The 144179-nt window shown below is 41.4% G+C and overlaps 4 protein-coding genes and 1 pseudogene across 7 annotated transcripts; 2 read left to right on the forward strand and 3 right to left on the reverse strand.

The window, feature by feature from the left end:
* Window positions 1-2239: 2239 nt before the first annotated feature.
* Window positions 2240-7526, reverse strand: LOC119019417 (beta-1,3-galactosyl-O-glycosyl-glycoprotein beta-1,6-N-acetylglucosaminyltransferase 4-like). Its single transcript, XM_037097983.1, has 3 exons — window positions 6769-7526; window positions 6440-6560; window positions 2240-5831 (listed from the first exon to the last, which is right to left on the reverse strand). The coding sequence occupies exon 3, from the start codon at window positions 5828-5830 to the stop codon at window positions 4541-4543; it is 1290 nt and encodes a 429-aa protein (XP_036953878.1). The 5' UTR covers window position 5831; window positions 6440-6560; window positions 6769-7526; the 3' UTR covers window positions 2240-4540.
* A 205-nt stretch (window positions 7527-7731) lies between these two features.
* On the reverse strand, window positions 7732-35166 carry LOC119019409 (ankyrin repeat domain-containing protein 31-like). Of its 3 annotated transcripts, none has more exons than XM_037097963.1 (11): window positions 35038-35166; window positions 19529-19690; window positions 19275-19417; window positions 18352-18526; window positions 17376-17515; window positions 17050-17146; window positions 14866-14962; window positions 11516-11996; window positions 11101-11241; window positions 8983-9049; window positions 7732-8693 (listed from the first exon to the last, which is right to left on the reverse strand). In XM_037097963.1, exons 2-11 carry the CDS (start codon window positions 19653-19655, stop codon window positions 8557-8559), a joined length of 1605 nt encoding a protein of 534 aa, XP_036953858.1. In that variant the 5' UTR covers window positions 19656-19690; window positions 35038-35166; the 3' UTR covers window positions 7732-8556. The 3 variants fall into 3 exon arrangements, with proteins under 3 accessions (XP_036953858.1, XP_036953857.1, XP_036953856.1); XM_037097962.1 differs by lacking the exon at window positions 35038-35166 and adding an exon at window positions 26634-26648; XM_037097961.1 differs by lacking the exon at window positions 35038-35166 and adding an exon at window positions 20451-20502.
* Window positions 35167-35249: 83 nt separating this feature from the next.
* LOC119019401 (3-hydroxy-3-methylglutaryl-coenzyme A reductase-like) lies at window positions 35250-57700 on the forward strand. Of its 2 annotated transcripts, none has more exons than XM_037097944.1 (20): window positions 35250-35385; window positions 41441-41617; window positions 43703-43814; window positions 43946-44033; window positions 44124-44208; window positions 44302-44407; window positions 44999-45105; window positions 45190-45309; window positions 45393-45553; window positions 47176-47429; window positions 47511-47677; window positions 49348-49542; window positions 49643-49801; window positions 50588-50745; window positions 50858-50963; window positions 52563-52733; window positions 54535-54675; window positions 54770-54928; window positions 55030-55184; window positions 56488-57700. In XM_037097944.1, exons 2-20 carry the CDS (start codon window positions 41453-41455, stop codon window positions 56540-56542), a joined length of 2664 nt encoding a protein of 887 aa, XP_036953839.1. In that variant the 5' UTR covers window positions 35250-35385; window positions 41441-41452; the 3' UTR covers window positions 56543-57700. The 2 variants fall into 2 exon arrangements, with proteins under 2 accessions (XP_036953839.1, XP_036953838.1); XM_037097943.1 differs by lacking the exon at window positions 35250-35385 and adding an exon at window positions 39949-40095.
* Window positions 57701-59885: 2185 nt separating this feature from the next.
* On the forward strand, window positions 59886-72945 carry fxn (frataxin). Its single transcript, XM_037097990.1, has 6 exons — window positions 59886-60078; window positions 60201-60281; window positions 60573-60664; window positions 60756-60867; window positions 72129-72226; window positions 72593-72945. Exons 1-6 carry the CDS (start codon window positions 59971-59973, stop codon window positions 72729-72731), a joined length of 630 nt encoding a protein of 209 aa, XP_036953885.1. The 5' UTR covers window positions 59886-59970; the 3' UTR covers window positions 72732-72945.
* A 21371-nt stretch (window positions 72946-94316) lies between these two features.
* LOC119019263 lies at window positions 94317-95705 on the reverse strand (annotated as a pseudogene).
* Between the last annotated feature and the right edge of the window lie 48474 nt (window positions 95706-144179).

Raw genomic sequence — 144179 nt, forward strand, 5'->3', positions numbered from 1 at the left:
TGTTTTGTTCATTTTGGTGTGTGTTGTAACAACAATCTAAACAAAGAGGAAATAATGAGGACAGCTACACATTCTCTTCCTGTTTTTCAACTTCTGTTGCAGCTGTGGCAGCCTAACATGCATTCTGCAGGAGGTTGCCAGTTAATATAGTCGCTTCTTAAACCTAAATACCGGCGCAACGTCTTCATTGTCTCCTGCAGCAACTACAGTCTATAGTAACTCACATTCACTCTGAGGAAGACTTATAACAAGAAGGGACAGTCAGTCTGTGGCTGCTTAGCAAAGGATGTCGCTGCAGTACAACACATAGGCATCTTGGATATACCCCAGAACTGTTACTTCTTCGCAGTCAGTTAATAGGGTCAGTTATTTTTTTTTTTAACATTTTCAACTCCAGTTATGTCCAGATCGTCAGAAAATGCCACTTTGAGACAAAATGCAGTTAGACCCACAGGATGTGTATATGGTGAGTATTGCTACTTAATCTACATAGAGAAGGAGACACTTTTATCATAATCAACCAGCCAACTGCAGTTTGTAAATGTATTATTTTAGTGGGTTAGAAAGTTAAAGAAAAAAAAACTTGCATATTCATACTTATTTTGGTGTGAAAGTGTTACCAGCCTGGCCTTCCAACCCAAAGTGTCTGTATTTGATGAAACTAACTAGAACTTGATTTAAACTTAAGCAATGCAAACATAAGAGTACAGGGACGTAAAAATGCCACCAAAGGGCAACAAAAAAGACAAATAGAAACCATGACATAAAGACAAACACAAACACTTCAGGCAGGACAACTAACGAAGATATCATGAAAGCCATAATTTCCTTGAAAAGACAAAGAAAATCGACGTTGTGCAACTGACACTATCAATATAATTGATCAGATATTAGCTAAGAAGTTACCACTGATGCCAAGCTTTTGTTTCTAGGTATGTATCCAACTATCCCGCAATTACAAAGTAAAGAATCTAGATTTGTAGATATGTGTATATTACAAGCTAAACTTATCATTTCCCTTAATCGGGAAAATGTTGATGGACCAAGAATTGGAAGGTGGATTAAAGAGATGTCATTAAACATGACAATGGAAAAGATAACATACATTACTAGACGGAAGCAACATGTTTTTGATGACATCTGGATACCTTTTATATATATATTTTTAAGACCTGATGCTAATGTTGGTAATGTGCTACAGCAGGAGGAGGATCTGAGAGAGTAGAATGTCCATATGGTGTGATAGAATGTCCTGAGACATGCCCTTGAAATGCCATAACTGCTATAACTAAATGTTATAACTGTTTTCAATATTTGTTCATTTAATTAAAGTGTGTACATGTATGTGTATCTGTGTTATTTTTTTTATTTTTTCATTAAAATTTTTTAATTTATTCTATATTGTTTTTTTTGTTTTATTTGTATCATTTTAACACTTTTTTCTTATTCTTATTTGGCGAGGGAAAGAGGGGATGGGAGGGAGAACAGGGAAAAAAGTTTGCTTTGTTGCATGTAATAGTGACTTGCTGTTTGATTTGCTGTAATTTGCCAACATAAAACTAAAAATACATTTATAAAAAAACAAAACAAAACAAAAAAAATGATGTCCTGTCAGCTTTTGGTTAGCAGTACACAGCTTATATAGTTCCATATTTATGACATTTTAAATAAAAAGTCAAATGTGTTGTAATGATGTATTTGTATTCCACATTTCATCTGCAAGTAGAATATGACTTCAGACTTCAGACGGGAAATCTCCCAAGCATTGTTTTTCTGCATTACATTATCTGTAAATTAATGTTTTCATTCTGGCACATACAGGAAAACATTGACACCAATAACAATATGTATTATTTTCACTTAAGGCCTGTTACTGATTAATGTATGAGGCTTTTAAAATGATAAATTTCTATTGTTTCAGCGCATTAGCACATTACAGTCAAATGCTGTCATTATGCATCCCAGTTTAAGTTTAATGATTCACCATTAAAACATACCAGCAATTACAGGTACCTGCTTATTAGGACTCGACAACACCACTAGAAGTTAAATTCTCCACTCATACTTTTAATTAGGAATAAATAAATCATCAAAAGATGCAAGCTTTCATATTAATCTAAACCTTTTTAAATCAATACCTATCTTCTTGAAAAGAAGATGGCGAAGCATTTATGTATGGAACACATGAGCACAACATGAGTCTTTGACATTTTTTTAATAAAAGAGTAGTCTCTGAAATCAAAAGTCAAGAACAAAATGGACACTGTTTTTGGAAGTGATATAAATTTCCTGAAATAACTGATAATTCTTTTGGACATAGGCACTTTTTCATTTCCTTCTCTCACAGATGAAATGCCTTGTTTGGTCAGTGAAAGTTACAGACAGACAATGATTAAAAACAATGAAATAATCTAGCATGTAAAGAATTTAAGAGAATTTAAATCCCTTAGCAATACTACACTGTAAAACAAGTACAAGTCCATGTTGATGAAGGTTCTCAGTCATCCAGGTCACTTAAAGTGAAACTCTCGCCAGAAAGCAATTGAGACTTTATTTGCAATTGAATATGAGTCAAACCTTTGTGTAAACGCGTAATTACAACGAAAGAGGCACTTTTTAGATTTACTGTAGTTTCGCTTTTGGGCAAGCTAATTTTCATTGGGGTGCAGGGGTACTTTTATGCCAGCATCAAAATCGTTAGGAAGGCTCGACACAACATGAAACTTTGCTCATAGCATCACCAGGGTCTCTACATATGAACACCAGCACTGAGAACATTGTTTGTGTGCACAGAGTTTAATAAAAAGAACGTTTTTGGACAACTCACATCAGTAGTTGCATCTCCGGCGCGCCACCGTCATGGCAGACAAAAAGTGTCGATCCCCGAAAACGAAGCTCTGAGTTTTAGAGTTGTTAGGACCACTTGTGGGTCATTGACCCAACCGGCCTTCATGTGGGCTGCTAGGGCTAGCTGAGCCCTGGTGTGAATGGTTGTTAAGCTGCCTGGGGAGAGAACTCAGTACAGCATCATAGGTGGGTGATAATTAATGTCTTAGCCCACCTCCTTTGTTCAAAGACGGTCGTTCCAGTTTAGCATAGATGGTTCTTTTACTTCTCTTTCAAACATCTGTCTTCTCTAGACAAGACGTTTACATTGTTTACAAAGGAATGATTTTTCTCTTTCAGATGTTAGTGGACAGTAGAGCCTTGACCTGAGGAGTGGTCCTCCTGTGCCATTCATTTATGGAGGTTGTTTGTCTCCCCAATGAGTTCTCTCTCCAGACAGCTTAACAACCATTCTCATCTGGGCTCACCTAGCACTAGCAACCCTCATGAAGTCTGGTTGGGTCAACAACACACAAGTGGCTCTAATAACTCTGAAAGTTAAAGCTCACACATGTCCGTAACAACTCTGTAAGGACACTTTTACAGCACAATTCAGACACAAGGCAACTCAAAGTACTTTACAGGGGCACACAAAAAACTTCAAAATAAATTAAAATTTGCATTTAAAATACATTTAAAACAAGTAAGAAGACAAAAAACAAGTTAAGAAATACCAAAGTAGGCTAAAATATCAAAGATTTCAAAGAGACAAGAATAGAAAATAAAAGTCACAGTGCAGTTCAAAGCTATAAAATTGCTTCAATGCAAAGCAGCAGCAAACAGAAAGGTCTTCAGTCTTGATTTAAAAGAGGTGAGAGTTGGAGCAGACCTGCAGTTTTCAGAGAGTTTGTTCCAGATATGTGGGGCATAATAAATGAACACTGCTTCTCCATGTTTAGTTCTGATTCCTGGGACTGAAAGCAGACCTGTACTTGAAGATCTCAAATTAGAGGTGAAACGTCTTCGACTGAGTCCAGTAATCCATTATAAGTATCCGGTATTTTTTAAGACTGATCTTGCATAGTTTATATTTCAACTTGTGTCTAATTGTATTGATACCAACTTATATGTGTACTGTGTAACAGCAATACATTTTTTTTTCTTATTATAGTTTTTCCCTCCACCAGGGAGGGGGTGTTTTGGCCATGTCCATTTGTTTGATTTGTTGGTTGGTTGGTTTGTCAGCAGGGTAAAAAAAAACTACTGAACTGATTTCCAGGAAACTTGGATGGATTCTCACTTGATAAAAAAGGTGGGTGGTAGCTATTTGTGATAACAAAAGTGGGCTGTGGTGCCTTGGAGGAGGTATTCGCTCAACTGATTGCCATTCTAGTTGATTCAGAGTTTTGATATTGCATGTGGCTCAGATGATGCCTCTCCATATAGATTTTGGGAAGTCTAAACGATAGCCAGGCACATTTTATGACCATACTATTTTTGTTTAAGAAATCCTGTGCTAAACCAGCCCACAAAGTTGTACACTATCAACTTCATTATTTTCCGATGAAATAGGTAGGAGAGTTTAATATCATGAAAATACTCATAAATACAGTGATTTAGGAGATGCATCTTATAACACTTCCTTTCTGTAATTCTGCACATGCCCCTGAACCACTCTGTCCTGTCCTTGTCACATTCCCTTTTGCCATTTGCATCATGTTTGCAAGTATTGGCGTTTCTCCATGAGCTTCTCCTCCAGACACTTAATCAGGATTGGGTCCACTTTGGGGTCAAATTTGTTAGCAAACCAGTGGCCATAGTTGAGAAGCCAGCGGAGTTCGGCAGCTCCATAGATGCAAACACTCCGCATGTGTGTGCCGGTGCAGGCTGGGTAAAGAGTTCCCTCTAAATAGTTCCATTTGACAAGCCGTGTCTTACTTCTCAGGTCTGTAACATCCGCCTCTGACCTAGGAATGTGTCCTGGCACCCCAGGGATCCTAACAAGTGTGGCCCAAAAGTGTTCGTCTGGAGAGTATGTGTCAGCAGACCAGGTCAGAAAGTCCTTTGCCACCTGACTGCGGCTAATGTGATACACAAAATCCCATGATAAGACAAAATATGCACTGCCTATGAATATTTCTATCCCATGAGGAGGAACATCTTTGGCCACTTTGGTTCTGACAGGAATACGATGGTACTCATAAGGCACATTTTTCAGCTCATGCTGGAAACTGAAGCGCTGTTTCTTGAGTTCACTGGGTCGGCTGGTTTCCAGCATGTTACTACCGTTCAGATGTTTCAGCTCCATTACCAGCTCATAGTTTGACTTCAGAGGAAAGTCCTGGCCACACAGGTTGATAACATATTTCCACTTCACCTCTGACCTCAACAGGTCAGAGAGACAGTTGAGGTCCGCATTAAGCCTGCTGATGTGAGCATATTCCACAGACTCCAATTGTGAGGCAATGAACACATTTTTAGTGCACTGAGCCAGGTTTTTCATTGCCTTTTTAAACTTTGGAGAGGACTTATGATCATAGTGAATGCAATAGATGTTATGAGGTGCATAGACAGCATGAAGAATACGCTCCACCATGGGTGCATTCTTATGGACCACCAGAGAATAAGCCAATGGGAAGCTTTGCTCTGCTACTGACACCGGTACATCATTATAACCCCTGGTTTTGATGAATGTTTGACAGTCTGAGGTCAAACTCACAGTGCTATCATCATCCACGCCAGCAATGATTTTGTGTTTCATCTCCAGAGCTTTGCCTATCTCCACAGGGTCGAGCTCGTAGATGGCAGTGCAGTTAACGTCGTACCTGCGGCTGTGAATCCTTGATACGTCCACAGTAATTCCATAGGGTTCAATGTAGATGCTGTCCCTCACTGTCACTTTAATGTAGACCAGCTTGAGTAGACAGACTGCCAGCAGAGACAGAGATAACAGGAAGCACCTGTGTCTCAGTCTATGTATGTGGTAGCCACATCTTATTTTCATTCTAAGAACAAAGGGATAAAAAGACATGAGAATCAGCATTCAGGCCTTATCATGTAGTCAGCCACTGTAGGTCACAGTTAGAAGAGCAATGAAGTCAGGTAAATATTTAAATATGTATAATTAACAGAATATCACCATCAAAATCATTTATCAGTTTTTGTTATCTTTAGAATTTTGTTGAAGAGCATAGAATTCTTGAAAGACTTTAAGTAAAGTGAATAGATGGTACCAAACCTAAAAATCATTGATATGTTTACCATTGAATTGAGTAAACTTTATTGTAAAGTTACCTGCTTTTCTGTTTTTTTCTTACCATGGGTGTAATGGATTTTTTTCCTTTGTTGTTTATCCTATTTGCATTTTTTATTCTATATGTTTTTATTGTGCTTTTGCCAGTATAATCTGCAAAGCATTTCAGGTAGCCTTGTGCTATAGAAATACATTTCTTTGGCTAAATTTAAACATTCTTGCAGTTTTCTTTTCTCACATAATTAACTTTGAGAATACATTGACTTAACATTTCAAATGAACACCTTTGCCTGATAATTGTGTATAGAAAGCAATAAATGAAATTCACTCTGGGAGGAATCTGTTCCTGCCCTGCATTACCTTGCTCTCTAAAGTTGCCTTTGGGTGGCTCTTGTCATGCGAACTTCTCCCACAGCTCCAGGTAAGACCCTCGAAGTGATGAGACACAGTTACAAATGAGAGGAGAGAGCAAACACTGAACCTGTCAAAGAAGTTGAAAAAACAAACAAAACACACAAATATATAAATATATGTATGTGTGTGTATATATATATATATATATATATATATATATATATATATATATATATATATATATATATATATATATATTTATAGAGAGAGAGAGAGAGAGAGAGAGAGAGAGAGAGAGAGAGAGAGAGAGAGAGAGAGACGGGAATCAGTCCTACTTCAGCGTCTGAAAGCTGTCCTTTGCTCCAGGAGGAATGCGATGCCGAGGCGGTGCGCAACAAGCAGTGTAGTCTGTATAGTCTAGCAGTAAGTAACTGGAACGAGCAGAAAACTTCTGACATGCGTAAAGAGCCGAGCAGTCATGAGTCGCATGTGCTACGTCCGGGGCAGAGAGGAGAGTGGCAGAGGGGGGAGTCACAGCAGCAGCCCGCCCACTGCCTGCTCACATCCCGCACATCTACACCACCCACTCACTAATCACTATCCCTCTTCAGCACCACCCAGCACAACGCGACAATGAGGCAAAGTCAAGCCAATCTTAACTTGAGCACCACTACACATCAGTGTATGTGTGCGTGGAGCCGTATGTGTGTCCATCGTACAGTGTCTCAGTGCGGGGCTTCAGCCATCTGTCCTGCCGGACCGGACCGGTCCTGCTGCTGCTGCTGCTGCTGCTGCTGGTCTGGGTAAATTCTCCTCCCGTAGATCCAGTGAAACTGACCGGTTACCGTTCTATATGAAAGCACTATTCTGTATGTAAAATCAGCGGCATTGCCATCAGCTGTCTGCAGACACCTTCACCAATCACTCAAGTAGTGATGAAGGGAAATTAAATACTGTTTGTGAAAAACTTTTGATAGTAAAACACATAAACACATAAGCAAATCATTATCCCTTAAATAATATTTTGTATATACTGTAGCTAGTATCTTAATACATTTCTAGGAAACTTTAAACTGATTTCTGCCTACCTTCTGCCGATCATGCCATTTTAATTTCCAATTAATTTGTTTAATTTCAGTTACTAGTTTCACCTAAAACAGAAAATCAGTTAACAAATGTTTTCAGACCTGCAGAAGTTAAACAATAACTAGTGTGAAATAATGGTGAACAATTCAGAGAAAAGCTAAATGTTATCCTGTTTAAATACATTTTGAATTAATGATTATGATAATTCGGGGTCTTTTCAAAGAATTTTAATAAAATATGTGTTACATAACTTTTAACCACACATTTAAACATGCTTTAACTGTGTATTTATTATTTTGCTTAAATGCCACTAACAAGTCAAAGTGTATTTTAATAAAAATACTATACAAGTAACTGAACATACTGTGGGATATTGAACTGAGTGAACCCCATACAACAGAGTCTCTTTTTATCCCTTTTACCCAGTGGAACTCACATTGTGACCTTTATTTACTGCAATCACAATGAGTTTAGTAAAATGATCATACAAATTAGTTAAATAATTAAAGCTCACCAAGTTAAATTATCATGACAAGAGGTTATGAACAAACTATGGGGATAGATGCCAAATCTGAGGTGAACCATTTTACATCTTTCATAAAAGCATGAATCTTGGTAAACTTGGACAGGTTGGGGCCCTGAACAGAAGTTGTCTTTGTATGTGTTGTCGTATTTGGTTGAGGAGATATGATGCAAAATTAACAATTCAGTTATGGTGTGAAATAAAATGGCCAACAGGGCTGACACATGACAATATCGCAATGGCTCCATATGTGAAAATGTTCAGGGCCTCAAACTGTACTAACACTGTACTATCACAACTGTACCTAGTTTCATACTTCTGTGAAGAAGTAAAAGGTTTTCTGTCGTATCACAACGTATCTGAATTCACCATTAACTGTTAATCTGAACAATGACTGATGTAGTATATAGTATAATTTCTGAAAATGTTCAGGGTCCCAAACTGTGCAAGTGTACCAAGTTTCATGCTTTTATGAAAAACCTTGTTTCGCATATCTTCTGACCAGGAGAGATAATTATGAAAATGTATTCTCCCAGTCTTCACACTCGAGCTTCTCCCAGTAGTAGTCCAGCATAGCTATTGGCATTAGTTCCTCATCTTCAACCAAATGGATTATTTTGACGTTCATGATGCGGTCCAAGGTGGTTGGCTCTGCAGAAACAGAAAAGGCATTCAAATACATTCAAAACCATCTGAGCTCCCTTTTCAAATACACATGTACAATCCATTTAGAAGAGGCGGTTTACAACAGTGGTCAGAGAAACCCCAGGTGGGAGATGTGTGAGACAGGTGATTAATTACTGGCAGAGACAAAAGGACACATCCGTGTCTGCCTGCCTGCACACTTGATTTGCTTGAGTCGCTCAGAAGTAAATATCAAAGGCATGATGTGTGTCGAGCTGGGCTGGGGCTCGGCATGTCAGCTGACAGAACTACAGACCTGTGGGCAGTGCCTCCTGAAAAGAGCCAGCCTTGCAGTGTTCAACATAGTCCTCATGATGTGTCACCTGGGGAAAAAATGGGAGGACTTCATTAGAAATATCTGTTAACACCACTGACATGCCTGTCTAAAAGAAATTACTTATTAATGAGAGTAGCAAAGATATGGTGGCATCTGTGAAGCCTGAGGGCCTATCAAATGTCTTTCAGCATTATGCTGGTACAACAGAACACTAGCACTACACTTCTCTCAATCCGGTGGAAGATGAACACTCAATAATTTACAGCCTAATGCCTGTTAATTGCCCTGACTCCACAGACCCTTACTAGAAGGCAGGAAACAGAGAGAGGTGAACCTTGCTCCACATCAACAGAAAAGACAGTTGGAAACAGTCTGTGGGAGCTCACTGATGATAGGGTGGAAGACCAGCAGCACTATGCTGAAACAACTTTCTACATTTGTCCATGTATTTGTAACATGACTCCCAGCAGATGATGAGGATACACTATACGCTACAAGTATTCACTATTAACTATTCTTGTTCTTCAGCCTGTCAGACTGGAGACATTTTTGTGGTAAAGTGATCAAAAGTATTTAAGACTCTATAAGACTTTTTAAGGACCCTTGGCCAACCTCATAATGTATTAGTGACCCCAACAGCATTATGATTTTACTGCTTTGATAGGAGCTCAGACGCTACCTGATGGGAGCTCAATGGTTGAATTTACATGAGTTGATTATATATTAAAACAACGCATCTATCTACACACTACAAGTCTTTGGAGTTGCTCAAAGGTACAGCTTGAGTAACACACAATTTGAATTGTTATTTGATATTTTACCAAACCTACTGGCAGACCACTAGGGGGCAATCACAAATATATAGATCTAAGACAACTACATTTATGACTCAATATGGGGCAGGCCAAAGCCACATGCATGAAACAATATGACATTTCTGACTGTGGTCACTATTTACAAAATTCTACCCCTCAGTTTTTTGTTTTCTGTTGGCATAAATGGTACCAATTATTGTGCAAGCTAAACCTATTATTTATGATAATTGTACTCACAGTCAGTGGACAAGTTTTCTGGGTTTTTTTTTTCAAAGTTCATTATAGCGTCAGTATGAGGTCGATTAGGATGATATTTCTCGTACCATGTTTGCACATAATTTCAAGATATTGGGCCAAGTTTCATCTTTCTTGTTCCAGTTTGCAGCAAATTGAGCAGCAGAGGCAGAAAACAAATAATGATATTTAACTTGTCCAAACCCAATCTTGTTCTTTTCCTTTGGGGTTCAAAATTACTTAAAAAAGCTTCTTAATAAACTTTCATTCTTAAAAAAGATTCAGCTGGTTACTCCCCCCCCAAATTTTACTCAACAGGAGGAAATAGTATATTTACTGGGGACTATTTACAGCATCTGGTCCATGTATGTGGGATTGAGTCAAAACAATCTACACTGTGTGTGCTTATGGTAATGAAGGAACATGTCACAGTGCAACAGTGTGGCTCATTGTTGTGTTTTTAATAGTTTTTGAACAACAATGGAGCTAACTGGCACAGAGGGAATACACATATACTGTAGCTGTCAAGACACTGTATCTTGTTGAACCTGAAGTGTTGTATGGACAAATGTTGTAGAGATGGTTTCAGGATGTGGTGGTGAAATTACTGTCAGTCAGAATAATACAATGGTTTGTTTGAGGCCTATCAGATGCCAAGACATGGTGCACATATTTAGTTTCCTAAAACATTTTCACCAATAGTTAGCTACATAAAAGGTTTACAATGAAGCAGCAAATTCAGTAAATGTTGGGTTTTCACAAGCAGTTACTTAACAAAACATGTGAAACAGATGAAATGGTGAATCAGTAAACAAGGCAGATGTCTGAATGTACATACAGGGATGCAAAATACAAACTAAAGAAATTTGGTTAGAAGTTACAAGAGAGCTGAACACACACAGATGTTTGATATCATGTTGCTCTCTGGTATCTGGCACATTCATGAGTCTTGCAACTGAACACAGGCTTGTTTGACTATTTCATGTTTCTGAAGCCATTCTTATGTTTTGAGTGGTGTGAAAGTGATTAAGACAGACTGGTGTCTAACCTTGTCCCAGGCATATGCTGAGCTGACAGGGATATTGTTACCAGCAATACGCTTTGGCCAATGTTCTTGAGTCAGGTGGGACTTCCCTTTACTGTCCTTTATTGAGCCATCACCCAGCACATGAGTGAGGTGCCTCTGACCCTGCAGAACAAGACAAACAGGTTTGTAGTACTGGCAACTAATAATCTATACTGCCAGTGCTGCTGTACTACAGTAGCACTACACTATAACATTTCAAGGATGGCAAAAGTTTAATAATTCTCTGTGTTGCCAGGTCTTGACTGTATCCCTGGGAAGTGTTAATAATACCAGTATTATATCAGACATCAAATGTATTTTATTTTATTTGATGATAACTCTAAAAAGAACAAGCTGTTAGACAAGGATTAAATAGGTTTTGTGAGTTTTGCCTGACCTTCAACGGTATCTGCAAAGTTCTACCAGATGGCATAACTCCAGCCCTTTTGTCCTGAGAGAGATGTCTGCTGCTGTCTTCAGCTCGTGCATTTCTTCCTTTCATCTGAAAGCTGGTGCATTGTGAAGAATTCCCTGGTCGTAGGGCGCAGCTCAGAAAGCTGCCGGCTTCCTTATTCAGCACATCAGAGTTTTTTCTATTGCTTTCCTTTCTTTGACTGTCTTGATAAAAGCTATGCATTTGAGAAGCATTAGCAGAGGCTGTTGTGGAAGCTGGAGAGAAGAAGGGATCTTGCTGATGTGTCACTGCTGTACTGCTTGGATGGTTGGAAGGCTGTGTGGAAAGTTGGGCCTTCTTGGCAGTATACATCTCTACCAAATGCATTTGCTTCTGGAGGATTTCCACCAAGGTCCTCTGACGTGCTGCCAGGGAGACGAGCTGACTTTTCAACAAACGTTGCTGAAGGTAGTCAGTAACACCCCTGCACAGAGAATCAAACAATACTGCAGTTACTGCCTTTGCAAAGGAGGTGACTTTTTGATATGGATCCTATCAAAAAAAGGAATCTAGCAGATTTAAATATGTTTTAAATTCAAGGGGACTCTTTGCAGAGGTGTGGGAAATAGTAGGTATGTAGTTTAGTTTTTTTGTTACAAGTTGAATTTGATGTAATTTCTCGCCTATAGTGAAGAATATATATTCAAATAGATAGATATATGCACTATGAACATGGTGACAAAGCAAGTAAGGTATTAGCCCACCAGTTAAGACACGAATCCACAGACCCAAAACTATTAATGAACAATTTAAACAATTCTACTCCTCTCTGAGCAGTCTTATGATCCTGATGCCTCTGACTGTTTTTTTTGTTTTTTTTTGACTGTCCTGACATTCCTAAAGTTGATTCTGATGTGGCTGCAAGACTGGATGAGCCTATTACTTCAAAAGAGCATGGATCCAGATGGCTATCCAGTTGAATTTTATAGCATATTTCATTTTCCAAACTAATATCTGGTTTACACATCTGGATCTTTTTTTATTACGATTATTGGGTGCTGTGACAATGAAATGTTCCCATTTATGCGAATAAAGGAATTCTAATTCAGATTTTTTTCTTAAATTAACCCCAGCTCTTAAGGACATGTACAGTGAATAACTGTTCATTCGCTCACCCAGGTTTCCATTTCTTTAATACTAAAAAAGATTAATGACCCTCTGTTATGTGGGAGTATTAGCTTACTGTCAATATCGTCAATGTGTAAAATGTCTAGCTTGGTGTCAGCGTTCATCTGGAACAGAAAAACACCTAAGCTCAGTGGAACCTTCCCAGAGGAAACGAAAATTGGAAAAGAGATTTCAGTAGTGTTTTATTCATTTCTCCTGGACAACTATGAGATCTATGTGAGACCTATGTTTCTGAGAAACAGGTGCAGAAAATCTCAACTTGGGCTTCCTGTGAGTTTCAAAGGAGATCTCATCAAGCTCTCAGTGAAGTTTCAGAATGTCTCCCCAGTGCTGGAAAGGACCAAGGTTTAAGTGGTAAAGTCTCAAGTCTCACCTATTGCTCCTAAGGAATTTTAAGAGAAACAAATGAGAAATGTTTGAGACCAAAAAAGACTACAACGAGACTGAAATGAGAACTCTCATTGAGCTCCTTTAAGGCTCCATAGCCATAAAGGAGCAAGCTTTGAGCAGTAATATTTTCCTCTGGGTTACTATAAAGACCACAAACTTTGGGAAGCTTTGCACAAAAAAAGCTGATTTTATTATTGGAGTCCCACAGTACTACAACACTGGGCCAATTTTCAAGACTCCCCCTTATCTCCCGCATGGTTGGTTCTGGAAACCACTTCCTATAGTCATTCCTCTTTGTCAGCTCAAGCACATTTCAATTTCTTTCTCTCCCTACTCTAGAAACAAAATTGTTAAATTAACACTCAGCATTTGGAACAAGTTCAGGTTACATTTTGGCTTGCAGTCTTTTTCTCTACTGGACCCAGTTGCAGCTTACCATGTTTTCCCTACCTCCCTGATGCACAAAGGTTTTCTCTTCTAGTCTTCTTTGCATATCAGGTCAATGCACTGTCTGTCTGACAGACGCTTTTCTTTAACTTTGGAGACTCTGTCTGTTCTTCAGCATCTCTCCCTTGTGAAGCCCCTGGGGGATCTATTGCCAGACCAATTATTGTTTCCCTCTACCTTCTTCATCTAAGGCCCATCTTCGGAAAATATGGCATCTTGTTTCACTTATATGCAGATGACACTTAAATATACCTGACTTTGAAGGGGAAGCTATTGTTTGATTGTCTTAAAGACATCAAAGCTGGGATGGCCTTAAATTTTCTAAACTTTAATGAGAGTAAAACTGATTTCCTGATTTTATGACCTAGTGGTGCACGTGATGCCCTTAATATGCACCTGTGTTTTCTGGAACCATATATAAGACCTGCTGAGAAAAATCTGGGTGTGATAATGGACAGTGATTTTAAGTTGGAAAAACAGATAAACTCAAATGATAAAATCTGTCTTTTTCCAGCTGAGACTTGTATCTAAGGTCAAGCCATTTTTATTATTTCATGTCTTGGAAAGGGTTATACATGATTTTGTCTCTTCCTGGCTTGACTACTCTAATTCCCTTCATGTTGGTGCTAGCCAGGCTTCCCTCTCTCGATTACAGTTGGTGCAAAATGCTGCAGCTTGACTTTTAACTGCAATACGCAAGCAAAACCACATCTCACCCATATTGGCCTCCCTTCACTGGCTCCCTGTATGTTTTATGATTTATTTTAAGATTTAAATGTTTGCCTACAAATCACCAAATGGGCTCGCTCCAGCATTTTATGACCATACATCCCATCAAGGTCACTCAGGTCCGCCAACCAGCTGATCCTGGTTTTTAGTGTCTTAGAAATTTCAGTTTCATTGTACAGCGGTTGTTGTTTTCAAATGTTCTATAAATACATTTTGATTGATTGATTGATTGATTTAACTACCATAAATAAATAAGCCTTTGTCTGTCTGAGAATCAGACTGGCGCAGTCTGATTAACACCAAGCCATTTGCTCATTCAAGAAAATGTGATTAAATGATCAGAGTACAACAGTTGTTAAGACAGCTTTGTGTTAATGCGGGCATCATTATAACCACATATGCACTTGTTGCAAATACATTTTTGTAAATATGTCACACCCATTATTTACTGAATCCATATACTGTATAAGGAAGAAGCTAACTCTCAGCAGAGTTTTGCCCTGTTTTAATAATGACAGCATTTTGGTACACAAAAATGTTTTACTGTGGGCCCAAAAAGCTACACTTGAATCAAGAATGCCTGAAGTTACTGCACTGACCGGTATTTGTGGCGAAGATTATCGTTCTCCAAACGCTGCCTGGTGAGCACCTCAATCAGCACGTAGTGGATTTGTGATAGAGCAGCATGATATTGGCCTAAAGAAAAAACACAGCTACAGTGAATGACGCAAATGCAGTAACCGACTGGTTCTTATAAAAACAAACAAACAAACAAAAAAACAGTCGGCATATTAACTCAGTGTATATGCTAAGATCCTACTGACTAATTATTGTGTACAACTGTTTTGGGATTATTCCATACCAACTCAGCTGGGACCTCCTAGTTCTTGTCATAAATTAACTGGACCAAAACACCAAAGCTGTTCTACATACTACTCTAGTAAGGACTATTTGAGGTTTGTCCCTCACAGCTACTAGAATTTTTGCGATTCACTGTATGTAGTTTCTTAACCTCCCAAATTGCTTATTTTTCACTGGATTTGGTTGAAAAGGATACATTTGCTAGATGTTTTTGTGTAAATAGCTGTTGCAAAAGCTTTACAGTAAAAAAATAATTTTTGCCCAAACTGAATTTCTTTCATTTTCAAATATCTAATAAAAAATATGTACATTTTGCGAGACTCAGGTGCAAAGGCAGACCTTCTGGAGGAATAAACACATAGAGTCACAGCACATTCTGCTCTGCTCCTGAGTCATTTAATGACAGGGGTAAAAGGGAAAATGTAATTTACTTCATGGATGTAACGGAACAGGAGAGAAGAAGGCAAAAAGAACTGAGAGAACTGGAGTCTCCGAAATTCTGAATTTGTGTTTATGTAATGGTTTGAATTTATTTTGCAGCAATTTATGTCTTCCCCACCAGGGGGTGACGTCAGGATCAGGTCAGACTCCTAACTGCAGGTCAGGAGGCCTGAGGCCGGGGAGGTAGGGCTGAGGTGATAAGTAGGCTCAGAAACAGGTGTGTCACTTCTTTGTCACACAGACATCACAGCATGGAAACCTCAGAGATACCAGTGTTAGAAAACTTTAATTCAATCACATTAACAAATCAAGTAACTTTAAGTTAGTAAATGAGAGATTACAATGTTTGTGTTTATTTATTATTTAAATGCACATGGCTTAAATGATCGCGTTTAATATTAATATACTGGTACTGATGGTTTGAGGTCTGACACATCTCAGGATTTATCTTTTGTTCCCTTTCAGTGATGGAACTCATAGACCTTCTGATTTAGAGACATTTAAGCATAAATCATGATTTAAAATGAGTGGGTTTAATAATTTAAAACTGCTTAAAACCTATTGATTTTGTAAGATAGTATTGAAGTGATTTAAATCATTTAATAATTGAGTGTATTAATGCATTTGATTAGTTAATCCTTAAACTTAATTTAATTTAATAATTCATTCATGTTCAGGTATTAATAACAATTGATTTTGTACTTATTTTGTACTTACTGCCTGATTGTTTATTTTCTTTGAGGTTATCAACCTGCTGCTACTGTTACTGTTGCTGCATCCCCGTTGTGATGAATAAAAGAAGTAACTAAAAGAAAGCTCTAATGACTCTAATTTTCCATCTTCCTTCCTTAATCTCCAGAAGGTGGCACACTGTTCACAAGAGTAAACTTGTTGATTTCTCTGGGTTAGAAACATTTGGGATAATGCACACAACTCAGCAAAACATCTAACAAAGATCTGGTTGTTTTTAGATATATCAATGCAGAAATCTTAAATATTATATAATTAATATTTCCGCTTGTATTCATGAATATAGCTTCTTAATGCTTTGGAAAACATCCAGTCAAAATATGTCAAAAAGTGTGTTTTTCGGCTCAGAATGAAACTGGAAAAGTTCTGAAGTCTGGGTGAGTTGGCATAAGATGAACCCTTGCATGTACTTCAAACATCATACAAATAAATGATGAAGCAGCAACTGGATGAGAGGCTCAGGAGAGTATGCCACCACCTGGAATTTGCTCGACATCTTCCCAGATCCATAATATTACCATATGTTTACAATCTACTTGAGGTTTTGCCATCCTGATCGTCCATTCTGTAATTTCAACATCTATACAACACACACCAACACACCACACCAGACTGTCTGTCTATTTTGGGAGACGGTGTTGTAAAGCCCCTTAAGGCAAATTTGTGATTTGTGATATTAAGCTATTAAAACTAACTGGTTCATCAGGTTGGGTTGTTTGCAGCTGCTTTACCTGCATCCTCTGGATCTGCAAAAGGCCAAGTTGACATTTCCATTTGGTTCCTTCCCACATCCTCCAAAACTGCTGTTATGACCTCTGACTGATTCAGCTATAATAAAAAAAATAGTGAAAAGTTATGTGCATCACAGCTGTAAAAGCAGTGAAGCCTTTGATAACTACAAGCTGCATGTCTCCTAAAAGGAGGGATGACATTAGATAACTGGAGTTGTGCCATAAATGGTTAAAAATACCATTTTTGTCTAGATACATTTAATCCAGCCTCAGCTGACACTAATGTGCTTGAGTTTGAAGGTTTTGGAAGTGTAAAGAGCTCTCACACAATCAGTGGTGAGGTCTGTCTTCCTCAGCTGAATGTCACCAGGCTGTCTGCCTCCATCTCTGTCACTTGATTCTTCTGCCGTGTCATTGTGGCTGGGACCGAAGCTGCTCTGGCAGTGAGCGCCTGAGGGTGTTTCACCTGAAAGAGTCCTGTGCTCAGACCTTAGCTGCGATCCACCCTCAAAATCAATACAATATATAAGTCCAATTCAATTTACACAAAGATTTGGATGCATTTTGAATATATGCCTTGTAATGTTGCCAATAGTCCTATTCCGTAAGGTACAGTCGGTAGATCTTTCTCTGCACAGTCGGTCTGTGCTCATGACAGAACCTGGTCGGATTTGGATTGCTGTGGTCTTGGTTGACAGGAGACTCCAGAAGTGAGAAGCTTCATACAAGATTTATGTCACAAAGGTGTTTTGTTGCTGCACCAATTGTGAGATAACCTACAACCTTGTGATTAGATTGGCGAATATAGTATGTCAGTGTGTGTTTGAATTTACTTTGCTTGTATGTGTGTTGATGAGGGGCTGCTGTAGCTGCCTTAGCACCCCCTCCCAATCATGCCCATATTGAGGCAATTTCAAAGGCAGAGACACCTTTGCAAAACCCTGGGGTTAAGTCACTCTTTAAGGATGAAAAAGCACTGCGATTACCAAAGCATATTCTTCATCTATTGTTTGAAGCATAGATAACATTACTGTGGAATCCATGTTACCTGTTTTGAAACCAGCTGACTACAACTCAAAGACTAAGTAAACTACAAGTGGTTCAGAGCCTCTGTTCCAGACTACAAGAGGGGAGTGTTGGTTACTTTAAACATTTCAGTGGAGTAAAACCTTATGACCAAATGCATTTGCTGTGTTGCTATGACACAAATCTTTCGATATCACTTTTGGCTAAAATCAGATTAGCTCGACTGAGAAAATAAAAAAAGACTTAAGTCTAGTATGGAATGTGAAAGGTGCTCACCTGCTTGACTGTACTGTGCAGGTGCCTCACAAGGCCGCTCATGCATAACAGACGATGCTTGGAAAGTTAGGAGCAGCTCTTTGATATTCTCCTCCTCCGCCATGTCTAGTGCACTGAGGCCACTGACATTCCTGTCAGTGGCGTTCGACCCATACTGGAGAAGAAGCTTCACTACCTACACAACACACATGCATTTCATCATGTGAGGAGGTAGAAACATCAATCTCAATGTAGACCTGTCTTCACCAATCTTCATCTGACAAAAAACAACACAGTGAACATGGAGAGCAGATTACCAAAATTTTGGTATTGCACCATATATCAAAAGACCCAAATATTTCCATAACTAAATAAATGGATAAACAGATTTTTAAAAAATCAAGACCATAAACAACACTGAGAAACACTCTTCTATAGCATTTTGTTCATATTCATAATATTGTTATAGATATCACAATATTATATAATATAATTTCTTAAAGTTTATAGCAATTCTAAAGATGCATTATTTATAATATAAATAAATATATAAGAAAATACCAATTTAAAACAACATTACATGACCTACAAAAAAGAAAAAAGAAAAAGACAAAAGGAATCAAGCCATAAACTACAATGCTACTCAAAAGTATGTTGGTATGTTCCCTGCATTTGTCTGAACTCTGGTGATGATGTCTGTCCAGTTCTGACATGGCATATCTTGCCTGTTTAAAGTTGATACCAAATGAATGTCTTTGTATACCCTCAGAGTCACAATCCAGTTTTCAAAAAGACCAAGGACACACTCACTGAGACATACCGCTGGATTACCTGTGGAACAAAGGCTGACATTGATGCCAGGACATGGCTCTCTCTGGAAACATCAAGAGTGTTAGGTAAAGCCTTCAAACAACATCTCAAAGGTCTCAGTGTTTCTCCATCACCTGATAGTGTCCAGAGGCTGCAGCATCATGTAGGGGTGTGACACCATCAAAGCTTCTAGCATTAACATTAGCACCGGCCAGCAACAGCTCTTCAACCACTGCCTCATTACCCACAGCAGAAGCCTCATGGAGAGCAGTCCAGCCTGACAAGTGGATTTTGTGTTGACAGTTATTTATTTTTTCATGTAAGTAAAATATATAAGAATATAGAGGCAAACACGTGTAAATAAACAGCTGTCTAAGTTGCGACAAACCTGCATTATCCACAATGTTGACGCTGATCCCAGCTTGAATCAAAGCCTTGATTCGTACCAGATCTTTTCTTTTGCATGCTTTGTGCAGAAGAGTCTCTCCCTTTCCATCCTTCTTGTGAAGATTCATCTTTGTAGGGATTTTCACAGGTTGCAAGACATTTGCTGTTTTGGAGATTAATAAAATTAAGATTACTATTAAGTAAAACCAGATAAAGCATGATAAATTAAAGGTAAAAGTACAAATACACAAACATGTTGTGTCATGGTGGCAAGAATCTGTTGCCTTGACATTAAGTTTACTGAATTTCTAACCCTTTCCTTATTAAGATGTTTGATTACAACAGCCTGCTGCACAGTGGGTACAGTTGGATATCCCTGACTCAGGTTTGGCTTGAATTATCTCCATTTCCTTTTTTCTGCTTTTTGTTGCCAGCTTATTAGCAGAATTACTATGTCCTCAGCTGCCCCTCTGCTTTAGCAGACAATAAGATCACACAGCATGCTTAAAGAATCATTATCTGATGCTGATGTATCTCCATTCCTTCCAGCCATGCCCATGACTAAGGTGATTTGTCATTACTCTCTTAATAGACCCACATGAGTGTTTTCTCAAAGACACTGCTACTGGTGGGATGACAGTGTATGTCATTTTTCTGGTGTGGACAGTTTCCTTTAACCAATTCCAGTAATTAATTACCATTTTTTAAAGCTGGGGTAGGTAATTTCTTTTCAAAAGTATTTTTTATCACATTAGTATATAATATCTTAACATCCAGCAATCATAACATAAATGAGAGAGAAAAAAACGAAAAAAAATCCATGGTCCCTGGCAGTGACAGGGCTTTAATTACTTCATCCGATCAATTTTACTGGTCCATCAGTTTTGTATGGACAGACTACCTGTCAATCAATCTGTCCTTACCTGACCACCATGCCCACCCTGTGCTTACTCTGCCCATCACTCCTTGTGCATTACCGAGTTTAATAAAAACACTGGAGCTATGGCAACCGTTTACAACAATGGTCATCACCAGTGGTACCTACAGCAGCTTACACTGCTAAACAAAGAAAGAAAAGAGAGACTGAACTCGACAAGGCTACCAAAAAAGTTAGACAGCACAAGAAGTAAAACGACAAAGTCAACATCACAGGGGACAGGTAAGGAGCTGGTTTGCTTTTGTTGGGGAAATGTATTATCACTCAGCATTGAGTAGTCAACGTAGCTAACGTTAGCTCCTTATGTTGCTGTCGTAAGTACCAGCCCATCACAACAATCACGACAATTTTAGAGTTGGAGAGCTTGTTCTCCAAAAAGAAAGCAGGAACAACGGAAAGGGGAAAAATTCTGTCAAGTTAAAATTATGAAACTTGAAGGGAAAAGTGCAGACCTGGTGTCCCAGAGGAGAAAAAAAGAAAATTAAGATTAACATTGACCAGCTCATACATTATGTCCAGCCAGAAGAGAGGGTCCCTGGCAAAATAAGAAAGGTTGGGTTCCTCTCTGGCTGGTCCATCACAGACAACTACACACACACACACACACACACACACACTGGAACACAAGCCTGCCCCAAGACCTGCAAAGGATACAGAACATTGTAAGTAAACCATGAATCATGCGTTTCACAAATAACGGTCATTGATCTTCATCCTTGCAGTAAGGGATATTGGCAAGTGGCCGAGGAGAGACCCTACGGTCCAAGGCTGGGCCATACACGGCGTTTTCTAAAACACTGCGGCATCTGGCCCCAGGAAAGGAGTTGGAGATGGAGGTAAAATATTGTTTTAAGTGCTCATTGTTGTTCAAATGTTTTTCTCTGTCAGCTAAGTTTAACGTCAGTCACTATTGTGGCCCTTGCAAGTAGGCCAATGCAGGGAATGTCGCAAGCTGAGTGAAATGTCCTTGCCCTTGGATGATATTGTGGCTGCAACACAACATATTACATCATTCTTTGTGTGACAACTGTTTAACTTAGCTACCATGAGTTTGTTCTTGCAAAGTTTTTTTTAACACCAGTCAGACATGTAATTGGTGAACATTTAAATGGGCTGAGGTTAGAAATAATGAGCTGTGATCAGTGTCTTGTCTGTGTAGCATTGTCCCACCATTGGATGATGGGCCTGCTCATCATTAAATCACGTGGTGTGTTTGTATGCAAGGTAATAATCTGACTATGTCTTTGCCAATCCATCATCAGGATTAGTCAATATTCTGATACTGAGCAGTCACCTTTCAGCTTGCATAGCATATCCTGCAGGGGGAAAAATAGACACCCCCGTGGACCAGCAGGGTGTGAACCGCATAAGGCTCGAAATGGCAACGGCCCTGGTGATTAACACTGGTACAACTCTGTTACGGATCCTATAATATAAATGCTCTCAGAGAGGATGTAAGATATTTAAAAGGACACTCAGACATCAAATGATGGAATAAACAAAATTTTTACTTGATAACAAGTGTCACAAGTTAACCCGATCTCCACACTGCTTTCGACCCACTCTGCGTGACCAAATGCCTCAGACTGTTCCACCCATCAGCTGTACCTAGACATTCACAACAAAGATATAAGACCGACAACATTCAAGATTCAAGAGGGGGTTTATTGTCATTCCAGCCATATACACAGTGCAATGAAATAACGTTTCACGCTGAAGAAGATTCAGTGCAAACAGACAACAACAACAATACCAAATGCAACAATTAACTGCTAGTGTAGTGCAGAAATACTTGTAAAGTAACTGTATGATTATTATTGTTATTTACATGAGGTGCATCAGACAAATACAAAACAGCGATGCAGGACAGCATACAACAGGGCAACAGAGGTCATCAGATCAGTCCCTGAGTACTGAGGAGTTAAATGGCCTGGGGGAAGAAGCTGTTTTGTAGCCTGGTATTGACAGACTGTATGCTAAGGTACCTACTGCCAGATGGAAGGGGGGAGAAAAGTCTATGTGAGATAATTTAGTGGTCTTCATGATCTCCAAATTCCTCAGTGTCAACATGTACTTTTGGACGATTACCTGACAGTTGTGTCAACACAGCATCAACGCAGTCACCTACACTGTCATTGTGTGCTCTGTATTGTTCGTTGAACAGTGGTTTGCAGGTCGCAGACCCCGGCATCTCCTTGTGGAATAGAAGTGTTAAGCCACGTCAAAAAGCCTGAGTGCAGGGGGCGGGGTTTACAGGCTGTATACTTTCAAAATCTAACCTGGGCTTGACAGTTTTACAAACTATCCAACCCCATGTTTAATAATTAAAAAGGTTTTATTTAAAAAAAGGTAAGGGGCTCAGAGTGTGAGAGGAGGGATGATGCTGTGATCGCGAGACCAGAGACCAGAGACCAGAGGGGAGATCCAACATGGCAATGCCCCATAACTGACAACAAAGTGACAACAAACTTTTCTAAACTCCAGAAAACCAACTGTTTCCATAAATGCAGATTAAACCAACTCCAAAGGGGAAGAAATAACAGAACTGGAAGATTTCATTGACCAATATTTTCACAGAGATACAAACATGGACCCAGACACCGGCACCCCACAAGACAGCACCAACAACCCTGACTCAAGAAAACTGACTCATCCACTGACACAGATGATCTGAGCACCACGGACATTGAGGTCAGTATTCTCACCAGCATAAGTAAAAGCAAAAACAACAGCGGACAAACCCGAAACACTTATTGAGGATTTCACGACAATCTCAAAATACCCCCAGTTGCTGTCTTCTGAACGGACTGAAACACTCACTAAAATGGATAATTGATATCCCTGCCTCTCCAAATCACATACACGCATACATACACACACACATAACTATATGCACCCAATAATGACGAGCCATCATTTTTCACTCCTTTTTTCCTGTCTTAAATGACTCAACAAACAAAATAATTGCAGGAGACTTTAATACCATTATAGACCCCACAATTGACCACTCAAGCACCCCTGGCAATACAAGACACTGGCACTCTACCAAAATAATCAAACAATACATGAAAGACTATGGACTCTGTGAAAGTTGGAGAATGATAAACCCTTCATCACGTGAATGTTCTTTGTCCTCCCCTCTTCACCACTGCTCCTCTCAAATTGACCTTCTGATCAGCAACTCACTATCCACGAAAACCAAATAAATCCCATCACCATTAGTAGCCACACCCCTGTCTTTCTCAGTATAAACATCCAGTCACTTATCAAACCCCCAATGAGATGGTGTTTTAATACATCATTACGGATTTTAATAACTTAATAACTGAAGAGTGGGCATCCTTTCAGCTGATGAACGACTCTCCAGAGATATCCCTATCATTAGTCTGGGAAACAGGCAAAAAATCATATCATACTCACCTTACAACAAAAACAGCAATAAAATCGTGAAAATAGTATAGAACAAAGGACTGAACAACTTACCAACCTCTGATCCAATGATCCCACAGAACATATGAAAAATGAACTTGGCAGCCTCAAAACCCAACTTGACGATATCTTAATCCAACAACTCAAATACAACACCTTTCAATATACCAACAAAACAGGGAATACAAAAAACAATAATTACCACAGTTATCAACTTAGGGGAAACGCATGAAATAAGCAAAACCTTTAAAACTTTTTACAGTGACTCATACTCCTCCCACCATGAACCTACTTAATCAGAAATAGACTCCTTCTTACACAAATTAAACTTACAGACACAATCAAATGAAATGCCAGATAACTTAGATGGACCAATCACCCAGGAAGAAATCACTAAAGCCCTAAATCAAATGCCAAATAATAAATCACCGGGAACGGATGGATTTCCAGCAGAATTCTATAAACATTTTTGACACATTCACTCGTCATTATTTCATAGAGCAACTTAATCTACCTCCACACATGAATACGGCCACAACAAAATCAAATCATTCCAAGAAAAAAAATCTAATTAACAACTTCTTTTTGACCTTAAATTATACAATTAATTGGAACAAATTAGAATACTCCCTCTTTCTGAGGATGCCTGGGATTCTGCAACCCAAAACCCACTCCTTCCCTTTCACACTGGTATAAAAAATTTGGGCACTGACATTTCTCCCAGGCTGACATACTTTTTCGACCTCAATTATACCCTGCTTCTAAAATAGATACAAGACGATTTCAAACAATGGACAATTCTCCCTCTCTCACTAAAAGGATGGATTGCTACAGTTAAAATGAAAACCCTACCCCAAATGAATTATCTCTTCTCTATGCTTCTCACCACCCCAACAGACAAATGGTTCAAATCTCTCGACTCCTTAACCAGCCACTTCTATTGGAACAATAAAAATGCCAGAAGAAAGAAAAAATTAAGGCAGACTAGAAGTACCAAATTTCCTTATTTTATTATTTTTTTTCAGCAAATCAGTTACAATACAAAGTCAAATGGACTCAACAACACAAACACAACAACTCATGGATAGATCTAGAAAATTTCCAATGCAAAAATATCTCAATCTCAGATCTAATTTTCCTACCAGATTCAACTGAAAAAACTCAACCTCTTCAGTAATATCGACAGCCCTGTCAGCCTGGTGGAAAGCTAACAGATTAATTCTTAACTATGTGGTGCGACCAATAAAAGTAGTGACTGTACTGAATTCAAAATATAATGTTAGTTTCTGTGGCTGAAATATTAATCACTAATACTAAGGGTGTCATGATTTTGATTTTAATCGAAATTGACTGAAATTAAGTCACAATCTCGAACTTAAAATTTAAAAATGGGATATTCGATGCTGCCATGCCCCCATGTCAGGTCTGGTCAGCTTGCCAAGCGCAAAAAAACACACACTTGTTAAAGTACTGCGAGTCAGCCTCCTCTAACTAAAGCCAGTAGCTATTAGCTACAGCCAGCCAAATGACAGCATGGTGTTACACCATTCTTGTTCAGCTCCCGGACCGTGGTCGCGAAGCACAGGGGAGATGATTTCCTCCAGGGACGAAATTTAAGCTGGTCGGGAAATAATACCAAGCGGCTAACAAAGCAGCTAACATTGAAAATTAGTACAGTGGTGCTGCGCCACTGTTCCCTTGTCTGGGGAGAGCCCTGGTTACTGATGGTAGCCTTTGTTACTTTGGTCCCAGCTCTCTGCAGGTCATTCACTAGGTCCCCCCGCGTGGTTCTGGGATTTTTGCTCACCGTTCTTGTTATCATTTTGACCCCACAGGGTGAGATCTTGAGTGGAGCCCCAGATCAAGGGAGATTATCAGTGGTCTTGTATGTCTTCCATTTTCTAATAATTGCTCCCACGGTTGATTTCTTTACACCAAGCTGCTTACCTATTGCAGATTCAGTCTTCCCAGCCTGGTGCAGGTCTACAATTTTGTTTCTGGTGTCCTTTTACAGCTCTTTGGTCTTAGCCATAGTGGAGTTTGGAGTGTGACTGTTTGAGGTTGTGGACAGGTGTCTTTTATACTGATAACGAGTTCAAACGGGTGCCATTAATACAGATAACGGGTGGAGGAATGTTCAAGCATAAGGGTGTCCATTAGTGCACGTGGCACCAGGACACCCTAGGCCGGAAGTCAATGATCGACTTTGTGGTCGTGTTATCTGATCTCCAGCCGTATGTCTTGGACACTCAGGTGAAGAGAGGGGCTGAGCTGTCAACTGATCACCACCTGGTGGTGAGTTGGATCCGCTGGCAGGGGAGGAAGCTGGACAGACTTGGCAGACCCAAACATATTGTGATGGTCTGCTGGGAATGTCTGGCGGAACCCACGGAAGCAAAAACTTGGGTCTGGGAAAAGTTCGGTGAGGCCATGGAGGAGGACCACTGGTCAGCTTCGAGGAAATTCTGGCAAACCATCTGGCGCCTCAGGAGGGGGAAGCAGCCCTCCACCAACACTGTTTACGGTGGAGGTGGGGAGCTGGGGATATCGTCGGGTGGTAGAAGGAATACTTTGAGGATCTCCTCAATCCCACTGACATGCCTTCCATAGAGGAAGCAGGGGCTGGGGACTCAGAGGTGGATTCATTTGATTCATTGTATCGGTCTGTTGTGGTGAAGAGAGAACTGAGCCGAAAGGCGAAGCTCTTAATTTACCGGTCAATCTACGTTCCTGCCCTCACCTATGGTCATGAACTTTGGGTCATGACTGAAAGAATAAGATCCCGGATACAAGCGGCCAAAATGAGTTTCCTCCACAGGGTGGCGGGGTGCTCCCTTAGAGATGGTGAGGAGCTCTGTCACCCGGGAGGAGCTCGGAGCAGAGCCACTGCTCCTCCACAGCCAGCTGAGGTGGCTCGGACATCTATATTGGATGCCCCCTGGACGCCTTCCTTGGGAGGTGTTCCTGGCATGCCCCACCGGGAGGAGACCCCGAGGTAGATCCAGGACACGCTGGAGTGACTATGTCACTCGGCTGGCCTGGGAACGCCTTGGGATCCTCCCGGAGGAGCTAGGGGAAGTGTCTGGGGTAAGGGAAGTCTGGGTGTTCCTGCTCAGGCAGCTGCCCCCGCGACTCGGCCCTGGATAAGCAGAAGAAAATAGAATGGAATGGATGGATGGAGTGGAGGACAGAGGAGCCTCTTAAAGAAGAAGTTACAAGTCTGTGAGAGCCAGAAATCTTGCTTGTTTGTAGGTGACCAAATACTTATTTTACCAAGGAATTTACCAATTAATTCATTAAAAATCCAACAATGTGATTTCCTGGATTCTTTCCTCCCATTCTGTCTCTCATACCTATGATGAAAATTACAGGCCTCTCTCATCTTTTAAGTGGGGTTATAAACACATATAATATAATGAGATGTTTGTAGGTGGCGATAACCTTGGTGGGTGGTGGTTTATTCTGTGGCTCAACTGTTTATTTAGGTGGATCAGCATAGATAGACAAAAGGAGAATCAAAAAAATCCACAAAGCTGTGTGTTTGGCTTGATGAGGACAAAGATGGTCAACCTCTGCCAAAAAGATGTAGAGCTGGGGAGAAATGAAAGCGAGACTCAGCTTCTGTGGCTATAGTGGGATCTAAGCAAATAAACAGAGGTGAGTGGCTGCCTGCAGAAATATAAACTTTATACGGCTTTTGCACACACGCACTGTGGTGTCTTGTTTAGGAACCAACTTGCGTTCGATAGGTCTTGGAATGATTTTCAAAAAGTGCTTAAAACGATTGTCCCCATAGGTTAGCGTTGTAGCAATTCCGATGCGCTCAGAGCCAGGGTAGATCTACAGCAGGGGTGTAGCAAGCTTTTCAAAAGTACGGGAGATGGATGTGGTGGTGGTGTTTTGTTTTTTTTTTTTAAAATGGGGGTGGGGGGGTATGTAACGCTGTTACTGTGATGATAAATAACACTTAAATATTGAATCTGTGTCTATAATAACCACACCCTAACATGTAAATGGGACATCTGTCTTGGTTTATTTAGTTTAATTTTAAATATGGACAACTGACTGCATAATATATGAATCAGAAACAGAAATACTTTATTGATCCACAATGAGAAATTGCAGTGGTACAGCTGCTCCCATTCAAAGTCAAGAATATTCAGAAGAATAGTAAAAATAATAATAATAATAATAATAATAATAATAATAATAATAATAATAATAATAATAATAATAATAATAATGACGATGATAAACTATATATGGTGTATATTTATGATAGAAGCCTACTGCAACTTTACTTTTATTATACCATTAAATGTTGTTATATACGTTATCATATTTTATAATGTTCTGTCATGGAGTTTATCACTTCGCTGCTAACAGAAAAGAGCTGCTCACTGCCAGTTGCAGCTTCTTATCTTGATTGGCAGACTTTGTAAATTTTTTGTCATGATTATTATTTGTGCTTAAATTATCAAAAATCACAGTTACATGTCAGGATTTAATTATTATACACAGATTCAATATTTAACTGTCATGTATCATCACAGTAACAGTGTTACATACATTAGCAGCTGTAAACACATAAAAACATAATAACTGGTTTAGTGCAGATCTGTGTACTGAACATATTAGGAGTAGCTAACATTTATAATCTTCAGAGAACATAGACGTTGTGTTTGTTTCCCATCTGTTTCCTGAATGTATCCGTACAAGTGTGAATGTGTAAATGAGACATTAACGTATAGCACTTTGTAGAAGGAGCTTTATAAAGTTCACTCCATTGACTCTTATCAGTGCATGGGGCAGAGCTGCCGGCGACGTATCGCAGCCGCAGGCCTACCCGCTCACTGAGGCATCTTTGCCGGTGTCTATGAACCTAGCTAGTTCCAACCTCAACAACACGAGTTGAACAATAAATCTAGCACTGAAAGAGAGGCAGGACTTAAGGCAGAACAGCCAATCATCAGCAAGTCAGACCCAAAGCCGGTGTCATGTTTGAAGCAGCAACAGGAGAGGGAGGGGGAAAGCAGGCAGCCGTAGCAAGACCAGACACAGAGTGGCCAGAGAAACTGAGCAACTGTAGTGAGCCATTTGTGCAAAACCACGGAAAAACTGCAGAAAAAGTGTGGGTGTTGAACCGTCTCATAAGCGTATCAAGCTCATAAAATAATTTGGGTCCCAATTAATAAAAATGGTTCTGCAGTTGTAGGTCCCAGTCATCAAATGACAAGTGTATACTGTTGAGCTGTACACCATATTTATGGCTCTAGAATGGTTTGGAATAAACAAACCTGAAAGTCCTACTTTGTAGTGATTCAGTCTCAGGTCAGGTATATCAGGTGATCGGCAGGATTTACTTTAGAAAATAATGTCAATACATACAAGAATCAGGAGACAAGGCGCTAAGAACATATTAAACTGGGTTCTTGCTCATATAGGAATTATAGGTGAAGAAAGAGTGGACAGGTCAGCCAAACAAGGTGTGGAAAGGGCATTCTGCAAAGGAAAATCAATAAAAAGTGGCAACAGTACTGGGATCAGGAGATAAGAAGAATACCTTTATAGTCCATTCAAAACAGAGTTGGTGTAGTGACAAGTAGGGGAGGAAACAAATGACTAAATTAAGAAAAGGACACAGTAATCTGAATAGTACACGTCACATTATAGGGAAGCATCCGATTTCTGTGATCACTGTCAGCTAACAGAAACTGTAGGCCATATGCTTGTTAAGTGCAGGAACTATGTAGTAGAGAGGAAGGACATGGTGGAAGGAATGAAAAGATCAGGGTTAAACAGAGCTGTATTAAAGAGCATATCGGAGTGAGGAGGAAGTGGACGAGGTAAGATCACTTCAAAAGGTGGCAGTAGTGAAACATTTAGGATGCATGCTGCTGGTAATTAATGGATCTTGGCCTCCATGGCTGTGCCCAGGTCTAATTATTGCACCTCTCCAGAAATGTTACAGTGTTGCGGACTGCAAAGACCGTAACTGGACCGCTTGGAAGCATTTTTTTTTTTCCTGGCTTCTCCCCCGGCAGGCTTGTACTATACTTCTACTATACCTGCCACTTGGGTGCCACTGGTTGTAGTCATAAACATGAGATATGACATGAAGCATGACGTTGGGCTGTGAACGGTGACAACGAATTTGTCTTCAAAATAAGAGCTTTACATTGCACTCCATTGGAGTTTAGAACTGGGTTCTTAGTGGGGGGGCTTTTAATTTGAAAGTAGCAACCCTTAGCAACTTGCTGCTACAACAACACGGGGACACAACCAAACAGCTACAGAGACCGAGGAGACGCTAACATCTCCTGGATCTCAGCAGCTTTCCAGTTGCTTATCTTAATGTCTGCGGATGAGGTGATGGACTGACTGCTGTGATCAGCTGTTTCTTGGTTTTAAAACTCCCCGGCTGTGACAACAGTGCACGTCATCGACACCTCCGCCCATCTAACGCAATTGCCGGCACATCAGCTCAGGTTTAGATAGCAATGGAAGAGGTATAAGTGTACCCTCCAAGGCATCATATTGGCAGACCAAAACAGACTCCCAATTTACAGCCTTCTGTCTAAATCCGCAGACCTAGCGGCAAAAAAGGTAGGTCAATTAGTGGCTTACTGCCCAGTATAAAAACGGCTACAGACACCCCAGCCACACAAGCACACACATTTAAACTCTCACTTCGGTATAGACTACTTGCTAGAGGTGGATTTCATCGTTTAATGTTGAGATTCAGTTCCCGTCGGTCAGTTTGGCAGGAAGAAGCATTCATGTCGTTCGTTCATTCTTTCGTGTTGGCTTCTGGTATAATGTCGTTTAGCATGTAATGCACAGTACTCAGCCCCTCGTTCTCAAACAATCGTGCTAATGGTCAACATAACACTGTCGTTCAAGACAAATGCATACGTTCAACTTCATAAATATGTGTACTTTTAGACCAGCGGTTCCAAAACATTTTTTGCGGTGCACCCCCTTCTACGTCCCAGCCGGGTTGATGCACCCCCCCAAAAAAAAACCCAACAACAAACAAAAAAAACGCAACAAAGCTTTGTTTCATCGCCATATAAAGACTCATGTTTAATCATGCACAAATAACCAGAACACGCATGACGATAACAACATCACTGCAATAATGCAACAAAGTTATGCACAAGCTTCCACTTTTAAGAGGATGAGAGACATAAATGTTATATTTTCAGCTCCGTAAAAGAAAAATTGCAGCAATATCAAATGACCGTGGAGCTAACATCACATCATCATAACACAACGGCTATGGAAATTAGAACGACAGTACATTGAATTAAATTGCAATGAAGTAACAAACGATCCACAACATTAAAGAGCATGGGCTCAGAAACAGATAAAATAAATAAAAACGACTATGAATCTGAAACTTTTCAAGTGTGACAATAAAATTACACACGATCCACCATGTAAGTAACAAAGAGCATAGGCTCAGAAACATAAAATAGGCCTAAATTAAAAGAGGATCCAGCTGGAACTTTTCAAGCGCAGCGCAAAAGTCGCTCAGCCTGCAGGGAGGGAGAGAGAGAGAGGGAGGGGGGTGGGAGACGGTGAGGAGGATGTGAGTATTCCCAGTAGGACTACATTTGTAGCAATAATATCAATACCGACAAATACTTACCCATATTAATTTGACGGGTGGGCTTGCATCCTGGCACAAAGCTCTCCGAAATTTGGCACAATGGAAGACAGTTTAAGCCTCAAATCCTTCTCAACAGCATCCAGTCTTTGCCGATGTTTAGTTTTATCTGCTGCCATAGCAAAGAAACCAGCCTCGCAGAAGTTGTGGCGAAGGGCATCAAAACTCTCAAGGCTTGCTTTGCCAGGATTGTATATGATGTCAGTGCCTCGGTCCAAAAATCCACAAGTGGCTTTCATTTGAACTGCAACTGCAGGGCTCCATCAGATGACAGCTCAATCAGCTGCTGCTGCTCGTGAAATGACAGCTGTGGGATGGGCAGGGACACTTCAAATGGATTGCAAATGCAAGCACGAGATGTTTCCATAGGTGGGAAGTGTTTCCGTAGCTGCTCGGCGAGTTGGTTGAGGTGTTCAATTATGAGACTTTTCACATGCTCACCCAGGTCCACGTCATTTTCCCCCAAGAACTCCTGATGGGTAGGGAAACACAGGTGTGTGTTCCCACTCACACAACTCACCAAGAACCATAGCTTCTTTATCATTGCCTCGCACCTCTGTGTGCAGCAGCAGTGATTTGTGTTCGCGGCCCATCTCATTACACAACAGTGCGAATATTCTTGAATTTAGCGGGCGAGCTTTGATGAAGTTCACCAGTTTGACTGCGTCGTTCAGCACTGCAAGTAGATCAGCTGGCATGTTTTTGGCTGTGAGGGCCTCTCTGTGAACACTGCAGTGTAACCAGCTGATGGATGGACAGACTCTCCTAATATGAGCTATAAACCCTGTGTGTTTCCCCGTCATTGATTTTGCCCCGTCAGTGCAAATTCCAACACAGCATTCCCAGTCGATCCCATTGGTCCTCATAAAAACGTCAATTAAATTGAGGATTTCCTCTCCTGTTGTTCTGGTAGCAAGGGGCCGACAGAACAAAAAATCTTCTTGTACCGTTCCTTCAAACAGGCAATGGACATACACAAGAAGATTGGCCAGATTTGCAACATCTGTAGACTTCTCTACTTGCAGAGAGTAAAGCTCACTTTTCTTCACACGGCTGATTAATGTAGCCAGGGTGTCTTCAGACATGGCATCAATGCAGCGCGACACAGTGTTATTGGACACAGGAATCATGTCCAACTTTTTGCCTCTTTCTCTCCAATCATACACTCCACCATCTCTTTGGCCGCTGGCAAACACACGTCTTCGGCAATTATGTGTGGCAGCCCCTCCCTACTCTGTAACTGAGCAGATATGAAGCCCGTAATGCGTCTTTCGTAGACCCAACGCATGAATGAAACTGCATTTGTTTTTGGCTTTTCTGCAACTCCTCCAACTTTGTTTTAAAAAATGTAAGGGGCTTTTGAGTTGTATTGCCATGTTTCGTGTGCAGGTGCTGACGGAGATAAGAAGGCTTCAGACAGCTGTTTGCTAGAACCTCACTGCACACCACGCACTGAGGCTTTGGGAAATCTGGATCGCCGATCCAAGTGAAGCCCAGACCCAGATAATTTTCATCATATTTCCTCTTTTTTTTCCCCATCTGGTGTTCACTCTCTTCACCTCTTTTTTCCCATCTCCTTCCCTCCTCTTCGGTTTCCTCCGGCGCATCATTTACTGACGCCTGCTCATTTTCTTCTCTTGGATCCGTTCCTATTCTCTCCATCTCTGTTGCCTCCAAATCCCACTCTCTCTTGGTCCCTTTCCTCCTTCATGACTGACAACTTTGTCATGAGACGTCCCACTTGACAGTTTCCCTGATTTCAGCCAGTTAAGCATCTTTGAAAGAATGAATGAAACAAGTTGGAGCACATATATCATAGTCTACAGTGTGTAGAAGAAGACAACAGCAGTCTTCTTCTACATTTCTATCGAAAACTAATAAATTGTATTTTTTTATTTAAAATAAAAAGGATAACAAAGGAAATGTTTATTGTTCATGTTTTTTTATTGTAGCCTAAGGAAAAATCCCACTTAAAATACAACACTAGCCGTTTTTAGACAAAGCACCAAGCCGCCTATTTGTCTGTCCTTTTGGTGGCTCAGTAGGCGGTTTTAGACAGAGGGCAGCGGACCAAAACAGACCCCCAATTTGCCGTCTCGGGGGGTACACTTAGTTCCGCCTGGACTGCTATCTAAAACCGAGGCGGAAATGTGCCGGCCCGTGGGTGAGATGGGCAGACGTGTAGATGACCTGCACTGTTGTGCGATCCATAACCGAGGAGTTTTAAAACCAGGAAACAGCTGATCGCAGCAGTCAGTCCATCATTTCATCCGCGGACATTAAGATGAGCAACTGGGCCGCCACTGAGATCCAGGAGATGCAGCGTCTCCTGGATCTCAGTGGCTGTTTGGTTGTGTTAGCTTGTTGTTGTCTTGCAAGCTAGGAATGGTCGCTACTTTCAAATTGAAAGCCCCCCGCTAAGAACCCAGTTCTAAACTCTGATACGGTGCAATGTAAATCACACTTTGGGAATCCCTGTTTCAGACAACATAACAGTTAACAGCTAAAGCCTGCAAGCCAAGAACGAGTGACTGACTGAACAAGAACGTCAGGAGAGGAATCAGTGAACAAATGAGAACGATGAGTTACTAACGGAATGAAACAGTCTTTTTCACGGAAATGGTTGCTAGCTTTCCTGTTTCTCAAATTCAACGACAGTGTCCTAGACTCAGCATACGATTGGCTGGCTCTCAGTCCGCCTCACCACTCTGATAATTAAACATGAAAAACATGACGACTGGACTGTGAAAACGAACGTACAAACAAGAGAGAAGTGAAATGGGGAATCAGGTCAGTTCGTTCGCGTTTGCCTTCAAACCGATTTGTTCGTGACCAACACATCACTACTACTGGCATAGGTTATAAAGCAAGAGCGTTTTATTGCCGTCGACTCTGAGTAGAGCCTACGTTCAACCATAAATCAGCTTTTATTGCTGCGAACAGTACAAGTATAGCTTATGAAAAATCATTTTAAGCTTATGTAAGGGCAAACTCACCTCATTCTTACCAGATTTAACTAGTGATTCTATACATGATGTAATTATTGCCCCGTGGCCAATGAAAGTGAAGAAATGGCTTTCTCCCGATTCATTCAGCATGGAGGCTGGTCCTGTTGGGCCCAAATAACTGTTGCTTTAAATGCCAATGCTGAACATAGTAAACAGTCTTGCTTTGTGATGGGACCATGAGATCTTCAGCCATTAGTTGATGCACTGACTGAAATAACTGTCTGGGAGTTTAATTCATAAAAAAGACATAGGAGCGATGGAGTGGCTCATTCACCCTATGATTTTGATGCTGTTTTTTTTAGGTAAAATACAAAATGTTGCTTTAATTGCCAATGATATCAGCCATTAGCTTGAACACTGACTGCCAGCAACTTACAAAACTTCTCTTACATTCATATAAACTACGTGTATACAGACACTGTGGATAGAGTGTTGGGCGGGGGGGGCGGTTGGATGGGAATTACCTTAAACAGGAGGTCTGGTGGCAGCCGAACACCTCTCTCTCCTTCCGTGTCTGTGTCCGTGTCTTTGGCGGGATGACCACACGAAAATATTTTGTTTCCGAGGCGGAACTGAAGTTACCTGTTTGTGCTGCTGTATGGCTACGACAGTATTGGCTGGGGCACCGTGTGGAGCGCTGTATGAGTTAGAGTGCCTTAAGGGAGAGAGGTGCCACCTCCGTTCGCTGCAATGGTTCAGTTTTTTCACAGCTATGGCGGAGCATGGAGCCCTCAAAAGTTCCCGGAAATTAAGCTAACTGCCGCTCAATGTAATTTCTATGGAGCAGATGGTCGGAGCAGCACTTGTTTAAGGTAAAAATTTTAAAGAATGACATTTTCATATCTGAAAATAGGCTGGCCTTTATCAGCTTTTTTTTTTTTTTTAAAGAAAGTGAATGTGCATACATATTTGTATTGGGTGATCTGAATGATGATATTTCAGATGATGGGTCCTTATTTGGGAGACACCTGAATCAGTTCTGTGTGAACAACAAGCTAGCCCTAATAAGCAAAGTTATGTTACCAGCTAATAGCTATACTTGTACTACTTTGGTGAAGCATGGCATACAACATCCTGACTGGATCGTTGGATTTGTACAGCCAATGCTCATGATTGCATTATGGAGACTGAGATCCTGTTTAGTCTGGCCACAACAGATCACATACCATCCATGATATTGGACCTTGATAGTTAGCCTGAGCAGCTATGAGCCTCATGAACGAAGGAAAGTTGATTGAGCAAGGCTCACAGAATATGATCTCTGGAAGTATAACTCCCTGACTGATTGAAGTCTCAGTAATATTGATATACCAATTGATTCTATCTTGTGTAACAACATTAATTGTAAGGACATTGAGCACTACTCTGATATATTTAGAATGTATGAAAAAATAGTCAACTGATTAAATAATGACGGTTAGTACTTTATTAAAAGAAAAAACAAAACAAAACTTTAGGCCAGGGTGAACTGAATATGTATATGAGCTTCATACATAGGCTAAAGAGGCCATGCACAGCTGGATATTAGCTAGGAAAATGAGGCATTTGTCCCGGAGTTTGCACGTAAGAAAAAGGCAAATGCCAAGTTTAAATGTGCTGTTCGTTTTATCAAAAGAAATGACCAGATGTTGAGGGCAAATAAAAAAAAATTGCTGCAGAATGATGTCTATGAGTTCTGGAAAGAATGTGTATGTGTGTGTGTGTGTGTGTGTGTGTGTGTGTGTGTGTGTGTATGTATGTATGTATATGTGTGTGTATATATGTGTGTGTGTATATATATATATATATATATATATATATATATATATATATATATATATATATATATATATATACACACACACACACACACACACACACACACACACACACACACCTATGTGTGTGTGTGTGTGTGTATTAGAACTGGGACTTTATCGCGTTAGTTACCATTAATTAATTACAGAAAAAACTATGCAACAAAAAAAAAAAAAAACGCATTTAATCGCAATTTATTTTTGCACTCCCTGCAAACCTGTAATACTGATGCACAGAACACAACACGAGAAATGGAAACTGATGAGATGTCGTTGCTGGGTTCAGTGGGCGGAAATTTTAGTTTTAAAAAAACTACCTGATGGAAACCTGGATAAAAGCACAGTTGTGTGCAAATTGTGCAAGAAAGAATTTTTCTATAACCGGAGCACTAGTGTCCGCTACCACCTAAATGCCAAACATGTTGCAGCTATCACAGACAACACTCCAAGTTTGAGCAGGCAGTGTTGCCAATCCACACTCGACAAGATGACAGATTTCAGAGCAAAAATGAGTAAGTCTTCGACTGACAAATTAACAAACGCACTGGCAAAGTGGATTGCAGTGGATTGTTGGCCACTCTCGGTGGTAGAAGGTCAGGGGCTAAGCAGTGCTATGGATAGCGTCATCTGACCCAACTTAGGGTCTGCCATGCAGAGAGACAATTTCAAGCAAAATTCATCAGCTTTATGACACTGAAAAGCAAGCGAAGGTAGATTTATTGGGGAAAGCCGACTGCGTTGCTGTGACTGGGGATCACTGGACCTTGGTAAGCAATACAGTGTTTCCTCTACATTTTTCTTTTCTTTTTTAATTTGTCGTAAATACACCATCGCCGCATCACATCTCCACCTTCACAGCAGAGTCCTGCACTGGGTCGGGTGTCGCGAGTGCTGGGGTAAACTAGATAACTATCTTGCTCAGTCTCTACTCTTTGGAGTAGATCCCCTCCCCAAGAACTTATTGGTGCCATGAACGATAATTACTCATGAGAGCACGGCCTTGAAAGTGACATCGCGTCAAGCACCCAGGCACCAGGTCGGAGAGTCAGAGGAGTGTCATGTTGAAGATAGGTCAACGTCTTACCTTATTAGCTTAAGAAAACTTGTAATAGATTTTATAAGTTCAGCAGACATTTGCAAAATATTGATGACCAGCTAAGGTTACGTAACATATCGGTAGCTTAATTACTTGGGCCCGGTGCCAACTCATCTCAGTGTCGCTAACGTGAGTAAATTAATTGATAGCATTAAGCGAATATATACACACCATGATGTAACTGCTGACTGCATTTTCAGATGAGCTTGTTCAAATATTTCTCAAAGAAGAGAAAGACACCTGATGAAGATGATGCTTGTCAGGTATCATTAGCATTTTACTGACTCAAATGATGATGGTTAGGTAAAAAATTGTGTTCACACTTGTAATCAGATGTGATGTGAGTGTAAATTATCTAACGCTAATGTTTTATGTAATTGTATGAGACAAGTAACATTAGACAGGGAGGAGCAGTGGAACAAAGTGAAGGAGAGCTGAGTACAGCAGGGGGAGAGCAAAGTGATGGTGCAGGAGAGAGAGATGAGAGTAGAGGAGAAAAACCTAAACCTCCATAAATAACCCTGAAAAATTCATTGTTCTGAGCCTGGGTGCAAACTTTGCCACTGATTCTACAGCCCCATCAAGAAATTATTATTTATTGTTTATTTTTTTTATATTATTGTTGTATTTTTGTTATTATTGTTTATTTTTACATTCAGCCTTTAAAAATCCATTTTCCATGGCAGCCATTCAATAAAAAGGGGGATTATGCTGGGTATAAAAGTAAAATCTGCAGTCAAGTGTCATTTGTTTACGCCGCCACGGCTCCCCGGAGAGCCTGCCCCCGCTGCTGAAAAAATACTACATTATTGACATCACTGACAGGGGATGGCATCTTATAGTCAGCTGCAAATATGGTTTGACCCTGAAAAAATTCTAACAAAAGGTTTCTCAATGGTTTACAGTAGTATCAGATAAAAACATACTAAAAGTTTACCAAAGTTTGACTAACCATTTTCAAAATGGCAGCTGTCAGGTCCTTAAAATGACCATTACTCCTTTTTATTCCTCCTAGACCAGGAACACTGATGCCTGATACATGTTTTGACCATGTAATATTCTAATTAGCATACCTGCATGATAGATAAGTGATTATAAGTACAATTATATATTAAAGCAATTGGTTAGAAGCATATTTATGTAAAAAATAAGTACAGTTCCAAAGATAGATTTTTTTTCTTTATTCCAGTTTTATCTCAAAAGTTGCAAACTGCTTTTACCACGCAAGGATTTTTTCAGATCATTCTGCAGTGAGTTCCAAAATGTCATGTCATTGTCCGAACCGCTTATCCCTTTCCACGGGGTTGCGGGGTGTTGCTGCTGGAGCCAATCCCAGCCTTGTCTCAGGGCGAGGGCAGGGTACTCCCTGGATAAGTCGCCAGCTCATCGCAGGGCCCTCACTAGGGAGCAATGTGGGGTTCAGTATCTTGCTCAAGGACACTTCGACATGCAGCTCAGCACTGCCCAGAGCTGGGATTTGAACCAATGACCTTCTGATCACTAGTCGACCTGCTCTACCCGCTGAGCTACAGCCGCCCTAGTTTCAAAATGGAATTTGTAAAATTATTGTCAAATCCCAACACCTGGAGATTTAATATTATGTTACTCTCAAAAGAGGATTTTACAACTTATATAAAGGCTCATTTAGAAACTTTTTCTGAGATGCACCAAAACAGTGCAACATGCCCATTATGGGACATGTTGATCCCTCCCAATTGTAATACCTTTTAATATGATCATTGCAGCTCACAGCCTTTATGAGTGTTCTGGGTCAGTATAAGGCGTAGCAAAAAATGGTAATTTCTGAATGTGATAATTGATGTTGTTTTATTGTGGTAGTGTTTTTGTTTATTGTGAGTGGGTTATTTCCCACTTTTTTGGGGTCTGGTTTATTTCTTATATTTGTTGTCAGTATCTGTTGTGTTTTGAGGATATATATTTTGGTATTATTTGGGTTCTTTGATTGTTGTATATAAAATCTATAACATATATATATATGTGTGTGTGTGTGTGTATACAATCATCACATGCAACATGAAATGCTAGTAGGATTACTTTAAAGTACCAGGGGTTCCTTGATCGATAGGTCTGTGACTTAAAATGTATAAAACATTCATTAAAGTAGGCATACAGCGTACGGAATCAGACACTGTCAGACCTCATGTTCGTTTCTCGTCAGCCTCTGTCAAGATTCACTGCTCTGTGACATTAGTTCTAAAGTGTAAAGAAGTTAAACTGGGTCAAGGAACTGAACTCGAAAAACGTGCAGTGAATATTGAGGAGGCAGAACTATCACCAACAGCAGACAGTGACCGACTTTACGAGACATCGCGCACATGCTAAGCTCAAGACCTCACGCAGGAACTGTGAAGTGGCGAGATTAGTCGTCCTCGCTCTGGCCATGCCCAGTTAATGCTGTCGCCTAGGAAACGGGGCGTGGATAAAGCGCTCGTGCAGCAGGTGACCGATGTGATTGGCTGAAGGGTCGGAAGATATAGTAGCGTGCCATCGTTCCATCGGTCTTCGCTCGGCACCGGAGGGTGTACTCTGTGTCAGTGAGACTCGGCTGACTCACATCAGAGCGCTCCCCACCATCACACCGAGCTCACTCACTGGTCTGCCCGCTCAAGGTAAGTCCGTGTATCTCGAGAGTTAGCTTTATGTTCGTAATAAAAGAGTAAAGACCCGCTTAGGCTCCAGGACTCAGTCCATGGGACAGACGCGCGTCGTTAACCTTCGTCAGAAATAGACACGAGCACAGAGGGGACAAAGCCGCTCCGCAGACCGGCCACGGCCCGTCATATACGCGGAGGCTTCGGCAGACACACCGTACAGTCGGTTAACTCACATAAATTCATGGTTGCCTTCCACTTAACTTAAACTGTGTTTTTAGCTGTAGCTGTTTACTGTAGTTACAGGAGACGACTGATAGGTCTGTTCTGACACATTTCAAAATGAAATTTGAAATTGATTATGAAATTTGATATTATACAGAACATTTTATGTGATCTCATTCATCTAACTTTGAGGGGTTTTTTTTATTAAAAGAAAAATAGTTTATAGAATCACTGTCGACGGGCTTTAGATTTAGCTTGTTTATTCCTTGAATCATATTCATCTTTGGGAACTGAGTTGTTTATGACGTCCTGATTCAGCCAGACGTCTACAGTTGGCTGTATGGCAGACTCGTTGTCGCATATGTGGCCCGTAGTCAGTCACAACAGTGTTTCACTGGCATTTACCTACCACACCACAATACTTAATCTGTTTGCCATTATAGTTGTAAAGAGATCATGGGACTGAATTACCATTCAGTGTCTGGCACTGGACAAAATGGGAACAACTCCCTGAAACCAATTCTATGGGGAAAAAAGCAAATTAAAATAGACACAAGGTGGCAAACAATACAAAAGGTGGGCTCATCTCTAAAAAGAAAGAGTTGACAAACTGAATTTAATTTCAGAAAAAAGAATTACACAAGAACAAATCCTTCAAAAGTAAATTAAACATAAGGCCACCATCAAACTGCCTGTATGAACTATGCGATGAAGCCTTGAACCAACAGGTCAGGGAATAACTGGAAGATTATCATGCTTTTTCATTTGTTCACATGTAAGTAGACGTTTAATATTGTAGTTAAATGAAGTGCAGCTAATTTTGCTTATACATTGTCGGTTGGTTTGAACACTAATTTAAGCATTATAATTTACAAAATGGTTGTATTATTTGTTTGGTAGATTTGAACCTGTAAAGTAGCAAAAAGTTGATTTGTGGATTCAAATCTCCCAAACATTCAAGTAAATTGAAAACACACAGTGCTCCATAAAAATATAAAACAATATGAATGTGTTTCCTATGATCACATTGTAAATGCGTTTGATTTCCATATCTTTCTACCAATTACATCATTGTTCATGTAAAGGTCTACAGTCAACTTCTCCCTGCTTACATTAACCCATTTGTTTTCTTTGGTAGGTCTGTTGCAACATGCTGACCCATCTGTTCCGAATGCACGGGCTCCTGGTGGCCTCTCACCAGTGGGAGGTGATTGTCGGCACAGTCACGCTCACCATCTGCATGATGTCCATGAACATGTTCACTGGCAATGATCAGATCTGTGGCTGGAACTTTGACTGCCCTAAAACCGAAGAGGTGAGAGAATGAGACAATCGAGAACATGTCAGTGATTTGCAGTAATGTATTGACCACATGATTTAAAGTAGGCCAACCAAGATTTAAAGAGCTGCAGGACTCTCCTCCCTCACTTGTAAAACTTATCTATATCTATCTATCTATCTATCTATCTATCTATCTATCTATCTATCTATCTATCTATCTATCTAGATAGATAGATAGATATTTATCTATCTATCTAGATAGATATCCCATCCCATCTACACCAAAATGCACATACATGTATCAATACTAATTCGGCTGCCATTTTGTTAAAAGCTTTCGCCTACATCATATCTACTGGCCATGGTGGAGCGGTCGATTTGAATCCTTCGCTGTAAAAAATCAAGTCCTTTTAATGTCAACATACAAATTCCCTTCTACACCAAATCACTCAGGAATGTAGAGGGAATTGCCCTGAATATATCTGTGCATCGAAACTGTGTCATATCCATAGCACCACTGGACACAGGAAGTCAGACAAACAACATCATTATGAAATGCCCCGCCTCCTACTTGCACATAAAGGAACAAAATTCGGTGTGCACATTTGTCATGAGTAGACGCACAAAAAACCCTCATGAACCCATACTCTCAGTCCAACAGGAAGTCGTTCATTTTGATGTGTGGCGGCATGTTTCCCAAATTCATGCCTCCTTTGAAGGCTAACTTGTCCTAACACCACAGTCTTCACATTAACTCAGTATCATCTTCATGCCTTGAAATATATCTGTGCATCAACACTGTGTAATATCCATAGCGCCATCCACATATATATATATATATATATATATATATATATATATATATATATATATATATATATATATATATATATATATATATATATATATATATATATATATATATATATATATATATATATATATATATATATATATATATATATATATAAAGCACAAAAGAGCTGCATTTATACTACACATTTGATACGGCAAATAAAAAACAAACACTCTAAGAATACAACGAGTTCACTCAAGCAACACAGGCAAAGTCACCGAAGCAACAAACACTCACGAATACTTTCAGAAGTTAAGAGAAATATCCTCAAGACAGCAACATGGTCACAAATATTACAGAGAAGGTAATTGAATTAATCGCTCTGGATAACCAGCTCATCTCCGTGGTAGAGGATCAGGGTTTTCTTCGTCACCTGGAGTTTTTGAATCCCTGGTATGCCCTACCATCTCTGCATTACTTTACATTTCTTCCACTTTCGAGTTGCAATGTGCCGATATACGCACTAGTTTCGTGGGTCTCATACAGCAGAGCATGTACAACATACAACATCCTGAACACATGTGAAATAGACAAGCAAGGTGTCCACGTCATTTTACGTGACAGCGTAAGGAATATGTAAAAAGCAGTGGATGATATGGAGGTACCAAGCGTGGGCTGCGTCTCACATACTTCAGCTGGCTGTACACAAGGGTCTACTGTCACAGTGCAGCATCACAGACTCACTTGGTAACTCAAAGAAAGTGGTCGGCCAATGTTGCAGAATAAGGAAGAGCCATATGAAAGCATATATTTTGTTTCAACAAAATGGAAAAAAAACTATAAAGGAATGCAGGTACTTTTGTTCTTAATGCAGCTGTATTATCCAGGAAAATATTAGTTAAGGCTGAGTAACCGATCAGGACTCAGTATTGGCAGATATAGAATATTAAGACTTTATGGCAGGAGGGTTTTTTCGCATTGTACCCAGAAGCTAAACGACTACATTATAGGTCAGTATTTGATGACCTGGGGTGAGAATGTGTGGCATTTTATTGAGATATCTGGTTAGCTCCAGCTCTGTAGCAGGTTCCTTGCATTGTATCTTTATATTATTATTATTATTATTATTATTATTATTATTATTATTATTATTATTATTATTATTATTATTATTATTATTATATTAACAGCTTTAAGAGCATATTGGCCTGAAGTGTTTCACAGAGGATTATCCTGCAGTTGCTTACTCACCACTCACCACCACACTTTTCTAATTAATTCCTGTTGTCTTGCCACTGATCTGATTTTCTTTTCTTTTTACAGCAAATTCTAAGCAGTGACATCATCATTCTGACCATCACACGTTGCATTGCCATTGTGTATATTTACTTCCAGTTCCAGAACTTGAGACAACTTGGATCCAAATATATCTTAGGTAAAGTATTGACATCTGTAAGATATCTATGTTGACTAAGATGTTATGGATCTTCTGGCTGTAGAGGAAGGATATCTTTTGATCTGACTAGCTAGATAAAATAAAAATGCACCTTATTCACTCTCTTGCAGGCATTGCTGGCCTTTTCACCATATTCTCCAGCTTTGTCTTCAGCACAGTTGTCATTCACTTTCTTGATAAAGAGCTCACAGGCCTCAAGTAAGGACACACTTTGAGCATATTGTCCTTTCTTGTCATAACATTCCAAGTTACCAGTGAAGTTACAACTTGTCCTGTTCTGCTCTCCAGCGAGGCCTTACCCTTCTTCCTGCTTCTCATCGACCTCTCCAAAGCATGCGCTCTCGCCAAGTTTGCCTTAAGCTCCAATTCTCAGGTAGGAAGAAATATTCACCCATCATATTTCAACATTCCACATGAAATTCAACAGTAGCCCTGACTGGGATAACTTGGTGCTACATTTATTCAGGATGAAGTGAGGGACAACATTGCTCGTGGCATGGCAGTTTTGGGACCCACCTTCACTCTGGATGCCCTGGTGGAGTGCCTAGTGATCGGCGTGGGAACCATGTCTGGTACTTACTGTCATTTGGAGTTTAGTTGATTTCTTGAAAGATGTCAATGTTTTCGTTTGTTTGTTTTTTCAGCTTTATGCATTTTCACTGCAGTTAGTTCTTTGAGCTGAGATCACACAGTTTTCACTTTATTCACAGAGTATTGGTGAAGATAAACAATACTTGAAGATAGCACAATGAACATGAATTTGAAAAAGCTCAAGGATGTTAAAAAAGTAATGTCAGAAAATAAAACTTGTGAACCAAATTGCTTGCTTAGATATGTGAATGTGGCAACACCGTGAAGCATATCTGTCAAATTCAATCATTCAACTTAACTCCTTAGCAGACAATGGGCCATTTTGCTGTTAATTCACCAAAAGGAAAAGAAAGTATTTAAAAGTGTTTTGTTTTTATTTTATTTTTTTATTTTTTTTATTTAACAGTGCAATATATAAACATTTTCAAAAATGAACAATTTTTTTTGTTACAGACTGTGGGGAAAGAAGATTTTTGATATTATCTCAAAGACATCTATCAGTTGTGTAGCAGGGAGTCCACGTCTCATGCGTGTTCTTGTGAATGGCTGAGTATCTGTCCTGTATTTTTCAGGTGTGCGACAGTTGGAAATCATGTGCTGCTTTGGCTGCATGTCTGTCTTGGCCAACTACTTTGTGTTCATGACTTTCTTCCCAGCGTGTGTCTCACTGGTGCTGGAGGTATGGGTGCAGCATTTCATTTTATCTGCCTATATGTGAGTGTTAATGTCAGATTGTTTGACAGGGATGTGTTTGCTTTTGTAGTTGTCCCGTGAGAGTCAGGAGGGCCATCCTATCTGGCAGCTGAGCCACTTTTCCAGAGTGATGGAGGAGGAGGAGGACAACAAACCCAACCCTGTAACACAGAGAGTCAAAATGATCATGGTATTGTCTCTCTTCTTCTTTCACTTGTTTCGTTATTTTAATTTGAACACAAGTGAGATCTCTCCTCTCTGCTCTGTGTGCAGTCTCTGGGCCTGGTGATGGTTCACGCCCACAGCCGCTGGATCGCTGAGCCCTTGTCCATCAACACCCCGGTGGGCATGCCACAGGTCAGCATGGACCTGGACCACCTCTCACCCAGGAGGATCGAGCCAGAGAAGCCACTGTGGCACTTCTATCTGACCAGGTGAGGCCGCTGTTATGCTTGCTTATAACTTCATGTTCACATGCGTGTGGCGACTAACATGTAGTTCTGGAGCTCTTCAGAGCATTAGCTTTGCCTGTTCTCTGAATTTGTAAGATGCAATTACAGTGGTGAACAGTGTAGATTGTGAGGACATTTGGTATCCGCGTCCATCCTGAGAGATCCAGTAATAAGTGGACAGCTTTGGTAAATAGCATTGACATATGTTTTGAGTGACGACTTGTAATCAAATCTCACTTTGCAGCTCTACATGCAAATGAATGCATTCATCATGAAAAAAAGGATACAATGAGTTCTTTACAAATAAAGAAATATCTTCCTGTATAAAATCTGCTGAATTAACAAGGCCCAAACACAGTTGCCTATATTGCTTCCTGATTTCTGTATTTGTAAAATTTGACATGTTCAGGACCAGTCCTCCAGATCATTTCAGTGGGCCCTCAACGAAAATTGTTATTTCTGACAAAGTATAGTGTTATGGTGCAATGCAGTAATTCCAATTTTCTGAGTCTGTGTTTCCAATGCTTTTGCTTGGAAAAACATGGTGCTTACTAGGGATGTCCTAATCATTTTTTTTTTTTTTTTTTTTTTTTTTGCCTTGGTCCGATCCGAGTCCTTTAATATTTAGTATCTGCTGAGAACGAGTCCCGATCTGATACTCAGCCTAAACTAATATTTCGCGCGCGAAACAGTTCTATGTTGCATGATGCCATTGGACTACTTTCGCTTTCTAATTGAAGTTATTCCACACTGCAGACATTTTATCCACAAGTTTGCCAGAGTAACGTTATGCACGTGTATGTGTTCTGCCAAAAATTGTGCTTTGACGTATAAAAAGAAAATATAATTGTGCATATGTATATACGGTCCCTGACAAAAGCTCTTTTTTTTCTATTCTTTTTTTTCTTTTCCGTTCTCCAGGCACCTTGGAAGTAGATGAAGTTTGCATTCCCATTCTTAGAGCCATTTATGATGTACAGTAAAAAAGATCACTTGATGCAACTTGATAATCTTAAATGAATTCTAAAGATTCTTATTTGTAGTATTTCCAGGTAGGAAATGATGTTCATAGAGTTACAGGTGGGCCTGACTTTGTTTCCAACTCAGACACTGTAAAGTGTGAAGATCATTTAAAGGGGCTCTACTGAACAAGTTGTAGAAATGTACATATGTTATTTTTTTTATTGGCCATAATTGAGCAGATATATTGTGAAGTGACCAACGAGATCCCTCCCCTTTGTCTTGGTTGCCTATACCAGGCTGTGAACCATTTGTGTAAATTCTTTAATGTGGCTGCACTGTGGATTTCTTTGTGAAGAGTTTGGGTCTTATATACCGCAGCAGTCGAAAGGATATGACTTTCTACACATTCACAAGTGCCACGTCTCTCTGTTATCAGAGAGCAACCATAGCTAACATGAACTAACAACCGGCTTTCAGAAGTTCCAGAGAGCCCACTTTAGCATTTATCTCGACAACTACTGTAGATACCTCAGTAAAATTAGAACACAGACATTTATATTGATGCTATGGTACAAAAAAAAAGCAATTGGCAACTTGTTTTTTTGTTTTTGTACATGGTTTTTGTCTGTCGTCCCCCACAGGATGATATCCATGGACATAGAGCAGGTGATCTGCCTGGCCTTGGCCCTGCTGCTGGCTATCAAGTACATCTTCTTCGAGCAGGTTGAGATGGAGTCTACACTGTCACTGAAGAACCCCATGGCTATGTCTGCCCCAGCCCTGACCCCACGACGACCCACTGAGACCTGCTGCAGGATGGAGCCGTACACTTCCCGGTCCCTGGCCCCTGCCCAGAGTGTGGCTGCCCTGGTACCTGCCAGCAAGGAAGAGAGAGGTGTGTCTATGCTCAGTGATGATACTGTAGCAGGTGGACTTGAGTTGCACAGTGGTATCCAACTCTATCTTGTTTCATTAGATGAGGTTATTCGGCCGTTGTCTGCCCCAGCCACGGATCCCCAGCCAAAGAGCATCTTTGTCGTAGGTGGGGTGGAGGAAGAGTTCAAGTCCAAGATTGATAAGCCAAGCCTCCTCCAAAAGCCCAGAGGCCTGGAGGAATGTGTGGCCATCCTTAACAACCCTGAGGTGAGACATTACAACTGAAACCATACAATCTCCCCTTCATAGCTTACCTCCTCTCAGGTGGCTGAGTAGTTACATCACGTCAGCCTACTGTCCAGCTCCCTAAGATGTCTCTTTCAGTTGTGGAGCCATGTCCCACCAATGAGACTGCAGTTATGTGACTTAACTGCACTGTAATGAGCTTTGTCACTCCACTATCTCTCTGAGGCTGAACCAATTAGAGCATGACGCCAATAGAAAAGACACTTGCACCTATTTGGCTGCCTCTGCGCATCCTCAGATCCACTCAGCTCACCTTTGAACTTTGTCTTGACCTGAGGTTTCATGACAGTTAAATAGGCTTCTCCCACAGTGCAAGGAGTGCTCCATCCAGTAAGACTTGTGAGACTCGTACATTTATTATCACGTTTTTAAAACACAAGAGCTACAAAACTATACTATGTAGAGTCCATTGTGCCATTTCTTTAATAATGGGTGGACACAGATTAATATTTTAAGAGGGTTTGTATGTGGTATGATAAGTACTTCATACAACCCCACTTTTTAACACTATGAAATAATTGCTACTAAGAATGTATTTATTTGTCTATACATTTACCATTGCTCAGTTGCATCGTTGCATTCTTTTGTTACACAATAAGTTTAAAGTAGAAGTTTTGGAGATATATAGAAAACAACGCTTATAACTTACCTTTGAACAAAGCTGGCACAAAAGCCCTTCCAGCAAGTTGGAATATATCATTTCGGTTATTGTCAAGATGACTGCAACAGTCAAGAAGAATACAGAAATTACATAAAAAATATGAGGAAAGACTAGTGAATATTAAGTATGTATGTATTAAGCTCACAAAGGTATTCAGTTCTGTGCAGAGCTCTTCCTCATTGGATGTGCACAATTTCAGGGTGTAGATAATATGTGTTATGAGATGGTGGTTTAGAGATGTCAGCTGATGTAATATGCAAAGACAAATATCCACTGGGGGGACTTGTTGATGAGAGCAGCTGTTTATTCCTCCAGAAGCTCTGATTTCTGCCCTCAGCTGTTGTCTCCAGGGCTTGCCAGCTCCAGCAGCTGTCTGCTGGTTAATGCTAAAAGGGTAGCTAACCCTTAATCTAAAACATTGGTGTCTTCACCTTTGCTCTGGTGTTTTTTAGCAGATGAGAATAAAAGGCAACTCTGTTGGTAGGGTTAGTTCATTTTTTAAATGTTTTAAACTTAAATTTAGTCAATATCTTACAAAATCCACCTTTTTAAGGACAACGTGGCCATTAATATTACACATTTTTGGCCAATTAGAACTACTGGATTTGTTTCAAATAGCCATTTATAGGGTTGGGGTTAGGTTAAATAGCAATAAAACACAAAGCGCCATGGTGCACTGATGATTTGTCCTCCCTGCCCTCTCACAAATAGTGCAGAACATTTGATCTATTCTGTTTGTTTGGGCCAAGTCTAAGACTAATAAGCAGTTAGAACATAATGCAATCAAGGCCTTGTGGCAACATCAGCTGCTCATGTCCAATACAAAATATCAGCTGGTTGATTTGGCACTTTTGGACTGAAGGAAGAGGATCACTTCATTCATTTTCATCAGTAGCTGGGCCAGTCATTTGTGTTTGTTCTTGTGCAGACCATGTATCTGTCCTTCAGTGCATGATTGTGCCTCTTGCAGCTGGGGCCTCGTTTACTGAGTGATGCTGAGGTGATGCTACTGGTCAACTCCAAACACATCCCTGCATACAAACTGGAGGCCATGATGGAGAGACCAGAGAGAGGAGTGGCCATTCGAAGACAGATGATATCTGCCAAACTTCCCTTTCCTTCTGCACTCTCCTCACTGCCATACACCGACTATGACTATTCCAAGGTGAGGATGCACACGCACGCACAGACATACACTTCGAGCTGTCTTCTCTGTTTCACTCTACTTCATTTTTTACAAGCTCCTCAACATTTTTGTTTTCCAGGTAATGGGTGCCTGCTGTGAAAATGTGATTGGCTACATGCCTGTACCTGTGGGTGTGGCTGGACCACTGCACCTTGATGGGAAGCAGTTTCAGGTCCCAATGGCAACCACGGAGGGCTGCTTGGTTGCCAGTACCAACCGCGGTTGTCGAGCGATCGCTGTAAGTGTCAGCAATGTTGTTTCCTGTAGTGAAAAAAAAGGAATTGTAATACACAACATATGATCAGCAAATATTCAGCCACTGTCCTCAGGTCAGCCTTTTTTTTTTTTTATAACATATATCTCATACTGCATTCTGTTGTCCCTGCTGGTGGTAAGATATTGCTACCTTTACTAAGTGTTATCTAGCTGTAGCTGAAGGAGTTTATTTCATACGTTATTTTGAAATATCAGGACAAAAAATTAATTGTGGGACCTTTTTGACAGCTGACATATACAGTATTACTATTAATACACTGCCCAGCGAGTTTTACCTTAAAATTATAATGAGCAAATTTATATTTAAATTGAATGTTCAGTCAAAAATGCATGATTTGCTCTTTGGGTATGCTGTTAATATGAGAACATAGAATTTTTAAACTTCTCACAAGAAAAATGATATCACAGGCTGTCAAATTGATTGGTCAACTTTTTTAAATGACAAAAACGATGTTTCCCTGACAAGGACTTCTTTTGAGTTGTAAGTGTTAATTCTCAGAGCATAGAAACTAGTGGTACAGGTGATGGTGCTGATAAACATCATAGGGGAGTGGTTCAGATGGAGAGCTGGGTCAACACAGCATCAGACTTTGGACACGAGGGACAGTGACAAATAACTAATCATATTTTTCATTAAGTGGTTTTTCTTATTTCAGAATCTTTAGTAATACTTTGAAACTGTGATAACAACATAATGTGATAATATACATGGCACCTGACTTGTGGTCCTGCCCCCGGCATGCTGAAGCTTGCAGGTGGAGCCAGCAGTCGTATCTTGGCTGACAGCATGACTAGAGGACCCGTAGTGAGGCTGCCCTCTGCCTGCAAGGCCTCTGAGGTCAAGGCCTGGCTGGAGAGCACAGATGGGTTTCAGGCCATCAAAGATGCATTTGACAACACCAGCAGGTAAAATATAAACCTGCCGTGGAGGTAGACAGTAGACATAGAATTCACTCAGTGTTCATTGTGTGTCAACATGTTGTCTTTGTGTGAAAGAGCGTGTGGTTGCTGTTCTCAGGTTTGCGCGGCTCCAGAAGCTGCTAGTTGCTCTGGCTGGGAGAAATCTCTACATCCGCTTCCATTCCAAGACTGGTGATGCCATGGGTATGAATATGATCTCTAAGGTAACTGTTTAACTGTACCATTTCATGACAGCTGTTGTTGCCTACCGTCGCCACGTCTTCCCTCATTCTGTGCCCCGTACCTAAGTAGTGACGTGTGTCACGTTGATTCGCGATTCATTTTTTCTGTCAACCGGCGCAAATCGTCAAGCATTTTTACAGATTCTTAATCACGTCACGATGCATCATTACATCCCTATTAACCACTGACTGTAATAATACCAGCTGTTGCCATCATGGCAGTGTGTGACTCCACCTAACTCACAGCTAATCAAAAATGGGTAGAGAGGTGGAGTGTGGCTGGAACTGAAACAAGCCAAGCTAGTTAGACAAATTCCCCTAGCTGCAAGCTACCAAGCTAGCTACGTTTAACAAGCTATTTATGTTCACACATAGAGAGAATGGTCCCCTGACCAGTTATGCCTGTGATAGATGGTAACAGTCAGATAGTTCGTCCAATCACCTTTTGTATCAAGTAGGGATGTCCAGATCCGATCGCGTGATGGTGGCACAGAGTCAGACCATCCGACATCACTTTGCTGCAGTGACACTACTGGTTGAATTTTGAATGTGGACCCAAGCCAGATGTTGTCATTTTTGTCAGAGCACAATTTTTGGCAGACGCGTGCGTAATGTTACTCCGGCAAACCTTTGGATAAAATGTCTGCAGTGTGGAAATAACTTCAATTACAAAGCGAAAGTAGTCCAACGGTGACGTGTTACATCTGCAATATGACCGTTTTGACACACTTCAGCTGGCTGTACACAAGGGTCTGGTGTCACAGTGCAGCGTCATAGACTCACCTGCTAACACAAGGAAGATGGAGGCCAATGTTGGAATAGCATATGTAGAATAAGAAAGAGCCATATGAAAGTATACACTTTGTTTCAGGAAAAAAAAAAACAAATTAAGAAATGCAGGTGCTTAAAGCAAAACATTAGTTGAGTATCAGATTGGGACTCGGTATCGGCAGACACTAAATACTAAAGGACTCGGATCGGATCAGGGTAAAAATAAACCTGATCGGGACATCCTTAGTATCAAGGAAGTATTTTTTTGAAAGTACTTTTTTTACTCTTTTCCAAAGAATTTCTAATGGCTCCCTCCCAGGTAAAGTTATAAGACAACCCCTTTTGTGAAACAAACCATCTGGCAAAATACTGAGCTTTTGTGACTCCAGATGTTTATTCCTCCAGAAACTCTGGGCTCTGCCCTCAGCTGTCACCTCCAGGGCCTGCCAGCTCTAGCTTCTGCTGGTTAATGCTAAAAGGGTAGACCGTTAATCCAAAACATCGGTGTCGTCACCTTTGTTCTGGTGTTCTAGTCCAATTATTTGTACAGCAGATATTATTTGTTTGATGTTTACATTAAAAATTCTCCAAAAGGCACTTCAAACTGGGGTGGAGGTATAGATCAGTGATTCGAATTGGCTGAGGTTGTTGTACCAGGCTGTACACAGTCTTATTTCTCCTATGTAGTCGGGCATTTTAACATGGAGTCTAGTGGGCCTCAAGTGGCCATCAGAGGAACTGCAGTTTTTGGTAATACTGCATTGGCTTTATTTTTCAGCCGCTTGTTATTAACTCTTGTTGTTCCTGCAGGGTACAGAGCAGGCTCTGAGCAGACTGCAGCAGAACTTTCCAGAACTGCAGGTTGTGGCTATTAGTGGGAACTACTGCACAGACAAGAAACCAGCCGCCATCAACTGGATCGAAGGCAGGGGCAAGTCTGCTGTCTGTGAGGCCACCATCCCAGCTAAAGTGGTCAGAGAGGTAGGAGGATCCAGGATTGAGAGTGCAGCTAACTATTGCTGGCACTTTGTATGACCTTTACTAGCCTAAAATGGTGACTGCATATCAAATCAAATCAAATCAAATCAATTTTATTTATATAGCCCAAAATCACAATCACATTGCTTCAATGGGCTTTACAGTCTGTACAGTGAACAACATCCTCTGTCCTTAGACCCTCAATTCGAGTGAGGAAAAACATCACATGTTGATGGGGGAAAAAAAACCCAACCTTTTAACAGGGTAAAAAAAAACAATGGAAGAGACCTCAGGAAGAGCCACAGAGGAGGGATCCCTCTTCCAGGATGGACAGACATGCAGTAGATGTGTACAGAAAAGTGCAACAAATCACAGTTTACAAGTTACATTGACATAAAGTTTGATACAAGTTATATGTATAAGTAAAGTGTGTGGATCCAGGAGACAGCTGAGCAGGACGAGGCATCACCAAGTGGTGCCCGAGCCACACGACCTCCTGTCCACCATGGTGACCTGGAGGAGGGCAGGACACACAAGATAATTAGTAATAGACAGAGAGAGGCATCAAGATTTACAGAAATATAGATATGAGGAGATAGTGAAGCAGAGGAGAGCAATGATCCAGCAGAGCCCAGTGTGTGACGATCCAGACCTGTCAGTATTTCAAGGCAGCAGGAGCCTGGAAATGGTAGATGGTCCCAGGGGGCTGTGGTCGATCAAAAGGGAGCCTGAATGAAAGAGAGGAGGAGGAGAGAGAAGAAGAGGAGGAAGCTATAGAGAGTATAGAGAGTGACACAGCTTACAGCTTGTGGGAACAGAAAACAAACAAGGTTAGAAAAGCGATATTTGATCAGAATAAACAGATTGTTTCTCGTCAGCAGCACAATGTGCTGCATAGTGCCTTTCTAGTTTTAACCGCTACTCAAAGCGCTTTACAACACAAGTCAGCATTCACCCATTCATACACACTTTCGTACACAGGCTACCATGCAAAGTGACACCTGCTCGTTAGGAGCGATAACCATTCATAGGCCAATGGAGGATACTTTGACATGTTGACTGCATAGAACACTGATTGTCTGATTGGTGGGGAACTGCTCTGCGTCCTCAGCCATAGCCTGACCATTAATCATTTTTTCTATCCTTAAAACCAGTGATTTTGTGTATATGATACTACAAGCAAAGTTTCATGTTGTGTTGAGTAGTAAACTCACTCTATAACACATATTATGATATGTGTAATAAAAATATTATTAATATTTTATCAATGAAATTTCTAAAGGATACATGTTTATGTCTGCCCCAAAACTATACTCAGATGCATATATTGAACACTGGAATTATTTTTGCATCATTCTGGTGTTCATGCTGAGCTGTAATGATTCGTGCTCCCTTCAAGTGCACAGCATCGTCCATATGTTGTTGTGTCCCTACACGCCTCACACTGTAGGCATGTAGGGATCTTTTCAGGGTCAGTGGGAACAGGCACGGATGGAGAGACTAAAGTTGTGTGAACTCATCTTCTGTGGACCTTTGTTTGTTGAGCCATTCAAACTTGATGTTTTTACTCTATTCATTTTATGTGGGAAATAATGAAAATTAAAAAAAGCAATGTACGAAAGAAATGTACTGTTGTTCAATACTTCATCCTAAAGACATTACAGAAGCACACAGGAAATAATGAATAGGAAATCTAGATTATATTTCAAAATAAATTACATTTTTAATTTTAGTTTTACTCTATTCATTAGAATCAACCAATCTCATATGAACCCTATATTTACTCCTTGTCCTTGTGCTGCAGGTGTTGAAAACGTCAACGGAGGCTCTGGTGGAGGTGAACATCAGCAAGAACCTGGTGGGCTCGGCCATGGCTGGTAGCATCGGTGGATGTAATGCACACGCAGCCAACTTGGTGGCTGCCATCTACATAGCCTGCGGACAGGTAAAGTAGTTCTCAGGAGCTGTTGTACATTTGGGTATTCCAATGTATCAGTGTTTTCTGTGATAGTTTATGGCTGTGTGTGTTTGTTCCCCAGGATCCAGCCCAGTCAGTGGGTAGCAGTAACTGCATAACCTTGATGGAGGCATCAGGACCAACAGGGGAGGACCTGTACATCAGCTGCACAATGCCCTCTATAGAGCTGGGCACAGTAGGAGGAGGTACCAACCTGCCCCCTCAGCAAGCCTGCCTCCAGGTAGACACACACATAGACTAGCCATACCAACATAAACATTGTTTCATAGTTTTTATTTTCATCCTCATCGTGTGTTTGTGTGTGTGTGTGTGTGCGCACAGATGCTGGGTGTGCAGGGAGCCAGTCAGGACTGTCCAGGGGAGAATGCCCGGCAGCTGGCCAGGGTGGTTTGTGCCACCGTGCTGGCTGGAGAGCTCTCACTGATGGCTGCTCTGGCTGCTGGCCACCTGGTCAAGAGTCACATGACACACAACAGGTAATTCACAGATTTGCATGACTCATTGTGTCTTTTAGCTATTTACTGATTTTCACGCCCTGATCTGAATAGCAGTCGTGGATCTAACAAGGGAAATACAGCATCAGGTGGACCCTGTTCATTCTTATGAAAGCTGCTCAGTGGTACATAAGGCCAAAAAACCTTGACATCCTGAGCATTAAATTACCCAGAGTTACATATTGTGCAGCCCGTGGAGCATTTGCACAGAGTCTGTTTTAAAGCTGCTTTTTTTCACAATATAAACTTATGAAGAAAAGTGTTGTTGGGCACCAGTGCATCACCTGATTTAATAGTTTTGGCCACGGTGTCAAATTGGCTTCCAAGCATGGCTCGCTTCAGCAAGGCAACACCACTTCGGCAAAGCACGTGCACTACTGAAGGTAAACCGGAAATTTGTTAAGTACATTTATGGATTTGGTCTCGATATTGATCTGATTTGTTATGTAATTTTGATGTTCTTTGATGATCATATAAATTATCCAAGTGGTGTTTCTGTCTCCAAGAGGGCAGACAGACTCTTGCATGAGTTACTCAGATCATGAGGCTATCGTCAACAAATCCCATCATCACTTTCACCACTTCCACCACTTACAAGCACTGACACTTGCTGTGTCAGTGCTTATAAGCTAGCATCGCTAGCATTACACATTAATATTTTTGCCTAACAGCTAGCTCCTAGAGGGCATTATTAAACACCAGTACTCAAACTTAACTTAGTCATTTAAGTGGTTATGCTCCAGGTGCATTTATTTGTGGTGCAGATAAAGACTGACTGTTCTCATGGTCCAAGGCTGGAGAACATCCTGGTAGTGTGCAACCTGTCTAAACATACAAACTAATAGTGGTTAAACAACCTGTTAAGCCTTATTCAGCTATTGTAACTGCTGTATCTTGTTGATGACGGTTCTCAGTCATCCGGGTCATGGTAGTTTTAAGTGCTGTACCATAGTCAACTGGACTTGTTTCAGTTTCTTGATGACATTTCATCTCTCATCCAAGAGGCTTCTTCAGTTCTAAATAACTGGAGAGGAGTTGCATGCTTTTAATCTCTGTGTGGGAGTGACCTTACAGAGTTGTTAGGGCCACTTGTGGGTCATTGATCCAACCATCCTTCATGTGGTTTGCTAGGGCTAGGTGCTGCATTGTAGGCACCTGGAGTGACTGGAGGGTTGTTGCAAACCCTGCAACTCGTACACATATCAAAAAGAACACACAAGAATTTTCACCATTGACAATGGTATACAAGGCGTGATGGAATCTGACCTAACTGTTCTGTGTGCAGATCCAAGGTGAACTTACAGGAGACTCCAGGAACCTGCACCAGGAAAGCCTCATGAGAGCAGTGCATCCTCCCTCAGTCACGAAAAAGATGGACAAGTGGAAAGGGACAAATCATTGTGTTCAATGAAAACAGACCTCAGATATCTTACAGGTGCTTTGGAAAAGACACAGGAGTGTCGTTTGTCCAATCTCTATGCTGGATATAAAAAGGATCCATACAAGATAATCAGAATATTATGTCCGAGTAATTCCTTTTCTTTGTGTTTGTTCTTCTTTAATGTCCACATTTAAAATGTTGGTATTTGGGAAACAGACAGGTTGGGTTCAAGAGAAACATTTCTGCTCCCCTGTTGCCAAATGAAGCTCTGAGCACAGAAACATGTTTGGATAACTGTAATTGCTGGATTTGGCTGTGACTCTGCATGCAAACTTAAGAACAGAGCTGCTTAACACAGATTCTGAATTATTGGATTTCTTCATCAGGGTGGTTTGTAAAGCTAACAAGAACACTTAGTGTCACGGTTACACTCACACAGCTCAGCAGCACTGTGAACAGAGACAGAGGATTATCCATGACAGACTTTAGGAATTCATAAAAATAAGAAAAATCCAGTAAGCACTTTAGAACTTAGAGTGACAGTCTCTTTTTAAGGTTACGTTGACGGCCTGTAAGGACAGGACTGGACAGGCGTTTCCTTCAAAAAACCAGGATGGTGATTTAACAAGGCTAACAGTGCCTGTCCTATTAATGGAAATATCCAACAAATTCTTGACACAGTCATTTTGAGATTACATTGTCTAATTGAACAAAATAAACAGAACTAATGCTTTAGCTGACCTCTGCACTGCATACTAAGTACCATATAGAAAATTACATTAAAGTACAGTGCATTCCAGTGACATGCACAACAGATATGAATGTCTCGAAATAAACTTGACATTTGCATACGTCAGGTATTGTAATTTATCACATTATGACTGCTTTCAATCATTAAATATTCTGTTCTTACTTTGTGGTGATGCAGACACAGACTTTTCAAATCTATCGGCATTTTAAACTGCATTAGCATGTGATGTTGATGCTTAAAAATGTAATATAATATGATGTACTGCAGATGTGTCGTTAGAATGAGTGGTGAGTCTTCCTGATGTTCTGGCAGTTGGCAAATATTTTGAATATATTTTGTAATAAATACAAAAGGACTTTATAATGACAGAGTGTACTACTTTGATTACAGCCGCTACTGTCATAAATTGCAAATTATCTTAAATATGGAATTTACAATAACATGACAGTAAATGCACCATTGACCATTGACAGCCAGAGCTGTTTCAGGTTCATTTAACAGTTCGGTTTGTAGCTATGAAGCTTCCATGTGTTCTGTGTAGCATGTGAAATGTGCATGCAGAAGCTTCATGTGACAGTTTTATTTCAGGGTTCATAGATTATAGATTACCACTGACTGCATTTAGAAAGTTAAACATCAGTGTGCAGTGGCCCACAAAGAAAAGCATCAGTGAGGATGCAGAGGATGCATCCAACAAATGAAATACTGCTGGTTTGAGCCTCATCCACCGTGGCCACTAAAACATGGATAAAGTAAAAGGCTCTCTCTAGAGCCACCATTTACTTCTGTGGAAACACGGCACTAGAACATGAATGACTGCTCCCTCTGTAGATTAGGCTCAACAAAGCTACAATGTGTCTTTGTTTTCAGGTGACTTAAGATTGCTGCAAGAATGAGTCCAAAAACCAGAAACAAGTTTGCATCTTTGGTCCTTCCCTTGTCTCAGTGAGTTGGTTTGTGGTTAAATGAATATAAAGGAAATAAGGTTGGTTAACACAAGCTTAAGAGATTTCACCAGGTCCATTAATCACAGAGTGTGGAGGCAGGGAAGTCAGAGGACGTCTGAGGGACAACCAGGAAACCATAAAATATGATCCTGTTTCACCAAAATCAGGGATGGTTGGAGCGTGTGTGATGTACTGCTGTGATGCATTACACACTGTGATGCTACGGCTTAAGTTACGTGTTATAAAGTGAAAAAGTGAAGCCTACTCAGAAAAATCAGAAATGCGATTTAAGACTGTTTTTATTACAGACATCGTGGTGAAAAGTTTAGACACCTGTGAGGTGCGCCGGACGGTTCTTAGCATAGACATGTATACATTGTGTATATGTCTATGGTTCTTAGGCCTCCGCGTCGCCCATTAATGTTAATTCCTGATCATGGACACCTCGTCGGGCATTATCCCGCTTGCCAAATAAAAGAAATGTATATCACTGATTTATATTTTCACGCGTTTTACAATCAAAATATAAAGTTTTTTACAAGCCGTGACTAAGTTTCCCTGGTAACGACTGAGGGTTTGACTAATACCCGGAACAATTATTATAATCCTGTGAGGTCTTATTCAACGGAAACGTTTTTCAGTCTAAATAGGACGGATCTTAGATACGACTTGGCAAGGGGAGATATTCTAGTCCGCTGACCGATGAGCCAGAAAGCTAACGCGATGCTAGCAAGATTCAAAGTCAACAACATTGCATACGCCTGACAATCAGTAAATACAATTTGACAGTATGTTGACAACAAGACTAGCTAGCTAACCAGTCATGTCATTGTCCCAAATCAAGATCAAAATTTTCATGAAAAAATGATCGGCCGTGTGTAACCATAGACATATAAATATGTCTATATGTCTATGTGTGTGACGTTACAGTGGCCGTAGCCTGAAGTAGAGAGCTGAACAGCGAACGGGATGTAACGTGAGCTTATTCGCTTTAGAGGGGGAAGTGTACTTCCTGCACTTTGTGTGTTACAGTCGCCACCCTGTGGTGTTCAGAGGATAAGACACTGAAGGACTGACGGACTGCACTCAGTGTTGGAAATCAAATATTCAGATTTTTTTCATGTGGACTGGCCAGCTAGCGCATTGATTTAGAGCAGTGAACAGACAGTTTGACTGGAACTACTTAGTAGGTGTCCATATATCAGGGGTTAATGGACACCCTGCAGCCAATCAGAATCGAGTATTCCCCCAGACCATGGTATAACATGTATTAGACAGCAGCTGAATCTTGAGCGAGAGATGGGGTTGACATGCAGCGAAGGTCCACTGGTGGGATCGAGCACCGCTGCAGTGAGGACATCGTACATGGGGCACACATGCGACCAACTAACTCACTGTGGGGTCCCACAAAATATATTTTCTTGCTGCTCTGACTTTTTTCCTGCTCTAAAGTACAGCCTGGAGCTGATCAAAAGACATCTTGAAATATAAAAAAATCAAGCCGCTTTCATTGCCTTTTGAGAAAGAGAGATTTCGGAGGTCTGTGAAAGGAGACACGCCTCCGCCCTCCCACTAGGGGCAGTATGTGGCTGCTGAACGTCAGTTATGAATCAGCCAATGAAAACGAAGAAAAGAGGGCGGAAGAAGAACAGGACATCCATGAACTTGTGAGCATCCCGGCTGTTGACCATGTTATCCTTAACCAGAACCGCCGGTATTCACTCTCAGGTGTGTCACCTGGTCAACACTCAGCTGTTCACAGTGACAGCGCTGAGAGTCCGGACACTGTCGAACCAGGTAGGAACAACCGACACGCTGCTAACGTTAGCTAACAGTGGCACGTAACGCTTGTTAGCTGTTACATCATATAGCATATACTCAGTATCAGTCAACTCTCATATTATCGTTTAATATTCCAGGTAAGGAGATTGTCTGACTTTACGGGGGTCCGTCCGTTTACCAAACATCCGCTGAATCCCATCTGTCATCTTCCGAACAAAGTAAGTCCCTCTTCCAGATGTAGTTAATGTTAATGTGTTTTATTTCCCCTACCAACAAAGGAGATAAAGTGACTGACAAGGAAACATGAAATGTCATTTATCAATTTCCATAATTGGCTGAGATACTTGCTAAGTGAAGTGCTAAGTGAACATAGAAATTCCATGGAATACATATCAAAGTGAAAAACTGAAAAGGGGCATTCAGGTGGATTTAGAGAATTTATAAAAACTCAGATGATCGCTATTAATGTCCTCCTTGTTTAATATCTGACCTCAGTATTTCCGTGTCAGTGGTTAGAGAGCAGAGGAGATGGTGACCGGTGGAAGAAAAGCATCCATCTAACGTCCTCCAGGCAGGAGAAAACCAGCCCTGTGCAGATAAGGTCCATCCCAGATATTTGGTTCTCTAAGCGTTCCGAGCTTGCATCGATTGTTGAAGCACATGTTGCATAACTGTATGTTTCTGTCTGACAGTGAGGCAGAATATGAGAAGCTGGCAGACGAGACACTGGATGCTCTGGCTGAGTATTTTGAAGACCTGATGGATGAAGCTTTCACTGCAGCAGACTACGATGTTGTCTTCTCTGTAAGTCTTTCTCTTTTCTGCTTACTCACACTGACACATCTTTGATTGCTTAACAGGTTTTTTTACACTCAGATAAGGATGATGGGCCACAATTGCTCATGTCACTCACCTGAGTGGAAGACTACCGGGTTGTTATTGTGGTTCTTATATTTTACACTGTATTTATGTGGTATACTGATCTAAACAACTATAAGAACAGTAGTGGGAAAAAGGGAATCCTCACATCTTTAAACCTTAAATAACTGGAAATTCTATTAAATTACTATTAATGAACAATCTATTAATTGGCTTCCCAGATTATTTGACTTATTTATCAATTCACTGATTAAATAATTAACTATCTAGCTTGTGTCTTAATTTTTAATCTGGAGGTCTTGGAACACAACCAGGGTGCTGCTCTACAGGGCTGGAGAAGAGACAGTATTATGAATCCACAGAGCCTGGAGCTCATCTGACACTGTCACTGTCACTGTAACACAACAATAATTACTCTGATCTGTCTCTGTCTCTGTTTCTCTCTCTGTCTCACTCTGTCTCTCTCTCTCTCAGTTCAGTTCAGCGGGGCTTTATTGGCATGAAATTTGCTAAAGCATCTTGTTCAAACATTCAGACATTAACAGTAACTTAACATAGACATATATACAACATCAAGATTGATGTACATCAATTGACATTTACATTAATTATATATACAGTATATCTTGTGTGTGTGTGTGTGTGTTTATGTCTGTCTCTCTCTTTATTTAATTCAATTCAATTCAATTCAATTCAAGGGGCTTTATTGCAATTAAAGTTTTAACAACAATATTGCCAAAGGATCTTGTCCAGACATTTGGACATTAGCAGTAACTTAACATAAACATATTTACAACATCAAGATCAATTTACCTCAATTTACATTTACATTAATTTTGTGTATCTGTGTGTTTCTCGGTCACTCACTGTCCCTCAGTATGGCATGTTGATATATATTGGGCAGCAAGATACGCCCTGTCTCCTTCTCCCAGGAGTATATTTGGTTTTGATTGGTCATTCACTCTTTGAAATCTGAGATTATAGAGCTGAATTTGTTCAAATAAATGTTTCTTGTTTCTTTGAATTTTTCACATTGCCTCACCTGTCGAACAGTGACCACATGTTCTGTTGGTTGTCATGATTTTTTGTGTCTTCCTGTTTGGATTGTCAGTTTGTGGTCACTGAGCCTGTACCTGGTCAGGATCTGTCTCTGCTTTAAATCTCTGACAGTAGAGAGATATTCTGCTAATTCACAATCTCTGTTTAGGGCCAGATAACATTTTAATCTACTTCAGCTCTTAGTTTCTTTCCATTGTTCCAGATAGGTTTCTTTACATTTTGTTATAATTTGCTTGACTCTGATTGATGTTTGGAGAGCAGTGTTGTTGTGAGGCTCGTCAGAGTGTGTCTGAGAGCCACAGTACCAACTGACATAGGGGACTCTTTCTGGGCTCAGCTCTTGAGTTTGGAGGGCTTTTGAGTGGAGGGTGGTTGAAGTTCAGTGTTCTCTTTTGAATGTTAATTATTAGTGGGTATCTGCCTAATTCTGCTCTACATGCATTTGTTGGTGTGTTTCTGTGTACGTGTAAAATGAGTCTGCAGAATTCTGCAAGTAAAGATTCTGTTGGATGTTTGTCCCAGTGGGTATAGCTCTGATGATTGAGTGGACTCCATACTTCACTACCGTACAGTGCAATGGGCTGGATGACACTATCAAATATTTTAAGCCAGATTTTGACTGGAATTTGGAAATTGTAAAATTTTCTCTTTATTGCATGTAGGGCTCTTCGAGCTTTTAGTGCAATCACTGCCATGTTGAAACTCCCTGATGCTGTGATGGTTATACTAAGGGAGATATAACTCATGATATGTTCAGTAACATGCTTATTTATGGTAAACTGGTGTTTGTGGACATCCGGTGATGCAAGCACGTGAGTAGCCACATTTTGTCAGAGCTCTGGCACACTTATCCTGCAACATTGGCATTTTTTTTTTCTTGGTGGCAACGGAGTGACTACTCCGGGTGATGTCCCTGGAATGATTTTTGAGCAAACCTGCGGGTAAAATGCCTACCAAACAACTTTCAGAGAAGAAAGATACGTCTGTGGCCTCCCCCCAAGACGACGATGCTATGCTAGTGGCTAATACTAACGTGGCACCTGACCCGCGTCTGACCCAAGCTCTTGAAGCGATGACAGCAAATATCGCCACTATGATGGACGGAAAATTAGAAAAGATACTGCACGATATCGCCACAAATATTTCTCAGAGTTTGAAAGAAGTTACTGACTGTGTCGGTGAGGCAGAACAAAGAATTTTAGTGGTGGAAAATGTGTCTACTGATGCTGGTCAGCGCTTACTAGCTTTGGAAAAACAACGAGGGAGCTGACCAGGCATGAAAATCACTCACCTTTAGGCGAAATTCGCCGTTTTGAAACCAAAATAGGTGACCTACGTGAATCGTGTAGATCCGATGAGAAAATATTTTTGGGGGGTATGGATGGGACATAGGTATACCAGAGAATGAACTGTGAACATGTGCGCGCCTGAGGGGAGCTCTACAACTCATTTTCAATTACCAGGAAGATGTTCAGGAAGATCAGTAAGGATCAGAGGAGACGCTGCATCTCCTGGATCTCAGCGGCTGTCCAGTTGCTCATCTTGATGTCGCAGGTGAAGTGATGGACTGACTGCTGTGATCAGCTGTTTCCTGGTTTTAAAACTCCCTGGCTGTGAGTTGCACAACAGTGCACATCATCGACACCTCCGCCCATCTCACATCGTGGCCGGCAAATCGACGGCTCGGATTTAGATAACGTTGGCAATGGAGGTGGAAATAAGTGTACTGAGGCGGCAAATTTGCGGATGAAAACAGACCCTCAAATATACCGCCCTCTGTCTAAATCCGCGGACCTAGCCGCAAAAAGGACGGCCGAATTGGCGGCTTGCTGTCCAGTTTAAAAACTGCTATTAACTATGCAAACAGGGGCAGTCATGTACTGCAGGCACACTGTCAAACAAAAGTGCACAAGAAGAAGGTGCAGGTCATAGCATCAACACACTGTAGCCAGCACCTTTCTCAAAAGCCGAGAGACAGCAGCTATTTCAAAACCCATATTCATCTTGTCAGAACACAGTCTTTAAGGGTTTGCTTTTTTCATTCTGTGGCAGATTGCACTGTTAAAGTTGTGCTGTTGCGCATTTCATGAGACAAGTTGTCAGTCTCATTTTTTGTATAGCATAATGTGACCATGTTTATTATACATTCATACTGTCTTGTAATTTTGCTTGATTTTTCTCTCAAAATGCATCAAATTGATGCCTTTAAATATGAAATATTCAAAATTTTCTTTGAGAGCGGCCAAATTCTTCTCACCTTTTTCACCCCTGCCCCATTTTCCTGCCTGGCTAACATAGTGGCTTCACGATCATGAGAATAGAGGTTGACGCAAAAACCTGATTATTGGCCTGCAAGAGAGGCTGGAGGGGACAAACCCAACAATGTTTATGGAGACTGGATTCCCCAGCTCCTAGAGCTAGATACCAAAGCGGGCCGAGTCAAGTTGGAAAGGGCGCACAGGCTTCCTGGTCCCCGGACTTCAAGATTTCCACGCGCAATATATTGAGGTCTCACAACTTCAGTGAACAGCAAAGGGTGATGGCTGCAGCTAGACGACTCAAAGACATCCGACAGGACGGAGCGAGGATTCACTTCTTCCCGGACTTTGCTGCTGCTACACAGAAAAGACGACGCAAATACGACCAGGTACGGAAGAAGCTCCAGAACATTGAGGGAGCTCATTATGCCATGATCTACCCCTTTTCCCTCAGGATTACAGTAAAAGATACAGTCAAAACTTTTCATTCTCCAGAAGAGGCCTCAGCATTTGCTGACTCTCTGTAGCTGTCCGGGAATGCGCAGGTGAGCCACTTTCTTGTGTTAATTGCCGGGCGATTCTTCTGGAGGTTTCAGAGACCATCTTTTGCCGTAACTTCCTAATATGTTCCCCCGCGGAAAGACTCTTGATTCAGACTGGGATATATCTTTCAGGAAGAAGGAAATAAATCTCAGTGGGTGTTATTGTGTATAGTCATCTAAAATTATACGGGCGGTATTTACTCACGCCGCACCTGTTAATTGCCTCCCATGTCAATTATGTGATGCTTCATGGTGTATGTTTATGTTTACTTCTATTGAATCATGAGTCTCACGAGATACTCTTAAAGATAGGTGAGAGGCAGGTCTGAACGTTTTGTTTTTTGTTTTGTGGGTTTTACTTTATTTCTGTTTTTGATATTATGATCTCTCTTACTGCCATCAGGACCAGTGCCCAACCAGTTGTGTTTTTTCTTTATTTTATATTCTTATTCTATTGGATTTCGGGTTAGGGAGTCCTCCACCTGAAAGGAGTGTTTGAACTTGCTCTCTGTGGTGTGATCTCAAGTTTTGAGGTTCTAGAATGGTTTGTGAAGGACCTACCGTTAGTCTTTGTAAATAGTTTTGTTCCAGGAATGGCCACTGTTTTGCTACATTATCAGCACGCTCAGTCCCGTTGGTATACTATTTATGCCGCGCATAGACATGCTGGATGTGGGCTATGGATAATGATAAATGTGTGGCAGTGATGAGTAGCAACAATTTAAGATATGCTGTGTACTTAATTTAACTTTGAATATGCTTAGTATTAAACTCTGCACTTGGAATTTACCGCCATCCAGTGAAGACAAAGAAGGTTCTCACCTCTCTTAAAAAGGAGGGAGTGGAAATCGCCCTCCTACAGGAAACCCATTCAAAGGATCTAGAACATCTTAAACTTAAGCGGGTCTGGGTTGGTCAGACTTTTTTCCCCTCCTATACATCAAACAACAGAGGGAGTTAGGTTAGAAGAAAAAGAGATGGTTTTGTAAAGAGGGGGAGTCCAGTGACTCTCTCACTTGCGCAGGCACATGGGGTTTTCCTTTTTTCTTTTTTCAATCACAAACAAGAATTCACAGTGAAGTAGACTGGGGACCAGAATACCATTGTTGGTAGACTGGTCACCCTCCATCCATCACCAGTGTAAAACAGCAGCTTGTAATGCTCCCCGTACGTAGCCCAGAATACCATCGTTGGTAGACTGGGCTCCTTTGTTTTGACCATCCACAACATCATGTCTCCGGTCTGCATTCCCCAGTTCAAAGGATCTCATTGAGGCCCATAGGTACCCCTGTATTTAGTTTGGCAATCCAGAGCCTTTCGGCCTGTATTCTCTGGGCTGCAGACCAGTGAGGCTGACTCTCCAAACCCGTGATACGCAAATTATCTGCGCCATGTGGCTGGAAATGATCGTATAACACTGACATCTTAGTTGTTATATTAATGTGATAAAGATGTTGTTTAAGCCGGTCCAGCAACTTATGTTGTGTTTGTCCAACATACAGTTTCTTACACATTTTGCAGTCAATAAAATAAACCACATTCTTGGACTCCAGTTGGATACTTTTCCAAACCAGGGCATCCGATGCTGTGTATTTATTTGAGGCAGTAGTCTCAGTAGGAGAAGAAGGTTTAACGAATGCGGTCAGTTTTGTAGTGTGGCGCAACATGCTGACAGGGAACTTCCCAGCACATTTTGTCTGCGCAATGATTTCAGAGTGGTGGACGGCCTGTAGCAACTTAAAGTACACTTTTTCCAACTTATCAGCACTCATATTAGGATCTGGAACAGGTGCTCGACCCTCGAGGGGAGCCACCCTGTGTCCTCTAAATCTTCTAGTCTCATACTTAGAAAGGGAAAACCAGCTGAAGAATGTCCTTCATATCAACCTATTAGTCTTCGAAATGTTGATTTTAAAATAATATCTAAAATATTAGCACGGCGCCTTGAGAAGGTTTTACCCTTCATTATCAGCACTGATCAGATAGGGTTCATTGTTGGCAGGAACTCCTGTAACAACATGAGAAGGTTGTTAAATGTAACTCAGTTGTCGCATCTGCAGAAGTTGTCCAGTATGGTGATAAGTCTAGACGCCGATAAAGCCTTCGACAGAGTCGAATGACACTTTCTTTTTTCCACCTTAAATGCCTTTGGGCTTTGGGATGCTTTCAGCAGCTGGGTTAGGTTGTTGTATAACAGACCACTGGCTGCTGTTCGGATCAGTGGTCAGCTTTCATCCTACTTTCCTTGGGGCAGGGGAACCAGGCAGGGGTTATCGCCATTGTTGTTTGCTATAGCGATCAAGCCCCTCGCAGAAGCTATAAGGAATAGCCCAGATATCACTGGAATTCCGGTTGGTGGGAAGAATCATAAAATTGCTTTATATGCTGATGATATATTGCTTTTTATAACTGACCCAACAAAATTTATACCCGCTGTTTTGGAGGCAATAGATCAATTTAGTACATTTTCAGGGTACAAAATCAATTCTTCTAACTCTGAAGTCATGCTGCTAGGCAACTCTTCTTGGCCCAGCTCTTGTCCATTTAAATTGTCACCCACAGGCTTTACTTATCTTGGGATTTCCATCACCCTATCATTAGAAGAAATGTACAAGGCCAACTTTGAACATCTGTTCAAAATGAACATTCTACCAAGACTTCTTTATCACTTTCAAATGTCATGTCATGGTCTGTAACTGCTTATCCCTTTCTGCTGATGCTCTTTGAGATCTGGTATTGCCTCTGCTGCTTGAGATATGCACAAGGCCAGGGAGTGGGCAGCACAGTGCACATTCACCATATGGGGGTTAGATCAAAGCAGTATGCCTGTGCAGCCTTTGTTTCTTCCCATCATGACTGCAGCTCCATCTGATCCCATGCTCATCACTTCCTGGATGCATTTTGCAATGCCTGCACCTGTTGTATCCAGACACTCTTTATTTGCAACAGAATGAGTGCTTGGTTGAAATGATTCAGTATCAGTGATTTGGACATATACAACAAGGCATTTGTGATTGGTGATGTCTGTAGACTCATCTGTTAGCACAGTCACAAATGGAGATTCATTCACTTTATTTTTTAGAGCTGCATGCACAGTGTCTGCTATGTATCATGAACTGTAAGAAACAGCTTTTTGCTGCAGAGGTTTGAGATCTTGGACACCAACCTCTGCCAGAAGGTTGTGTAATGACTCAAACTTGGACAGGGGGACCCCCTCCTGGGCCATCCAGTGAGTGGTTTTGAACAGCACCAGCACTGCTTTGTCCTGCTGACTGTCCACCTTCATCTGACTTGGTTCCAAGTCTTTTTGTAGAGCAGGAATACTGAGGCAGGACTGATGATCTTTGCTTAAAACATGGCGAGTGATGGTGGAATGCTGATATTTGGTGCATTTGTTTGATTTGTGCATAGTTTTGCCTGTTTTGTTATAAATAGTGCAAATGTCACAATACCCCCCTGTTCTGCCCTTGTGCATGTTTTTTAATTTTACAGAGGTCACCATGACTTCAATATATCCTGGAGGACAGTGAGTGAGTAAATCATTTTGACACCATGTTTCTGTCAATACAATTATATCACCGTCTTTGATTTCATGAATTCAGAGTTTCTGCTCTTCAGCTCAAAGGTTGAGGGGTGGAGACCTTGAATATTCCAAAAACTTATATAAAATGAACGCATAAGAAAACAATCAAAATGAACCTGTATAGTGAGACAAATATTAAAATTCAAATTAAAAAATCTTAAATATGTCCATATTGTATATAGGTCTTAAATTACATTTAGTTAGGTCTTAAATATGTACGTTCATTTACACTTCCGTCTGTGTGTTTTACTTCTTTCTGAAGTGTCCAGGTATGTAAGTGGCATTTTGCCAACAGCCTGGTTGTCTTGAACAACCAGAATTCAGTTGGTTAAAAGCTGAACCTAATAATGAATCTGAAGCGCAGTGTACGCTCTGCAGGACGACCCTAAACTTGGGCACGCGAGAAAGCGCTGCTATTAGGGGTGTCACGATTCTCCAAATCATCGAGGCTATGGCTGTTTTTTTTGTCGACAGTGTGAACGTTGTCAACGTAACTCACTAGAAATCCAAAAAACTTCCACACAGGCGACTTCAGTGACAGAGGAGGGGGTTCAAGTTCTGTCTATGGGTCCCCAGCATCTGCAGTTGCTATTGTTGTAAGAGTGGTGTAGCACATTTCAGGAATAGGGCGGTGCAGGAGGTGTGTGTGCGTAAGGTGTGAGTGGGCGAGCGAGAGTGAGGGAGCGTGCGTACGTGCTGACAGTGAATGAATGGGAGAGGAAGGAGAAGCGAAAGGAGTAGCAGGAGTAGCAACAGCAATCAAGTGTACAATACAGGCTGCAGTTTGTCTGTGAATAAAGGCGACAGCTCCTCAAGATACAGCAAAGCTCCCTGGTATTGTTTCCTGACCAGCTTAACACATGAACACGACAAACTTCAGCCCTGGAGGAAATCATCTCCCCTGTGCTTCCCGACCACGGTCTTGGAGCCGAACAAGAATGGTATAATACCATGCTGTCATTTGACTGGCTGTAGCTAACAGCTATTGGCTTAGCTAGTAGCCAAGTTAGAGGAGGTTGACTGGCAGCACTTCAACGTGTGTGGTTTTTTTCGCTTGGCAAGCCGACCGGACGTGTCATGGGGGTGTGGCAGCATCAACGATTCCATTTTTTATTCGAAGTTTGAGATTGTGACTTAATTTCTGTCGATTTCAATTCAAAATCGAAATTGTGACACCCTTAGCTGCTATCACACACTTTAGTACGCCTTTGTCACCAGTTCACAGTCCAAGTTCATCTAGTTCTGCTCGACCCCAACTCTGGGCCGCCTCTGTCGTCTCATAGTCAAGCGACATTCAAACCATCTTCGGCTCAACTCCAATACACACAGTCCAGGGTTATTATAGTTAACTAAATTAGATACAATTCCTAATTTAAAAACTAAACTAAAACTACTTAATCACTTGTTAAACTAATTAAAACTAAACTGACTAAGCCTAACCCAAACTAAAAAAGTGAATTAAAGTAAAAAACTGTGATAACCCTGACACTCACTCACTCACTCCATTCTTCATTGTTTGAGTTGCTCTGTGAATGGCAATAAATGTGGATATTTTTAAAAGTAAATCCAGGACTGCATGTTTCCATACTTTTTTGTACTTCTTGAAGGTCTTCAATTTAGTTAAAAATGGTCTTAAAGTATTACATTTTGAATTGTTCAAACCTGCAGAAATCTTGTATAAAGGCCTGGTGGTAGTTTGTCATTTAAAAAGTCGGCCCCCAGACAAAGCTAGGGAAACTCTCTGGTACGGGGTGTAGGGCTTGAGTAAAGTGCTGTGAAGGCTGTGAAAAGAGACGTTCATATTTCATTTTTGGAAACATCCACATGGTCATTAAATGCAATGTAGGATTAACCCTGTTTTTATATTTAATGAATAAATGGCTGTAACTTTCTTAGGAATGGTCGGATGTACATAGATAAAAGTCTAAAATAAGTACACCTTTTTGAATAAAATTACACTTGCTGAGGTTCTGTCTGAGTTCACAGTAACAGAACACCACCTAATTCAGACTTGCATTTGCCACTCAGTGTGCTTGTGGAAGTGTTTGGCCATGTTGTTATGATAGATAATCAGGGGTTCCTACCTTGGCTGTCAGTTTGTATTTAAAATCCAAAAAATTTCACTATGAGATTGACCTGTGGCGCTATTCTATGGCAATTACAATGTAATGTTGAAAAAGAAAAGTCAGAAGAGTGACCCTGAAAAGACAGTAACAACATCAAAACATCCGAGAAGCACTTTGTGAAGTATTTTGGGCTCCTCACCATTGCAGCCTTTGGCTTAATCCATATGTTCAGACTTCATATCTCATCCAGTCCACAAGGTGGGGAACTTGGCAACATGTATGGCAACAGGAAGTCATTTTTTTACCAGAATGAAAATAATTTAAAAAAATCATATCTCCATTAGTTCTCACTGTATTGCAACCACATTTTGGTTTTGTGTAATACTAATGTAGTTCTGTCACAACGAGAAGTTATTTGGTCAAGAATAAAAGATCTTGTTAGATACAGCTTCAGAACTAAATCCACTTTTTGGATTCTTTTGACTGTAGATCTTCCCAAAAAGGATTATTTTAATTTCCTTGAAACATATGTATGTGAACGTGTTGATATTCCTTACAGACATATAAGATGTTGTATTACTCCTTCATTGTTTATGATTTTTTGAAGTAAGTCAGTGTTTTGTTACATCAGTTTGTAGTTCGACTGTGTTGACTTCAAGTTTTGAAGTTTTTTCTATCTGATACCTACTGAGCCTCTCTGAGCATTGACAGATTGAATGTAATACAAATAATATGGAATGAAATTGGAATGGGATTAAAGACGATGTAGGTTAACAGCACAACTGTAGACCTTTTTTCAATACCATGGTTCATTAAATTCTTAGTGAAAATCAATCCTTCAGAGGATCCACTAATGGACATACCACTACTGTGTGTGTCCCTACAAGCTGATGCTATTTGAGTGTGTCATCTCCAGTTCTGATTGACATGTCACGGGTAGGGTTGGGAACCCAAAGTTGGTTCCAAGTTGGAACCAAGTGCTTAATACCAAGAACTGGCTACCTGTTGATAAACAATAATTTCCATTCTGCTTATCGGTCACTAAACATGATATAAATGTGAATTAATGTTGTGCACTCACTGCCACCAAATGCACTTAAGTCACAGCTCTTCCTGTCTCTGTTCCATGTGATCGACTCAACACTGTTTGGTTTCCTTTTTCATCCCTCTGTCTCTTCTGTAACATCTTCCTCCTCCCTGTTAGTGGTCCATGAGAGTATAATTAACAAGTGTGTGTGTGTGTGTGTGTGTGTGTGTGTGTGTGTGTGTGTGTGTGTGTGTGCGCGCATGCGTGTGTGCATGCATGCGTGTGTGTTTGTGTGCGCGCATGTGTGTGTGTGCATTGGACAGTGTTCCAATCTTGGCAACTGACCCCCTTTTTCATCTGGCTGCAGTGACATATGGGGCCATAAACAACACACACACGTTGTGTGTTGTGATCACAACATTGTAACTTCCTGTAGAGACTGTTTTTGGATGGTTGTGTTGAAAGCAATGCTAAAACCACAAAGGATCCCTTTTTATGCTTGGGGAGTTTGTCATGTGATCTATTTGATCACCTGGCAACGTAACATTTTTATTTTTGTTCCGTTTAGGTTTATGCTTCAGATGGTTTATTACATTTGTATCCCAAGAAATGTGTTCACGTGTGTTTTGTGTGTCGTTGGTTGATGTACAGAGTGGTGTGCTGACAGTGAAGGTGGGTGGGGACCATGGCACTTATGTCATCAACAAACAGACTCCAAACAAACAGATCTGGCTGTCCTCTCCTACAAGGTGAGATTAGAGACTCACACCACACCTGACTTCACACTGTGATGGTTTTGAGTAAAGAAACAGACAGCCACGTTTTATTCGCACACATCACATCATCTGAGAGTGTTTGTCAGGCACCTCTACAAGTGCCTCTACAAAAGTCACATCTGTCTGCAGCTGTCTGTCTTTGTTCCTCTGCAGTGAGGCAGCCCTCTTCTGCTGTTGTTACACACAGAGCTGTTCACGCTGCAGCAGAGTGCTGCAGAGCAGGGATGTTTTAAGCTTACATTGACTGGTTTATGGGAAACAATAAGCAGAGTAAAAGGAAGTGCACTAAAAAAAAACTTCTGAGATAGATTAATACATATCGTTTTTCTGTTTTTGCAGTGGGCCAAAGCGCTACAGCTGGACAGGTGAACGCTGGGTGTACACTCATGATGGCATAAGCCTCCATCAGCTGCTTTCTGAGGAGTTTTCCATTATCTTTAATAAAAACATTGACCTTTTTGACTTAGCCTATTCCTGAGTCCCCACACCTACTGATGACCTGCCTGCGATGTGACTCATGAAACAACTATAGAGAATATGGGAGACAAAGACACATACTCATGACCTTTAAGAGAGCAGTTGTATATAATGTCACTGTGTGTGAGCTGGTCTGTTATCTGTACATTCTGCAGTAATATATTGTACATTTGTATTTTCTCATTTATTATGTATAAATAAAAAAGAAGAAAAGATGTTGATGTGGATTTCAGCCACATTGAGTCTCCTGTTGTCATTGCAGTAAGCATTTTCACATACCTAGCAGCTGAAGCTATTGGTTACCAGCAACTAAATAGTTCTGAAAAATATCTTACCCCAACAACACTGGCATTTCTGACATAGGGGTAGAGTTAACCCTTACCCTAACCTAACCCTTTTGTACAGCATTTTCTACATTTTGAGATTTTGGTCAGTGGACAATAGTTCACTGTTTTGTTTGAATTGTATGTATGTAATATTGTAAATTACTATGTTGAATATTAAACATATATTGTCCCATCATTAGGCAGGTCACAGGTAAAATAGGATTGGAAAAATACCTGTGATACACTTGAAATAAGGTCCAAATGTGATCTTGAGGGGCTTAGGCCCTACCCAGATGAATGATCTACCCTTTTTGATAAAAGGGTTCTTCCAGGGTTATTTGTAAGACTGATTTTTGACTTTGCATCCAAAGAACCCTCTTTTGAAGAAAGAGTTCTTCATGGCATCGGAATTAAAAGATCCCTGACCTCAAATATTTACCCATTTCGTAAAATGGTACGTTTAATATGTAGATGAAAGATTTGGGTTTTGTGTACAAGCTTAACCTGTTAAGGATTACCTTTCCAATGTAGGAACACCCTTCACTAACAGGGGGCGCTCCAAAACTTTGTAAAAACTCTTAACAGTGTATACTCATGCCACATACTGTTGGAAAGCTGAGACTATCTGATTATTTTAAGCCCAAACACAAAGGAAAAAAGTTATTTCTAGACCATGTAATAGCCCTCTAAACTCACTGTGACACAACATTAGAAAGAGCCCTCTACTACAAGAAGCAAGAATGTTCTGTTGTGTTCTGTATTGTTAAGTTTTTCTTCTATTTTTCTAATATTTATATAAAACATTTTTCAAGTTTCAAGAAACAAGCAAGAAACTCCAGGGTCTTAGCTTTCATTCGAGAGCAAGATTACATTTCTAGGTAAAGGGGCTATCAAGTTATAAACCTTTGAATCTCAGTAGTCGCTCTTGGAAACCAAAAGTCCCCGGCAAAACGCACAGACATGCCTTTCGAAAAAAATGTGTGAAAAATCTATTTTTTAGTCTTTTGACTTCAAATTTTGAATGTAGCAAGCTGAGACCTGTGGCTGGCTATGGCCTAATTGTGTCTGCTGTGTCCATAGACATACCTGAAGCCTTATATCTTAGTCAGTTTATTGACATTTGAATTGGACGGAAACCAAAACCTGTGTTCCAGCCTCTGTAACTCTGTGTCACTATGTCATAGAATCACACTTCTGAAAAAAAAACTTGAGGGTGTTACCTTTCTAATGGTACCAAGCACATCCCTGAGTCTCAAACTACACTATATTACCAAAAGTATTCGCTCACCCATTCAAATGATCAGAATCAGGTGTTCTAATCACTTGGCCTGGCCCCAGGTGTATAAATTCAAGCACTCAGGCATGCAGACTGTGAAACAAGACATTTGTGAAAGAATGGGCCGCTCTCAGGAGCTCAGTGAATTCCAGCGTGGAACTGTCATAGGATGCCACTTGTGCAACAAATCCAGTCGTGAAATTTCCTCGCTCCTAAATATTCCACAGTCAACTGTCAGCTCTATTATAACAAAATGGAAGTGTTTGGGAACAACAGCAACTCAGCCACGAAGTGGTAGGCCACGTAAAGTGACGGAGAGGGGTCAGCGGATGCTGAAGCGCATAGTGCAAAGAGGTCGCCGACTTTCTGCACAGTCAATTGCTAGAGAGCTACAAACTTCATGTGACCTTCAGATTAGCCCAAGTACAGTACGCAGAGAGCTTCATGGAATGGGTTTCCATGGCCGAGCAGCTGCAGCCAAGCCACACATCACCAAGTGCAATGCAAGGCGTCGGATGCAATGGTGTAAAGCACGCCGTCACTGGCCTCTAGAGCAGTGGAGACGCGTTCTCTGGAGTGATGAATCACGCTTTTCCATCTGGCAATCTGATGGACGAGTCTGGGTTTGGAGGTTGCCAGGAGAACGGTACATTTCAGATTGCATTGTGCCAACTGTGAAATTTGGTGGAGGAGGAATGTATGTATGGGGTTGTTTTTCAGGAGCTGGGCTTGGCCCCTTAGTTCCAGTGAAAGGAACATTGAATGCTTCAGGATACCAAAACATTTTGGACAATTCCATGCTCCCAACCTTGTGGGAACAGTTTGGAGCGGGCCCCTTCCTCTTCCAACATGACTGTGCACCAGTGCACAAAGCAAGGTCCATAAAGACGTGGATGACAGAGTCTGGTGTGGATGAACTTGACTGGCCTGCACAGAGTCCTGACCTGAACCCGATAGAACACCTTTGGGATGAATTAGAGCGGAGACTGAGAGCCAGGCCTTCTCGACCAACATCAGTGTGTGACCTCACCAATGCGCTTTTGGAAGAATGGTCAAAAATTCCTATAAACACTCTCCTCAACCTTGTGGACAGTCTTCCCAGAAGAGTTGAAGCTGTAATAGCTGCAAAAGGTGGACCGACATCATATTGAATTCTATGAGTTAGGAATGGGATGGCACTTCAGTTCATAGAATGAGTAAAGGCAGGTGAGCGAATACTTTTGGTAATATAGTGTATGTGGGAGCTGTCATGCTTTTAATTTCGGTATGCTGTTTTGGAAAAAGAACCTTAAAATGGGGGCGTTCACTAACAGGTTAAACCAATTTGATTCAACTTGACGTGACTGAGTATTATCATTAAAACTTCTGACAGTAAGACTGCAAGACGTAGCTCTCTGGGACTTTCACAATTCTTGACATGCTGTACAGGTAGTTGAACATTGATTGGAAAAATACAGCCATGATCAAAAAATGTAACTGCCCCCTCACTAATGGTGAAAAATTATAAGCCAGCACATACTGTCCATGCTGTATACTGTTTATGTTTATAGAATCATGGCACATATGTCATACATCCCTTTAACTTTGTAATGTTTTTGGAGCAAGGGGATCAACGGGTTTACTCAATGTGTCTAGTGTACTCCATTTGTTACTCGGAAAAAAAAAAAAAAAAGAAAGCGTTAAAGCATTTAAAACGACCTTGGCTGATAACGAGTCCAGTGTCTCTGTCATGAGTCACTAGCCGCCACATAGCAGCTGAGCCTCTGAAAATGTGCTTGATCCTGTCTGCTGCTCCTGGATCGGACCAGCCTGACACACTCTGACTACAGGATGAAGGCTGACGCTGCTGGGAACAAGAGGATTTACTGTCTTCCTGCCAGTCACATCGGACTCACTCGGGACCGGAGACTCGACTCTCACCTGTGAACTGCTTGCCACAGAGCATCTTCACCAAGTGCAACCCCAAAAGCAATCAAATGAAAAGTATGTTTGCTCTGAAAGCACTAGAGTATTAGTAAGCTAAATAGCAATAACATAATCAATTACATTACAAGTAATTACTACAGGTCCCATGAAAAAGCAAAGGGATTGCAATTGGCCTCGGGATTGATCAGTGTTTAAAGTTACCTATGGTGCTGTTTGAACTGGCCATTTAGATGCCAGGTTACCTAAGCTAGCTAGCTAATGCAGCTACATTTAGAAGCAGTTGTCTTTCATTTGGCTTCCAAGCTACCAACCTCTATAAATCACTGCACTGAAACTGATCTCTGTCCTTCTCGGGGGTGGCGTTACATCCTGGTACATCAATATTTGAATCAGAGTAGCTGAAGGACACCAGAGGGAAAACCAGACAGCTTTTCCTCCACAAAATTTGATACAGTTTCATCCAAAAACTGGTGAAGTTATATATTTGTATTTATGTATATTCCTAAGAGGCCGACTCCACAGAGAAGCACTCTGGCTGTTCATTACAGTGTCATTAAAGTTAAGGAAGCATTTATTGGATGCCAAATTAGTTTATGCCCCAAGTGCAGTATGAGTTATCAGCAACTAAAATGCATCAAGTATATCTACAGAACAAGTTTTTAGCCATTGGTGGGCCTGATGTTGGCATGTAGGTGAAATAAGGAGTGAGATATAAATGATAAAAACACTGATCACGTTGATATTGACCTCATCTATTCCAGCCATAGCTGTAGCTCCTCCTCAACTAAACTTTTCACAGCTCAGTTCTGCTTGTTATTTGTGGTAGACACAAATCCTCCTTCAGCCTTCAGCTGTAGTTGTCCTGTACTGTCCAACACCTGAGAAGTCATTTCAACCAACATAAAATAGACTATAAATAGTACATTATCGGGTTGTTACACATTCAAATGACCTTAAATAGATATGATAAATAGCTTTAAAAAATAGGTTAAAAAGTTAAAAATCCTTCTTTGAAATGCAGTAATGATTGAATAATGCATTATGCTTTTATTTGCCTTTGATGTGGGAAAAATGTTTAAATTGGAGATTGGTGATTGGTGAATTAACAAATTAATTTATTTGTCATATGATGCTATTGAATTGACACATCCCTCAGTACATTATGCAATAATAAAATGCCCAAAAGAAAGAAAATAAATGAACCCACAAATGATCCATTTACCTTGAAAAAAAAAGGTCTTGTTGACAGTGAGTGATGATACGGGGATTGGCCAGGGTGACAGCACAGCCCAAATCCCTGCAAGTTTTACATCTTACAATTATCACAACCCATAATGTGAAGATGTTTGAGAATCACAGAGGATTGTTTATTTATTCTTGGCAGCACACCTTGCTTTATTCAAGCAAATGTGACTGATGCATTGTGTTTCTGTGACAGCTCCAGTCTCTTGTGTCTGTACATTCATGTTTAAGGTGCTGTTTTTAAGAAAAAAATGATTTGTGAGTCTCATTAGAACTTGGTGGTGGTGGCTGAACTGTCCTACAATCCCGTTAAGTGTATGTTTTTGAATTTGGAAGCCCTGAGCGTCTTTATTTCATGAGTTGGGAATGAGACTCAAAATTAAACTTTTCTTATAAATATCACATTTAAGGAGGTTTAACATTTTGGGAGCATGATTTTTTCAACCAGTTTTAATTTTCACATTGTGCAGTGGCATCTTAATCTTTGTTTGCATTTCCCCAGGTAGACGCTCGACTGTTAGCATCCACTCACATATTCGCAATGAATGTTAATGCAATCTGACCACCAACTAGGCTTTTGCAGTGATTTTACAATTTCATGCTACTTTTGCTTTTAATTCAATTTCAGATAATTGCTGAAAATAAAGATATGTTTCACTTTTTGTTCTTTGGCATAAAATATGTCAGTTTGTACCCAATGTTTAATTGAAAGGTGTTTAAATGTCTAGAAAAAAAAAAGTTTGGCGGTGGTTAAGTGGTGAAATTAAAGCACAGAAGTTGTTGGGGAAATTTAACATCATTACTTGCACATCTTTACAGGTGGACTCTTTGCAAGGTATTCTAACTCTACTATGTGTGTAGTGTAATGTAGTAAGAAGCTTAGTGGTGGTAATGTTAAAGTCATGTGACTGTTAACTTTTTACATCTAACAATTTTATTTAGGCTTCAAAAAAACATAAAAGTGGTGTTCACCTGTGAAAATGCATTCACCAAATATTAAGGCAGACAAAAAATATTCAATCTGGTCAGTAATTTTCTAATTTTCTCTGGACCAAAGAGTTGGTCGAGGAAGAATGTTTTTTCTTTTATTTTGATGTTATAATTATGAAAACTGATAAAACACTTACATCACAGTGTGAATGCTGAGAAAAAGATTAAAGAAGGGTGGATGTAGCGGATTATTGCTTTAAGCACCTAGAGGCTTAGTGCCACTATTATCCTCCTGTGGTGGGATTTTCTGTGTGAATTATGTAATAGTAATGCTTCAACACAAATCAGTACATGGTTGTTTTGTTTTTTGTCTTTTATTCCACTGCTGCTGTATTCCTCTGTTGTTCCATCTCCTCTGTTCAGACGACGTGCTTGGCTCCTCGGCACTACAACCACAAACACATTCTGACAGTAACCATGGACGAACTGTGGACAAGTGGAGCTGTAGTTATAGTAACAGACTGACTGCCAGGTTTCGCTTTGCTGCTAGGGCATTGATGAGCAATAACATGAAGTATAAGAAGTTTATAACCATCATGCAGGCAGCGCTGGGAGTCGCCCCCCTCAACAAGAGAGAGCTGATCCCACCACCACGCAAACTCTGGAAACATTCGCAGTGAGTTGTTGATGTTGTTGTTATAGTTTTTTAGTTGTTATTGTGTGTGCGTGTGCATATGTGTTGTGTGTTTCCATTGAGTATGTGTGTGAGTTCATGGGAAACAAGCCAGAGTGGCATGGTCAAAGAAATCAATATAAAATCAAAGAGACTCTATTTATGTGACTGATGCCTCAGCTTCTTGTAGGCAGGCAATTCAAAGGCAGACAATGTTTAAGAGCCACTTCATCTGTTCAACCACTGACAGCTTTTTGCTGGTCTACAGAGCGTTTTTAAAATCTACATATGAAGTGGTTAGGGAGTTTTTACAGTATCTTCTACAATGTCTTACAGAAGGATTAGAGATGAACCATATATTATATATGATCTGATTCATTCAAAAGGGTGAATTTTATTGAAACTCATTTCTAGCATATGGCCAGAATTTTTGTTTGAAATGTTCAAAAAACATCCAAGACATCCTTGTACTGTTTTGTAAACAGAAGTTAACATCCTAACCAGCTAGCTCTGACTGGTCATGTCCCTAATACCACTTTGTACTAGCAGGAGGCAGTAGTCTGAATGCCACAACTGGTCACCTGGTCAGTCTGTCTTTTATTGAACCAAGGCAACTTAATTGTTCCTTTAACTGATTAACACACTTTAATCAAAGGCAAGATTAACAAAATAAAACAAACCAACACAGGTTTTTAACTATATTGTTTATTTTTTACTATTGTTATTGTAATACTACTGTCCTATGGCTGCTGTGTTCTGTGTTTCCTCATTCAGATTCTGATTTCATCATAATCACCTCTGGTATGGTCAAAAGTATATCCTTAATTATATATATATATATATATATTTATATATATATATATATATATATATATATATATATATATATATATATATATATATATATATATATATATATATATATATATAGCAGGAAGATATTCCTTGGTCCCTTTATCCGGGTCTGCATCAAAAGTTAATGGGGTCTATTTTGGGACCAAGACCTATTCTCAATCGAAATTTGAAGTCTGGCAAACCAACCAGAACACAGGTGAAAACATACTGTCCTAGGTGGAGGTAACAAACAGACACATGGTCATGGTGTCATATACCACTCCAAAGTCCAGCCTAAAAAAAGAAAAAAAAATACACTTAATTAGATGGCATACAGTAACATACAGTACAGTATGCACACATGCAGTAATTAGCCAAAGAAAGATATGGCTGTCTGTTGTTGTTGTTGTTTTTTTTTTTTGTGATTTTAATTGCTTAATTACTGAAATGACAAAAATCCTCATCACATACACCTTACACTCCCCCTTGTTCATTATTCAGTTACACAGCTGGCTATTTTTATACTCAGACTTACCTTCTTACAGGATTACTGCAAGGCATTGTGGGACATGTCAATCACAATGCATAAATCACAAAATAACTCCTTCAGTGCACTTTACCCATGGGGTAAGAGCGCAAATGTTTTCCCTGGCCAGAATGTTGGAACATCTGGAACAACCTGCCTATGTGTGATGGGTAATGAATGGATTCAGAGGGCTGAACTTTATGTGACTGGGTGTGTCTGTGTGCATCTGTGTGTACAAAGGCATCATTTACATTTACATTTAGGACATTTAGCAGACGCTTTTGTCCAAAGCAACTGACAGTAAATCATACATACATTCATACACTGGCTGCCATGCAAGGTGCAGACCAGCACAGCAGGAGCAGTTTGGGGTTCAGTATCTTGCCCAAGGACACTTTGACATGCAGATCAGGGAAATTGAACCAGCGACCTTCCAGTTACAAGGCGCTGGCTCTACCCACAGGGGATTGTGGGGACATGCCCCCCTCACTTTTTCAAACCCTATTTTTGCCTCCCCTCCACCTCTCGGTTACGGTTGGGTGAGGAGAGAGGAGGAACATAATAATATTGACACCATCACATTTTATCAGGGACGTATTTCCCCCTGTGTTTCAGGCAACGTGCTGTCCCATTGAAGGTGGGTGTTCCCCAACACAACATACAGTATTTTTACAGTCAAGGGATGAAGCCCCTCAAGAGGTAATACTAATTGGAGCAAAGAAGAAATGAAAATAGGTGCTCAGTGATGTATGTCTAAATCATTGGCTGTATAAAACATGCACAAAGCTGCAGGATTTGAAAACTGAGGAGAATAACAGAAGTATTTTTTAACCAGCATTTTTTCTCATGGTCAGCAGAGGATGCTTTCACTGGTTACAAAGAGAACTATTATTGTATGTAAGCCTATGAGAATATTAGCCTACTTCTCATTTAATTAATCATCTCAGTACATGGTTTGCTAATGAATTAATGGTCTCAATCGCTAGTTTCAAGTCTTCTTCAACACAACATGATGGTCACTTAGTAAATTATTGTCACCTTTAGAGTAAAGTAATCCATAAAGCAGGGTATGTGTCATGTACTATCCTGTGATTGACCAGTTGGTAAAGTCAATGTTTCCTTTCGTTCTTCAAGCCAGTGCCAATCAGGAAATCCTCCCAGCTCTATCCCTCTGATGGCAGCTGTAATGCTGCTAACTTGAAGCTTTAAAATTTTGGTCTCCAATTTAATGAGCGATGTCACGGTGGGTTTTGCACTCAGTCCCAGTTAGGAGTTGATGTGTTTTAGGTTTTTTCATTTTAGTCTGGCTTAGAGCAATTTGTTAAATTTGACCCCAAAATTAAACTACAGCAGAATAGTGCTTCAGCATTCTCCTAAAAGTAGATGAAGATTCAAACTGTAAAAAACAAAATAAAATGAAAAAAATACCATAAAATAGCTTGTCCAGCAATGCTGGGAGCTCAGACATTCCAAATTGATTTGAAAATACACATTTACACCCTTGATGGGCAGTTGAGGTCTTGCAACCACTTCGGATGGAGTGCATGAGAATCCTTTTAGCTTAGCAGCTAAAGTGTAAATTTTACCTTTAAAAGGTGTAGATAAAGTGTGTAAATAATGTATTTTTAAATCAGTTTGGAATTGCAGAGCTCCTAAGTCCCCGTATACGTCAGATATTTAGCAGAATGCTGCAGTGCTGTTTTGTGTTGTGTGAAGCTCCAGAACTGTTTTGTGGAATACAAAACTTTACCCAGCTTTCCATTGGCAGTGGTTGACTAATGGATTTTTGGGTGAACTTATCCTTTACCAATTCTTAAAAAAATGTAATGTTGTGGTTTTGTCAGCCGAGCATACACAGGTACTTATAAGCAAACACACACAGGCACAGGCACAGGCGCACACACACACACACACACACACACACACACACACACACACACACACACACACACACACACACACACACACACACACACACACACACACACACACACACACCAGTCTTGCATGCAGCAGTAGTAGTGCAGTCATCCTCCTCCCTCTCTCTCTCCATCTCTCCACTCTCCCCTCCTCCCTCCCCCTCTCTCTCCTTCCCAGTCTTGCCCGGTCTCTGCTCCGTCAACAGCTCCTGCATCTCTATCTCTCCTCATTCTCATCTGTATATCTCCCCAGCGTTGTTGTCGTCTATAACCATGCGTCTCGGCATCTCCTCCTTCATTTCGGATATCCTGAGCACATCCAGTAACATCTGTTTCTGCTGGACTGAGGGCAAGGTAGAGTCAGAGCTTCACCTCCTCTGCCTTGCTGCTGCTGTGCTCTAGAGCAAGGCAGCAGCCAAAGCAGCTTGGGGACACGCACACATTCTTATTTAATCACATCATGTTCCAGTGGATATACTGTGGTGTGTGTGTGTGTATGTGTGTGTGTTAAGAGTTTGCCTTGTGTTTGTTTGTATGCAAGAATTTGTCATTATTGTCAAGAGTTGGTTTGCTCAGCTTCTGGGGATATGCTATGGTGTGTGTGTGTGTGTGTGTGTGTGTGTGTGTGTGTGTGTGTGTGTGTGTTTGTGTGTGTGTGTGTGTGTGTGTGTGTGTTAAGAGTTTACTCTGTGTGTGTTTGTGTGCCAGAATTGGTTGCTTTTCTCTATGCTTTCTCAGTTGTCCACTTTTAGGTTGGTTGATTTCATATTACAATAGGTTCCAATATATAGTCCAAGTTTGTGAAATCTGTGTTTGTATTTGTGACAGTGTGGTGTGTTGAGACAGGAACTGTACAGAGTTACATATTTCGTTCATGAGGCTCTTGTGTTTTTAATGTCCTTATATTGGGATGCATTTAGCCTAGCTTAGCACAAAGGCTGGATGTAGGGAAAAACTACCAGCATAGCAAAATTCCAATGGCTCTGTCAAAAGTCAAACAAATGCACCTTCCAGAAACTTTTTATCTATATAATAAACCTTTTATGTCTTCACAGTCAGGAATGTATTCACCAATTACCATATATTATTATACTGACTCACAGAAATAGCTGCAATGTAACAGTAATTTGGATCTGGCCTGATTCAGGTCCTGGGGTGGGTCTTGGTTTGCTAGGAAGACGATATATGCAATCACTATGCCCCACACCTGTTGGAAACTGCTTATAAAAGACAAATTAGTTTCTAGGGATGGCAATGCTGACCAGTCAGTTGATCTTCCACTTTGGTCCGGACAGAAATATCTCAATGATTTCATGGTGAACTGCTATGAAATATGATACACACTGTCATGTTCCTCTCAGGATTTGTTGTGATAACTCAGATAGTCCTCTGACTTTTCATATAGCGCCATCATCAGTCCAACCTTTTGGATTCCATCTAAGAACCTGCAAATTAATGACATACAATTGATGCATTTCAGAATCAATCAGAATCAGAATACTTTATTGAAGTTGTTTTTGTTACAGATGCTCTGTGGAAAGTAGAAATAGAAATACAGTGTGAATGGAAAATAGATGGAAGAGATAAAGATAAAGATATAAATACAATATTAAAGAAGACAATAATAAAATAATAAAAAATAAAGTAGACAATATAATAATATATCAAATAATAGTAGGCAGTCTGGAAATATATACCATACAATATACAGTATACAATATATACACTATACAGAGAAATAGTTGTATTGGTGAATTACAGTTTTGCTTTGTCTTTTGTTAATTGTTTATTGTTTTTTATATATATAAAGTCCGATCATCAGAGGGAGAAGTTGTACAGTTTAATGGCTACGGGCAGGAATGACTTCCAGTGGTGCTCAGCTGTGCATGTAGGAGCAATCAGTCTCTGGCTGAAGGTGCAAAGGTTCAAAAATTTCTGTTCTAAAGTTAGTTAGTTTAAACACATCCTGACAATAAGTAGTGTAGATATTACTATAAGTAGATCTAACCGAGTGTTTTTATTATTTATTTTTAATTTTTTTTAACACTATTCCTCAAACCAAACTACTCACTAGCACTGCCCCTAGATTCCACTGGACACATTTGTGTTGTGTTCCAGATCTGATTGTTGCCGTTGCAGTGCTCACAGATCGATCATCCATGCCACAGAGCATTTCAAAAGTGTCCCTGAAGCATCCCTCGGCTCTGCCCCGTGGAGAATACGGGCCAAGTCTATTTTTGACATAAGTGGACAGAAGCCACATAAAGCGTTACTGAGCAGATTGGGCGAGGCAGGAAATCACAAACAGGAACAGCATAGAGAATCCTGTCAATTTTCAAAATAAATTGCCCTACGCAGACTCACCATCAGAAACGTTAACAATAGAAACACTTAGATGAAAACTGTTCAACTCTGTTATGTACTCACCTGTGGAAGAAGCAAGAAAATCAAGAAAAATTAAAGAAATAAACACAATCAGAGCAATTCAAAAATATCAGGGAGGCACAACACTCCACTTCCATGGGATATGAAGTCATGTGGAGGACAGAACAACCCTGCATTGCTCATGCAGGGTCATTGAGACTGGAATCAGGGCACTAATCTCAATTCAATTGCAAACTCAATGAATTTCCATCATTGCACAAATTGAAACTTTTGCATAATTATTATTGGAGTACTTTGTGCAGAAACACAAAGGTCAGTGTCACTGGTCCCCAGTACTTTCTGAAGCTGTGCCAGTCTTTCTCACGTCAGCTCATTGGTGCATGCAGGGAAGAGATGATAGGCTATACGATGTTTAGTTGTTAAACACATGTACATTTTACCTGTGTTTGGCTCGGCTGCTTAACAAGGCTGTTTATAATTCCTCTACTGCTCTATCGGCTGTATCACAACATACTGTATGTAGTGTGTTTGTGGGCATGTGTATGTGTGAGATCATGACACAGAGAGAGAGATGACTTTATTGATATTGACAGACATCCTCTGGCTGTGTGTACGTGTCTGGCTGTGTGTACGTGTCTGAGAATTGGTGAAAGAGAGAATGAGACAGGGATATATAGAGAGAGTCCACATTTTAAAAGTAATGTAACCGTGACACAGCTGCTTGAAATGTTACTCATATGGTGCTAGTGGTGTGTGTGTGTGTGTGTGTGTGTGTGTGTGTGTGTGTGTGTTGGTTTGATTGATTGAGGTTTCAGTGGGGGAGTGCAGGGGTAGCTATGGATCTGTCGCTGATAAACCAATCAAACACTACGGCAGCCTCTCTGTCCCCACAAAGCTGGAGGAACACATCGTCAATCCTGCAATATGTATCCTGTAGTCATCACTGTAACACAGCCCAGAGGCATCGATTCAGCTACAGCTAAGGTGTGGCAAGGTCACAGCAAACACTCTCTACATACAGATAGCAGGCAATTGTGTGTACACCTGCATCTTAGTTAATTTGATTATAATTCTTCCAAACTAGAAACATTGTTACATTACTCTTCAATCCCTATTATTGTATGATATAATGAAAACCACAGTGAAGTGGTGAAAGTGAAGTGAAAAACAGCAAATAGAGAGGATGATATAAATTAAAAATATAAAATGAAGTGAAAATAAGTTAGTGTCAATACATGGATAGGGCTGGCCATGTTCCACGTTTTTTTCCAAAGGTCATTGAACCAACAGACCCTCGTATGTAATCAGTTGTTGTCGATGATGTTGATGTAAACAGATGCAACAGACCAGTTTCAATATTTTGTCTGCAGCTAATGTGATTTCTCTTGCATTACTGTGGCAATCCTGGTATCAGGGACATTTCTAGGATCAGGCCTTTGGGGGTGATCAGCTATCTCACATTTAAAATTCTATTGATGAAATGTATTTTCCCCACAGCTAAACACTTACTATTGTGGAAGCCATATAATAACTTTTGTATCGCGGAAAACACTGAGAAAATACTCTCAAACAGGGAGAATTCCACTATGAAACAGAGCCTGGTTTCTGCCCCCAGCGTTACTATACAACCTCTACCTACAGGCTTTAACACACTGCAAAAATTGTAAAGCAAAACTTTCAGAAGATTCAGATTACAATACAACCTGCTAGTACACACACACACACACACACACACACACACACACACACACACACACACACACACAAACAAAGGTACAACACATAACACCACAACAAGGGACCTTATTAATACTCACCAGAACCACTTGTAGCAGAAAGTTTATCTTTCAAAAATTTTGAAAATTTATGTTGAATGTAATTGTGTTTCCTGGGTCCGGGGATGACTTGAGACAGACTGGTGTGAATATAAGCTAAATTAAGAATTTAACAAGAGGGGTCTACCCTTTTGAATTGGTTCCATTTGCAAATATTTAAAACCACTCCATAAAGTTGACAGATGTCCAATAGCCCAAGGTTAGTGAGTTGCAGACAATGCCATATTGTGGAAGAAAAAAAAAAAACACTCCTACAGATCCAATTCTGTGACTGGTCCAGATTGGAGCTATAAGTTCACAACAAGGCTGTAGAATTCTCTCGGTACTAGTTAGTACCTGGTCAGTATTATATATAGGGAAACCAATGGGTTTGGGCTAAGCAACAAGGGGGAGGGCATCTGGAAAACACTCCATACATTTACATGCAGAGCTTAGTCGGATTACAGCCATAGTTCGACTATGCTGCTCAATCAGACAACTGCAACTGTCTGAGGGGCCGTCCAAACGAAAACACTCTTTTGCGAAAATGCACACGAATTGCATCGTTTTGGCTGACCGTCCACAAGGATCCTGAAAACGCAGCGCCTGAAAACGCACTTTTTTGAAAACGGGTCTCAGGGTGGGGAAATCCGAAAACGCAGCCCTCCCCTTTTCATGTGGATGATGAATCCGCATACTTTCCAAAACGATGAAGCCTTCGCCCCACCCGTCGACCTCTTGCCTCTGACCTCTGAACCCCGCAACGTCTCATAACAACAACAACAACAACAATGGCGGACTACATGTAAGACTGTGTAAGGTGCTTGCTGAGACATTTCCCCATTGTCAGAGGTGGAGATCAAGATAAGATTATTGTGATTTACACAATTAGAGGATTCAATGAAAAAGTGGCGAGGGAAGGTGACGGTAGCTGTTTTTAGACAGAGCACCATGCCGCCAATTTGCCCATCCTTTTGGTGGCTCGGTCTGTGGTTTTAGACAGAGGGCGGCAAATTGGGGGTCTGTTTGGTCTGCCAATTTTCCACCTTGGAGGGTGAACTTCCTCGCCTTCTATCTAAAAACGAGGCAGAAATGTGCCGGCCTCTGCATGAGGTGGGCGGAGGTGTCAATGACCTGCACTGTTTTGCGACCCACAGCCGTGGAGTTTTAAAACCAAGAAACAGCTGATCACAACAGTCAGTCCATCACTTCATCAGCGGACATGAAGATGAACAACTGGACAGCAGCAGAGATCCAGGAGATGCAGCATCTCCTCGGTCTCTGTAGCTGTTTGGTTGTGTTAGCTTGTTGTTGTGTCGGCAAGCTAAGGACGGTCGCTACTTTCAAATTAAAAGCTCCAAGCTGAGTACCCAGTTCTAAACTCCAGTGGGGTGCAATGTAAAGCTCTTATTTTGAAAACAAATTCTATGTCACTGTTCACAGCCCAACTTCGAGCTTCACGTCACGTCACATGTTTACGCCTACCTCAGAGGCGGCTTTTGGAAAAGGAGGAATATTACGCCTTGGTTTTAGAAAGACAGGCTGGCACATTGCCGCCCTTACCTTGGAGCAGATGTGCCACCTTTTCTATCTAAAAAGGGCTAGTCTTAATGTCATGAACTAAGCTATCAGTCTGGTACTCTGCACTATATCCCTGATCAACCATGTTAACTAGGCTATTGGACTCCATACCAGCACGAACAATAACACTAGCAGGCTCTCTAGAGGCCTGCGACCTGCTGAGTGTTACATCCCTTGTGTCAAACCTCCTTCAAACACCTGTCTATACTGCTAGACAAAACAGCAGCGCCGACTCCAGTAGGACATAGATAGATAGATAGATAGATAGATAGATAGATAGATAGATAGATCATCAGCTGACGGGGGGATGTAAACAGCGATAACAATGGTGGACATGAACTCCCTCAGTAAATAATGCGGGCACATTCCCACAGCCAGCAGTTCAATGTCCGGGGTACAGAGCCGTTCCTTCACGTTGACATGTCCTGGATCGCACCACCTCACACTCACATAAAGTGCAAGCCCACCACCCTTCTTCTTCCGACTTTTTAAACAGTCTCTGTCTCCCTGTACCAAACTGTAACCAGGAACCTCCATGGTGTTGTCTGGGATGTGCAAGTGCAGCCAAGTTTCACTGAAGCAAAATATGCTAGACTCACGGTATTCTCTCTGGGTCTTCACGAGCGCTGTAAGTTCATCTGTTTTATTCCCCATTCCGCCATAGTCACAACTTTCATGAACAAGTTGTGATTGATCCGAAAAACAAACGAAAAGAATAAAATGACAAATAAACAAAGTTTAAAAAACACAACGGGAGCTGCAGCTACAGGCAGCCACCCAGAGCGGCGCCATCTTCACCCTTTTGATGAAGGCCGTCTGCTCTAAGCAGGTGGGGCGACCCCAGAGAGAGGCCTGGGGGTTAGGGTTAGGGTTAGGGTGGGTTAGGGTTAGGGTTAGGGGTGACGCACCAGCCAGCAGTTCATAGCTGTAAGCCTATTGTATATCTCATCATTACCCCACTGGGGTAAGGGACCAGAGACAATTGATCGATGCCGACACATCTTTTTTGCAGCCTGAAAAGTCCTGGCTAGGCTATCTTTAGTAATCTCAGACTGCTTCTGACGAATATTGTTGGCGCCAACATGAATTACAATGGTGCTGTAGCTTGTGGTGCTGTATGCCTGAGTTACCTGTTTAGCCCGACGAGATGCCAGCACCCTGACATTAGCGTCTATATTTGAAGCTCTGGCCCCAGGTAAACAGTAAACAGTGGTTGATGACGCTAACTTAACATTGCGGATAATGGAGTCCTCTATCACTAGCGTGTGGAATTTAGCCCCGTCGGCCAAGGCTGGGGAGGCACGCAAGCCAGCCAGGTTAACAACTGGCCTAGCAAGTACAGAAAATTGGTTAGCAGTCGGGAGGGGTGACTGCTGACCAGCCCACACAACCTGTGACCTGCTCCTGTGCCCTCTCCCACGCCGCCACCAAGCAGGAACAAACTCCACTGCAGCTGCCGATGAGACTGAACTAGTGCTAAGGCAAGCAGGCCTGCTATCAGGCCTGGGGCTAACACTATCTGCAGTGCCCGTGTTTCTAGCTGAAAAAAGCTACTCTAGCTCATGGACACGTCTCTCTAATAGAGATACCCCATCAGTAACTGCAGAACAGTCAGCACAGGCCATCCTAACACTTGTTTATCGAGGCTGTGTTGACTGCGGTGAAAGGCAAAGAAGCAACGAGCTAAGCTAGTTTGAGGAAGCTAACCAGGCAGCAACAGACTACCCAGTAAAACAGTCTCAATTCAACAAAATACGTACAGGTTATAAAGTCTTGCGTTAACTACGGAACAAAACCTGTGTGACTATGAAGACTAAGAAATCGAAGAAGAATAAACAGCTAAGACAGACGGAGAAGGAGAGGGACACAGTAAACACAGCTTTCGATCTCATGGAAGTCCCGTTGTACGTCACAGTTGGCGTCACAGGCGGTGTCACAGCGTCACTTCACTCACAGCCACCGTATCGTATATGGTGTACATGATAATTACACAAACTAGATCCACAATGGTGCTCTTGCTTGTGGTTATTTCAGAGGAAAGCTGCCACCGTTGCCGCCACCACCGTCACCGTCTCCTCCGTCCTTCTACTTCTGGCTCACGGCCCCGGGAAAAAAATCTCGAGCCTGCACAGAATGCAAAATCCAAATCTAATCTGATAGAACGTATACATGCAGGAGTAATGCGACTATCAATCAGATAATCTAGGTGTTTTTATCTGACTATGAGAAATCTGATCCGGTCTGATTTTAGTCAGACTATGGTGTATACATGCATCTTAAAAATTTGATCATAGTTGGACTAACCCATAATTTGGTTTTCTTGAATTTAAATGCACTGACTCAAGTCTGAGAAGGTTTCCATAAGATCAACCAACAAATGTTTCATGGAAATGGTTGACTTAATAATGGACTTCCTGGGTAACATAGATTGCACCTCAGTTTTACTCAGATTACTATTGTAATGATTATGAATAGTGGCTGAGATTCTGGTGTGACTTCTCAGAGTGCTGGTCTGGGCCCTTATGAAAATATTAATCAATGGGACTTGTGTCTGGGCTGTTTTCACAACACAGCAAAAGATGTAATCACAGAGATCTGTTAATTAATGTCAAATTGTTTGAGCTTACTTTCATGTAGAGGGGAAGACAACAACAAAATCACACAAAGTAAGATGCAACAGCAAAATAATAAAAACAGCCAAATTAAAATGTTGTTTTGCCACCATAACTGTGACAGTTTGTGAAAATGTGAGGACCCAAATGCAGAAACACACAGAGGCAGGCATCATTAAGCACTGAAAATGAGCTTTTAATGAAAAGCCAAAATTCCACAAACATATTATTCAAAACCAGACGGGGTAGAACCCCTAAAAGTACCAACCAAGAAGAACAACATACAAATAAGTTAAAGAACAAAAAGCAGACAGATACCTCAGGATAGAACAGGGACGTGCTGGTAAACACAGGAAGTCATTGGAGGGAGCCGGTGCAGGTGAAACATGGTGAGACACAGAATGGTAACGCAGGGAGAACTGACAAAGACATAATGAAGCACGCAGGCTCAAATTGAGACAAAACTAACCAGGGAGTGAGGTGCAGGTGGAGTGACGCAGGGATGGGACATGTGAGGGAATGTAATGGAAAAACACTGGAGGGAGGGTAAACACTGGAGAAAGAGCAAAAGACAACACATGACCAGAAAACACCTAGTTAAGAGTGTGTGTGTGTGTGTGTGGCTGACAAGGAGTCCCTTGAAAAGACTACAAATTTGGAGGACATGACTTGGGGAATCACGCACGGACACAAATTCAGAGATGATGATACTGATTTTGCTGAATCATGTACTTTGAATTAAAAAATGTCAGAAGTTAATACGTCAACCAAAGGTAGTCACTTGAATGAACGGGCGAGAGTTGAACAACGGCAACACCACTGTTGGCTTCATGTGCACCTTGATTGCAGGTTATTAAGTATCCAAGTATCCAACGATTCACTCATAAGATTACATGTGAGATGCACAACAGTCGTCTCTCACTCAATCAGAAGCCTGCAAGTGAACCTAAGTTTGTTTATGTGTATCTGCTAATCGGACAGAAACATAACGTTCGGTGTTCACACACAGCGGCAAGACTACATGGGCTGTCCACCAAACAAACTTTCACACAAAAAAGTATGCAACACGCTATAAACTATCTGTCTCTGCCCAAACAAAAGCCTCTTACTTGGGTCGCTCATTGCGACTATGGTGTGTCCCGTCCAACTCGAAACTCCAACTCATTTTTGATGGGAGTGTTGGTCAGCTGCAGCATCCTGGCAGCCAGTAATGGCAGGCTGTCCTCTCATTAGTGGAAGCAAACAGCGGGATCGATCAAATTGTAGAACTGGACCTTGGTGGTCCTGTCTCCGTCTGAAGAAGATGTTCTGTCTTCTGCAGGTGGTTATGAACGACTAAATTGTACAGTGCTCTATGGATTAAAAAAAAAAAAAACAATAATAACTATATCAACGAATAGAAAAAGAAAAAAATTTCTCTGTCTCATCCATTAAGTTAGGAACTATAGCCTAGGTCCAAGCAAATTGAAACATTCAACAAAAAAACACCCCCTCACGGAAACTGTTGAATAAAATCAGAGTTTCTTTACAGCATCATATTATATTGGAAATACGACTGGCAGGAGGGCTTCTCTGATCTTTAAGCCCTGAGTCACGTCGTGGTCATCTTGCCTGAGTTTTATTTATTGCAGCAACTTTTGTCCAAGAGGGAGCAGGGTTTTGGGAATGACATTATTTCAAAATACAGATTGCCAAACATTTGTTCACAACCTCATGCATTCATTCATGTCAACAACAAAAACACTGCTTTGTTACCTTGCCAAAAGTGATGATTTATAGGCTAACATCGTCAACCAGTGCTGGAGGAAAGGATTCTATTGGAATTGGGCCTAAATTGATCTGCGAAGATCATATATATTTTTTTTTAATTCTATAGTGTCGGATGAAGGTAGCTGACTGAAATCTGTCTTGTCTCAAAACCTCTGGTTTATTGGCCAGTCTCGGTTCTGTATATTTTGTGCTGCTGGGCTGCTGTGCCATATTTTGTGTTGGTCTGTCTACATTATTTTCTATTTTATGGGGAGGCCTCTCCAAAGCAAGGATATAACCTTGTCAAGGAACTCACATAGCGACACAAATTATTCTGGTATGAAATAAAACAAATAGGATGTTAACCAAACAAGTATATTGTGAGGGAGATTCACACGACATCAAATGTGTCTTGGGTGACTGGATCTCTTCTCTGCTGTAGGCCTACAGAAAACATTTTTATACAAAGAAAGAAATGTGTTCCTGTATAACTTTTGCAGAATGAACAAGAAGGTGGAAATAGTTAAGAATTTACTGTATATAGTGTTTCTCAATGTTTATGCTGTTTCTGTTAATGGAGCAAATCTCAAAACTTGGCTTTTTTTCTAACCCTAGAACAGGTGGCTTGTAGTGGTGTGGCCTTGTAACTCATGTAGACCAGGAATGGGTCAGCATGCTGGAGAATTGTCTTTGCAGTCTGCAGTGCTCAGCCTCTGGACATCTGGAAGTAATGTCTTTTGAAGTCATAAGCCACAAAAATTGTCCTCTGTTGTCTGTATATTGCTCATCTGGACACCCCAACCTGGCAAAGAAGTGTTTCAGCCGTGCACAGGTGGTCTCACTTGTCATGTTGATAAGCTATTTCCAGATAGTGAGAAAAATAGTCAATGGTAATCAGGTAGTTCCGCTTTGCATACTTACAGATGTCTGCTCCGATCTTCTGCCAGGGCCTCAATGGTAGCGACACTGTCACCAGAGGCTCTTTCCTCAGTGTTGGTCTGGTCTGCATGCATTCAGGGCATTTTGTCACGAGCTCTTGGATCTCTTTCTCGAGTCCGGCCATCCCTGGGTATCCAATCTGTTCACTACCTGCAGGTCATGGTCCATGCGTGTCTCGTGCCCGATAAGTTCTAGCTTGGAGGGTGACACTGGCCATGGTATGATAGCTGCACCTCAAATGCTGAAACCTCACATTAGTTTAACACTTTACCCTGCATTGCTGATTGTGGCTGTTGGGAAACTTTTCCGCATCAGTTGTTGTTCTCAAACAGAACGCTACTGGTTTCAGTCCATCAGCATATTGCTGCAGCTGTAGGTCCTCCACCTGCATGCATCAACACTCACTATCACTGCATTTTGGCATCATAGAATGCAAAAATGGGTGCGGTGGAGATGAGTTGCTTTACCTTGTCGAATGTGCTGGCTTGTGCTGAGCCCCGGGTCCATTGTAGCCTCACATTTCAGCAGGCTGTTAAGGGGTCTTGTCACTTCTGACAGCTTGGCCAGGTATCTCCCCACGTAATGAACCACATCTAGAAACCTCTTCAGGCTTGGCATATTACCTGGTGGCTGTAGCTCTGTAATGGAACTCATCTTTGAGGGGTCAGGCTGGATGCAATCTCTACTGATGCAGTGCCCCAGCTATTTTTGGACACAATAAAAAAGAAACTGAAAGCCCTCATCTAAGCATCGTAGCTGCTATTTATCAAAGATACCTTAAGTGCTATGATTTAAGTGCTAAGGATGAGAACATACAACTGCAAATTCATTTTTTTTTCTGGGGGGGGGGGGAGTCATGCATGTCGAGGTGAAGTCTGAACAAGTGTCTTCAGTCTTTTGCGGGAGATGGTGAGTGATTCCGCTGTCCTGGTTGGGAGGTTGTTCCACCACTGAGTTGCCAAAACAGAGAGTCGTGACATCGCTGAGCAGACTTTGTTTGCTCTCAGCAATGGCGGTACCAGTTGGCCCGCTAATGTAGTAGAGCAAAGTGCTCGCCATAAGGTGTGTGGTCTGAACAGTGTTTTGAGGTGGACAGATGCAGTGTTTGGAGGCTGACAGGTTCAGTTCTGTTGATGGCTTTGAAGGCCAGCAACATCATCTTGAATTGGATGCAGGCTGCAACAGAAAGGCAGTGGAGGTCACACAGGGAGGGGGTCACATGGGAGAATTTGGGTAGGTTGAAAACGAGGCACGCTGCAGCATTCTGGATACCCTGCAACAGTTTGGTCGAAGAGGCTGGGAGTCCAGCCAAGAGCAAGTAGTCCAGCTGGGAAATGAACAGTGCTTGGACCAGGAGTTGCGTTGTGACCTTTGTGAGGAAAGACCAGATTCTGTGTTTGCTGTAGAGAGCAAATCTGCAGGATCGGGCCACAGCAGTGATGTTGGGGGCGCAGGACAGTCTGTCGTCAAGGATTACACCCAGGTTCCTCGTAGTTGATGAAGGCGATACCATGACATCCTTGACAGTGACTGACAGATCCATGCAAGGGCAGTCTATACCCAGGATGAAGAGTTCAGTTTTATCTAGGTTGAGTTTGAAGTGCTGTGCAGCTGTCAAGCAGAGATGCCTGCCAGACATTCTGCGTTGCAAGGTGGGTGCTGGAGGAGGATGGGGAAAAGAGATCAATGGTTGTTAAAATGAACGTTTCCCTCTCTACAGCCATATTAACTTCACTTTAATTCAGCACAGATCCTTACCTTTGATGTTTTCTTAGGGACTGGGACCATGGGGACGCATCACTATGTTGGTGATGATGGTTAAATGATGGTTTAAGGTTCTGATAATCCCTAGCTTGTGCTCCAGTAGGTGATGAAGGTCAAACAGCAGATACTGAGCTGAGTAGGGTTTCTGTACACCTCAATTTTGAGGCTTCTGTCTTTCACAGTGTGTATTGACCTCTTTCTGAGTGAACTTGATGTTATAGTCCACATCATTTATATGTTCTGTGAAGGCTTACTCTTCTCCTGCCATGATTTTGAACCCGGTGTTGTCCACATACCTGACCCAGTGGCTAGGAGCAGTCCCTGTTAAGGTAAACAAGGCTCTGCCCTCAACATCCTTCATGTAGGGGTTAGACACTTTTGGGGATACCGGTGAGCCCATGGCGCAGCCGTGCTTCTGTAGAAGCCTTCATGTACTGGAAGTAGGTGGTCGTCAGACAGAGGTCAAGTAAGACATACATGTGGTCTGGGGTGAAGTTGGTACTTCTGGACAAAGTGCTGTTTTTTCACCATCTGAATCACTTCTTGAGTGGGAATGCATGTAGAAAAAGGTGTGACGTCATAAGAAACCCTTGTTTTGTCTGGGTCCAGTGTTATCTGTCATATCTTTAACTGTTTCATGTTACTTAATTGTGATGGAGGTTTAAAGGTTGTAGACTGGCTTCTCTGCTTTGTAATCGCGAAGTGTGTGTTGATTAGAACATAGTCTATGATGTTCCCCCAAGACTTAAATGAAGAATGAAGCAGGAAACAGTTGATCCCTTTTATGGCACTTTAATCCAGTGTAAACAGTGTACACTTACAGAGGGGATATGTGTGTGGTTCTAGAATAAACCAAAAACAATAACAGTCATCAATAAACAGCTCACAAAATGCTTGACCATCGCACACACTCCAAATTATAATCTAATTATCATTAGCATGAAAATATGAAACATCATACACAGAAGTAATATACATGATATTGTATGTATTGTGAAGCTGGTGAATCTGCAAAGACTGGGTGGTCATGGGGAGGTGGAGTGCACTCGCAAAACAGCTGCATGAATGAACTGGATAGATGTGCCCGGTTAATGTGAGCAGCTTATCACGTGACGGCCCCAAATAATGACAGGCAATCATGAGTATCAGTGAATGAAAGGATTGTATTGAAAGGAAGACCCAATTTAATGACTGAGCATGGAAAGGAGTAGTCTTCCTGTCTGAACTTTCCCTAGAGATTCATGTGGCAGTATAAAATGACAAATACAACTTTATAGAAGTTTATTATTAATTCATAAGTTGTATAATTAACCACGAATTATTAGTTATCAGACTACTTCTTTAAATGCCATCAACTGGCTTACAGTAAAAGTGGTAGTGGTACAGTCTAAAATTAAGATGATTGATGGCCCTGTAAATTCTTTTGCTTGATTGCACCGACACGCCCAAAACCAGACTTAGGGTAAATAATGTCCACCACGCTTTTTTGCGAACATTGCCTTCGTGTTTGCATTGTGTCTGGTGCAGGAAGAAACGGTAAAAACAGGCTTTTTTCACAAAAGTGTCCAAGCAGCAAATTTGGTTGCTGAGGAACAGGGGAAGTTGTGTGAGGGACGCCGGCAGTGATACAGACAGTGACAGAGATTTGTGACATACAGCGTGTTTGGAGTGTATAGTTAGTATGTTATATAGTGTTTAGTGTAGTGTGTTTACTGTGTAGTGTAGTCATTTTTTTGTGTTGTGAGTCAAAACAAGAAGGAGACGGCTGAATGTGGAACAGGCAGGAATGAACTGAGGAGCCCTGAGCCTGAGGTACTGCCTGCATTTAAATGTAAATAGTTACATATAACTTAGTAAATTTCAAAAACTTAAGCACAAATTTAGCAAACAACAATTTATATTTGCATTATAACTAATGCAATTTGTTCATTAAACATATTTGTGGTTTTCACAGTAAAAAATCTAACTTTTTCCTACTCTGATTTTATGTTATTTTGTGATTTTAGGTCCATAGTGTTAATATAGTATGTCAAAATGAAAAAAAACAAACAAATTGTACAGTCACAACTGCCTTTTCTACTGCCTTTTTCCAGATGAAAGATATCAGATTATGCTACTCTCTCTCTCTCTCTCTCTCTCTCTCTCTCTCTCTCTCTCAATTCAATTTTCAATTCAATTCAAATTTGCTTTATTGGCATGAATGTTAGGAGAACTATGTTGCCAAAGCATCAAGAATCAATTAAACAAAACAAAAAATACAATTTGTAGGTTAAAAAACAAATAAACGAAATGAAACTTATAAAATAAAAAGAATAATGTGTGTGTGGAAGGATTAATAAGATTGGGTATCATTAGGCAATTACACATTGTCATATACAATTAAAAACGTATATACATATATAGTTCATATTAAATAATAATAATAATAATAATAATAATAATAATAATAATAATAATAATAATATAGCAATAATGGTTCTGATCAGCATTCGTATGTTTCTCTAGCATCATGACAGAGTGTTACATATTGAGCAGCTAATTTTATAAATTGTGGATCTTCTCCCAGACATACTTTTAACAGTTCATCACATTTTGTTCCCTGATATGATGGATCTGTTATCAGTTATCTGCTGGAGGAAAGCCTCTCTCTCAGTTTGGTGCAGGGGGCAGGAGAGGAGAAAATGGGCCTCAGTCTCTATTTCTCCTGAAGAACAGTGTTTACTTACTCTTAATTCTCTGGGCTTCCATTCTTTCTGATGCCGACCTTTTCAACCTGTAGTTGATGGTCGATGAGTCTGTACATTGTTAATGTGCATCTCTGTTTGGACTTTTTTATGCTGACCAGATATTGTGCTGGAGAATATTCTCTATCCAGTAAGTGATAGCATTCTAATTTATTGATGGATTTAATTTCATTTTTCCAATTGTCAATATAAGTCATTTTGTTGTTTTTGTCTATAGATGCCAGGTGAGTTTTGGAGAGATTTTGGAGATCTTGGGTTTTGATGTGGCAGGTTTCTCTGGTGTTTCTCAGAGGGTCTGTCTCTGGACAGAGGCTGTTACTGAGAAAGGCTCTGTGGTGATAGGAATCAGGATCAGCTTGTGTTAAGTGAACCTGGAACTTAATTGACCTTTTGATCATGTGTAGAGAGAGAGGGAAGTGTCCCAGCTCTGCTCTACATGCATGGTTTGGACAGTTTCTGTGCTCTTGTTGGTGATGCGAGGTGCTGATCTGTTGCAGTTGAGAGCTGTATCTTTAATATCTTTGATGAACAGTTGCACACCGCTCTGGTTTAGATATAGGCCGTCATACAGGTGCTGGTAGAGGATCTCTGTGTGATGTGCCATATACGTTTGGTATTCCTATGCAAGCTTTGGATATTTCAGCATTGATTGATCTCATGCTGAGGAACATTTCTTCTGGGTTACAGGGTGGATATGGTTACCTTGGCTGTGGGGGCCACTGAGGTTGCTCTCTCTGCCACCTGTCATAGTGAATGAGGTATGTCCTTGTTGTGTGTGAGGTCATTAGTTCCAATGTGAATCAGGATGTGTTTAACACCCTGGAGGTCTGTAGTGGCCAGCTTCTTTATAGCCTCGGGGATGGTGGGACTCCAAATGGATCTTCTGACAGGGAAGAGACGTTTCATATTAATGTACTTTCCATTGGAATCACAGAAATATTATTTCTGTATTTGTGTGAAGCAGGTTCTGGTCTCCTTTTCTGGGTCCCCAGGTCTGTAGTGTCCTGAGGGGAGAGGGGAGGAGAAATTTGGGGGTGAGAGGCTGAAGATGTCTGGGAGGAAGACGTCTCTGGTTTCCTACCCTGAGTCTCGTGGTATAGGGACTGTTGGGTCTCTCTCTCGTGCAGTGTTGCACTCCACACACACACACACACACACACACACACACAGCAATATTTTTTACTTCAAATGTGTACAACTCCAGAATGAATATCATGTGTAATAATAGGATCTGAAACTTGTGACAACTTAATGAATTTTCAACAGATTTTAGCAATCTGTTGCAAATTCATTAAGTTGTGATAATTTAATTGGAGATTGACAGAGACTGCAAGATTTGACTCAGGAATTAAAAAAAATCTGTTTTAAAAACAAGTAGATATAGTATCTGCTAGTTAACTGAACATACTTCAAGACAATTAACTCTAGATAACTGGATAAAACCTTCCTGGAAATGAATCTAAAATGTCACATTTATATCCAGACAGTCTTTTAGAATGACAAAAATAATTATTACTGGTCCTGTCCTCTCCCTCTCATCTCCTCTCTGTCCGTGACTATCACTATCTGTAGCTTTTAACTTAGCTTAACAGCACTCATACTTGAGTAGGTTTTTGAACAATGCAGGATAAATGTTGCAGATAGCCCGCAAAGCAAGGTTCCATCCACACTGCTGCAGCTGCTAGCCCTGACCATTGGAAAGAGTGTTGGGTGGACTCAACCATTTCTAGGAATGGGAGGGGGGGACTAAATATTTAAAGATGTAAATAGCACATTATTGCATGGTTATAACGAGCACCGCATACATTGTGCTTTTAATAAATACTACTGCATTGTTCAAAAATTATTAATTGTGTCTCAAATTATTCTAGGGGGGGACAGCTTTACTGGAGGGGGGACATGTCTCCCCTGTCCCCCCTGGGATTTCTGCCTATAGTTTGAGTGGACATAAGTTATTTTTACTCCACCTTAAGTTCATCAGGGATATTTGGAAAGTTAATATTAGGCCTGTTCAGGTGTTATTTTACCTGTTGGCTGTGTTTTCCTGCTTCTATGTCAGTTAAAATGCTCTTAGCTGTCCAGCCCCTTTATAAGTAATAGGGTAGTTGTAAGCCTTTGGTCTATTGTGTCACAGTTTATCTTGTTAAAATTTATATCAGTATTAAAGTGCAGTTAAAGTGTATTGCTGTTAACACTCCAAACCTTAGCTTTCCCATATCATTTATAGGCTATATACATATTGTAGCGTGAGGCAGCAATAAGGTGTAGGCAGAGAAAATGTTGACAAGCTCCAGGTCCAATATATACACTGCACTTTACTGCTTTTTGAACTTTGGTTAGACTGAATTGCTTTGCAATGACAATAAAGTTGAATAAATCTCATTGTATTTTTATTATTAGTCTATATTAGTCTTATGTGTAGCACACACCAAGCGTCCGTTTTTTTTGTTAAAATGTAACATGCAGTGGTCACATATACTCTCTTCTCTCTTCAGATGCACTTTTAACATATTTCAGCACCACCCCATTGACACAGCATCAGGTGCTAGTGTCCCTCTTCCTCAGCACATCAGAGGGACATAGCATTGGACTAAAGGCTGCACCAATAGGCCTGCTGGCCATCTCTTGTAACTGTTTTGGGGAAATGTGCAACTGCATTTTTATTTGAAATTTTTGAAATCCTATGTGAACTAACTCTCATCTTACTTTGTCAAAGATGGGAGCGTGTCAACATGACTTGTGTAACAGAGTCTTAGTCAATGGGGAAAAAAATCAAAAGAAGCTGGCTGATGTACTTAAACAAGAATGATAGCTTGCACTGCTACTGCTGCTAAATGTTTTCTCCAAAAGAATACAGACTTAAGACGGGAGGACTAGAGGACTGGAAAAATGCAAGTCACTTCATGCCACACAAAATGCATGAAGGATAGCCAGGAGCACGATACCCACATGGCAACATGGAAGGAGTTGGAGCTCCGTTCTGCAAAGGGGCTGATAATAGATAAGCAAGAGGTGGCACTTACTGAGGCTGAGCGATAACGTGTGTGCAATGCCTTATTTATATTGTTATTTTATCCCTATTGTCTTTCTTCAGTTTTTATCTGGTGTGATATTTTTTACTAAAATGAAATAAAATCTCGAATACATACGTGCAGTTTCTGTGTGAGTGTATGAAAATTGATTGTGAAATTGACTGTGATGCAAGGGGGCGCCGGCTAAGATCTTGCCTAGGGCTCCAAATTGCTAAGGCAGGCACGGCCCTTAACACTTGGTAACTCCTTAAAACTATAACAGGAAAGAGTCTGGAAACAAGAAAAAGAAAGCAATATTTTGAAAGATTGCCATTTTTGTGCTACCAGCTCCCTGATATCTTTAACAATACTATCCCAGCCCTATTCAATTAGCGGCCCGCGGGCCACAGGACCAACCACCAAGTGGCCCAGCCTGTGGTCCAGTGCGCCTGAATTGAATTGAAGAGCTGCGGGGGGCAAATTTCGCTTGTAGAGTTTCAGACTATAAATGCAACACTCCGCATAGCCTAGCAACAGTCTGCCCACAATGCAGTGTGTTGTTTTGATGCATGGCTAGCAGTGCTGTCAGAAGTAGTTCCAAGATAGCCAGTCTAAACATGAAATTCACAATGAAAACTGCCAATTTAACCCTGTTTGGACTGACAAATACTTGTTCATATTACCATCAAGTTCAAACGCCAAACCCATGTGCTTAATTTGCCATGAGTGCGTTGGGGTACTCAAAGATTACAATGTCTGGTGGCACCACATCGAGAAACACCTGACCTTCAGAACAAACTTTCCAGAGGGATCTCAGGGAAGAGCAGTGAAAGTGCAGAGTTTGACTGTGTCTTACAACAGGAACTGTACTACGATGGTGCGGACATGCACATATTAGGAGAGAGCTACAGTTCCATGTTTCGTGGATTTTGGCCATTTACTGACTCTGAAACTGTGAAAGATTGTATGCTAGCCGTCATGGATGAAGTATTAAATGGCGACAGAATGAAAATGAGTGAGACATCTGCTATTAAAAATGTACCTGTTAGACACGTCAAACATTTGTAGGGTTGAAATTCTAGCCACAGGTGTATTTGAAATGAAAGAAAAGAAGAAAGCTGTTGTCATGTCTATAGCAGTAGATGAGTCCACAGACAGTACTGATACTGCACAACTGTGCATAGATGTCCGTTTTTAAAAAACATTTTTTTATGGCAGTTGCTTCCGAGAGGAACTGCTTGGCCTACTGCCATTAGGACACACAACTGTCAAGGTAGTCTTTGAGAAGATTTCTACTTTTTTCAAAGTCAGTGGCCTGGCTATGGAGCATGCATCCATGCTAGACTTCCCAATACGTCGGGCCGGCCCGAAAAACCTGACCGGACCCACAGGTTCGGGCTGAAAGAATACGCAAATGAGCCGGGTCGGGTCGGGCTCTGGGCTCCGGGCTTACTTTTTCATAAAACACATTTCTTGCATGTTGCAGATTATATATTGTTTATTGTGAATCATCACTGTTCATGTGTAGTGAAGAGTAAGTCTGGCTGCCTGCTTCATGGGGAGGGGCAGACACAGACCTGACACCGCTGCATGCTTTAACAGGTGTAAGAGGAAAACAATGCAGGCGCACGGGGGGTCAGGTTCGGGCCGGGTTCGGGCAGATAGTTCATGCGGGTGTGTCGGGCTGTGTCGAGTTCGGGCTTAAAAGCCTGCGAGTCGGGTCGGGTTGTAATTTTCAGGCCCGTTGAGAACTCTAATCCATGCTTGTGACAGATGGGGCTCCATCTATGGCAGGTAAAGTAAGTGGATTGGCAGCATGTTGGTCTGCTGTTGCACCCCAGATAACATCTTTACACTGCATCGGTCATCAGATGGTGTTGTGTGCAAAACTTAGCGGGGAGCTTAAAACAACAATGGACAATGTGATGGCTACAATTAATTATATTTGTTTCAAGCCTCATCAAGCCTCCAACATTGCCAATTCTGCAAGCTGCTGTCAGAAATGTCTGCTGAACACCACGACCTGCTTTTGCATAATGACATCAGGTGGCTCTCCAATGGTAAAGCACTGAAGCGTTTCTGTGATCTCAGAGAGGAGATTACAACTTTCCTCCACAGCAGCAAGCACAAAAAGGCGGAAGCACACTTGAAAGACATACTGGACGATAACTTCATGGCCGATGTCTGCTTTCTGTGTGACATATTCAAACACCTGAATGACTTAAATGTAGGATTACTGGGCAGAGACAAAAATGTCACTGATCTTGTGGAACAGATTCCAAGTCAAACTGGACCTTTACACGACAGACTTGAGCACCGGCAGAATGCCGCATCTTCCGACACTACGCCAAAGCATCTCATCCCCGGCACACATCACGGATGTGATGACAAATTTCATTGCGAGGTTGCAGGAGAATTTTGTCAGTTGATTGGATGGATTTGCTCTGGCCACAAAAGTAATGGGCTTTGCCAGGGACCTGTTGGGGACACTGTTGCAACAGCAGTGGACATATCCACCAGAGCATAGGGGACCATAGACGACGGGAAATTCATACTCAAACTTGTTGACTTGCAATCATCCCTAACTATGTCACAAGAGCTGTCAACAGGCACCAGTTCTCCAGCGTTAAAAAACTAGTCATCCACATGCTCAGTATTTTTGGATCAACATACACATGTGAATCAAGCTTTTAACACATGAACTCAATGAAAAGCAGCATCCACTGTTCCCTGGCTGACATCACTCTTCACCAGTGTCTTTGAATTGCACTGACATCTTATGAGCCAAGAATTACTGCTCTTGTTCAGACCAAAAAAACGTCACTTTTCCCATTGAGAAAGTCAGCGAGGTAATGTGGGATGTGTAACTGAAAGAGTTTCCTAATCAAAGTTAGTGATTTAAAACAAACTGCAGTAGTAGATTTGTGATTAAGTTTCATTCATTTGTTTTTGTATGCACTTTTGATATGCCTTGGTAAGATGAGACCAAAATGATTATTTACAAGATTTTATTTTATCATTCTGTTTTTTGTATTTTTATTTAAATGCAAAAACTGCAAGGGACAGAGTGCATGCAGGTAGTCAGGTATGTAGCAATCATAGGTGTAGTGCTGCTGAAGCAAAGTGAAGTGAGGAAATAAAACGTTCACAGTTTGCATTATCTAGTTCAGTGTTAAAATGTTAAGTGAAAAAATACTAAAACTACGTAGTTGTATGGCATGTTTTGAACAAAGGTTGGCATCTTCTCTTCAGCAAAGCTAAACAGCTCTGTATGCACAACTTGTTACATTATGCTACATACATGTATCGAGCCAGGCTGAAACTGTGTTTAGGACCTGGGCCAACCAACTATTTATCACAACCAGGAAACCACAACAAAATTTCAGACTCAATAGCACGACAAGACTCAGGATAGGGAAAGGCAATGTTCTTCCTCGGGGAATTCGGTTCATTACACAGAAGTTCAGTCAGCGAGGCAAACACACCAGACAGGGAGCAATCAGGTTAAGAAGTCGGTACATGGGCGATCATTCAGCAAGGGCAGACGAGTCAGGCAGGCATCAGGCAGGCAGAGAGGTTGGTACACAGGTGATCAGTCAGCGAAGGTAGACAGATCTGACAAGGAGAAGGCAACAGCAAAGTCGTACGGACACAAGCGAAGTCAATGACCAGGAAACACTTAGGGAACGATATGGATCAGAGCTGAGACGTTTCTGTACAGAGACAAGAAAACGAACTGGCAACTAACACAAGAAACACAGGAACTATAAATACAAAAACACACTACCACCAGGTGAAACAGATCAGGGAGGAGACTGGCAATCAGGGAAGTGGGTGAAACCAAACGAGCAGGAATGAGGGACAAGGAAAGAGGGGACGAGAGATTAACAGGCAAAAAAAACAAGTGTCCAAATCGAGGCATAGAACGTTGGGTGAACCCTCAGGGATCTGGGGAGCTTGAGTCTTACAGCTGTTGGATTCACCACCTTTGAGACAGGAAAAGGGCCAACAAAGTGTGGAACCAACTTATGAGATTCGACCCTCAGAGGACGATCCTTAGCTGACAACCATACCTTTTGCCGGGGTCTGTACGGAGGAGCTGCAACTCTCCTGCGATCTGCTGCCCTCTTAGATCTAGCCGAGCTTTGAAGCAGAATTTGACAGGCTGCCGACCAGATCCTGCAGCAGCAACGAATGAGGGCCTGGGATGATGGCACGCTAACCTCCCCCTCCAAGGCTGGAAAAAAACGGTGGTTGGTAACCATAGGCACACTGGAAGGGAGAGAGACCAGAAGAAAAACAGGACAGGGTGTTGTGTGCATACTCCACCCAGATAAGGTGTCTGCTCCACTAGTTGGATTTTAGGAAACCAGGCAGCGTAGACCAGTCTCCAGCTCCTGGTTCAAATCCTCGGTCTGGCCATTGGATTGGGGATGAAACCCCAATGTGAGGCTGACCGTAGCGCCCAAGAGGGTGCAAAAGGCTTTCCAGAAATGGATGCGAACTGCAGCCCCTGGTCTGACACCACGTCCTTCGGAAATCTGTGAAGCCTGAAAACATGTCTTAACATTACTTCAGCCGTCGGGGCGCCGCATAGCTCAGTTGGTAGCGCGCACGACCCATGAGCCGAGGCTCTGCGGCGGACCCGGGTTCGACTCCCGGCCTGGGTCCCTTTGCTGCGTGTCACTCCCTGTCTCTTACCCTGTTTCCTGTCAAACTCTTCATCTCCACTGTCAATAAAGCCAGAAAAAAGGCCAAAAAAATACTTAAAAAAAAAAAAAACATTACTTCAGCCGTTTCTTTGGCTGAAGGCAACTTGGGCAGAGGAATAAAGTGAACCATCTTTTCACAGAGGATTTCACAGAGAGATTTCGGACTTGAATCCGGCTCGAACAAGCAGGACAGGGAGTCTGTCTTCACATTGTTAGAGCCGGGTTGGTAGGAGAGAGAAAACTCAAATCAGTTAAATATCAGTGCCCACCTGGCTTGTCTGGGGTTTAGACGTTTGGCAGACCGGATGTATTCCAAGTTCTTGTGGTCTGTCCAGACGAGGAATGGGTGTTCAGCTCCCTCCAGCCAGTGATGCCATTCTTCAAGAGCCATCTTAACTGCTAGGAGATCCTGATTACCCACATCATAGTTTCTCTCTGCAGAAGAGAGCCTCCTGGACAGGAAAGCGCAGGGGTGTAACTTATTGTCTGTCTGGGCTCGTTGAGAAAAGACCGCTCCGATACCCAGGTCAGAAGCATCCACCTCCACGACGGACTGCTGGTTGATGTCTGGTAGCATGAGGATGGGTGCCGAGGTGAAGCTCTCTCAGAGCTTTTGAAAAGACAGATCTGCATGGGGGTTCCACTGGAACTGGACCTGAGGAAAGGTTAGCACATGCAGGGGAGCAGCAGTCGTACTGAAGTTACGAATAAAATGTCTATAAAAGTTGGCAAACCCCAGGAAGCATTGCACCTGCTTACGACTAGTGGGAGTGGGCCACTCCACCACCGCACTGACTTTAGCCGGATCCATGTGAATGCTGTTACCCGACACAACAAAAACCCAAAAAAGATACTGTGGAAACATGAAATTCACATCTCTCAGCTTTAACATGAAGCTGGTTATCAAGAAGACGCTGCAGGACCTGGTGCACATGTCTCATGTGCGTCTGTTTGTCTCCAGAGAAGATCAGAATGTCATCCAAATATACAAACACAAACTTGTCCAGCATGTCATGGAGAACTTCATTGACTAATGCTTGGAAAACTGCAGGAACATTCGTTAGTCCAAATGGCATCACTAAATACTCATAGTGTCCACTCGGAGTGTTGAAAGCGGTTTTCCACTCATCCCCCTCCCTTATTCTGATAAGATGATAAGTATTGCTGAGGTCTAACTTAGTAAAACATTTAGCATCTTGTAGCAGTTTAAAAGCAGAGGAAATGAGGGGTAGAGGGTACCTGTTCTGAATGGTGATACTGTTCTGACCACTGTAGTCAATGCATGGGTGGAGAGTCTTATCGAAGAAAAATGCTGCTCCAGCAGAGGACGATGGCCAGATGATCCCTGCCTCCAGAGAGGATTGGATGTATGTCTGCATAGCCTCCCTCTCCGGTGCAGACAATGAGTAGAGTCAGCCTCGAGGAGGAGACGAACCAGGGAGCAGGTCACTGCAGCAGTCATATGGTCGATGATGAGGTAGAGCGGTAGCTTGGGTCTTGTTAAACACCTCCTTTAAATCCAGGTAACGTAGAAACATTCGAGATATCCGGGAAATCAGCGTACGGAGAAACCAGATGAGATGAGAGTGGAGGCGCAGGGACAGGCTCAGAGGGAAAGCAGACAGGACAGCAGCTCTTACCCCACCCCAAAATCTCCCCCGAAGACCAGTTAATGTGAGGGTTGTGTTTAGAGAGCCAAGGAAGGCCCAGCAGCAGGGGATGAGTGGGAGAGCAGTATAAGAGACAACTCAGAAACTCGCTATGCCCTTTAGCCATTATGAGCTGAATAGGTTGACTGTGGTGGGTTACCTTGCATAACAGGCGTCCATCAAGAGAGCTTGCCTCGAGGGGACTGGGCAGAGGAAACAGTCTGACTCCAAGCTGCTTAGCCAATCTCCAGTCCATAAAACTCATCCACGCCAGAGTCCACCAACACCAGATGAAGAAGTTCTAGAGATGGAGAGATCAGATTGGCCTTAACCAGATGACGAGTTGACCCTGAAGAGGAAAGGGTGCGGCTCATCTGTGTCCGCTTCATCACTGGTGACCCTCCTGCATCTGACGACACCTCTCGGGTTGAGTCTGGCTCTTCCCAACTGCCTAGGCTCCTCCTGGGCTGCAGAGGGCGCCGATGGCCCGTCCACCTGAGCGGAAGGAGAAGAAGGAGAATGTCAGGAAGGAGAGGTTGTGGTAGACTGCCCCCTCTGGCTGAAGGTGGCTACTACTACTACTAATAACAATAATAACTTTATTTATATAGCACTTTTCAAAAACGAGTTACGAAGTGGTTTACACTAGAACAGATTACATAATGAGTTAAAAATCCAAACAAAGATAAAACATATAAAATCATTTAAATAGTTACAACAATACCAACAATTAAGAAAAAGCCATAAGATAAAAGTGAGTTTTAAGAAGGGATTTAAAAGAGGATACTGAGTTAGCCTGCCTGAGATCTTTAGGCAGGGAGTTCCATAGCCGAGGGGCACAAACAGCAAAGGCCTGGTCACCTTTAGTGACGAGTCGAGATTTTGGAACCATTAGGAGGGCCCTGCTGGAGGATCTCAGGCGGCCATCAGGCTCATAAGGAGCAGATCACAAATATAGGCAGGAGCCTGACCATTCAGGGCTTTAAAAACAAGCAGTAAAATCCTAAAATCAATTCTAAAAACTCACAGGTAACCAGTGAAGAGTAGCAGGGATTGGTGTAATGTGGTCACATCTCTCAGTACGTGTTAAAAAGCTAACAGCAGCATTTTGTGTCAGCTGCAGTCTTTGGATGTTTTGTTTGCTGGTACCAGAGTAAAGTGCGTTACAGTAGTCCAGACTGGAGGAGATAAAAGCATGGATGACCTTTTCTAAGTCAGCAGAGGACAGGAATGACCTGATCTTTGTTTGCTGTCTCAGTTGGGCAAAGCATGACTGTACCACTTTAGTCACATGAGTATCAAAAAATAATTCTGAGTCAAAGATGACACCGAGATTGTGGGCCTCTTTTTGAACATTGTTAGATAAGGTACCCAGACTAGAGGAAAGATCGGTAATGTTATTAGTGCTGGGGCCAGAGGGACTCACTATAACAATTTCTGATTTGGAGTCATTCAACTGCAGAAAATTTTCAGACATCCAATCTTTTATCTCAGCAAGGCAGGAGAAAATATGAGAAACATCACTTTTACAAGGCTGTAGTGGGACATACAACTGCATACCATCTGCATAGCAGTGGAAATCAATATTGTGTCTACGCCTGATTTGCCCCAGGGGTAGCATGTAAACAGTGAATAGGAGGGGACCCAAAATAGACCCCTGAGGGACCCCACAGAAGAGAGGGGCACAAGAAGAGGAGGTTTCTCCAAGCCTTACAGAGAATGACCTGTTGGACAGATAGGAGATGAACCAATCCACAGCCACATTGGCTGATTAAGACATCATGGTCCACTCTGTCAAAAGCTGAGCTGAGGTCAAGGAGAATTAATATTGAATAGAGGCCTGAGTCAGCAGCAAGCAGTAAGTCATTGGCGACCTCTACCAGTGCAGTCTCAGTACTATGAAGAGAGTGGAAACCAGATTGAAATTTTTCAAAAATATGATTGTCATTCATAAAAGAAATCAATTGAGTGGAGACTATTTTTTCTAAAGTCATGGATAAAAAAGGCAGCTTTGAGACTGGTCTAAGCTCAATTAAAAAGTATTTCCATGTTAATAATAATTATGACAGAGTTAAAAGTGATTATTATTATTATTATTATTATATTATTATTATGGAATAGAAAGTGAAAATCATACAATTAAAAGACATGATCATGAGATTAGCAAAAATCTAAATTGAGATACAAAAGTCATAATAATGAGATTAAATGTCAACATTAAACTGCTAATTTTGACTTTATTTCATATGTATGTGTACATATACAGTGCCTGTCCGCACACACTTGTTTAACCTGAGCCTGTGTCCACAAATAGTCCCCAGGCTATGGAAAACCTCCTGCCTGGTCCCTGTTCCAAAAAAGAGCCATCCCACGGACCAAGGATTTTAGACGTGTTACACTCACCAGGCATTTGAGAGACTGGTCCTCCCTTACTTCCGGGCAGATGTGTCAACGCAGTTGGATCCTCTGCAGTTTGCATATAGGCCTAACATCAGTGTGGATGACGCCCTCATATACATGTTGCAGAGGACCCACTCTCACCTGGATACCTCTAATGCTTCTGTGAGATTCACTTTTTTTGACTTCTCAAGTGCCTTTGATACAATCCAGCCTTGGCTGTTAGGTGAGAAGATGAGAGGGATGCAGGTGGACCCATCACTGGTCTCATGGTGCTTGGGACTATCTATCCTCCAGACCACAGTTTGTACGTTTGCAGAACAGGGTCTCTGACACAATTCAGAGTGGTACAGGCGCACCAAAAGGGGTTGTCCTGGCCCTATTCCTGTATACCATCTAAACAGCAGACTTCAAACACAACACCAGTGGATGCTTTCTCCAGAAATTTTCTGACGATAAAGTCACCATTGGTCTTATTAAAGGAGGTGAGGACAATGAATATAGGAGTGTAATCAGGGACTTTGTGGATTGGAGTGACAATAACCATCGCAACAACACAAAGTCCAAGGAGATGGGTGGTGGATTTTAGGAGGAGGATCCAACCTGCACCTGCACCAATTTCCATCCAGGACACGAAGGTGGAAGTTGTGTCGAGCCACAGGTACCTTGGTGTGCAGCTGTACAACAAGTTGGATTGGCGGATTTATGTGGAGACAATGTGCAAAAAAGGGAAAAGTCAACTCTACTTCTTAAGGAGGTTGAGGTCATGGAACATCTGTCAACCCCTATTGCACACTGTCTACCACTCAGTTGTGGCCAGTGCTCTGTTCTTTGCAGTGGCATATTGGGAAGAGGGGTCACGCACAGCAGATAGGAACAGAGTAGATAATATCATTAAAAAGGCCAGCTCTGTGAAAAATTCCAAAGTGGACACTGTCCAGCAGGTGGCAAAAGACAGGATGCTGTCTAAGATGAGGACAATCTTGAGGAACCCCTTCTATCCACTCAATGCACTGGGGGTGATCAAAAAGAGCACCTTCATTAGCCCTTTTTAGATAGAAAAGGCGGCACATTTGCTCCAAGGTAAGGGCGGCAATGTGCCGGCCTGTCTTTCTAAAACCGAGGCATAATATTCCTCCTTTTCCAAAAGCCGCCTCTGAGGTAGGTGTAAACATGTGAAGTGACGTCAAGCTCGATGTTGGGCTGTGAACAATGACATAGAATTTGTCTTCAAAATAAGAGCTTTACATTCCACCCCACTGGAGTTTAGAACTGGGTTCTTAGTGGGGGGCTTTTAATTTGAAAGTAGCAACGGTTCTTAGCTTGCCGACACAACAACAAGCTAACACAACCAAACAGCTACAGAGACCGAGGAGACGCTGCATCTCCTGGATCTCTGCGGCTGTCCAGTTGTTCATCTTAATATCCACGGATGAAGTGATGGACTGACTGCTGTGATCAGCTGTTTCTTGGTTTTAAAACTCCCTGGCTGTGGGTCGCACAGCAGTGCAGGTCATTGACACCTCCGCCCACCTCATGCAGAGGCCGGCACATTTCTGCCTCGTTCTGCCCAATTTGCCGGTCTCTGTCTAAAAACGCGGACCGAGCCACCAAAAGGACTGGCAAATTGGCAGCTTGGTGTTCTGTCTAAAAACGGCTCGTACCGATACTTATCGATACTCTTATCGATACTACAACATGTAATTTGAGTTAAAAAATAAAGACTTTACAAGATGTCAAAAGATTCAACCTTATTTTTATTACCACAAGGTAATAATAAAACTTCAACAGAGCAGAAATTATGCAATTACAAATACTTCTGAATACATAACCAGGACCAGGACCAGATATAGAAATCTGGCGGATGCCGGAGCATAATGCAGCAAGTCAGCTGAATTTAGCACCGAGCAGACAGGAAGTCAAGCACAGAAATAACTATATAACATCCGGTTACTTTTCAAAATAAAACACTCCGTGTTGACACCAGCACACAAATTACAAATAAGAGAAAAACACTAGTTCTTCTAATGTCCTTCGGTCGGGAACACTTCCTGTTGTAGTTTTTAAAACACATACCTATAACTGCGGTCGTGAGTGATTCTGTGATTATCGCGGAAACTCCTCGGCCTTGACAGCAGCTGTCTGCCATAACGTTACTGCAGTATCAAAACCAACTGGTGGGGTTTAGCAGACGGCGGACAGTGGAGCAAAGCTGGATCAGAACCGTAATTCAGCTGATAGTATCCAGTGGAAATTCGGGGTGAGCAACATCACCAAACATTCGGGGCGCGTGCATAGCATGAAGCTACAGGAGTGCAGTGTGATTGATTGCTATAACAAAGCCAGTAAACTTAGCAGCCCGGCTAACGCTAAAGACCCCCACTGATCCGTTTGCCTAAGCTATGTTCTTTTACTATGCAAAATAAAATTGCAATATATTGCATATAGAAACTTTTAGCACAGCCCTACTCAATGTGAACCTGCTCTCATCTGTGAAGAGGTCGAGGTGCCAGTGGAGGAACTGCCAGTTCAGGTGTTCTCTTGCAAATGCCAATGCATTTGTAAGAGAACACCTTGCAAAAGAAACCCAAGCTGCATTGGGCTGGGATGGCCCTCGTGTCACCCTCATGGAGTCTGTTTCTGACAGTTTGGTGAGAAACGTTTACACTAGTTGCCTGCTGGATGTCATTTTGCTCCTCCTTTTCCTTCTCACTCAAAGGAGCAGATACCGGTCCTGTTTCTGGGTTGATGCCCTTCCACCACCACTGTCCGGTTCTCCTCTTGTAACGGCCGGTCTCCTGGTATCTCCTTCATCCATGTATGGTTGTGCCACCCTGGAAGAGCTGGACTACCTGTGCAACCTGATTGGTCTGAGGGTACTGCCTCATGCTACCAGTAGAGACAAGGCCACTAGCAGAACACAACTAGAGAAGAATCAGTCAGGAAGGATAAGAAGAGAGCAACTGTCTGAGGCCACCACATGTAAAACCATTCAATTTTTGCGGGATGTCTGTGGCTCAGGGGTAGAGCCAGCACCTTGCTATCGGAAGGTTGCTGGATTGATTCCCCTGGTCTGCATGTCGAAGGGTCCTTGGGCAAGATACTGAACCCCTAACTGCTCTTGATGTGCTGGTTGGCACCTTGCATGGCAGCCGCCACCATCAGTATATGAATGTATGTATGAATTACTTTGAGTTGCTTTGGACAAAGGTGTCTGCTAAATGCCCTAAAATGCTCATGCTTTTGCCTCTCCATTGCACCTGGTGTCACTCTCATTTGTACCAAAGCAGGTGAAACTGATTCACAATCACTTGTGCTTCCTACACAGACAGTTTGATGTCCCTGAAGTTTAACTGACCATCAAGTGTTAATTAGGGCCCGAGCAGGGAACCTGCGAGGTCCATATAGTTTTTCTCGTAAATCTTGTTATGAGGGCTCGAGCAGGTAGACATGTGAGGTCCCTATTGTTTTTCTGAGGATTATTAGGGGTCCAAGCCTGAGGGGCCATGGGAATGGGTACGTACATTAAATTTTTTTTAAATAAAACGTATCTGTATTAAGCCTTAAACACATGATCAGATGACAATAATAGGTCATGCTTGGATTGGTTACAGTGAGGAAACATTCCTATTAGAAATATCCACATAATCTCCAACATAAGCTGATGAGTGATTAAGGTGATTGTGGTTCACCTAAACAGACTCCAGTGTGTCCTGGGTCTTCCTCGGGTTCTCCTCCCAAGGAAGGCGTCCCGGGGGCATCCAAAACAGATGCCCGAGCCACCTCAGCTGGCTCCTCTCGATGTGGAGGAGCAGCGGCTCTACTCCAAGCTCCTCCCGGGTGACAGAGCTCCTCACCCTATCTCTAAGGGAGCGCCCCGCCACCCTGCAGAGGAAACTCATTTCGGCTGCTTGTATCCGGGATCTTATTCTTTCAGTCATGACCGAAAGCTCATGGCCATAGGTGAGAGTAGGAACGTAGATTGACCGGTAAATCGGCTCAGCTCTCTCTTCACCACGACAGACTGATACAACGACCGCGTTACTGTGGCCGCTGCACTGATCTGCCTGTCAATCTCACGCTCCAGCCTTCCCTCACTCGTGAACAACACCCCAAGATACTTAAACTTCTCCAGTTGAGGCAGGAGCTCTCCCCGAACCTGGAGGGAGCAAGCCACCTTTTTCCAGTCAAGAACCATGGCCTCGGACTTGGAGGTGCTGATTTTCATCCCAGCCACTTCACACTCGGCTGCAAACTGCCCCAGGGCATGCTGGCGGTCCTGGCTCGAAGGAGCTGGAGGGTTCTGCCAGACGTTCCCAGCAGACCCTCACAATGCGTTTGCGTCTGCCAGGTCTGTCCAGCTTCCACCCCTGCCAGCGGATCCAACTCACCACCAGATGGTGATCAGTTGACAGCTCAGCCTCTCTCTTCACCTGAGTGTCCAAGACATATGGCCGGAGGTCAGGTGACACGACTACAAAGTCGATCATCCTAGGGCATCCTGGTGCCAAGTGCACATATGGACGCCCTTATCCTTGAACATGGTGTTTGTGATGGACAAACTGTGACTAGCACAGACGTCCAGCAACAAAACACCATTCGGGTTCAGATCGGGGAGGCCGTTCCTCCCAATCTCACCCCACCAGGTAACACTATCACTGCCCATATGAGCATTGAAGTCCCCCAGTAGAACGATGGAGTCCCTGGTTGGAGCACTCTCTAGTGCCCCTCCCAGGGCCTCCAAGAAGGCCAGGTACTCTGCACTGCTGTTTGGCTCATAAGCGAAGACAACAGTGAGAGACCTATCCTCAAACAAAAAGGTGCAGGGAAGCGACCCTCTCGTTCATCGGCGTTAACTCCAACACATGGTGGCTTAGCTGCTGAGCAATAAGCAAGCCCACACCAGCTCGCCGCCTCTCACCACGGGCAACTCCAGAATAGAAGACAGTCCAGCCTCTCTCAAGGTGTTGGGTCAGAGCCCAGACTGTGCGTGTAGGTGAACCCAACTATCTCTAACTGGTACCGCTCAACCTCCCGCACTAGCTGAGGCTCTTTCCCCCCAGTGAGGTGACATTCCATGTCCCAATGGCTTGAGTCAACAACCAGGACTGGGTCGTCGGGCCCCCCGGCCATGACTGCCACCCAAATCACACTGCACCGGCCCCTTCTGAACCCTCCTGCGGGTGGTGAGCCTGCTGGAGTGCGGGCCCACACCACTCGTTCAGGCTGCGCCTGGCCCAGTGTCCCCCAGGCGCTCATCTGCGAGCACCAACCCCAGGTCTGGCTCCAGGGTGGGGCCCTGGTGACACCATTCCGGGCGAAGTATGCTTCCTTGTTGCTAATTTCTTCATTAGGGGCTTTAGAACTGATCTTAGTCTGACCCGTCACCTACGACCTGTTGCCTTGGGAGACCCTACCAGGGGCAATAAGCCCTGGACAACATAGCTCCTAGGATCATTCAGGTGCTCAAACCCCTCCACCACTATAAGGTGCCGGTTCAAGGAGGAGTAAACTGACACATATTTAAATAATATGACTTATTGCTGTTGAGCAAGATTTGTAAATGAAACCTAGACTGGGTGTCTACAAGTTCACACAGTTTGATCCTTGTCACATTTTCATGAGTAACTCCTCATTCAGCCATTATGAGTAACTTTCATGAGTTCAGTGGGTAGAGCTGGTGGACTAGTGATCAGAAGGTTGCTGGTTCGAATCCCAGCTCCCCTGGGGCGGAACTGAGCCGCAAGATACTGAACCCCAAAATTGCTCCTGATGAGCAGTTGGCATCTTGTGTAAGGCAGCCTCTGCCATCAGTAAGGGTTCTGTGATGAGCTGGCATGAAGAACAGTGACGCCAACTGTTTAACAGTTAACATATGTGGTGATGTAAAACACATTTAGACACACTTGACTTGACTCTTTTGGCTTATGGCTTCAAACACATTTTCTCATAACATCTTAGAAACCCACTAATAGGCTGGATACATTCTGGATGTGTGAGCAGAGCACATTCGTGGCCTGTTTTGCTTTTCATTCTATATCTACATTCACATTTACATCCAAAAGGGACTTACAATAAGTTCATTTGTCACAAGGACGAAACTACAACATATCACGTCAATAGAATAGAAATAATTTTCAAGGTGTCCCTCGTCTGAGCATCCTAGCTGCTATTTATCAAAGATATCGTAAGTGCATAAGTGCTATGATTTAAGTGCTAAGGATAAAATTTGTTTGCTCTCAGCAATAGCGGTAACAGCCGGCCAGCTGATGTAAAAGACACTGCTTGTGCTGGGGCATGCGGTCTGAACAGTGTTTGGAGGTAGACGGGTGCAGGTCTGTTGGTGGCCTTGAAGGCTAGCACCATCGTCTTAAATCAGATACAGGCCACAACAGGAAGCCGGGGAGGTCATGGAGGAGGGGGGTCACATGGGAGAATTTGTATAGATTGAAAACAAGGAGTGCTGCAGTGTTCTGGATACACTGCAACGGTTTAGTCGCAGAGTCCAGCCAAGAGGGAGTGTCAGTAGTCCAGGCGGAAAATGACCAGTGCTTGGACCAGGAGTTGCATTGCATCCTTTGTGAGGAAAGACCAGATGCTGCGGCTGTTGTAGAGGGCAAATCTGCATGATCGGGCCAGAGCAGTGATGTTGGGGGTGCAGGACAGTCCGCCATCAAGGATAATGTCCAGGTTCCTCACAGTTGAAGAGGGCAATACCATGACATCCTCCACAGTGACTGACAAGTCCATGTGAGGGCAGTCTTTCCTCAGGATGATGTTCAGTTGGGCCCAGTTAGCCATTTTCCCTTCCTGGTGTCATGTGACGTGTTAGTGTTACAAGGTCTCAGGTGTGAATGGGGAACAGGTGTGTTAAATTTGGTGTTATCGCTCTCACACTCTCTCATACTGGTCAACTGGAGGTTCAACATGGCACCTCATGGCAAAGAACTCTCTGAGGATCTGAAAAAAAAAAAATGTTGATCCACATAAAGATGGCCTAGGCAACAAGAACATTGTACTGCAGTTCAGTTTCAGGGTGTTGACAATGATGTGCGAGAAAGCTGGCAGACATCTTGCTGCAGGCAAGCAGACTAAGGACATGGATTACTGGAACCATGTCCTGTGGTCTGATGAGATCAAGATAAACTTATTTGGTTCAGATGGTGTTAAGCGTGTGTGGCGGCAACCAGGTGAGGAGTACAAGACAAGTGTGTCTTGCCTACAGTCAAGCATGGTGGTGGGGGTGTCATGGTTTGGGGCTGCATGAGTGCTGCCAGCACTGGGGAGCTACAGATCATTGAGAGAACCATGAACCATACATGCCAACATGTACTGTGACATACTGAAGCAGAGCATGATCCCCTCCCTGAGGATAAAAGTGGCCAAGCGTGTCTCCAGACCTAAATCCTATTGAGCATCTGTGGGGCATCCTCAGATGTAAGGTGGAGGAGTGCAATGTCTCTAACATCCACCAGCTCCGTGATCTCATCATGGAAGAGTGGAAGAGGATTCCAGTGGCAACCTGTGAAGCTCTGGTGAAGTCCATGTCCGAGAGGGTTAAGGCCGTGCTAGAAAATAATGGTGGCCACTCAAAATATTGACACTTTGGGCCCAATTCGGACATTTTCACTTAGGGGTGTACTCACTTTTGTCGCCAGTGGTTTAGACATTAATGGCTGTGTATTGAGTTATTTTGAGGGGGCAGTAAATTTACACTGTTATACAAGCTGTACACTCACTACATTACAGAAGGGATAATACCTGATGAGGTGTCCATAATCAGGAATTAATGGATGACACGGAGGCCTCCACGAAGTCCACTAAGTTTTTGAATCACCTTGACAACTCACCATGCAGTGCTCCTCACATGGATCAGTACCTGTATCATGGTGACAGCTAACTGGCATCTCGTTAGCTCTGTTTGCAACATGTGAAGCTGCAAACGCATACAGACACACATGAACGAACAAAACCATGTGAATTGAAATAAAATAGCAGCAGTTGCCTTCAAAATACAAGCATTATGTGCTCTTTGTACTCTTATGATGTACTTTTATTTACATTTGATTCCAAATTTCCCAGTGACCTCACCAAAATGTCTGTTACAATGTGTGAAATAATGAAGTGCCACATGTTATTACTGAATGTTGACAAAACATTTAAAATTACGACAACTTATTTTGTTTTACAGTTACAAAGAAATCTGTACAATTGAAGAGTTCTCAAGTTTCTGGGCCCAATGAAGGAATACAAAACATTGTTCATTTAGCACTGAGAACATCAAATAAATTAGAATTAGATTAGATAGAAGATAGGATAACCTGTGCTGTTAGAAATAATGAGTCAAATCTCTGGAGAAATTACAAAACTGCTGGTAAAGACTGAAGAGCTTCTGAGACATACTAAAATAAATGATCAGCATAAAGTGAACGCTTGAATTCCATCCCCAGTTGTCTCAGGGACAACTGGGGAGGGCTGCAGATAAATAGACAAAGGCACTATTGCCAATGCAAAACGTAAGGGAGATAAATGACGTCCCTGACATAACCCAGGCCAAATGTACTCAATACACAGTTGGGTCCCATTCGACCCTGTCAAATGATTTTTCAGCGTCGACCAGAATCACTACTTCAGGGGTTGTTTGAGAAGCTTTAGAGCAAAAAGTGCTTAGGAGGGTTTGGATATTATAAAGTAGCTGATGTCCCTTTACAAAACCAGTTTGTTCATCCAAAACTAAAGATGGGAGAACCCGCCGAATATCCAACCTGAAACTAACTTCACTCCGGTTTGATGAGTCTCCTGTTGCAGCCTTTAAATAGGATGATGAGGATTCCAGTTAGAGTTCTCAACGGGCCTTAAAATTACAACCTGACCCGACCCGCGGGTTTTTAAGCCCGAACCCGACGCAGCCTGACACACCAGCATGAACTGTCTGCCCAAACCCAGCCCGAACCCGACCCCCCCGCACGACTGTTAAAGTATGCAGCGGTGTCAGGTCTGCTTCTGCCCCTCCCATGAAGCACGCAGCCAGACTTACTCTTCACCACACGTGAACAGCGATGATTCACAACAAACAATATATAATTTACAACCTGCAAGAAATGTGTTTTATAAAAAAGGAGGCCCGAGGCCCGACCCGAACCTGCAGGTCCGGTCAGGTTTGTCCGGCCAGCCCGACCCATTGAGAACTCTAATTCCAGTCACTCAACTTCAGCGGTGACTTGTAGAAATTAAATAGCAGTAATTACAATGATAATTGATTTTAAGATAATTTAGGGTGTAGTGCTTTCACTGTGTGCAACTTAAATTTGCCATTCACCCGTGATATTAAACCTACAAAAATCATGTCTTTCTTTTTTGCTCAAAATCCAGCAGAATGCATACAGGGGAAACACTGACACATCAGATAAACTTCCGCAATGGTTACAGATTTTTTGGTGGAGCTCTGCTTTCAATGAAGTTCCGTCATGACAAATGAATGAACTACTTGTGGAGTGACATACAGACACGAATCAGAGGCACAAAAAACAATGACAGAGGTGGCTGGTCATTATGTTTACCAATATCCTACCCTTGCCTTGCGCACACACATTTTTCCTATTTGTTTTGGAATATTATAGGTCTGATAAAAAAATAATAATAAAAAATAAATAAAAAATAAAAATAGTAATATATATATATATATATATATATATATATATATATATATATATATATATATATATATATATATATATATATATATATATATATATATAACAGTCTCGACCCCTGACCCCCATCCCCAAACGATGGAGAACCCAGTGCTAACTCCTCAAGGAGTCAAATCCTTAACAGACAAGCTTATGGCTTTGAGCTGATAGTGACTAGACTTGTGTTTGGGCTCCTGCTTACTTAACAATGATATACATGAAGGCACAAATGATCAGATCCCCTTCATTCCCCTAATAACACAAACTGTTACACACAAACGCACACATCCTCCAGACTACCAGTTTATGAATTCTGTCCTCTTCCAGTTTTGTCTGCAGTTCGGATTAAAAGCAGCTTAATGTATTGACCTGTCTCACTTCCTCCATTTCATTAAAAAGGCATAACAATTGAGAATCCTGCAGACTCATCTTGTAACACCTAATACATCTTTACCTGCAGGCAGAAAACACACGCTCACACACACACAATGAAACTATTTTATTGGTCTTATTTTGACACAACTGCAAACACACAGCACATGACAGCACACTTACTTTTTACATGTGTGTTGAAGCACACACACAAGCACATTTTCAGCAGCAGCACTGACACACAGGCTAAGGTGAAAATAAACATGGCTCTGACCCAGTGTTCAGGGGGTCACCTTTTCTTTTTTCTTTTCCATTCTTTCCTCATTCTCTCCACTCTCATTCAACTACCCCGCCGCCTGTGTCATGACATACAGACTCTGTCAGACACCATGCTTAAAGTGTTCATTAAGCTCACAAAGAATCAAAAGGACAATAAGTATGGTTTATACTGTTTCAGTGTCAATGTCTCTATATTAACTATTACAAATGACTGCAATATACTGTATGTATAACCATGGAGGTCTTTGTGTTGCTGATTAAGCTGATTAAACCTCAATTTACCCAGTGTTTTGGAAGGATATGAAGTTTTAGAGCACTTCTATCCACTTTCTCTGAAGGTGTCCAACAACTTACTCTTCTGTAAGTCAGTATTATTCTAGTATTTAGCACACTGAGCTCATGTTTTATATCTGTGATATTTTTGTGACTCCATGTTACAAGTTTTAGCAGTGCAGATGTGAACTTTTTGTCATCCCTTCTCAGAAACCATCTCTGTATCATCTCTCTTTGGATAATGCTGATTAATATCTTGAATTTAGGGCACAAGCACAAACTGGGCCAGGACCCATTGAAACTGAAGGAGTTATTATTGCCTGGGCACATAATGGTGCAAGGACCCTCTTGAAATGCAGAAAATTGTTATTAAGGTAAATTATTATTCCTACACATTGTTTTTTACTATAAAATTGTATTTTTGATGGGCTCAACATGCCCAAAGAGGCTCGACTTCCCACCTATAATATTATTTGGATTTTCCGTGTTGTGAGGCCCATAGAGCTGCGCATTAGAGACTTCTGCCAACTGGCCCAGCTAACTTGATAACAAAATAATTTCATCTTGCGGCTCTTCTAGACTTTTTCAATTTTATTAGACTGAATGGCTCATATAATGACCATGAAAAGAGTCAGTTTGCTGGGGCTATGACGCTAAAAAAAAAATCATCCATATTTTTACAGCATTTTTTTCATAATGTAATTTTTTTTGCAAAAACATTTTGTTAGGCACCAGTGCATCAAATGACGTTGTAATTACACAATTTGAAAAAAAAAGTCTTATGATGCCAGGAACTTAACCCCACAGGAAAAATTATCTTGTTTATTTTATTGTCCATGTAGAATTTAGTGCTCAAATTTGGTGATTTTGTACTTGTACTTGTACAGTTTTACCCCTCAATCTTTGTCAGGTCAATTTTGACACCTTTCTGAAAAAAAGTTATCAAAGGCTTGGGTTTTAATCAAAGGATGTGGTCATGGCTATAGCCTTGGCCATGGCGTCGCATAAGTCGATGGCTCACCATGAAACAGGATGTTGGTGTCATTTTGCTATACATGGTCAAATCTGCCCCAAACTTCACATGTTGATTGATATGCCAACATTCTGTTACAGTCATAGCACCACTTAGTGGCAAAAGGAAAGTGCTATTTGCTATACTTCATACAACAGACCCTGCATCTAGTTTGACTTAAAGGCACATCACTCCTACGTCTACTAAAAAGTCTCTTGGTACCACTATTTCAACTCAGCTGGAAGCCATCCATTTACATTTTTTGCACTCATCTTTAGGGATTTGCACATATTGTATTAGAATGAACTACTCCTAAAGCTTCAAGGCCAAGGTCATATTGGAATTGCCCGATTATTATCTATGCAAATGTATAGTTATTTTGAGGGCTTTTTTAACTTGCTCAAAATCTTATGCACAGAATGCAATCATCTTGGTAATGTATTTTTTGGACTTGTTATACTTTAACAAACTCGTCATACAGCTTTAACCCAACTGACTTCACATTTTGTCAGGGTCAACTTAAGTGATGAATTTGTCCTGGTCTGTTGACCAAAGCTGCCTCAAACACACTGGGAGAACACATAAGACCTTGATGATGCTGTTTTGTGAATATTTTGAGTTTTCGTTAAGGGGCGTGACCATAGCAGCATGGCAAATGCTGATATGGCATCATGAAAAAAGAAATTGCCATAACTCCACTGCTCATGGTCACATCAGCCCCAAACATGATGTCAGTATTATTTCAAAGCTATAGGTCACCAAGTGGCAACAGAAAATACACATTTTCTCCATTTCTTGCAATAGTGGCTGGTTTAAGCTACATGCATGAAATTAAGTGCACATATCTATCTACCTCAAGTCCACCGTTTCAAATTTTGTTTTCACTTTGTCTGATGTACACATGTTGTTTCTGAAGTGTTTGCCTGATGGATTTTGTCAGGGAGATCTTAACACCTTTGACATGAAAAGTTATTAAAAGCTTGAGTTACCGTTGAGGGCCATGGCAGGACAGTGAAGGTAAATGATAAGTTACACGAACTTTGCTATATCTGATTGACTGTATTGATCGATGTATTGATCCATAAAAGAAGACCCCTTTGGAGCAGAGTCATCAAACTTTTTAACTGTTTTTTATTTATTTTATTTAAGTCATTTTTAAACCATTTTTCATGGTGATTCTATACATGCAGTTTTTATGTCCCAGTGACTACTGAAAGCAAAATTATGGTTCTCTCTTGTTGGCCCAAACAAGTCTGGGGGCATTGCCAAGTTGGCTGCCAGGTGACAAGACTTGCCCCAAAGGACCTTGGTATTAGTTAACACAGGACAGAGACAACAGTCTCCTTTGTCTCTCTGTATTCTTCAGCTTCTTTCTCCACCCCCCCATCTCATGTTCTACAGCTTCCAACAAGGTCTTTATCTTTTTTCCTTTTTCTCATCCTCCTCTGTCCTGCACATGCTCTCAGAGTCAGAGAGAGGTGTGTGTGTGTGTGTGTGTGTGTGTGTGTGTGTGTGTGTGTGTGTGTGTGTGTGTGTGTGTGAGGGGCCAGATGGATGAGGTGATGTCGTGTAATAGTACACTCTACAACGCCACTCCCACTGTAATACAGCACGTGCCCCCTCCCTCTCAGGCACACACACAGACTTACATAACCCAAAACAGTGCAGTGCAGATGTGCCCTTATTTACAGTTTGATCTATTCTGAGGTAAAAGTGAAATGTTCTCATGACTGCAGATGATTAGACTGCACAGCTGTCATCATTTGAAACCTTTAACTTTCCACTCAATTTGTTTTTCATTCTTTTACTCTCTCATTGCTATTTTTGGTATCTCAGGAGAGTATTTTTGTTAGAGGCTCAAAGGGTGACACAGTTATAAGACAGCCATTTCTTACAGCTTACCAAAAATAGTTTGGGCAGCAGTGGATGAAGAAACTGAGACAGAGAGAGACAGAGAGATTCAGTATTCTCTCAAGTTCTCTCCCTGCTCAGACGCACTGCAGTTGTCTCTCCTCTCTGTTTCTTCCTCTCCACTTCTCTATTCAGCCTCCTCAGCAGGTTGCCACTATCCCATAAGCATAACCTCTGTCTCTCTCTCTCACTCACTCACTCTCTTTCACACACACACACACACACACACACACACACACACACACACACACACACACACACACACACACACACACACACACACTGACACTGTGACCTTGAAAAGATTGCAGCAGCACATGCTGGAGGCAGCAGTTGCTCTTTGACCTTTAATCACTGATTCAGGATCAGATTGAGAAGTATTTACCATAAGCGGTATAATTACAAGGTCCGATCTGAAGCATAGAGTAGTGTATTACTGCATTATTGCACCGTCTGTAACGGACCCTCTGCAGCAGATCTGGTAGGTATTAGATGTGCAGAGTGACCCTACATCTACATATGCCAAAGCCCAACAGTGTCCTTCCATTCAACAAAGCCTAATCCGATGTCAAACTTAATACCTGTGTATCTAAATTTTAAGACGCTCATGACTGTTAAACCATGATTTAAGCTCATTTAAACAGACAACCACTTGGACAACAAACAAATGCAAATGGAGTGATAGTCTCCATTATGATATGGGTAGATATTAAGTTGAGAAAAATAATGTAAAGGTTGAGCTGAAATTCTAAATGTCTACTAAATCATTTAAGATCTCATACACAGTCACAGTATACATATTCTGTATTTAATTATGCCCCATGTTTTTTAATCAGTTTATTTTCATTTTTACATCAAAATCCAGTCATGTCCTCTCCCTGAAAAGCAAACTGTGATGTGTGTTTGTCTAAGTTTGAATCAGCCAATTTAAACCAATAATATCATGCCATCCATTAGGGCTGTAACGACACACGTATTGAAACCAAAATTGCGACACTCAGATCCACGAACCTGTCTCGTGGTGTGAGAAGGCAGAATTGCAACACATCTTCCAGTCCAGATCCAGCCCTATGAGCTATAAGTAGCCCCATTCACACAGAGACACCGCATTAACACCACAGTAGTGGTTCGCCAATTCTCCGCTGTTGGTTGTTCACACAGAGCGAAGCACCACTGGGGTAAAGACGAACTGCTGTGTAATTCACACAGAAAGCCAGCACTGCAGCTCCTAAAGAGACATGACGGTACACGTCATGATGATGACATGTGTGTTTGTCAAGGTGTTCCCCCTGTCAATCTAAAACCATGGATAATGTATAATCATATGGATGCTGTTATAATGTGTAGTGATTGAGATCCTGACCCACCAAACATCCTGGAAAGTAACAAAGTTACGTTTTTTGCTCTAAATTACATAATTCTATAATCACCATCAGTAAACAGGTCGCTGTCTGACTCTCTCACTTGCGAGGACAGAGGCTGTTTTCTGGGGGAAAGTTCACTTAAGTCTCGGTCAGGAGGGCTGACCGTTGCAGAGATTTTTTTTCATCATAAACACTCAGTGAGTTAAAGTTTTTTGCCGGTGACATATGCTGTTTCTCGGGCAGAAATGTGACAAGGAGTTGGTAGGACAGGTGGGAGGACAGACGCTTCTCTGCGTACAGGCTGTGGTATTTTTTTCATCGTGGTGAAAGGCAGTTACAATTACTACGTTACCTTAGTTTGGTTCTGTAATGTTGCTTTGCGGGACATTTCTCTTTAAATAATTGAGTGAGGGATCTGTGCATTTAACAGACCATCCGATCAACACGGCCTCCACATGCGCAGCTGGCTCACCGGCTATTCACTATTCACAATGGTTCAGTTTGCCAATACTGCAGAATCAGACAAGTATCATATACAGAAGTTATTGAAATGTTGCTGAAATAAAATTCTTTTTTTTTTTTTTTTAAATTGAGGTTTGTATCGAACCGAGGGTCAAAAATCGTGATACAAACATATTGTGAGTTTGGTGTTTTGTTCTAGCCCTACCATCCGCCCATCAGTGAATAAAGTTATAAGTGATCACTGATGGTGTCAGGACTAAAAACAAATTCCATGACCAACTGCAGACTGTTTGATGACAGAGAATCCTGTACCAAGATGATTTATGGAGTTTAGTCACCAGTTCTTTTAGATGACTAACATTACGCTAGGAGCTACCTAGCAACCTGTGAAGAGACCCACCTTGATACTGTATTCACTGTCAGCAAACTAGCCATGTTCGGCTGATCTTCTTATCACTTAATTGGCCAGGTTCACTGTGAGCACACACTCAGTCAGTAATTCACATTCTGCTCTCACGCTATTGGCTATAAATAAACAAACGACAGTTTGTTCCAAGTTCCATTTGTTTTTGCATAATCTGACCAATCTTGGCAATGTAGTGACAGTGCACTGTTTTGGCTGTTAGTATACAAGAAATTGACATATTTTCTTTTGTTAGGAGACAGTCATGAAATATATGTGCTGTCCAACAGCAATCAAGCAGCAACTTCAGGGAAATACACAAATAACAAATACGGAAATGTCCCCAATGGCAAGGCAAAACTGTTTTCCATGGAATTAATTAGTCTGTCTATACTGTCTGGAGCTGCTATATATGGATATTAGGTTTTATGGATTGGCATTATTTTATTTTAGGTTTTCCAGCAGTGTCTAGTATTTCTGTCTGATTGTATTATGGGACAAAAGAGCTCATCAACACTTAAATGAGTCATTTAAATTCCTTATCAAGTATGTCATTGTTCCAGTATGAATGGACAATGCACTAAAAATGAAATTGGCTCAACTGAATAGTATGCAATTTGGACACAATTTCAACTAATAGAAACTAGACTGAACAATCAAGCCCACATATTCAAATGCACTGAAAATCCACATCATACAGGCCAGTTACAGTAGGCTAGCATCAATAACTCGAGAAGGGTCATTTTGACCTCCTTCAAATGTGCAGCATTGTAATGAATCAAACATTCTAATGCTGCTGGTACATGACTTTTCTTAAAAGGATCAGTATTTTCATTTGAAATGTTTTGTGTATAAATAACACAAAAGGCTATTTCAGCCACAGGTAGTCATATTGACTGTAGAGATTGTCTGCGGATGCATCCTGGTTGTTTGACAACTATCACTGTCTATTGTCAGAAAACAACTTCTTTCATCGGAGAGGGATCAGCGAGATCCATTCGCAGTTGATGCAGGTCCGCTCGACTCCACTGCCGCAGCATTTACCGCTTCTGTAAGTTTATACATCTGTGTTGACTTTTTGAAAGATATCCTCACACTCCTCTCCTCTCTGAATTGGGTATTTATCACGACAGATTATCAAGTTTGAAATCTAGCGATCAAAATGACCACTCTAGCACTTCTAGTAGTTTTGTAACTCTGGCACTTCTTGTGTTAAATCAAGCAATTCAAATTACAGAAAAATGTAAAACAAAATTATATCCCAGAGAAAAGCAACGGCAGGAGGAGAGTCAGTCACATGGTGGTCAAAGATGGTCTTCATAAAGGCAGACACAACCTGGACTGGTTCTGGTGGAATCAGGCCTTTTTCTTGTGCATCTACCACTGAAGGTGGAGGGTATCTCTGATGTTCTATACTGTAAAGTGAGTTTGAATGGCTTTTTCGGCAGAGAATTGTAAAGCCTAAATGTCAAAAGTCACATGAATGCATGAGGTCTGAGGACTGTAGAGAGCAAGTTCAAAGTGAAATGTGCTGAGATGTGCTTTTTACAGGAACACAGCAGAGCAGAGAGTGGAGTGGCTGCTTCTCATTTCTTAACATATACACACAATAGGATCTGATGTTACAACCTGAGTGTTTATCTAGTCATAGATATATAATTTATTAATGACAATTATGATAAAGTGTTGCCATGCTTTTTCTATTGGTGTCTACCATTGTCTTTGGTTGCTCCCTCAACCCAAACAGATATCTGTCTTGCCACATTTCAGAGTTGCCATCTCTGCAACGATGATTTCCTTTGATTCTATGAGCCCAGATTTTGAATGCAGGGAATAGTTGTGGACAGTTTCATAAAATCCCAAGCTCAATTCCCAGTTCATGCACACTAAATGTTGTGGTTCAATGGATCTGCCCATTGGCTTCCCCTGCCAGCTGATCCAAACAGCTGTGTTCCTTTCACCTCATCCCTTCTATTCTATGCATCTTTTACACAAGCCTTCTATCCACAATTTAGCCACAATGCAGATCTCATTATTTGCAATATGTTGCATTCAACTCATACTTGAAAGTGATTTAGCTTTACTGAAATGAGACCCTATTCACCTGGTGTTTATATTATTCTTGTGATCTTGTGACTTTTGTATTTCCTGGTTAGCCTCAGCTGAGCTTTATTTATGGCTGAGTTGGCTGTCTGATCACATACACTAACAAGTGGTGCATCTACGTCTCTCTGAGCGTTCTGACTCTTTTTGTTCTTTCTTTAGGACACACTGTCCTCCCTCTCTTTCTGGAATCTTATCTAATTTTCTTTCTATTGATACCACTTCTTTGATGATTATCATTAATTTGCATCTCTGTTGTATGTATGTACGTACAATGGTGTGGATACTGCTGTCTCTATGTCTCTTTCTGTCTGCCCCCCCTCCCACCACCCGTAATGTCATGTCTGATTCAAAGTGACAGACACGACAGAGATAAAGGAATGATGTGTCTGTTGGTATGGGTTTGCAGTTACTACTATTAATGTTGTTTTCAGTTTGACGAACTGAAGTTGTTGCTTTCAGTCAGTCAAACATGGGTGCCTGTTATAATCCACTCTTCAAGTTAGTCAGACAGTTTGACAAATTGTAGGAGTTGGCTCATGTAGATGTGGTGGGCGGTTAAGAGATTTGACCAGCAAACTAGTATACGGTAATTAAAGGGCCAACAACGCCACCCTGGGAGGTCACCAGGGGATAGTATACCTCAGAAGAACAGATATTCAAAGACACGGAGGTTCGTGATACTAGGCTAGAGATGTGGTTCTATTTCACAATAATTCTTTTTTATTTTTTTTATTTTACACAAACACTGCAACAATAAAAGGCCAAAAACACTACAAAGGCAATTATAAAGGGGGAAGAAAGGCCGAAGCTGAGGCTTACCAGTGAGAGGATGAGTCACCAGGAGTGAGGTATCCAAGGGAGAGTCGCCCGAATCACACGTGCACGCACCACCACACAAACACACACATGGGGAGGATTACACCAGGGGTCGCCACACAGCACACAATAAGGGGACACCACCACCAAAGGGCACCAACCACTGCCACCTTAAGGTGCTCAGCTTCTGCACAGAGAGGAGACACACATGACGATTAGCAGGACATCATATGAACAAATAAACAAAACACTGGGTCACATCGGCCAAAGTACTGCAAGAAAATAAAATACAATTAATATGACAACACTAACAAAACAGATTATCATTTGAGATTATACAATCAGATGAGAGTAAATAAGAAATTAACAAAAACAAACTAGGATAAAGAAATAAACGGGATCAGCTCTAGTGGCAACAGGCCAGCTAGCAATTAAACAATCAACAACGAAGAGTTGAGCCCCCACAAATCGCCCCCACGGCACTTAAAATGGCCGATAGTAAAATAAATGGCAAAGCCACAATGGACAAAAAAAACAATGGGTAAGCAAAGCAGCAGCGTAGGGACAGATTGGCCAGACAGACATATCTGCTACGTCGTTAGCTGCCAAATGCTAGAGGCCGGATGTACTGACACATGGTCCCGATCCGGCCGTGCCTACGAGCTCAGAGGAGGGGAACAACGAATCTCTAGGATGCTTAGTCTGTCAGACGGGCCAGTTCCGGCATTGGCTGAGGTGAGCGGCAGGTCCGAAGAAGAGACGGGGGTCCAAGGCCATAGACATAATATATACGTAGACGCCTCTGCGTGCTGGAACGTAATCCCGCGTTGCCGCCATCTTGGTTGGGTCCCCTCACTGTATGCTAGCACCAGAGTCAATCGGAATCAACAGAGAGCAAGCAACTATGACCGTATTTTGTGCAGTTTATAGTTGCAATAAATAAAATAAACTAACTTTTGTGACAACTAAATCTGTGCCGTTTGAACCGTGTGAAAATCCGGTAAAAATCTGGGAGGTTATGATTATTGTAGTTGCAGATACACCTTCCTCAGTAGAAATAAATACAGGGGGGTTGCATTGGAGGCCCATCCAAGATGGCGGCCGTGCTGATACGTCAGCTCCAATAGGCAGCGTCAGTCTATGAGGCGTCTACGTATATTATGTCTATGTTCAAGACAGGCATCAGCTCAGGACATCGGCACAGGAAATGATGTGTGTTTTTCGGCGACAGAGACGGAAGAACAGAAAACCCCCACCTGTCTTTATAGGTTGCCTGTCTATAATGATTGGCTGTCAATCACCAAGCCAACATACGGGACTGCAGAAACTGGAGCAGAATATACTGCAGCCCCATCCTGCTACATAGACAAACAGTTTGTGGAGATAATTATCCTGTTAGGTGCATTTGAATTGCGGCAAATAAAGTCCTTTGTGTCTCAAACGTGATTCAGAGATGAATCCTGAACTATCATTTACTGTCTATCACCATCTCAACAAGAGTTGTGTCCTCTGCAGCATGACACTCTCCTCTCTTCTTCCTCTACTAACAGAACAGATAACAGCAGTGAGAAGAGGGAATTCAGACCTGGCATTACCATCCGCCCTGGCTGTTCTTAGTGGACAGCTGTAGGCCTGTCAATTCATACCTGGGGTGAACATGTGTCTCAACATGTGTCTCCAGTGACCACTTCTGATTGAATCTCACTTCCCTGCTGTATATGCAAATAAACATGTACATTAGTAGAACAAACAGACGCCAGGTTTCATGCACTAATAAAGTGATAACAACTACTGTAGGCCCAAGTAGTAGCACATTTGTTGTAGACAGTTCACAAAGTTCCTCCTAACTCAGCAACTCTTAAAATCAACTGATTTGCAAGGGAGTCTGGGGATGATACAGTGACTAGTTCACTGGTTGATCGAAATAGACACTGCATTCACAAACCTCCTCTGATAACGCTGGCTGATTAACAGAGGCCAAACAATTCATTTACATCAGAGTGAATCATATGGAAATCAGACAGTGTGTAAATCTGCCATCAGTTGAATCATATCTACTCACTGACCTCCTCATTAGGGAATACCTGTGCAATGTAATGCAACCCAATACAACAAACACTGCCATGAATTTTGCAAAGTTTTTGTTGACATGGTCTGAATGGTACTAATTATATTTTATGTTCATTACCGAGGTCATCTGAGGTGATGGTGTTGCACTGGATTTTACTGAAGGGTGGCATAACCCTCTCATATTATGACTGGAATCATTAAACATGTTAATAATACGTGTGTGTGTGTGTGTGTGTGTATATATATATATATATATATATATATATATATATATATATATATATATATATATATATATATACACACATATATATACACATATATATATACTGTATATATATATATATATATATATATATATATATATAATATATACATACATACATACATATATATGTATATATATGGTGTGAAAAATGTGAAAAGTGATCTGAATGTCTTCTTGAACCTAGATACAGGGGTCTAAATACCATCACCATTAAAAACTGTGACCTGCTTCCTCTCATGTCCACTGCATTTGAGCAGCTACAGGGGGTGTCATTCTTTACTAAGATGGACCTTAGGAATGCCTACAATCTTGTGCGCATAGGAGAGGGGCACGAGTGGAAAACAACTTTCAATACTCCACGGGGGCACTATGAATATCTGGCCATGCCTTTTGAATGCCCCCGCAGTTTTCCAGGCATTTGTTAATGATGTCCTCAGGGAGATGCTTGAACATTTTGTCTACATATTGTCTACATTTTGTCTACATATATTTGGATGACATCCTATCTGGAGCATGTGTCTCATGTTAAGAGGTTTTTCCAGAAGTTGCTGGAGCACCAACTTTTTAGGCAGAAAAATGTGTCGTCCCTGCCCCCACAGTCAAGTTTCTGGGGTACATTGTGGCATTAGTTAATAATTTTAGTGCTTTTTTTCATTAGGGAAGCCTGTAGTGGCTCTATACAGTCTTGTTGTTTCCCACCTTTCCAATCTATTGCTACTGCAATTTTGAGACACCCCTGGGTCTGCATCTACATCCCAGCCCCACCCACTTTCCTGACAAATGGAGGTGCCTCCGGCTCCAGAAAAAAAAAGCCGGTTTATGGCACTTCTGCATTGGTAACACTTTTGAGACACAGAAGCTACATCCATATCTTATGCAGTCAGTATATTATGGATGTCACTGTTTCTCTCGCAAGACTCACCCTACTCTGCCTCTGGTTGGCTTACATCTATATTGTACTAATATGACAAAAGCCTCTACAGGTTTGTGCTCCTGGTCCGCCATGCTAAATACATCCAAAAAATCCTATTTCTCTCTTCTCTCTCTGTGAATTGGCATGATACACAAAAAGCAACTAAATCTCACAAAACTCTTTGTATCCCTGGTAGTCAGCCTGACAACAAGAGGAGGGGAGATGAGTGGAACCCATGTCCACTGACAAGAATTAGTTAACTGGTGTGCTGTTACCTAGTTGTGCAGTGTTAATGGGCTGTGTCTGTTTTGTTTTTTTGTTGTTGTTTTTTTTTGTGCTTGTGGTTGTTTTGTTACACAAGTAGCCAGCAGTGGAGCTGATACTGCGGATTGTGAGCTTAACACATTGACCAAGGGTTAGGCTGGTAAGGTTAGGCTCCACCTTTTCTCTAGTTGACCAAAATGATACTGGAAAATCTTACAAGTTTCAGACCAGGGATACTCAAATACAAATCTTAAAGGGCCACAAAGATTTTTTTCAGTGACTCAAAGGTCCGTGTATTGAGGTCTGTCAGGCCACATGCAATAGGCCACTGCTTTAGACCATATGACATGTATATATATACTTTATTATACGTCAGTGTTCTGCTGGGTTTAACATGTTAAATTGTTTATTCAGGAGGCAGTATGTAGTATATACTGACTGAGTATGCTGTAGGCAGTACATTAGTATGTGATTTGGAACAACAGTGGCAGTGAAAAGTGAGTTAACTACAAGCTAGCTAAAGGGTAGAAGTGCTTGACAGGAAGTCTTACACTCATCTCTGGATCTGTATCTGACTTGGAAAAAAGGTGAATAGATTTATTGACTTACTGTTCCTTTAATATAACTTTGTATGTGGGGTTTTAGCTGCTGCAAGGTGTGTATCTGTCCTCCTGTGTGTCCTTGTCCTTGTCCTTGTCTGTGTGTGTGTGTGTGTGTGTGTGTGTGTTTGTGTGTGTGTGTGTGTGTGTGTGTGTGTGTGTGTGTGTGTGTGTGTGTGTGTGTGTGTGTGTGTGTGTGTGTGTGTGTGTGTGCATGGAGCAGCATTAAGACAGAGAGAGTGCTGACCCTGGTGTTTCCTTATAGGGAGTGGTACAGCTCAGAGGTGTATGTGCTGAGGCACTTGGATGGCTTAAATACACACTGCCTGCACTCCCAGCAGCCTCAAACTCTGTATGTGTGTGTGACTCCCTGCCATCACCAGGTATTCCACCAACACACTCAAATGCTACTAATGTCACAGATGCAGCACACTACTTTAGCTTAGTCAGGTTACCACAAAATCTCCAAAGCAGGTGATTCAACTGACCAGGCTTCTTTGTAACTGAATGCAAATACATGCAAATCATCCATCTAGTGGGTAGAGCTAAAACTGTGTGATATCACCAACAATGTGGTGGAGCTGAGCGGAACTACATTTCACATCTATTCATTTGTAGTTCTCATGTATCTTTTTGAACACAGTATTTCTTGGTTAGAGTATGTTTTGGTCATTTAATTACATTTTTAGAAATGGGTATTGAAAAACAAGAACCACATGAGTGGTTATTAGATTTTGTTTTAAATTAACGAACCCCCCCCCCCCCCCCAATTTGTCACATGTAATAGAGGTGCTGTCTACAAACAAATCACATCACAATGAAATGTCTTGACAACTTGTATGCTTAAGTTAACATGTATGTAACACTGTGATCCTACCCTCTCACTGAAGTTACATAGTGCAGAAATAAGTGATGGGGGCAGAGTGTCTGAGACAGACACCATTCAGCCTATTACAAGTATTACAATTACGCTGTGCAGTCAAAATGAAGCTGTTATTTTAAGATCAAACAGTTGCTTTAAAATACAATATTTTTAAAAGTAGTAGTAGTTTTTGTATTTTCATAGCCTAATGGGATTTTCATTTCTATTTTGTATAACAAAAATAAAATCACTAGAGGCCTCTCTTTCATATTTTGAGACCAGATGTGGTCATTTACAAGTGCCATGCATTGCAGGCTAAAATGTCTTTGTAACCCTCTCTATGTGGGTTGAGGTTTTTGTGTGGACCCAAAATGCAGAGACCAGAGGCAGGGAAACATTAATGTGCAGTCTGGAGGAATATGGTGAGAGTTTTTTCAGGTGGGCCAGAGATGCGGAAGAAGCAGGCGAAGGAAACAAACACACAGAATCCCAAACAGCCGCAGCAGCCAGCGTGACACTTCTATGATTTTACACATGACAAAACAAGGCCTGTAATCCAGTACATCCTGTAGAGGATAGCTGATGTTGGTGGTCGGTGGTATCCTGCTCATGATGACCCTGACAATAACCATGTGAATTTTGGACTTATTTTAATGTACAGTTTTTAAGAAAATTAGATGACTGACATTTTTTCAAAAACATTTTTTTCCATTGGAAATTTCAGAAATTATCTGACAAAAAAAGTTTAAACATGAACATTTTTTAGCTGATTTTCATTTCCATTTTCTACTATACAAATGTTTTTATTTTTTAGGACTTGCTTGCTGATGACACATTCAACAAGACTTCATTCAATCAATTCAATTCAATTAGCTTGTTTGGAATGAATTTCAAGTTACACAATTACATATTATTGAAAAGTATTTCATCCTTATGGGCCACTCCAAGCACCAGTGCTGTAACTCTGATTATAAGTAGAGGGGGCCGAACTGACCAGGTTTTCTCCAATGACAGCTCACTTGACTGCAGTGGGATTTCTGCAAATGACAGGCCTTGTTTTCTCATTTGAAATTTCAAATGCAACTTTTGTTATTTTAAACGAGAATCAAATAGCCTATTATTTTTTGTTTTGTTATGCCCATTTCTGAAAAGACACACTGTCCTTTCTACTGTTTGTCAATTCATTTGTGAATATTTTGTTTTCCCTTAGCCTCTGTATTAACTGAAGCTTACTTGAGAGGTTAGCTATAGATATGCTGTGTCTTTTAGATCAATTGTAGCCTTTTTAACTTCAGGATGAAAGAGTAGCCACTGTCTCCCAAGCAACTATTTCCTTATTACAAATAATACGGGTAGTGTCAGGAACAAGAGTTAGTGGTTTGTAATCATTTGTCAGAAGCGAACTGTTTTTCAGGAGTGCGTAGAACACATGATCTGTTATTGCTATGTTGGTGTTGTTCTTACAACATCATAATTAATGTTGCTCCAGTCATGGATCATGTATTCTATGTCTTTGTGTTGTGTCTTGTCTTGGTTTTGATTCCCCTGTCCTTTTTGTGTCTCTTCAGTGTTCCCCTCTGTGCTCTTTCTACTATGCTCTTCCATCTGTATTTTCCCATTCCTCCTTTCTTGTCTGTCTCCCCCTGTCTGTCATTATTGTTTCCTTCCTCCACACTTTTCCTTTGTGTCTTCCCCTTATTACCTCACCTGTCCTCCTCCCTCCTCTCTCCCCACCTGCTCCTTGTTCCCTCATCAGTGTGTCTGTGTACTTAAATCTTGGTTTCCCATGTTCTCTTTGTCGGTTCATTGTTTCCTTGGGAAGTTTCCTCCTATGTCTCTTCTTGTATCTTCAGTCTCCTGTTTGGTATGTTTTTGGATTTTGATTCTTTGTGGCAGTTTGATTTGTACTTTGGCTTTTTTTTTGTTGGCACTGTTTTTGCTGTTTTGCTACTGTGCCCCTGTTCCCCTTCTTGCTAGCTTGTGTAGCTAGCTCCTTTTGTTTGTTTGAATTCAGCTTTTGTTTAATAAAAGCTTGCCTTCTGTTCTCCCTGATCCTGCCTCCTGTCTGATCTGCATTTGGGTCCACCTTTTAGTTTTTCCCCTTTAAAACCCCTGACAGCGCCAGGGCCATCTATGCAACTGACCAGTACTGTTTTTGTAATGTCACACGTTGTAATGCTTTGCAGTTCATCAAAAAAACCTGGGAAAGCAGCAAATTTTAAAAAGGACTACTTTAACCCAGCTTTCCTTTTCTGAAACCTAACCAAATGTATTTTCTCTGCTAAACTTTTGTGTTATTGGCCAAAACCTTCTGGTTAACCTGTGTATGACACAGTCAAGCACATTTGTGATGGCGTCTTTTGAGAGATGAGTCTTTTGGCGAAGTGGCAGCTGCAGCCACACAAGTGCATGATGTTGACTTAAGTCATCCGTTAAAGCTACAGTCTGGGGTTTTGAGAAAAAGTGGACTTAGCCAGAAAATTTGAATGATATAGCCAAGGCCGTAAAGATTCGCACACATACAAGTTTTGAGGACAACAATGACCATTTGAATTCACATGTAAAGGAATATTCTGTGAAATTGCATGGATTCCTACAGAATCAAGAAAGCTTCTCTTTAAATTCCCCTTAAGTGAAAATCAATGTTTTCATCTCAAAGGTTTTGCTCCATATCTCACCTATATGCCAGTATCAGGCCCAAAGTTACTATTTTTATTTGCTGCTGACATGTAGGCCTAGGTCAAAACTAATGTTAAGCTGTTTAAGTTCTCATTCAAATTCTCACCTGATCATCTGTATCCCCAGAGCATGTCCCTGCCTGGCCACTGCTTTCACCGTGCCTCTCCCTCTCCCTGTGTATCTGTGCTGCCTACAGTGTGGAAACTAATACAAAACCGACAGTTGTCCCGGTTCAAACCAATATCACACAAAGCGATTATAAGATCCAGAGAGAAGCTCCTTGCGTTACTGACTCTTCGTGCTGTTCTTCCCCGCTACTGATGGTCCCTAACCCAGCATGCTCCGGTGGTGGTCGCTGGTAAAAAGTGTTTTGTGTTTATTCGCTTTGCTTTTGGTGTGAACACAACAGAGTGATGTTGTTTCACAGCTTTTAACTAGTCAGCTGTACAACCTGGATCTATTTTATCAGTGCTTAAATATATCCAGATAAATGTTAACAATCACCCCAATCTTTAACGTTAAATTTCAGCTGAGTCTGTGTTGTTGCGTCTGTGTGTTGCCTAGCAACCATTCTGCTGAATGTCACTGAAGAACGAGTGTTACATTGCTTGACAGGGGAATGATTTTTTTGTTATCAAATCATTGTGTTTTATAAAACCTTGCCAGGTACATGTAGTAACCGTTTTATAAAAGTAATAAGCCCCGTGAGGCCGAGGTTTACAGTAATTGTAGAACAGCTAAGGCACAACGTGCCTCTCTGGGCTTATTGCTTTAATCCACTAAACTAATGTTATCTATTTAAGTCACTTACGTTATCTAGTTTCTTACTATCTGAAAAAACCCTCTTATGTCCGACTGTCGGTCTTGCTTTCTCCGCTTTGTGGGAACTTCCATTTTATCCCACCTTCTCTCTTCAACAACAACTGCTAAATCGGAATAGAGATGGGCGCAGGGGTGGAGCAGCTATTTTAAATGTGGGGGGATCTAGGGGTAGCACACAGCACCACAAGCACCTTTGGCCCCTGTTTCAGTCTCCAAAACTAATGCAGTGCATTTCTAGATTTTCTTTTCTAGGATATGCAAATAATATTGCATTCGAAATGTACATTACAGCACAATGCTCTTTAACCCAAGATATTATATATTCACAAGCAATGACATACCATGGTATTAAGCAGTTAATTTATGTTTTAATAAAGAACAAGTATGAGTGAAATTGGCAAGAACACTGTTCCCTCCCTCTTCTCTTGTGCTATCTCCCTCTTCTCTTGTGCTATCTCCCTCTTCTGTGTTATCTCCCTCTCCTCTCATGTTCTCCCCTACTTCTCTTGTGCTCTTTCCTTTTTTTCTAGTGTTCTCTCCCTCTTCTCTCCTGTTCTCTCCCTCATCTTCTCCATGCTCTCCTTTGTCCTGACACCTGGACTTCCCTTGCTCATAAACATCCTACATAAAGAACTCAATGTTAATATTCCTGAACATGGAAGTGTTGAAATATTTGATGTTAACTTAGACCAAACCTCTACAGCCTTGATTCTGATTAGGAAACATTCCTTTTTGTTTTATCTGCTTTTAGTCCTCTTATTTAAGATGTTAATTGTTTTATTCCATGTCATTGTCTTCATTTCTATTGTTTTCTAGCTTCTGAGAGCAGTTACAGGGATGAGTTGATGTAGAAGATTTTCTTCATTGAAAAGATGGTATTAAGTTCCAACAAATAGCCTTAAATTACATAAATGAACACCTACATTACATTGATGCAAGAATATGAATGTACTCCTGTCACATAACTCCACTTACATGACAACTTGACTTGAAAAAGAAGTAAATCTTCTGCTGCCTCTTCCTTTTTGGCAAAAAGAATAATAATGTTGAATAATATCAAAATAAGTGAATGTTTCTAGAAAACTATGTCAGTTACCAACTTTGCCTGGCTTACTTGGCTTGGCCTAGTTGTTTGCCACCTGGCTTGCTTAATATTAGCTGACATGCCACAAAGCAAGAAAGAGTTATTTACAGACAAAATTCTACAGTGGCTGGGACTAGTGGGTTTGGTCAAATGGCTGTCAATCACTCTAACTTGACCTTGAATGGGTTTTCATGTATGGGGGAGCTACTCAGCGTATTGAGGTGCGCTCCATTTCAGTATGCTGGTACACCGCGAGGGCGGGCAAATGGTTTAATACCTTAGAAAAAGTAGGGGGGATGAAATCACCTTGTTGTAAAAGTGGGGGTGATGCAACGCCTTCATCCAACCACTGACGCCACTAGATGGGCGCAACCAAGTTTACCGTTGGGAGGGGGGGTTCAAACACTTATGTTTTCCTTAAAAACAGAAATATATATATAATGGGGGCCAGGACCCCATGCACCGCAGAGCCCATGGAAGTTTGCCCCAAAGGATGACAGGCTCGGGGAATTCTATTATTGCAACAAAAAATGAGAGTGACAAGGAAAAATGCATTTATTTAGTGTGTGGTGACTTAATAAAGGAAAAGTAGGAGAAGTCGGTGGGGCCTATGTTAGAAAACCTAGCTCTGTTTGGGAAATACATGAATATGATGTTTATGAATGTGTTCTTTAAAATGTGGAAGTTAAAGGCAAAAATGCATTTACATCTGTTATAGTGCCACCTATAGGCCAATTTGCACCAAATTTGGCACAGAGCCTCTGGATGACTTCAGGAACAATTGACTAAAGTTTGATGTTGAAAGCATTTACTTTGACCGAAATATGAAACAAAATGTGTTTTTTTAGCTAGCAAAAAAGATTGTCTGGTTATAACTAGCAGATTTTTGGAGTGCCAAAATTCAGTCAGTCCATCACTTCATCCGCGGACATTAAGATGAGCAACTAGACAGCGCTGAGATCCAGGAGATGTTAACATCTCCTCTGTCTCTGTAGCTGTTTGATTGTGTCCGCTTGTTGTTGTAGCAGCAAGCTAGGAAGTGTTGCTACTTTCAAATTAAAAGCCCCCCGCTAAGAACCCAGTTCTAAACTCCAATGGGGTGCAATGTAAAGCTCTTATTTTGAAGACAAATTCATTGTCACTGTTCACAGCCCGACTTCGAGCTTCACGTCATGTCACATGTTTACGCCTACCTCAGAGGCGGCTTTTGGAAAAGGAGGAATATTATGCCTCTGTTTTAGAAAGACAGGCCGGCACATTGCTGCCCTTACCTTGGAGCAACGTGCCACCTTTTCTATCTAAAAAGGGCTAATGACTGACACTTCTCAGACCCTTTCCTTGGTTTTGATTCAGAGCGGTAGATTCTTGCAAATCAAATTATTGCCACTGGGTGGAACCACAGACAGTGAATTTTTTATTTTTTTGGATAAACTCAGATTGCTGCACATTATAGTTAGGCTACTGAATGGCTGTGTATGTGTTCATGCATCATTACTAAAGTACTGATTATATACTGTTCAGTCCACTGTCTATAATGAAGATGGACCAATGGGCCGCCCCCTCTAAACTGTGCACTGGGAAAAGAAAAGAGGAGGGCCGAGAGATTTCATTGGATTAGCCCAATGTCCTTCAAGAAAATCAACCAATGGGCTGCTGCGGTCAATAAAAAATATTTATAATATACTTTTTTGATTAAATTATTACAGTCTGGCCCGAAAATGTGCGCTGGCCCACCGGGCATTGCCCAGTATGCCAGATGGCCAGTCCATGCCTGGGGGGCGGTCCGGTCCTTGGAATGGTAATGGAGTTAACACCTGCCTCTTCAGTGTTTTGAAACTTGCCTCATTTTTTTGGCCTTGAGTGAGGTCCTAACAACTTGGACAGCAGCCCTCATGCCAGCAATGGTTTCAGTTCTCTTCTGAAAAGACATGTTCAGGCATTCAAGCTCACAAATCACTGGTGAGGCAAGAATGAGACCCAAAACTGTTTTGCCTTTCCTAAACTGCCCTAGCAGGCCACAAGCAGTAGAGGCAGTATTTGAGGCACCACAAGCCATCTCCTGCAAGCAAGCCAGCACTGACCCATACTGTGACAAAACAGCTGTGATTGTTTCGCCCCCTACTGTCATCTTGTGGGACACAGGGGTTTTATTGCAGCGCATGATGGATTCTCTGCATGTGCTATTGCTGCATGGATCACCTTAAACTTCCCTGGATGAGACAAAAGGACTCCAAGCTGGTTGACACAATCTAATGAGTCTCTTAGTACAGTGGGCTTCACAATGAACGGAAAGTGCTAGTGGCTGCTCTTGTTCTATCAGTGCCTGTGCACCAGCATGCTTCCCAGCCATGTTAGCTGCCCCGTTGTAAGTTTGACCTTGTAAACCATGCCTTGGTAAGTTTAATATCAGCAGCACATCTTTAACTACACCAGCAAGGCTCTTTCCTGTTGTTTTAGAAACTGAATACAAACCAATGAACTCTTCATCGGGCATCAGGTCATTGTCAACATACCACAGGCAAATACTTTCTTGTTCTTGCCAGGAAATGCCTTGTGTCCATAATAACTGCATACTGAAGAACAGGTAGATCTCTGATTGTATCAGCTATTCCACTAACAAAATTGTTGCTCATTGTAGACAGAGTTTCATTCTGGATCTGTGGACTGATATACTCTTTCTGGGACCTCTGCAACCATTTGGCTAAAAGGACATCATCCTCTGCCTTGTCTTTCAAAAGTTGATAAAAAAAAATGCTGTTTTTATCCTCATGTCCTCTCAAGGCCTGTCCCTGTCGTGTCAAATATTTGATTGAACCCACAATTTTCCCCAGACAGTGCCTGTTGTCTACTTGTTGATTTGCCAAAGCACTGGACAACTGTGCATTTACAGGGTGATTTTCTTGTGTAGTCACAGAGACAGCATGACAGTGTGTATGAATACTTTCATGTGCTTTAAATATTTCAGTAGCTTTTTTCCAATTTGTTAACCCAGAAGTGATAAAGACGGGCTCTGATTTTACAGCAAATGCTGTGAGTATCAATTAATTTTGGGTGTGGCTGATATGATTCTGTCCTCTGTCCCCTGACTTCAGTGTCTCTCAGCTGTCTGTCCCTGCTCCGAACACCCTAAAAAGAAAACTGTCACTTGCTGTGTCCCAATTCAGGGTCTGCACACTTCAAGTGTGCATTTGAAGTGGGATTACATCACTATGCCGTGGCAAAGGGTGTCCCAATTCAAAAAGTTCTCAGAATGATCCCACAAATGCGCTGTCCTTTTACCTGTTTTTGGAGTGTGCACCGCTGCTACCCTTTGTGGTCTCACATATCCCAAGATTCATTGCGTGCCCGAAGAGAAGAAATAAATATATAAATAATGGGGACATCAAGTGGTGCAGAGCTCGCATTTAAATGTAAGTATTGGGTCGATACTCGGTTTTTACTCCTTTGAACATCCAACGCGATATATGTTAAACTTACTTGTCAGTTAAAATAAGTTGGTAATCAGCTTGATGCCTTTGGAAATAAAGCTTTAAAAGCCTTCACTTTCAAACATTAGACGTTCAGATGTATATCTTATATCTTAATTTGACTGTGGAGATGTTATAGACTATTTTTACTTAATGTACATAAATGGACCAAGATGAACAGATTCAGATCAGGCTGTGGTTGCTTTATTTCCAGACTATGTAAACTATAAAGTCTAGTAAAACGTTTGAATAAAGAGCTAAGTTTATGATTATCCTTATTATGATTATATGTTTGCTGTATTAGAACCCTTTTGTCTGTTGACATAACACAAAACGTCTTTCACATTTCATTGTGTTTTAGGGAGCAAACAGAGAGCTTCATCACTGTCCGAGGTCAGAACAACATTTGCTCACAGGGCGAAACATTCAGCAGCTGGATGGAAATAATGCATCAATAAATAATAAATAGCCCATGTGTCTGTCCTGATGTCACAAGTCTTTGCATCCCTGTGTTTATGCCATCTTGTGTTGACCTTTTCTCTTGCTTCTCTCTGTGTTCAGAACATTTCTGGAAACAATGGGCCTGCAGAGGAAGGTCGAGCCCAGCAGGCCAGAAACAAGTAAGACTATTTAAAGAACAAGTACAAAGTAGCTGCAGGTGTGAATGATGATGTGGATACTACATTTGTTTTACCCATGCAAGTCAATGCATAATTTGCTGGAAATTGCTGACGTGACTGATCACCACTGCCTTAGGATTGCTAATATCCAGGGACAGGAGAGGGGGTCAGCAGGAGGCCCAGCGCTGCTACTGCGTCCTGGTTTATCCTCATGGCTGAGGTGTTAGGACAGAGGCCTTCCACTGCCCTCCTGTCCTAACGCCTCCATCCCTGAGGACACACCAGGGCCAAGTGACCAGGAGGAGGAGGATGATGACAATGAGGACGAGAGCCAGCCAGGGCCGAGGAGGAGGAGGAGGAGGAGGAGGAAAGCCAGGGCCCAGAAGGAAGAGGAGGAGGAGGATGAAGGAGGACATGAGGCTGCAGAAAGGATGGAGAGACTCTTCTCTGCTCCAGAGGACAATCCTTACATTATAGCTGTTGTTATTTAGTTAATGTATGCGTTCTTTTAAATCATTTGTTCATAATTGTTCATTTTATGTTATTCATGAAATAAAATATTGTTCTATTGTTACAAGATGTCTATTCTGTTTAGTATTTACAACTTTAGTACAATTTATAACAGCAAACGGCATCAAGTGCTACTTTCCAGGGACAGCAAGGGATTGAATGTTTTCTTTTATTATTAAAGTCTTAACATTTACGACTATTTACACAATCACAGCATAAATAACTATTTACAGATTATCATTCACTATAAACAAAAACAATCATCATTAAAAACAACATTAAAACAGTTACAGATGATGGACAGTAGCAGGCTGAGCAGGAGTCCCTGCAGTGCTGCTGGGCTGGATGGTGTCAGTGGGACATCATCTGGTTCGGTACTCAGGGTGTTTGGGGGTCCAGTGTCCTCTGTCTACCACATCGTCCATCAACTAGGTCTGCAGTTCTGACTCCATCCACAGCTGCCATGTCTTTAAGAATGTTTAAGGAAAGAAGCAAGAATTATAATTTCACAAACTAATTATAATAATAACAAATTACAACAAACAATCCTATCTACCAAACACTTTAAATAGGAATAATGCCTTTAAGATTAAAATAAAACCATATGTGGTGATAAACAGTTCATATGTGAGCATTAACGTAATGTATGAGTATGTTAATGACCCCAAACTCTTAGCTAGCTAATAATGATAATAATGATAACATTACTGTGGGGTCAATAACAGGTTTACCTCGCCACGGTCCTCTCAGCCTGAGATAAACCAGATAAACAGCTTCTCCTCTTCCCCCAAATGCGGAGGATTAAAAAGGTAATCGGGAATTCCTGCAACTCAAACATATTGGACAGTCAAACTTTACTCTTCTTGCCAGTTTCAAAGACCTGGGCTGCATAAATAGTGACATATGGATAGGGGAGGGGAACATCTGGAAATGCTCCAAAAGGTAGACTGTTCTATTTAGCAAAAGTTGACGCGGCCTGCAGGCTGCACCAAAGTACACTCCTTTGAGGAAACAAAAGGCGGGTCCTTGAAGTGTGCAGCCCCTGAATTGAGACACAGCCACAATGTCACACAATGCGACGAGCCTGCAATTACTACAAGCTCCCTAACCTTTAAGGTTAGATGAATATGGTATAGAAAAATACTGATGTGAAAGCTTGTGCAATATTAAAATTATGTTTGGTCATATTATTGTTTAAATTCAACCGTGTTCAATTCTTATCATGTTCAAACCTTCCTTTCATGATCAACAAACTAAAATCACCTCACACTTCATACAGCACCTACCTGCAACTCGGCAGTTCTGGCTCTCCCTGCATCACCCTCACCAGTGTTAGCTTCCAGGTGAGCTTCATCTGATCTCTAATATGAAAGCAGTGGAAATGAATAAAGTATAGAAAAATACTGATGGGAATGTCAAGAAAACACACAGACATACTAACTCCTTTCTAGATGTGGGAGATGTGTAACGTTACTTGTCTTCAAGTTACATAGGTTAAGTTAGAAAAATCATGTTCTTTTACAACCATCTCAAATACTGTTTTTAGAGTCAAATCGCTTTTGTCCGTTATGGAGAGTCCACCATATTTTCAA

Source organism: Acanthopagrus latus, chromosome 5 (assembly GCF_904848185.1).
Source record: "Acanthopagrus latus isolate v.2019 chromosome 5, fAcaLat1.1, whole genome shotgun sequence".
NCBI classification, from domain to species: Eukaryota; Metazoa; Chordata; class Actinopteri; order Spariformes; family Sparidae; genus Acanthopagrus; species Acanthopagrus latus.

Bases quoted from the DNA above. Each gene is read 5' to 3' on its own strand.
- LOC119019417 (XM_037097983.1), bottom strand. From the start codon at position 5,830: ATGAAAATAAGATGTGGCTACCACATACATAGACTGAGACACAGGTGC.
- LOC119019409 (XM_037097961.1), bottom strand. From the start codon at position 20,487: ATGGGCAGAGTAAGCACAGGGTGGGCATGGTGGTCAG. The intron at 17,516-18,351 runs GTGAGCACCTTT...GGACTCTTTCAG, and splicing joins TGCACAGTACAGTCAAGCAG to GTGAAACACCCTCAGGCGCT. The intron at 9,050-11,100 runs GTTAGACACCAG...TTTTTTCCCCAG, and splicing joins CAGCATATGCCTGGGACAAG to GTGACACATCATGAGGACTA.
- LOC119019401 (XM_037097944.1), top strand. From the start codon at position 41,453: ATGCTGACCCATCTGTTCCGAATGCACGGGCTCCTGGTGGCCTCTCAC. The intron at 41,618-43,702 runs GTGAGAGAATGA...TTCTTTTTACAG, and splicing joins ACTGCCCTAAAACCGAAGAG to CAAATTCTAAGCAGTGACAT. The intron at 50,964-52,562 runs GTAACTGTTTAA...TTGTTCCTGCAG, and splicing joins GTATGAATATGATCTCTAAG to GGTACAGAGCAGGCTCTGAG.
- fxn (XM_037097990.1), top strand. From the start codon at position 59,971: ATGTTATCCTTAACCAGAACCGCCGGTATTCACTCTCAGGTGTGTCAC. The intron at 60,282-60,572 runs GTAAGTCCCTCT...TTTCCGTGTCAG, and splicing joins TCTGTCATCTTCCGAACAAA to TGGTTAGAGAGCAGAGGAGA. The intron at 72,227-72,592 runs GTGAGATTAGAG...CTGTTTTTGCAG, and splicing joins TGGCTGTCCTCTCCTACAAG to TGGGCCAAAGCGCTACAGCT.